This window comes from Oncorhynchus mykiss, chromosome 12, assembly GCF_013265735.2.
Source record: "Oncorhynchus mykiss isolate Arlee chromosome 12, USDA_OmykA_1.1, whole genome shotgun sequence".
In the NCBI taxonomy this organism is placed as follows: Eukaryota; Metazoa; Chordata; class Actinopteri; order Salmoniformes; family Salmonidae; genus Oncorhynchus; species Oncorhynchus mykiss.
In genome coordinates this window covers 29003886-29125781 of record NC_048576.1, presented here as the reverse complement: position 1 = coordinate 29125781, position 121896 = coordinate 29003886, and the positions used below count along the sequence as shown (strand labels likewise).

Below are 121896 nucleotides of genomic sequence, written 5' to 3'. Positions count from 1 at the left end.
GCGATCGGTAAGCTGCTCTGACAGCTGACGCTTGAAGTTAGTGAGGGAGATATGTCTCCAACTTCAGTGATTTTTGCAATTCGTTTCTGTCATTGGCAGCAGAGAACTGGAAGGAAAGGCGGCCAAAAGAGGTGTTGGCTTTTGGGATGACCAGTGAAATATACCTGCTGGAACGTGTGCTACGGGTGGGTGTTGCTATGGTGACCAGTGAGCTGAAATAAGGTGGGGCTTTATCTAGCAAGACTTATAGATGACCTGGAGCCAGTGGGTTTGGCTAAGAATATGTAGCGAGGACCAGCCAACGAGAGCATACAGGTCGCAGTGGTGGGTAGTATATGGGGCTTTGGTGACAAGACGGATGGCACTGTGATAGACTGCATCCAATTTGTTGAGTAGAGTGTTGGAGGCTATTTTGTAAATGACATCGCCGAAGTCAAGGATCGGTAGGATAGTCAGTTTTACGAGGGTATGTTTGGCAGCATGAGTGAAGGAGGCTTTGTTGCGAAATAGGAAGCCAATTCTAGATTTCACTTTGGATTGGAGATGCTTAATGTGAGACTGGAAGGAGAGTTTACTGTCTAGCCAGACAGCGAGGTATTTATGGTTGTTCACATATTCTAAGTTGGAACCGTCCAGAGTAGTGATGCTAGTCGGGCGGGCAGTGATTGCTTGAAGAGCATGCATTTCGTTTTACTAGCATTTAAGAGCAGTTGGAGGCCACAGAAGGCATGTTGTATGGCGTTGAAGCTTGTTTGGAGGTTTGTTACGCAGTGTCCAAAGAAGGGCTATATATATACAGAATGGTGTCGTCTGCGTAGAGATGGTTCAAAGAATCACCCACAGCAAGAGCGACATCATTGATATATACAGAGAAAAGAGTCAGCCCGAGAATTGAGGCCAGAGGTCCGGACAACAGGCCCTCCAATTTGACACACTGAACTCTATCTGATAAGTAGTTTGTGAACCAGGTGAGGCAGTCATTAGAGAAACCAAGGCTGTTGAGTCTGCCGATAAGAATACGGTGATTGACAGAGTCTAAAGCCTTGGCCAGGTCGATGAATACGGCTGCACAGTACTGTCTTTTATCGATGGCGGTTATGATATTGTTTAGGACCTTGAGCGTGGCTGAGGTGCACCCATGACCAGCTCAGAAACCAGATTGCATAGCAGAGAAGGTACGGTGGGATTCGAAATGGTCGGTGATCTGTTTGTTCACTTAGCTTTCGAAGACTTTAGAAAGGCATTGCAGGATGGATATACAAGTAGGTCCGTAACAGTTTGGGTCTAGAGTGTCTCCCCCTTTTGAAGAGGGGGATGACCGCGGCCGCTTTCCAATCTTTAGGAATCTCAGAGGGGTAGCCAGGTGGAATGCATGGCCATTATGCTTCAGTGTTGGGGAGTAGTGTATTATATGTAGTTTAAATAGTAATTTAACTACATTTTGCAGTAACTTGGTGGTAGTTGAACTAAATTCAAATTAAAGTAGCTAAAATTGATTGTGTAGCTCAATGAAGTGACTTATTAATGATTTGGACATGGCGTGCGGAAATGCTAATATACTGTAGGTACCATTGACTTGCATTGGATATGTGCCACAAATGCTAAAATGTTCTAGCTTTAAACAGTGGCCAGGTAAACAAAACCAATGCATGGATTACTGTCATACCTTGTCCATAGACTGCTTACAGGGTAAGCAATCTGGACTCAAATTGGTATGATATTTTACATTTGGTATGGTGTGTATTCATTTGTGGATGTCCATCATCAATTTTTTTATGATATGTTACGGATAACAATTCATATGATATGTTGCAAATTGCAATTCACATGATATATTATGATTTCCAATTTGTTGTGGCTAACGTTAGCTAAGTGGCTAGGTGGCTAACACTAGGTGGCTAACGTTAGCTAGGCTAAGGGTTAGGAGTTAAGTTAAAGGGTTAAGGTTCAGGTTCAGGTTAGGGGAAGTGTTAGCTAAAATGCTACGTTAGGAGTAGCAAAAGTAGCCAAAAAGTAATAAGTAGTTGCAAATTAGCTAAAATTGTAAGGTTGTCTGTGATGAGATTCAAACACGCAATCTTTGGGTTAGATGCTAGATGTTGCTAGATGTTTACTTTATATGGCCACCAATTCACCCTGACCAACCACCCTCCTTTCATTTTTGCCTTAAGTAACCTTCTGTCTTACAAACTGTTATGCTGTTTTCAAATGAAACACAATACCTGGCTCTTGTTACAGCTTTTAGAATGTATTCGTTTATTTAACCATACCAAATGTAACATATCTTAATAATTTAATGTCCCGGATTTTTGTTTAATATGTTATGTCTAGTCTATGAGAACAGGCTGGGTTAAGGAAACCAATGTGTAATTTGGGTGAACTATCCTTTTAATAATTGTGGCTTTAGTATCTGTGTCACACAAGTCACTTGACAATATTTAGTGTGAAGAGACTCTCAAAGCCGGGCGGAAACAACTGGTTCTCACATTATGGTATGAACGTTTATCTTTCTGCTTTTATTATTATCTCTAAAGGGCTTTCACTGTCTGGTGCTACTAGTGTTAACCTCATTATTTTACATGCAATGCATGGTCGTTCTGAGAAATTTGCACCTATACCCTCCTGTATCATGCAAACTATGTACCCTCCCTCCTTAACCTGTTTTTTTGCATGCCTATGTATGTTCCAATTAGATTAACACCAAGGTTGGCTCTAAGCTAAAGAACATGGTCACCACACACAGGGCTATCCCAGACAACCCTGAGGCTATGGCTAATACCAAAAACAAGAAGTCCCGTTATGACCACTGCAGAGTCATCAAATGAGCAAAAGGCCAATATAGTAACCAGGTGGAATCATATTACACAGGCTCCGCTGACCACCACATGTGGCAGGGGCTACAGTCCATTACAGATTATAAAGGAAGACCCAGCTGTGATCTTCCCAACGATGCCTCTCTACAAAACGAAATCGATGCATTTTATGCATTCTTCGACAATAGCAACACCCTTCCGGGTGTGAGGACCCTCACCAACCGAGACGACTGGATGATCTCGCATATGTGAGTTGGGTCTTTAATCAGTTCAACACTTGCACGGTCAAGGGCTGACGTATTCCTGGGCGCGTTCTCAGAGCATGCACAGAACAGCTGGCAGGCATATTCATGGCCATTTTCAAACTCTCCTTGACCCAGTCTGTAATCCCCATATGTTTTAAGATGACCGTCATCATTCCTGTTCCATGTAGCACTCACATCTGTAATCATGAAGTGCTTTGAAAGGCTGGTTATGGAACAAATCAACTCCATCATCCCAGACACCCTAGACCCACTCCAATGTGCATACCACCCCAACAGATCCATAGACGACGCAATCTCAATTGCCCTCACCCACCTAGATAAGAGGAATACCTGTGTGAGAATGTTGTTCATTGATTACAGCTCAGTGTTCAACACCATTGTCCTCTCCAAGCTCATCACCAAGTTTAAGACCCCGGGCCTGAACACGTGCCTCTGAAACTGGATCCTGGACTTCCTGACGGGCTGACCCCAGGCAGTGAGGTTAGGCAACATCACCTCCGCCACACTGACCCTCAACACAGGGGGACCTCCTGTACTCCCTGTTCACCCACGACTGCGTGGCCACGCACGACTCCAACACCATCATCAAGTTTGCTCATGACAAGATGGTGGTAGGCCAGACCTGGCAATGTGGTGCTGGGACAACAACCTCTCCCTCAACATCAATAAGACCAAGGAGCTGATCGTGGACTACAACAAAACGCCCCCATCCACATTGACGGGGGCTGCAGTGGAGCAGGTCGAAGGCTTCAAGTTCCTCAGTGTCCAAATCACTAAGGACTTAAAATGGTCCAAGCACAGATATGAAGAGAGCGCGACAGCTCCTCTTCCCCCTCAGGTGGTTCAAAAGGTCTGACATGGGTACATACAGTGCATTCGGAAATATTCAGACCCTTTGACTTATTCCAATTTTGTTTCCAATGTTTCCATTGATCATCCTTGAGATGTTTCTACAACTTGATTAGAGTCCACCTGTGGTAAATTCAATTGATTGGACAAGATTCGGATTTGGAAAGGCACACACCTGTCTATATAAGGTTCCACAGCTGACAGTGCATGTCAGAGCAAAAACCAAGCCCTGTGGTCGAAGGAATTGTCCGTAGAGCTCCGAGACAGGATTGTGTCAAGGCACAGATCTGGGGAAGGGTACCAAAACATTTCTGCAGCGTTGAAGGCCCCCAAGAACACAGTGGCCTCCATAATTTTAAAATGGAAGAATTTTGAAAGCACCAAGACTCTTCCTAAAGCTGGCGGACTGGCCAAACTGAGTAATCGGGGGAGAAGGTCTTTGGTCAGGGAGGTGACCAAGAGCTGTTCCTCTGAGGAGATGGGAGAACCTTCCAGAAGGAACCCCATCTCTGCATCCCTCCACCCATCAAATCAAATCAAATCAAATTTATTTATATAGCCCTTCGTACATCAGCTGATATCTCAAAGTGCTGTACAGAAACCCAGCCTAAAACCCCAAACAGCAAGCAATGCAGGTGTAGAAGCACGGTGGCTAGGAAAAACTCCCTAGAAAGGCCAAAACCTAGGAAGAAACCTAGAGAGGAACCAGGCTATGTGGGGTGGCCAGTCCTCTTCTGGCTGTGCCGGGTGGAGATTATAACAAAACATGGTCAAGATGTTCAAATGTTCATAAATGACCAGCATGGTCGAATAATAATAAGGCAGAATAGTTGAAACTGGAGCAGCAGCACAGTCAGGTGGACTGGGGACAGCAAGGAGTCATCATGTCAGGTATTCCTGGGGCATGGTCCTAGGGCTCAGGTCCTCCGAGAGAGAGAAAGAAAGAGAGAATTAGAGAGAGCATATGTGGGATGGCCAGTCCTCTTCTGGCTGTGCCGGGTGGAGATTATAACAGAACATGGCCAAGATGTTCAAATGTTCATAAATGACCAGCATGGTCGAATAATAATAAGGCAGAACAGTTGAAACTGGAGCAGCAGCACAGCCAGGTGGACTGGGGACAGGAAGGAGTCATCATGTCAGGTATTCCTGGGGCATGGTCCTAGGGCTCAGGTCCTCCGAGAGAGAGAAAGAGAGAAGGAGAGAATTAGAGAACGCACACTTAGATTCACACAGGACACCGAATAGGACAGGAGAAGTACTCCAGATATAACAAACTGACCCTAGCCCCCCGACACATAAACTACTGCAGCATAAATACTGGAGGCTGAGACAGGAGGGGTCAGGAGACACTGTGGCCCACTCCGAGGACACCCCCGGACAGGGCCAAACAGGAAGGATATAACCCCACCCACTTTGCCAAAGCACAGCCCCCACACCACTAGAGGGATATCTTCAACCACCAACTTACCATCCTGAGACAAGGCTGAGTATAGCCCACAAAGACCTCCGCCACGGCACAACCCAAGGGGGGGGGGGGGGGGGGGGGGGGGGGGGGCGCCAACCCAGACAGGATGACCACATCAGTGACTCAACCCACTCAGGTGACGCACCCCCTCCAGGGACGGCATGAGAGAGCCCCAGTAAAGCCAGTGACTCAGCCCCTGTAATAGGGTTAGAGGCAGAGAATCCCAGTGGAAAGAGGGGAACCGGCCAGGCAGAGACAGCAAGGGCGGTTCGTTGCTCCAGAGCCTTTCCGTTCACCCTCCCACTCCTGGGCCAGACTACACTCAATCATATGACCCACTGAAAAGATGAGTCTTCAGTAGAGACTTAAAGGTTGAGACCGAGTTTGCGTCTCTGACATGGGTAGGCAGACCGTTCCATAAAAATGGAGCTCTATAGGAGAAAGCCCTGCCTCCAGCTGTTTGCTTAAAAATTCTAGGGACAATTAGGAGGCCTGCGTCTTGTGACCGTAGCGTACGTGTAGGTATGTACGGCAGGACCATCAGGCCTTTATGGTATAGTGGCCAGACGGAAGCCACTCCTCAGGAAAAGGCACATGACAGCCTGCTTGGAGTTTGCCAAAAGGTTCCTTAAGGACTCTCAGGCCATGAGAAACAAGATTCTCTGGTCTGATGAAACCAAGATTGAACTCTTTGGCCTGAATGCCAAGCGTAACGTTTGGAGGAAACCTGGCACCATTCCTACGGTGAAGCATGGTGGTTGCAGCATCATGCTGTGGGGATGTTTTTCAGCAGCAGGGACTGGTAGACTCGTCAGGATTGAGGGAAAGATGAAGGGAGCAAAGTACAGAGATCCTTTAGGAAAACCTGCTCCAGTGTGCTCAGGACTTAAGCATTTCATGGTAATGTAATGGTAATGTTGTATTTGGAGCGTGTGACAAATACTATTTGATTTGATTTTGACCTCAGACTGGGGCGAAGGTTCACCTTCCAACAGGACAATGACCCTAAGCACACAGCCAAGACAATGCAGGAGTGGCTTCGGGACAAGTCTCTGAATGTCCTTGAGTGGCCCAGCCAGAGCCTGGACTTGAACCCGATCTAACATCTCTGGAGAGACCAGAAAATAGCTGTGCAGTGACGCTCCCCATCCAACCTGACAGAGCTTGAGAGGATCTGCAGAGAAGAATGGGAAAAAATCCCCAAATACAGGTGTGCCAAGCTTGTAGCGTCATACCCAAGAAGACTTAAGGCTGTAATCGCTGCCAAAGGTGCTTCAACAAAGTAGGGGAGAGCGAGGTATGTTGTCACACTTTTCACGCTGTCTAACATTTACATCACAATGGTATAAATGTCATACCAAATGAAAGGAGGAAGTCTTGGGCACATATTTTGTATTCATTACAGCTTCCTATCTTATTTCAGTACAGAGTTGTAGATTGTTAAATAGTGTGCACTTGTGACAATTTGCCCCATCAGCAGGTAAATTGTCACACTACATCGTGTAAATTGTCACACTACATCGTGTAAGTTGTCACATTGGATTATCAACAAATAAGAACACAACTAATTAATTGAATATTGATTTTAATTTCAAATTCAAAACCAAGCTCAACTTTATTAAAGACCTTAAAATCAAAACAATCATGCCTAGAGAATCTGGCAAATCATGCCTTTCAATCAAAACTTTAAGTGGCACGACCACTTTTACTTTTACTTTGAAAACGAAAGTTCTCTGGTGTGCACATAGATGCACGATAGTTGTTGGAATCTGAATGTAATGTAATGCTACAGATAACTTGCTTAAATGTCGAAAGTCTTAACAAAACAGACGTGGTGTTTAAACACACTAATGCACTAATACACAGTTTTGTAACAGCCTATACGACATACATTCGTATCAGACTCATCTTCAGAGTCACAGTTCTGGCACACAAATTGCTTGGCCTGAGGTGCAAGCATCATGGGCCCATTTGTTGCATCTCACACACTTCACCCAAGTCTCCTTTAGAAAGCTGTTTGAAAATTGCTCCACACAGACGAGGCAGAAGCACCCCTCTTCATCTGATGATGAATCTTCTCCGATTTTTATTTTTTAAGCTGTTGCCTTGTCGTTGCAGATCCAGATTGACTCCTCCCCCCCCCCCCCCCCCCCCCCCCCCCCACTTGCTTCCCTTTCTTTCGGAAACAGCCTTTTGCTAGATTGTGACTTATTCTTTTCTATTTATAGTACCTGCTTCACTAGTGTGTCAGATAGAATTGCTGTTTTGCGCAGTTTTCTTCCTTTGCAAGCTGGTTTTCAGGGGCCAACTTTTGGATATGGCCAAATGTCCTCTGGAGTTGGTAGTCCGCTGTCAGCAATGGCATTGCTGGGCAAGGGTGAGCTGGTGCTAGCTTAAGAACTGGGCAGGTCTGTGTCATCTCGTGCTAAGCAGGGCTGGAATGGTGTTGGGGCCTGGCAGGTTAGTGCTGGGGCCTGGCAGGGATGAAATGGTGCTGGAGCCTGGCAGGTTGGTGCTGGGACCTGGCAGGGCTGGAATAGTGCTGGGGCAGGCAGGTTGGTGCTGGGGCCTGGCAGGGCTGGGATGTTGCTGTGGCCTGCCAGGGCATAGTTGGTGCTGGGGCCTGGTAGGGTTTGGTTCTGAATGGGAGATCTGTAATGTAGGATGGCGCAAACTCATTCATGTTGTAAGGTTGTACTCCAGTCACCCTAAAGCCAGCCTGAATGTTCAAGGGGGTTGCAGCCAGAGGATAGGCGATTGCCACAATCCCAGGAATATCATGAATTGACAATGTTTTACGGGATTGTTCCTCATCCAGGCATCCCACGTGGTGTTGATGTGCCTCTTTAGCGGCCTATAGACAGACCTGTCTAAGGGTTGAAGCCGATGAGCGCAATGGGGTGGGAATAACAACAAAATTATGCAATTTTCTTTGGCATAATTGAGTCAATCAATGGATAGATGAGACTCCTGGTTTTATCCAAAAGGCGTAAACAGGGCTTCTCCTTTGAGCACTTCGTATGCTCGACAAAATGTTTCAGGAAGTCAGCAAAGTGCACATCTTTCATCCACCCAGAGGGATTTGCCTGTCCTTTGCTGCCAGGTGGCCCATTGATCAGGAAATGATTGCGGAAGTTGACACGGGGGAAAATAAAATATGGAGGTATACTATTCCCTGTGGCTGAGACAGCACAGGCCAGTGTGACGAGGGTTCCCCTTTCAGCGGAGGTCAGTGACCCTACTTGCATGAATCCACGTCTGCCAACCACTTTGTCAGGTTTATGTACAGTGGTCACCCCAGTTTCATCGACACTCCATATGTGTCCTGGTCCAAATTGATATCTCTGTAGCACTTCTGCTACATTGTCGAAGAAAGCATAAACATTTTCTCTGTTGAAGCTACTTGCCCTGGCAAGGCTAGTTGCCTCTGGCTTTCTCAGCAACCACGTTGGTTGCCGCTTTAAGAAGCCTGTAAACCACTCCGAGCTGGCCCTTTTCTTTTTTTGCCCACATTGGCGCGAACTTCAGCTGGTGTGCCACAGCAAACTGGTAGGCAAGTCTTCTGACCTCACTTGGCGACAGACCAAAATAAATGTCAGCTGACCTAGTAATATACTGAACAAGCTGCATCTCTAAATCAGGTGAATAAACCTGCCGTAGCTTTGTATAACCAACTACTGTTGTTGGTATGACTGTCTGACTTTCAACTTCTTCTTTGGTAACCTTTTGACAATATCGAGTCAGAGTACGGTCATTTATGTAAAAATCCTTCCCTGTTCTCCTGATTGATTTGTTCTGCAACTTCACCTGCCTCACTGCCTATAACATTATGCCAGGTGGTGTGCTGCCATTCTGTCTTTCTTTTAAAATGTCTAACCCTCTTTCTTTCCTTCCATTTTTCCTTCAAAAACACATTTCCTCATTGCAATTACATATTCATTACAGGCTTATTACACCCACTTAACTGTCTACTATCCTTGTTGCCACAATGCAATACATAACACCACACTAAATTCATGACACTGTATGAAGTAGTGTGTGTGTGGATATACTGTGTCATACAGTAGGCATGTAGTGTGTTAGTAGACACACACACATACACCAGAGCCTGTCTTGTGTAGTCTAGGGATAGGTCTGCTGCTCTAAACTATACGTGCATATATAATAATCCATTTACAGTAACATTTAATACTATTATCAGAGCTGATTATACAATATCACAATGATTTTCTTAGCATTTTCTATGTGTCTATGTATACTAGGGCAAGTTGTCAAATGTGAAGACTTGCCCCAAGGTCATTGAGACAACTTGCCCCAAACTGACATGTGTGCTAATGTTGGCTAAATCTCAAGGTTAGCTCAACCTAAGAGTGCAGCTAAAGTATCAAAAGAGACATTATTGTCTCCTCTACTCAGTGCAAAATTATAATTTTGAACATTCATACCTAACAACGTTTTATTGCATAAAATGTAAAGTGACAATTTTTTACCTTTTGAAGGGGAAAAAATATGAAAATAGTGCTCATCTCAGATTAGAGTGACCTTGACCACATGTGAACAGGAAATTCACAATTTGTGTAGTCACACAAAGTAGCTATTTGATTTTTGAGATAGCATCTCTTGTGTTGGAGGTATGAACAGTTTGACAACTTACCCGTGTGACATCTTACCTCACTCTCCCCTACTGAGTAAAGGGACATTTGCTACATTTCTAAAAATCTGTTTTTATTTTGTCATTACGGGGTATTGTGTGTAGATTGATGAGGAAAAAAACGAACATTTAATACATTTTAGAATATGGCTGTAACGTAACAAAATGTGGAAAAAGTCAAGGGGCCTGAATGCACTGTAAATCACTAGGGCCTAGCTCTCTGCCATCCAGACTCCAAACTCAAGCCACCCAAGCCATAGATTGTTTTCTCTGCTTCCACAAGGCAAGCGGTATCGGTGAATCAAGTCTGACACCAACAGGCTTTTATCCCCAAGCCATAAGACTGCTAAATAGCTAACTAAATGGTTACATGGACCATCTCAGTAGACCCTGGCATTTTATTTTTGTCTCTATGCATACTCACAGGTCTCTACAAACTCATGCACACTGACAGTTAAACACACAACATGCACACACATTTATACTGACTCTACACACACATACACACACTTACATATGATCATCATATAGGCTGCTGCTATTCTGTTTATCATATAACTTGATGCCTATTCACCTTACCCCACCTCTATCACTCGTGTATCCCTGCACATTGGAAATATGGTATTGGAACTGACTGATCCCTGTATATAGCATACTTACTTTCTCATATTCTTCTTATTTCTGATTTTTTTACTTGTGTTTTTTGTTCTACCTTATAGTATTTTAGTGCTACATTGATATTGATTATTGCATTGTTGGGCCTAGAAAGATATTACACTGTACTTGTGCACGTGACATTTAAACTTGAAAATAAGATAACAGATCAGAATGTCCCTGCCTTCTCATGTGTCATAAACAATCTTCATTGTGCTCTGTCTGAGAATGATTGGCCACTGACATGAATCATCAGTCCACAGATGCCAAACATTGTCTTCATATAGTTATGTTTTTTCCTTCTGTCTTTTTTGGATACGGTGAGGTGGATTTAAATGCCGCAAATTCCCATCGAAGGCCCCAGGGCAGAGGGAGGTAGACTGAGAGGGGAGGTTCTACTGGTTCCATATTGTGCTAGATGGTGGGTAGGAATGATGGGGTGTGGGTGGATGAGGGTTTCAAGCAAGCAGGCACACAGACATTTAATGAAATAACCCACAAAGTGTATTCACTAGAGTGTTAACTGACTCATGTTGATTGGCCTAATATTAAAGCTTAGCTATGAGGGCATGGCCAGAAACCTCCCAGTAAATCTACTTATTCATGGTGTATGGGTCTGGTCTATTTTTACGTGAGTGTGACTGTGTGTGGTGCATACAAAGAGGAAAAGCATACACCCCTTGGCCAAGTTCCTTATGTATAAGGGGGAGAGAGTGGTTAGTCAAAACAGGAATGACTGCGATCAGTTATAGGTACTTAATCTCACCACATAACATCACCAAAAACAAGACTAATGCTCAATATACTCTGGGGCAGTTGAATGGCTATACATGAGTAGTTTAATTCAACAAGGACAAGTCAGACTAACATTCTGATAGCTCCTCATCAAGACACTAATACTTACTGGTGTCGAAAAGCTAGCCTGATTTTAGCCTTTAGCAATTTACTTTCTAATGATAAAAAGTTGTGTTGACACAGAGAGCACACCAGATGGGTTAGTGTCTTAGTGACTGTTTTTTATGACTGCTAATTGAGCTTTGCATCTGGGTTTCACTATAAATGTTTTTGAAAGCCAACCTGGTCTCAGAGCATTTTGTATTATTCTATATGTAAATCCGGGACTGTCACACTCTGACCATTATTTGCGTTGTTTGTTTCTATGTTTTGTTTGGTCAGGGTGTGATATGAGTGGGCATTCTATGTTGCATGTCTAGTTTGTCTGTTTCTATGTGTCTTGGCCTGATATGGTTCTCAATCAGGGGCAGGTGTTTGTCGTTGTCTCTGATTGGGAACCATATTTAGGTAGCCTGTTTTGTATTGTGGTTCGTGGGTTATTGTCTATGTGAAGTTGCCTGTGTCTGCACTCGTTGGTCATAGCGGCACGTTCGTGGTGTTATTTTTGTTTAACGGTTCTTCCTTCAGTAAAAGAAGAATGTATTCTAATCACGCTGCGCTTTGGTCTCCCCTTTACGACGATCGTGACAGAGACACTCAATTTAGTATGATATGTTATGTTTCGTATTGTACGCATTAATTTGTTCATGTCCATCACTCATTTCGTATGATATGTTACAAATTACAATTTGTATTATATGTTACGAATTTGCAAAACGCATGATATGTTGCGAATTCTTGCTAGGTGGCTAACGTTAGCTAGGCTAGGGGTTAGGGTTAAGTTCAGGAGTTAGGTTAGGAGAAGGGTTAGCTAACATGAAAAGTAGCTACAAAAGTAGTAAGTCGTTGAAAAGTTGCTAATTAGCTAAAATGCCAAAGTTGTCAGTAATGAGATTCGAAGTCGCAACCTTTGGGTTGCTAGACGTCTGTGTTTTTTGCCTTAAGTAAACATCTGTCTTATGTAACCAAACTTAACATATCATACTAATTTGAGTGTCCCGGAATTCTGTTTACTATGCTACATTTAATCTATGAGACCAGGCTGTGAAAGCAGGAATTAGTAAGAAAAAGTGTTGCCTCGTGTTATGATCCGGTTTTATCTGGTATCTCTTGCCTCTCTTGCCTCTCTTGCCTCTCTAGGAATGTCTTTCAAACATACAAAGGAAGTAACACATAAATAAAAAATGAGTCACAATGCTCCCTCTGCCCCACTCTGAGATCCCTGCATGGCATACTAGCATCCAGGGGTGGTACCTGTGGTGTAAGAGATGGGGGGGAGGGGGGCAAAAGCTATTTGTGTTGAATCTTAAGCTTGCGGTCTCAACCATCCCACAGTGAGAGGCATCTATGCTGTGTGAAAGGAGGACCTGACTTCCTACAAACCCAGACCAGGTACTGCGGCACTGCTATCATCCACAGTACTGATTCCAACAGGTGAGTTCTGCCTGCATTTGATCTTTTAGACAACAATCTGAAGACTTTATAAAATACTGGGAGGGAGAGATTATGCTGCTAATTCAGACTGCTCTCACTGCAGAACATTTAAATGATTTACATATGCATACACATGATCTTTAAACTGATATTTATGTTGTTGCCTTTGCATTCCTTGAGAAACACTTTCAACAGGTTTCACTACAGGTCATTAGACTTACCTTTGTTTTGGTGCTGCTAGTCTTGACCATCTGTAAAGTATGAATAATCCATTACTCAGTGGAGAGTGTGTATAATGTGAGTGTGTGGATGCAGACACAGTTGCCCACAATGATTGGAGCGGCAAATGGAGAAGATATTTTACAACTGGTTATAGATTAATGTAAAATTTGGCAAATTTCCATTCTTTGGAGTAGATCACATGACTCTTCCAGCATCCTTGCTTTGTTGCAGTCATTGCAGATTGTAATAACAATGTTGGGGGTAAATGTGTAATTATTTCATTCATTACTGGAACTGACAGCCACTGTCTTGTCGTTCTCACTCACCTCTGTCATCAAATGGACTCAAGCTAGCCACATGTTCTGACTGAGCTCATACAGCGATACATTTATCTCTCTTGGTTTCATACACGTCCTGACCAAACGTCCACAGAATGAAGGTAAACCGAGGTAGTTATTTCAGAACAGGGCACAATGCTTCAGGAAACAGTGCTTCGACAGTGGAAAAGTAATTCAGCTAGCAAGGCATTGTTGTCATTTTCTAACAGGTGATGATCAGCAGAAATAAGGGAGTAACGTTAGTTTCGCTCATAGTACTAAAGTAGATGTGAGTTTCTCTATCGAACAATCCACATGTCCACAGGTAATAGCTAGCTAACGTTAGCTAAACCAAGTTAAAGTAGCTACTGTACTTAGTGCAACCCTACCTAAGTAACAGTACAGATGAAGATAAATAAGTATCTGAACTACTGTACATCTTACTGTATAAATTATTGTTAAACAATTCCAGATTGGAACTGTTACTGTTAAAGTACAAGTAATATTTTTTATTCTGGGAAAAAACTGAAACAAGATCCTTTTTGAGGCAAACACACACAGCTTTGGGTTGCTCATCTACAGCAGGAAGTGGTCCCCTGCCTGAGTGAGAAGGCAGTAGATATTATTTTCCAGTTTGGCACCACATACCTAAGTCAGGGTTCTCAACTCTGGTGTACCTAAATTTTTTTTTTTTAAAGTACAGAAACATACCCAATTCTGAGCATGACCTCAGGGTTGCACTTTCAAAAACTGAGCCCAGAATCGACATACTTGTTGAAAACTTCAACCAGCCACACACCTTATTGTGACTGTGCGTGTTTGTTTTCTGGTCTATATCTGTGTGATGTGATCAAAAGGTTTATTCCAGACAAAATAAGAAAATATTCATTGTATTTTAACAGCAACAGTTCTAACCTAGACCTTTTTTTCAGCAATACTTTCTACAGTAAGATGTACAGTAGGCCTGAATCTTTCAATGTACTGCTACTTAGGGTTACACTATCAAAAGCTGAGCCTGTGTGTTCTCTTATACATCTGTGTGAAGTGATCCATCAGTTTATTCCAGTTCAGAATTAAAATGATTTATTGTATATTAACAGCAATAGTTCCAACCTAGACAGATATGTAAGAGTTTTTTTAATGGGAAAAAATAAAAATTAATTGCTCTTTATATGGGTATTTCATTGTTATTTGTTTGTATCTATATTGCATTTGTTTTAGGCATAAGGGCAATTAAATGTACTGATATTTACGTATAGTTTTCATAAGCTTGGGTCCCAGGAAAGCACAGCATTTCTAATTTGGGTCCCAGGATGTAAACCATTAAGAACCCCTGCTCTAGAGGCCTGTAATAATTGGTATGTTCATGTACCATTTTTGTTGTTACATAATGTTGTGGGTTTTGCATATGTTGGTTAAATGTGATGCCGATCATTCCTTTAGAGTCCCAGAATGCAGTAACACCGGTTGCTAGTGAAATGTCGGCCCATAAATTGTGTGTGAAGTCATGGTAAAAAGATGGATGACTGACAGAATCAAAGCTCTAGATCTTTCCCTCAGGGCTTTCAGCTCCACTGAGTAATCTAATATCTAAAAAACCTTCCTTACCCCTGGATACTTCAACTGGTGATTATACAGGAGAAAAAAGTAAAAGGAGCACTCTGTTTCTTGAGAAACAATCTGACCCTCCTCTGAGGCCTATAGTCTGTGCTAATAATAGCCTCACGGAACCCCTAAAACCAATTTGTTTATTTTTTTCATGAAGTTGGTTCCTTTCCTCACAGCTTTCTTTGGCGACACCACTTACGTGCTAAAGATCTTTGAGAATGTCAAATATGAATCTAATGACATACTTACAAACATCCCCCATGCAGGAGGCCTAGAAGCCCTCTCCCACCATATACATGCCCTGAAGGTCTGCTGCCACTTATGGATTTATTTAGACTTTCACCAAAATGGCGTTAACTATTAACTTTTTTCAATATGCGACAGGAGCGGCAATTGTGCCAAATTATGTTAATTTGTTTATAGCTTTCTGGAAAAAATTAATTAATTAACTGCTGTATCTAACACGTTATTTAATAATATTGTCCCGTGGCACAGATATATGGATGATATTCTGGTAGCCTGTAGGGGCACAGAGGTTCACCCACCTGAGTAGATTTGTGTTGTATGCCAACTCCCCATTTTTTGTTTCCTGAAGAGCATTGCACTTCCTATTTAACCCTTATTTTACCAGGTAAGTCAACTGAACACATTCTCATTTACAGCAATGACCTGAGGAATAATACAGGGGAGAGGAGAGGGAATCATGAGCCAATTGGATGCTGGGGATGATTAGGTGGCTATGATGGTCAGATTGGGAATTTAGCCAGAACACCGGGGTTAACACCCCTACTCTTACGATATGTGCCACGGGATCTTTTTTTAATTATGTTTTTTTAGGGGGTAGATCAGCTTTAATATTGCAGCTCGATTGTAGCGTCCATCAATGTAATTGCATAATTTCCAATCCACCATATACAGTGCCTTGCGAAAGTATTCGGCCCCCTTGAACTTTGCGACCTTTTGCCACATTTCAGGCTTCAAACATAAAGATATAAAACTGTATTTTTTTGTGAAGAATCAACAACAAGTGGGACACAATCATGAAGTGGAACGACATTTATTGGATACTTCAAACTTTTTTAACAAATCAAAAACTGAAAAATTGGGCGTGCAAAATTATTCAGCCCCCTTAAGTTAATACTTTGTAGCGCCACCTTTTGCTGCGATTACAGCTGTAAGTCGCTTGGGGTATGTCTCTATCAGTTTTGCACATCGAGAGACTGAAATGTTTTCCCATTCCTCCTTGCAAAACAGCTCGAGCTCAGTGAGGTTGGATGGAGAGCATTTGTGAACAGCAGTTTTCAGTTCTTTCCACAGATTCTCGATTGGATTCAGGTCTGGACTTTGACTTGGCCATTCTAACACCTGGATATGTTTATTTTTGAACCATTCCATTGTAGATTTTGCTTTATGTTTTGGATCATTGTCTTGTTGGAAGACAAATCTCCATCCCAGTCTCAGGTCTTTTGCAGACTCCATCAGGTTTTCTTCCAGAATGGTCCTGTATTTGGCTCCATCCATCTTCCCATCAATTTTAACCATCTTCCCTGTCCCTGCTGAAGAAAAGCAGGCCCAAACCATGATGCTGCCACCACCATGTTTGACAGTGGGGATGGTGTGTTCAGCTGTGTTGCTTTTACGCCAAACATAACATTTTGCATTGTTGCCAAAAAGTTCAATTTTGGTTTCATCTGACCAGAGCACCTTCTTCCACATGTTTGGTGTGTCTCCCAGGTGGCTTGTGGCAAACTTTAAACGACACTTTTTATGGATATCTTTAAGAAATGGCTTTCTTCTTGCCACTTCCATAAAGGCCAGATTTGTGCAATATACGACTGATTGTTGTCCTATGGACAGAGTCTCCCACCTCAGCTGTAGATCTCTGCAGTTCATCCAGAGTGATCATGGGCCTCTTGGATGCATCTCTGATCAGTCTTCTCCTTGTATGAGCTGAAAGTTTAGAGGGACGGCCAGGTCTTGGTAGATTTGCAGTGGTCTGATACTCCTTCTATTTCAATATTATCGCTTGCACAGTGCTCCTTGGGATGTTTAAAGCTTGGGAAATCTTTTTGTATCCAAATCCGGCTTGAAACTTCGTCACAACAGTATCTCGGACCTGCCTGGTGTGTTCCTTGTTCTTCATGATGCTCTCTGCGCTTTTAACGGACCTCTGAGACTATCACAGTGCAGGTGCATTTATACGGAGACTTGATTACACACAGGTGGATTGTATTTATCATCATTAGTCATTTAGGTCAACATTGGATCATTCAGAGATCCTCACTGAACTTCTGGAGAGAGTTTGCTGCACTGAAAGTAAAGGGGCTGAATAATTTTGCACGCCCAATTTTTCAGTTTTTGATTTGTTAAAAAAGTTTGAAATATCCAATAAATGTCGTTCCACTTCATGATTGTGTCCCACTTGTTGTTGATTCTTCACAAAAAATACAGTTTTATATCTTCATGTTTGAAGCCTGAAATGTGGCAAAAGGTCGCAAAGTTCAAGGGGGCCGAATACTTTCGCAAGGCACTGTATATATTTGTTAATATACAGAACCAGTCAAAAGTTTGGACTCGCCTACTCATTCAAGGGTTTTTCTTTATTTTTTTACCATTTTCTACATTGTAGAATAATATTGAAGACATCATCAAAACTATGAAAATTCCATGTGTTATATGTCGGAACCAAAAAATTATTAAGCGAATCAAAATGTATTTGAGATTCTTCAAAGTAGCCACCCTTTGCCTTGATGACAGCTTTGCACACTCTTGGCATTCTCTTAACCAGCTTCACGAGGTAGTCACCTGGAATGCATTTCAATTAACAGGTGTGCTTTGTTAAGTTAATTTGTGGAATGTCTTTCCTTAATGCGTTTGAGCCAGTCAGTTGTGTTGTGACAAGGTCGGGTTGGTATACAGAAGATGGCCCTATTTGGTAAAAGACCATGTCTATATTATGGCAAGAACGGCTCAAATAAGCAAAAAGAAACGACAGTCCATCATTACTTTAAGACATGCAGAGGATAAGTTCATTAGTTACTAGCCTCAAATTGAAGCCTAAATAAATGCTTCACAGAGTTCAAGTAACAGACACATCTCAGAGGAGACTGAATCAGGCCTTCATGGTTGAATTGCTGCAAAGAAACCACTACTAAAGGACACAAATACGAAGAAGTTACTTGCTTTGGCCAAGAAACACGAGCAATGGACATTAAACCAGTGGAAATCTGTCCTTTCGGTCTGATGAGTCCAAATTTGAGATTTTTGGTTCCAACCGCCGTCTCTTTGTGAGACACAGAGTAGGTGAACAGATTATCTCTGCATGTGTGGTTCCCACCGTGAAGCATGCAGGAGGAGGTGTGATGCTGTGGGGGTGCTTTGCTGGTGTCACTGTCAGTGATGTATTTAGAATTCAAGGTACACTGAACCAGCATGGCTACCACAGCATTCTGCAGCAGTACGCCATGCCATCTGGTTTGTGCTTAGTCCCACTATCATTTGTTTTTCAACAGGACAATGACCCAACACACCTCCAGACTGTGTATGGGCTATTTGACCAAGAAGGAGAGTGATGGACGGCTGCATCAGATGACCTGGCTTCCACAATCACCCAACCTCAACCCAATTGAGATGGGTTGGTATGAGTTGGACTGCAGAGTGAAGGAAAAGCAGCCAACAAGTGCTCAGCATATGTGGGAACTCCTTTAAGTCTTTTGGAAAAGCATTCCAGGTGAAGCTGGTTGAGAGAATGCCAAGAGTGTGCAAAGCTGTCATCAAGGCAAAGGGTGGCTACTTTGAAGAATCTCAAATATACAATATATTTTGATTTGTTTAACACTTATTTGGTGACTACATGATTCCATGTGTTATTTCATAAACTCATAAAAAAATGAAATGTCCTCTCACTGTCAACTGTTTATTTTCAGCAAACGTAACATGTGTAAATATTTGTATTAACATAAGATTCAACAACTGAGACAAACTGAACAAGTTCCACAGACATGTGATTAACAGAAATGGAACAATGTGTCCCTGAACAAAGGGGGGCTCAAAATCAAAAGTAACATGAGTGGCCACTAGCTGCATTTTATTTATTTTTATATATTTCAACTTTATTTTTTCCAGGTAGGCCAGTTGAGAACAAGTTCTCATTTACAACTGCGACCTGGCCAAGATAAAGCAAAGCAGTGCAACAAAAACAACACAGAGTTACACATGAGATAAACAAACGTACAGTCAATAACACAATAGACAAATATATGTACAGTGTGCAAATGTAGTAAGATTAGGCAATAAATAGGCCATAGAGGTGAAATAATTAACATTTTGCATTAACACTGATAGATGTTCATTAAGTACTGCAGTCTGTCGTCTCCTCATGGACTGCACCAGATTTGCCAGTTCTTGCTGTGAGATGTTACCCCACTCTTCCGCCAAGGCACCTGCAAGTTCCCGGACATTTCTGGGGGGAATGGCCCTAGCCCTCACCCTCTGATCCAAACATGTCTCAGACATGCTCAACGGGATTGAGATCTGGGCTCTTCGCTGTCCATGGCAGAACACTGACATTCCTGTCTTGCAGGAAATCATGCACAGAACGAGCAGTATGGCTGGTGGCATTGTCATGCTGGAGGGTCATGTCAGGATGAGCCTGCAGGAAGGGTACCACATGCTGGAGGAGGATGTCTTCCCTGTAACACACAGCGTTGAGATTGCCTGCAATAATAACAAGCTCAGTCCAATGATGCTGTGACACCCAGACCATGACGGACCCCCCACCTCCAAATTGATCCCGCTCCGGAGTACAGGCCTCGGTGTAACGCTCATTCCTTTGATGATAAACGCAAATCCGACCATCACCCCTGGTGAGACAAAACCGCGACTCGTCAGTGAAGAGCACTTTTTGCCAATCCTGTCTGGTCCAGCGGCGGTGGGTTTGTGCCCACAGGCGATGTTGTTGCTGGTGATGTATGGTGAGAACCTGCCTTACAACAGGCCTACAAACCCTCAGTCCAGCCTCTCTCAGCCTATTGCGGACAGTCTGAGCACAGATGGAGGGATTGTGCATTCCTGGTGTAACTCGGGCAGTTGTTGTTGCCATCCTGTACCTGTCCCGCAGGTGTGATGATCGGATGTACTGATCCTGTGCAGGTGTTGTTACAAGTGGTCTGCCACTGCGAGGACGATCAGCTGTCCGTCCTGTCTCCCTGTAGCGCTGTCTTAGGTGACTCTCAGTTTGGACATTGCAATTTATTTCCCTGGCCACATCTGCAATCCTCATGCCTCCTTGCAGCATGCCTAAGGCACGTTCACTCAGATGAGCAGGGACCCTGGGCATCTTGCTTTTGGTGTTTGTTAGAGTCAGTAGAAATGCCTCTCTAGTGTCCTAAGTTTTCATAACTGTGACCTTAATTGCCTACCGTCTGTAAGCTGTTAGTGTCTTAACGACTGTTCCACTGGTGCATGTTCATTAATTGTTTATGGTTGATTGAACAAGCATGGGAAACTGTGTTGAAACCTTTTACAATTAAGATCTGTGAAGTTATTTGGATTTTTACGAATTATCTTTGAAAGACAGGGTCCTGAAAAAGGGATGTTTCTATATTTATATAGAGTTATAGAGCCTATTTGAAATCAGACACTGTGGTGGGATTAACAACAAGACTACCTTTAAAACGGTACAAGATACATGTATGTTTGAGGAATTTTTATTATGAGATTTCTGTTGTTTTGAATTTGGCGCCCTGCACTTTCACTGGCTGTTGTCATATCATCCCGTTAACGGGATTGCAGCCCAAAGAGGATAAGCAGTGTCCCAACAGCAGTCCCAACACCTTAACACTGCTACACCTGGCTATCAGCAGAGCCTTGTCTGGCAGGGAAATAGTTCATCCAGCCTCATTTACTGCCTTTTAAAAAAACATACCTGATATGGCAAAATTTGTTATAAGGGGACGACGAGCAGATATGAGGCAATCCTTAATTTCCATTGAGACATTAATGAGCGAGCTAGGACGAACTTAGTCATGAGTCATCAGGCCAGGTACTCCTGAGGCATGATCCCAGGGCTCAGGTCCTCCGGGAGGGGAAGGAGAGGGTGAGAGAGAGAATTAGAGGGAGCATACTTAAATTCACACAGGGCACCGGGTAAGAAAGGAGAAATACTCTAGATATAACAGACTGACCCTAGCTCCCCGACACATAAACTTCTGCAGCATAAATACTGGAGGCTGAGACAGGAGGGGTTGGGAGACACTGTGGCCCTGTCTGACGATGCCCCCAGACAGGGCCAACCAGGCAGGATATAACCCCAGTATACAGATCTCCCTGGCATATTACATAATTTATACAGCGGTATACAAGACAACAAGCATACCTTGTTGTGTTGTGCTCACATGAACAGGAAGGTGGCGCAGCGATCCTTCATGGGCAAATTTTGTCATCAAAGTCTGGCATTCTCTAGATTTATGGCGCTTTCAAGACAACTGGGAACTCTGGAGAAAAAAAACAAGGTTGAATCATGACGTCAGTGATCTTCAGATTGGAGCTTTAGAAAGAGGCCGGCGTTCCCGTCTTGCAATTCCGAGTTGGATGACCGTTCAAAATGTATTTTTACCAGTCTGAGCTTGTTTTTATCAGAGTTCCCAGTTATCTTGAACTCACCAAAATCATATTTCCCAGTTCTGAGTTTCCTGTTGTTTGAGCAAGGCAGAAGTCATGCTGGATAGACACCATGGCGAATGTTGAATGTGTATCCTTTTAAGCTTGGAAAATAGACCCTTAAACACAGACTTGGGACCACACATCCACTCTACTGAATAGCAGGCTAGTGATTGCTTTGCAATGCTTGCAGTTAGCCACTGATTCCTTCCAAACCACTCATTGTTGAATTTGCGAATTCCAACTTATGTCCAATGGCCTATGAGCACCAATACTTTACATCTATCATTTATCTTCATTATTTATCTTCGTATGACAAGGATTAAAAAGTATTTGCCAGTAAATTGTCGACTTCATTCATGATGATGACTGCTAGCTTGCAAGCTAAGATTTTGAAAGTATGATGTTGTCCAATCAAAGCTGCTGTAGATATAACGTGATTTGACATTTTACCTGTGCTCAATGACCTTGTGCCTTTTTGGATGGGCACTTCTAATGTATGGCAGCACCCAAGGGGCTTGAATTTTTTAGCTCTACCCTTAGATTTGGTGGTGTCGTAGTGGGACAGAACACTGAGCTAATCACGGCACAACTAACATTACCAACTCCTACGCTCCGTATTTTACGCTGGCTGCCCCACCACCACAGAAAGCACTGAGCTAGGCTTGAGCTGCCTTGGTCAAGAAAGCAAAAAAGAGTCCAAGTGTGTATGCGGCTTTATTAACTCTATTATTATTTTTTAAATTGCAAACTGATACGTGACACGTAAGGATCGGACCCTTTTTTTCAATTTTTGCCTAAAATGTCATACCCAAATCTAACTGCCTGTAGCTAAGAACCTGAAGCAAGGATATGTATATTATTGATACCATTTGAAAGGAAACGCTTTGAAGTTTGTGGAAATGTGAAATGAATGTAGGAGAATATAACACATTAGTTCTGGTAAAAAATAATGCAAAGAAAAAAAAACATGTTTTTTTGTTCCATCTTTGAAATGCCAGAGAAAGGCCATAATGTACTATTCCAAGTTAGGCACAATTTAGATTTTGGCCACTAGATGGCAGCAGTGTATGTGCAAAGTTTTAGACTGATTCAATGAACTGTTCAAAACTGGCCAAATGTGCCTAATTGGTTTATTAATACATTTTCAAGTTAACTGTGCACTCCTCAAACAATAGCATGGTATTATTTCACTATAGCTACTGTAAATTTGACCGTGCAGTTAGATTATAATGAATTTAAGCTTTCTGCCCATATCAGATATGTCTATGTCCTGGGAAATGTTCTTGTTACTTTTTTTTTTTAAGGGGTGGATCATCTTTAATATTTCAGATTGTTGCTTCCATCAATGTAATTGTATGCATCATTTCCAATCCTCTATATTTATACACATTTTACAGACACAATCCATTTTAAAATAGTTATATTCTGTTTGTTTTTAGTCCTTCCTCTATTTCTGATGTCCATCCAGTTTGATTTCTATTTGTAACTGTGCTATTTCACAACATTTCTGAACCTATATACATTTTACAGATCTTGTATGTTTTACATTGGTTATTTTATATGGACAGTACCAAAATAAATCTATATCCACAGTAAAACAAGTCCTATATCGACATAACCTGAAAGGCCGCTCAGCAAGGCAGAAGCCACTGCTCCAAATCCACCATAAAAAAAAGCCAGACTACGGTTTGCAACTGCACATGGGGACAAAGATCGTACTTTTTGGAGAAATGTCCTCTGGTCTGATGAAACAAAAATAGAACTGTTTGGCCATAATGACCATCGTTATGTTAGGAGGAAAAAGGGGAGGCTTGCAAGCCGAAGAACACCATCCCAACTGTGAAGCACGGGGGTGGCAGCATCATGTTGTGGGGGTGCTTTGCTGCAGGAGAGACTGGTGCACTTCACAAAATAGATGGCATCATGAGGAAAGAAAATGATGTGAACATATTGAAGCAACATCTCAAGACATCAGTCAGGAAGTTAAAGCTTGGTCGCAAATGGGTCTTCCAAATGGACAATCACCCCAAGCATACTTCCAAAGTTGTGGCAAAATGGCTTAAGGACAACAATGTCAAGGTATTGGAGTGGCCATCACAAAGCCCTAACCACAATCCATAGAAAAATTGTGGGCAGAACTGAAAAAGCGTGTGCGAGCAAGGAGGCCTACAAACCTGACTCAGTTACACCAGCTCTGTCAGGAGGAATGGGCCAAAATTCACCAAACTTTTTGTGGGAAGCTTGTGGAAGGCAACCTGAAACGTTTGACCCAAGTTAAACAATTTAAAAGCAATGCTACCAAATTGAGTGTATGTAAACTTCTGACCCACTGGGAATGTGATGAAAGAAATAAGAGCTGAAATAAATAATTAATTCTACTATTATTCTGATTCTGACATTTCAGATTCTTAAAATAAAGTGGCGATCCTAACTGACCTAAGACAGAGCATTTTTACTAGGATTAAATGTCAGGAATTGTGAAAAACTGAGTTTAAATGTATTTGGCTAAGATGTATGTAAACTTCCGACTTCAACTGTAGGTGCCTCCCACTATTTTCCTTCTCAAGGCTCTGATGAAGGTGATTAAGGCCGAAACTCAAGCATATTGTTTGTTTGTCCAGTCAATAAATCTATTTGATTTACGCAGTACCAGTGTGCTCTTTTTTTCTTTGTTCTCCCGGTTAGTCACCAGTTGAAGTATCCTGGGGGAAGGAATGTTTTTGGGATTTTCAAGTCCTTCAGTCTAGCAACTGATTCCCCTTTTTTTTGTTTAAGCTGGGCTGAAGTGCCTTTGGTTATACCTTTTTCTAATGCAATATATATTTAGTACATACAGACTTCTGTTCTGTACATACTATGATCCTCACACAATTACCCATCAACCGTGTTCTTTGTTTCAATAGGAAGCAGAGACTTGGACTGGACCATGGCCACCAAGGGTGTGTTGAGCTACATAACTGTAACTAAACACTATATAAAACATCACTGCTCCATCATGAGCAATTGTGGTATATCAAAACACAGAATAATATAAAGTGTATGTGTAATGTGTGTTGTAGAAGTTAACAGAGCACAGGTGGTTCCAACCATGAAGGTGCGTACTTCCCTCAAGGGAGACGGCAGCTGGATCCGTAGAGTGACAGACCCAGATGAAGAAGAGGGAAAACCACGGTAACCCAGTCCAAACCAAAATCCACCCACTTGATGTTTTAGGAGACAATGGAGGCACATTTATCTTTGTCTAAGGCATTAATGATTTATCTAAAGCGTTAATTGCAATTAACAATTGAGTCAGATTTTATATTTATGGCGCTAGTCTATTTGGAACTAACATTCCACAACCCCACTATTTTCTTCTCTCAAGTAAGCCAGAACTTCCAAAGAAACCCACTGGTCTCTTTTCAGCTGAATCCAGCCCTGTTACCTCGCTTGCTTCATGCAACCCCTACAGTCCTACAGTGACACCAGATGTTGACCCACTGACCCCTGAGGAAATCACCAAATGGTAAGAGGGCAATTACCTTTGACTGTGCATGTGATGAATCAGTATTAGACAGTTATTAAAGTGTAATAACATGTCATAACTTAATTACCTCTTTCTTCTCTTCTGTAGGTCATTGACATCTAGCAGGGTCAGACCCCTGGCAAAGTCCTATGTCCTCTCAGCAGCTAAGAAATTTGAGTGGGTGTTTGTGTTTTAGTGTAGTGTTTAATGTTTATTTGTATGTATATTTACACAATATATATTTTTTTAGATCTACCCATAAAACTCAGTAGCTGAGTCTTTTTACTTGTAAAATATGAATAGCATATTGTTTATCTCTTCCCAGTATCATTGTGGAATCATGTAGTAACCCAAAAAGTGTTCAACAAATCAAACCAGATGGGATGGCGTATCGCTGCAGAATGCTGTGGTAGCAATGCTGGTTAAGTGTGCCTTGAATTCTTATAACTTCTTATGGGCAGGTGGGACGGTAGCATCCCACCTGGCCAACATCCGGTGAAATTGCAGAGCGCTAAATTCGAACTACAGAATTATAAATATTTAACTTTCATAAAATCACAAGTGTAATACATCAAAATAAAGCTTAACTTCTTGTTAATCCAGCCGCTGTGTCAGATTTCAAAAAGGCTTTATGGCGAAAGCACACCATGCGGTTATCTGAGGACAGTGCCCCGCATACAAAAGCATGAAAAACATATTTCAACCAGGCAGGTGCGCCACGAAAGTCAGAAATAGCGATATAATAAATACCTTACCTTTGATCTTCTTCTGTTGGCACTCCAAAAGGTCCCAGATACATCACAAATGGTCCTTTTGTTTGATAATGTCCTTCTTTATAGCCATAAAAACTCAGTTTAGCTGGCGTGCTTCAGTCAATAATCCACCCAGTTTCCCTCCATCAAAATGCATACAAAATGAATCACAAACGCTACTAATAAACTTTTCCAAACAAGTCAAACAACATTTATAATCAAACCTTAGGTCCCCTAATACGTGACAAAACTATACAATTTAAGACGGAGAATCGTTATTGTCTTTACCGGAGAAAAATACCAAAGAACGCTCTCTCTTCCACTCGCTTGGAAACTGCACAGCCAAAATGGGAGCCATCTAGAAAATTACAATTTCTGGCTAATTTTTCAAAAAAACAGCATGGAACTCTTTCTTTAGACTGTTGACATCTAGTGGAAGCCCTAGGAACTGCAATCTGGGAGGATTTCACCTTATAATAAAAGTGACAGCCATTGAAAACATTGGTAGGAAGATTTTTTTTTGTTTTTGGGATGGTTTGTCCTCTGGGTTTTGCCTGCCATATCAGTTTTGTTATACTCATAGACATAAATGTTAAGTTTTAGAAACATTAGAGTGTTTTCGATCCAAATCTACCAATTATATGCATATCCTAGCTTCTGGGCCTGAGTAACAGGGAGTTTACTTTGGGCACGCTTTTCATCCGGATGTGAAAATACTGCCTCCTACCCAAGAGAGGTTAATAAATCACAGACAGTGTCACCAGCAAAGCACCGCCACACCATAACACCTCCTCCATACTTTCCGGTGGGAAATACACATGCCCCTTTACTTTCAGTGCAGCAAACTCTCTCCAGAAGTTCAGTGAGGATCTCTGAATGATCCAATGTTGACCTAAATGACTAATGATGATAAATACAATCCACCTGTGTGTAATCAAGTCTCCGTATAAATGCACCTGCACTGTGATAGTCTCAGAGGTCCGTCAAAAGCACAGAGAGCATCATGAAGAACAAGGAACACACCAGGCAGGTCCGAGATACTGTTGTGAAGAAGTTTAAAGCCGGATTTGGATACAAAAAGATTTCCCAAGCTTTAAACATCCCAAGGAGCACTGTGCAAGCGATAATATTGAAATGGAAGGAGTATCAGACCACTGCAAATCTACCAAGACCTGGCCGTCCCTCTAAACTTTCAGCTCATACAAGGAGAAGACTGATCAGAGATGCAGCCAAGAGGCCCATGATCACTCTGGATGAACTGCAGAGATCTACAGCTGAGGTGGGAGACTCTGTCCATAGGACAACAATCAGTCGTATATTGCACAAATCTGGCCTTTATGGAAGAGTGGCAAGAAGAAAGCCATTTCTTAAAGATATCCATAAAAAGTGTAGTTTAAAGTTTGCCACAAGCCACCTGGGAGACACACCAAACATGTGGAAGAAGGTGCTCTGGTCAGATGAAACCAAAATTGAACTTTTTGGCAACAATGCAAAACGTTATGTTTGGCGTAAAAGCAACACAGCTGAACACACCATCCCCACTGTCAAACATGGTGGTGGCAGCATCATGGTTTGGGTCTGCTTTTCTTCAGCAGGGACAGGGAAGATGGTTAAAATTGATGGGAAGATGGATGGAGCCAAATACAGGACCATTCTGGAAGAAAACCTGATGGAGTCTGCAAAAGACCTGAGACTGGGACGGAGATTTGTCTTCCAACAAGACAATGATCCAAAACATAAAGCAAAATCTACAATGGAATGGTTAAAAAATAAACATATCCAGGTGTTAGAATGGCCAAGTCAAAGTCCAGACCTGAATCCAATCGAGAATCTGTGGAAAGAACTGAAAACTGCTGTTCACAAATGCTCTCCATCCAACCTCACTGAGCTCGAGCTGTTTTGCAAGGAGGAATGGGAAAACATTTCAGTCTCTCGATGTGCAAAACTGATAGAGACATACCCCAAGCGACTTACAGCTGTAATCGCAGCAAAAGGTGGCGCTACAAAGTATTAACTTAAGGGGGCTGAATAATTTTGCACGCCCAATTTTTCAGTTTTTGATTTGTTAAAAAAGTTTGAAATATCCAATAAATGTCGTTCCACTTCATGATTGTGTCCCACTTGTTGTTGATTCTTCACAAAAAAATACAGTTTTATATCTTTATGTTTGAAGCCTGAAATGTGGCAAAAGGTCGCAAAGTTCAAGGGGGCCGAATACTTTCGCAAGGCACTGTATCCAGAGTATTTTCAGATTTCGTTATCATCAAATGCGGCTAAAAATACAGTAAATGTAAAATGCACATAAAATCAAGTGTAATGTTTGGATTCAGTCTTGTGTCAGGTTAACTGTTGTGTCCTCACCTTTAGCCTAATAATCTTGCCATAATCTCCCTTTGAATTGCTACCATGGTTATGTATATAATTTCCATATTTTTCCTGTAATTTTTTTTTCAATCTAGCCCTATCCATATAGGCCATTTCCCAGGAGGGTAATGGGTTAATGTATTCACTATGAAGTAGCCAAGCACATCCCCAGGTCCATTAAAATGAATGTTACCTTACTTTGTTTTATGCAATAATAGATTTTGTGCACATTTAGAATATGATTGAGGAGAAATATAGATAGCAGGTGCTGTTGTTCACCCTGACAGAAGTAGTATAATGGGTGCTTGAATCAGTTACTGCCATAAAGCGTATTTAAGTGCTAATTCTGTGTGACTGATTTACAGTAGGCCTGAAGAGTTGTCAGAAGCTGTGGAGGAGTCGGACCCACCAACAGCAGAATCAAAATACAAATCTCTTGGGAAACCTGTGGAACAACCTGCAGTGCAGGAATCTGTAAATGAACCAGCAGCTAGAAAATCTGTAGATGCACCTGCTGACCAACCAGAGGCAGCAGAGCCCTCTGAGACAACGACTGAGGAACCTCCTGCATCTGTGGAAGAAGCTGATGGAGAACTCATCGCACAACTCACTGCAGAACCTACCGTGGGACCCACAGTGGAACCAGCAAGTGAAATTCAATCAGAAGAGACTGCTGTAGAATCAGTCTTAGAACCTGTAGTGAAACCTGTTGACAGTGTTTCTGAAGAACCTGCAGTTAGGCCAGCGGCTGTGGAGGCAATTGAACTTGTAGTTGAGCCTGTGGTTGCAGTTAAACCTGTAGTTGAGCCTGTGGCTACAGTTAAACCTGTAGTTGAGCCTGTGGCTACAGTTAAACCTGTAGTTGAGCCTGTGGCTACAGTTAAACCTGTAGTTGAGCCTGTGGCTGCAGTTAAACCTGTAGTTGAGCCTGTGGCTGCAGTTAAACCTGTAGTTGAGCCTGTGGCTGCAGTTAAACCTGTAGTTGAGCCTGTGGCTGCAGTTAAACCTGTAGTTGAGCCTGTGGCTGCAGTTAAACCTGTAGTTGAGCCTGTGGCTGCAGTTAAACCTGTAGTTGAAGCTGAAGCTGTGGCTGAAGCAGCTGTTGAAGTTGTTCAGGAATTATCAGCTGCTATTGAACTTGAGGAGGCATTAGACGTGGAGCTACCCGCTGCTGAAGTCGTGGCAGATGATATAATAGCACCTGCATCAGAACCTACACCATCCCCTTGTGGGGGTCAGGTTCCATCACTGTGAGTCTGCCCTCATATTAAGTTGTCCTAATCTTTTCCTACTAGAGACAATACAATTATTTTAAAGTAATTTGAGCAGATAAGTTAATCAGTACAGTAAACAAGCACACATTTCAAATGTACATTTACCCTTTAAGTTATTCGATACATGCATACATACATTCAATACATGCAGTAGTAATGCAGTAAGACACTTGCATGGTATGTACATTTTCTACATTTGGGCAGTGCAATTTCAGTGTATATTTGTTTCTGTACTGTTTCAGCATTCAGCAACAGGAGGATGCTGAACCACAGCATCAGATAGTCCATGACTTTCGTCACACCAAGTAAGTGTTGTCATTCTGTCCATGTTCAGACTATAATAGGCCTAAAAGGAAAACACCTTTACTATGAGTAAAGGGGAAGACAGTTTTTTTAATATTACACCAATAATTACACCAGCATAATACTACACATTGCAGGATGCACATTTCTCCTCATAAAAGTACAGTGGTGTAAAGTACTTAAGTAAAAACACTTTAAAGTACTACTTAAGTGTTTTTTGGGGTATCTATACTTAACTTTTTATATTTTTGACTACTTTTACTTTTACCTCACTACATTCGTTAAGAAAATATTGTACTTTTTACTCCATACATTTTCCCTGACACCGAAAAGTACTCGTTACATTTTCAATGCTTAGCAGGACCTGATAATGGTCCAATTCATGCACTTATCAAGAGAACATCCCTGGTCATCCCTACTGTCTCTGATCTGGTGGACTCACTAAACACAAATGCTTCAATTGTAAAACATGTCTGAGTATTGGAGTGTGCTCGTGGCTTTCTGTAAATAAAAAAAACAAGACAATGGTGCCATCTGGTTTGTTTAATATAAGGAATTTGAAACGATTTATACCTTTACTCAAGTATAATTTTACTGGGTGACTTTTACGTGAGTAATTTTCTATTAAGGTATTTTTACTTTTACTCAAGTATGACAGTTGGGTACTTTTTCCACCACTGTAAAAGTAAACATATTTTTTGCCAATTATTTTACAATCGAGTATGTTTTAGCCATTCCAAAGGTTATAGTGTATTTTCTATACTTAAGAAAGAGATGTTTTGACCGTACTCAATATTGATGAACTTCCCCTCTCCCCTGCAGGGATGGCAAAGCCATTTGTTCATACTGTGACAAGTCAATTGATGGAAATGTCAAGATCACAATCAATTACCCACAAATCTACAGCCACCCAGACTGTTTTAAGGTACAGCACCCCAACCCTTGTCCAGACACCTCATTGTTCAAAACAATCTGTCAGTGAACTGAACATTATGGCACTTGTTTTTTGGTGATATGTTAGTCCACTTTCTCTCTCTCCATACTGAGGGGAATATTTCCTTTTTTCAGTGCGGGTTGTGCAGTAAGGCCTTGGGGGACATGACGACCTCCATGTTCGTGCATGGGAGAGTGATCCACTGTGATGGCTGCTTTATTAAAACCATGTAGGCCCCAGGGCTTCTCATCACCTTGACACAGAGGGCACAACAGTGTCATCCCTGGAACATCCCTGTCACCAACACAACCATTTTGACAGATTACTTGCTAACACTGTTCAATTTTTTTTTGTAAGATGTTATAATTCCAGAGTTATCATCAATTTTCCTTCCTTGACACTGAATGCCATTCTTTTGTGAATGTAAGACTTTTTTCTGTAAACAAATAATATTTTTTTCCCCATTTATTGTGTTTTCATCATGTGGAGGGCATGTATATCTTTAATGAGAAAAAATATATAAATGATTTATGACCGTTTCCATAATTTGTCAATAATTAACTTCTAATAACATTTGTCTTGTTTGTTGTTGTGCTTTTATATTACCCAACCTCACTGGAAGTTTTGTTTTACCATTTGACATTTGCATGACAATGAAATGAAGCACAACATTTTAATACCTTGGGTTCAAAGGCTTTGATACATTTTAATTGCTAATCAATTCAACACAGCATTATATACACACCCAATTCAGTAAATAGCATAGCAGGCCACTCACCAGCCAGAAATCCCCTGGAAATCAAACACTACAGTTTAAAAGCAGAGAGCATTAATACATATGGAGAATGAAAACGGAGTATCTTATTTAGCTTATACCTTTAGCACATCCATAGAATTGGGTTTCCTTGCACCCCACACACAGTAATCAGTCAAAAGGACAAACAATAGGTACTACATCAAGAGTGAATGCAAAAAAGCTGCCGTAAGTGCTTTGACACACTTAGACAAGAGCGACTCCCACATTACACTCCCACATTTCACTTGAGTGTTGTAGAGAACTTTGGCACATTCTGCTGTTTTCTCTAGTTACAGTAATGGACAGCTCATTTACTAACACAATCTAAAGCAACAGGAGCTAGATCATGTTCACAATCTATATACATATCAGTAAGCAAGGCGACTGGGGTCGGTTTCTTAGTTCTGATTAGCATGGAGAGCAGCCATCTCTCCAAGTCACTCAGATTTAGAGAGCTAAATAGAGCCCACAATCTGACAATAGCGTCAGTGACACTTTATACAAGCTTTTTTTTTTTTTAAATGTGTGAACCAAAATCAGAGACGCTACATCCAATGTGAAAATTAGCAACAGACATCAGAGAGTCTGGACTGAGAACCACGGGTATAAGACTGGTGAGCAGGGGGAGGGGCTTAAAGTTATAACGACCCAACGTGGTCTCAGGGCAATCTGTATTATTCTCAACGTAAATCTTTGACACTCCATTTAGCATGATATATTACGTTACATTAGGTGATGTTATGAATGGAATAGCGGTCGTACAATATCATACAGTCATGGATTGAGCCCACCCCTCTTCTTTGACCAACCTCCCTACTTTAGTTTATGTCTAAAGTAACTAGACCATTAGTAGGTATCATACATCTTGGAGGTGCTCAGAAATACATAAAGTATGGCTCTGAGGCTAGGCTGAGGTGATAAACCAGATGGTCAGATGAACCATGTGTCAGTAATTGGAGCCCTCCAGGGAAGCAGCCAGCAGTAGGTAGGGGATCCAGGTTGCAGGTGTGTCTCACAGGGGATGGATGGAGTTCAGTGGTGTGATGTGTAACTGCCCCCCTCAGGCCCAGTCTATGGGGTGATGGAGACGTGAAAGGGCACAGTTTTTAACAGCGCAGCCCTTTCCTGCCCAGGAACCGCAGGACTGCATAGTTATATGTGGTGGCTACCACATACATAAACTAGAGAGAAAGATGAAGAGTGGGACAAAAGAGAAACTATTAAAAAAATGAAATAAATCCTAAATATGTTTTTGCAAAACTGCAGCTTCATTTAGATGACACAATTATTCAATAGCCTCACAAGCTGATCTCTCTTCGTGCACACGTTGATCACTTCCATATGCCCCTACAGTTACACCTATATAACACATAAGTCTGTTCTCTATTGGTGAGCTTTTCTCTTATGACCTGGCTGGTCTTGTCATCTTAATCATTGTTGAAAATCAATAAAGACTTAGCTACTGTGCTGATGGACAGTATGATACATTTGTCTATTTCTCTGTTATTATTCTTCTCTGCCAAAGAGCCTTAAATGAACCCCGTACCTCTTTGGTGGTATGCCTTAAACTAAGCCAAATGGAGCTGCAAAATTCAAGTCGGTAATACTTTATAATAACTACCCTTTATAAGCCATTTATAAATGAACTAAATATTACCAAATGATTAGTACATTATTAGTAACTGCATTAGTTAAACATAATTTGTGTAATTTTTAACTAATATAGTTACTAGTAATGTACTGATATTTAACTATTAATAATCTGCAAATAGTTTATTTATTTACTAATTTATAAATGGTTTGTAAAGGATAGCTATTATAAACTGTTACCATCAAATCATACTCTGAACTTAAACCAAGAGGTTGACAGGCCCCATAGACTCATCAGTCTCTGGGTGGACGTTCTTACTCACCAGAGCCAAGAGAGCGATCCCTGCACCAGCAAAGGCAGCGATATATAGGTCATAGGTGATGAAGAACTGCAGAGACAAAACATGCAAATATGATTAAATGCATTTTAGTACACATTATAAAAAGGGGCCTCATAGAGTGCATGTACTGTACATTGAATTGCTATGCAGAATGATCATTTAGCTATGTGTGTTTTGTGGTTTAAAGGTTACATAATCCAGGAACATTCATTCTTTCAAAGTAGTTTTAATGTCAGACAGAGCTACCACCAACTCACCTCTTTTGTTTTGCAAATGGATGCCAAGGTCATTCCACAAGCCTTCCCTGGCATTGCATTCCAGGGCAGCAGTCCTAAAGCGAAGCTTGTCTCATTAATGTGAAATGAAGTACAGTACATTTCAAATGTAAAAAATGTATTAAAAAGAAAATAACATAAGGTGGCCCGGCTGGGCCCATCATAAGCTAAACGTACCATACTGCCGGGCATCCATGCAGATCCAGCCATGCTGGTTGATGCTGGGTGTCGTCTCAGCCAGGATGTTGATGGTGTGGCAGGTCTGTGCCATGTTGAAGAAGAAGAAGACGGGTATGGCTGTAAAGGCAAACACCGCCAGCCAGATCACTGCCAGGACGTATGTCACAATGATGAACTGTGTAGCAGGACGCAGAGTAGGAGGTCACAGGAAGTTATTGGTCAAATTCCAGGGAATCAGGATGTGACACAACATGTCCCATGAGGCCTTATTACTGCAGTAATACCCCACCACAGAGGGTAAATACTCTAACATGAGCCTAATATCCCCAGAGCATAATATATGAGGGATTCATGGATAATTAACTGATGATTAATTAACTACTCTATGAATTGTTTATGGATTGTTTTTCAACCTCTATTGCAGTGGATGGGTTACAAGCTAGAATACAGTAGGCTATAGTGTCAATATTATTTTAGCAACCTAACAGCGAGGTGACGTCATTCCCTCCTCCCCCCTGCCCCCTCACCTCTCTCTCTCCCACTCCCCTACTCACCGTCAGACTAAGGCAGCGGCCACATCTGGTGCTCCGGAACTCTCCGAAGGTCTGCTTGACGGCACTGGTGGTGTAGAATCCCTCGGCCAGCAGCAGGATGCAGTAAAGGAAGAAGAAAGAGGCCAGGCCATAGATCACGTACTGGAAGTACTTGATACTGGGAGACAAGGACAGGTCATAATAAGGAGAGGTCAGATATAAACATTTGCTGTTGAGAGGTGGCTGCTCTCAACCTACCTAAAGGAAGGGGTACTACTACTAACTTCTACTACTACTACTAATACTACTGTAAGAGTCTTTACATTTATGTTGCTTGATTTCCACAACCTATCTACAAATACAAACACTTACAAGGAAGAAAATTCTACTCATCAATTAAAAGGACCACTCAACTCACAACGAGGACAGGACAACATAGTCTTGTATGTTACGAGCGAAGTAAGTCTCGGCGAGAACCTCTGTGTTGGCCAGTGCCTCGTGCCCACAGCCACAGAACAGTGCCATGCCGGTGAAGCAGAGCAGAGTGGCCACCAGGGACGGGTAGGGCACTGCCCCCAGGCAGCGGATACAGCAATCATAACAACCTGGTGAGGGGGCATAATACATCAACACACAGGCGGCACACACCGCACACACCAACACACAGCACATCTACGCCACAGTCCAGACACCTGTCAGTCACCCTACTTGGGGAGCTGTTGAAAAGAAAGACCCCACTGTTTCTGCTGAAAATCCATCAACATCCACCAACAACTTCCATCAACAGGCATGAAAGCAACAGAAACATTTTAGCGAAACACAACAGCGAAACCAAGTGCAGCAGAGCAGCGAATCCAACCAAGTAACGTTAAAGCGCCCATACAAAACCAGCCACCAATGACTTCACAGCACTCTCATACACTTCCTCCAATGTAAGCTGTGCTGGGGAAGCAGATAGGAAACATCCAGACTGTTAATGGCTGTATTGGTATAGGAATCAGAGAGAGAGATGCACCTAGGGCTTTGCAAAGCCAAGGTTGTCTGACCGGAAACATTTGCTGCTTTCGATCTTGTGCTCCTCAACAACAAGCAAAGAGTTTATGAATCAGTGATGCTAAAGGCTCTTCTGCAGGATATTGCAACTAAAGAACAGCTCTCTGCACTGGTTTCATCCGTGTGTAAAAGCTCCTCAGCTCCTGCCAACAGCTTACAGTTCAGACCCTCTTCTCTCCAGAGTCCAACCCTCTTTCACCACCACCCGCCACCACAGGCGTCACCAAGAGAGGAGAGAGAGAAGAGGACACTGAGGGATGGGCTCCAGGGACTTAAGAGCCTGTCTTTGTGGCGGGATACACAGTGACCTTTGTCTTAGCTAGGATTGGAGGAGAACAAAGGCCAGCGATGTCAAACAAACAAAGACCACACTAGCACCACCTCACACACACACACACACACACACACACACACACACACACACACACACACACACACACACACACACACACACACACACACACACACACACACACACACACACACACACACACACACACACACACACACACACACACACACTCTAATAAACAAGCCATCGGGTGCCTGGGCAGGTGGGGCGGAGGTCAGGGGAGTATCTCCACCACCAGGATTCTCACAGTACCGATGGCAACGTCAGTGCTACTCACCCAGTCCAGCCCACAGCTACAGCTGGCTGGGACTGGTACTATGGCAGCGAATAAGTGTCTATGTCAGCAGGGGGTGGGGACTGCGGTTCAAGTGTTCAAGGGTGGGAGGAAGCACAATGAATGGGTGGGGGGAAACTGAAATATCTTCACAACAACAACCAAGTGGCTCATCAAAGTTGTATGATCTACAAACCCCATTCGGGAATGGCAAACACTGTCATGATCATACATAATAGATGACTGAGAAACTGTTGCACACTGACTAAATGTTCCTGTAATATTATGGTTTCTGTGATTTTAGTTGGTAGGAAGGAACAAAGTATATTAATGAAATATACTGCCATTTAAATAAAAACAGCAACAGCTGGAAAGTTGTTTGAGTCCCTGGAAATTACATCAGCTGCAGACGCCCCCTCTTCAGCTGTGCTTTGAAACGCCACGATAACCTATTAATAAAATCACAGCACAGATACCACTGAAGGATCATACCAAACTAAGTCCTTAAATCATGCTAAATCTGAATCAACTGTAGTGCAGAGTAACTATTTTGTTTGAAGAAATTGTAGTGAAAGAGGAATAGTTGGTCGACATGAACTGACTCCAGAGTCAGATCTACCACGTGAATCAAAGGACTCCATGCAAATTTGCTAATTATGCCTTGGACAAGACTGGAAGTGTGAGAGCCTTTGACGTGATCGACCTTGCATGACCTCTCCCTGACAGCAGCCTGCGCTGGTCCTCTGTCTCTCTGAACCCCAATGAGTTCAATCCACCTTTTAGAAAATATTTTACAGATATTAGCTGTGTGAGAGCTGGTTCGATTTGAATTTTAATCTCATTGATTAGATGGTGATCCTGAATGTATTTGAAGTTTAATCTCATTGATTAGATGATGATCCTGAATGTATTTGAAGTTTAATCTCATTGATTAGATGGTGATCCTGAATGTATTTGAAGTTTAATCTCATTGATTAGATGATGATCCTGAATGTATTTGAAGTTTAATCTCATTGATTAGATGATGATCCTGAATGTATTTGAAGTTTAATCTCATTGATTAGATGGTGATCCTGAATGTATTTGAAGTTTAATCTCATTGATTAGATGATGATCCTGAATGTATTTGAATCTCATGTTTTGTTTTCAAGGAATTGCAATCAATATTTTGAGTAATGAGTATCAATAAGCTTAGCTTATCTCAAATGTTCCAAATTGACTATTTAGTCTACAATATTACCTACGTGCAACCTGGAATAATATTTGAGCAATCCTGCCTATGTTTATAATGTTGCAATATTACCAATGTTGTGTTATGAATAACCCATGAGGTACCCACAAGTGGACATTATAATCTTATCAGACAATCATACAATCAACTTGCAATAAAACCAGCAATTATCACAATATTAATCAAGCCTTCATATTGTTCTCAAGTGAAGCAACAATTATATTTTCTAAAATATATATATATATATTTCAAAAGTAGATTAATTATATTCCACAGACTTTTACTATTAAGATAGTCATAGAAAATATTAAAAACTAATTAGATAACCACTTACCCATGTTCAGAAAGAGCTATGGGGTTATTGAGGTTTAGCTTGGCGGCTTTATGACTGTGATTTGAGAAGTTATTCCCCACCACTCCTATATGAATCTGACTCACGCTTTTGTCTGACCAACAATAGACAGACCCTCAGCTCCCAGATACCAGCAGATCTTAAAGACACAAAGTCCCTTTTCAGCCACTGTCCATCACTAATGCAGCCCTGGGTTCAACATTAAGGACAGTGCAGGGGTCAAAGACCCGTAGACCCTTGCTTTTCAGTCACTCTCATGCATAACAAATTCACACAAACACATAGCCTTTTCTGTGTAGTACACTTGCAGCAGACTTCATCGTAAACATTGCTGTGGCATGTCTCCCTATAAATTGGCTTTGGATTTTAGGAGTAAGTTATTGCATATTTTAAATGTTAGCAATCAGATATAACTCAATGAGCAGCACTTCATATCCTTTCACATTTCAAAAGATATGCCATATTTTTCAAAATTTCTCCTAGACTGAGTACGACATCCTGTATTCACCAATCCAGAGCAGAAACCTTATAACAATTTCCCTAAATACAATCCTATTCCTATGCATACAGATCTGCTATCTTAATTTGAACACTGTTTTTGCGGAGAATTTTCCTGTGCAGGAAGAAATTCAAATTATAGTGTATTTGAGGTTTTAAAAGGCTTCTAAAGTTTGTAATTTCCACTGAAATGTCAAACTTGATTTGCCCTAACAAAAAATGTATCAACCCCTACATTAATTATAATCCACATAATAATTCAGATTTCCTGTTGCTGCATAATTACTTTCCTGCTGTGAGAAACAGGGTGAAATTACGATAGCAGATCTGGAGGCCTTTTTACTGTAGGTGTGATCATCATGTGTGATCATGTGTGGGCTGCTGCATGGACAGTTTATTCTCTCTTAGTAGCCAGGCTATTCATGGTCTGCATAGTATGTGTGCTGCCTATCTGAGGTACGTAAAGGACACCACATGGTCAGTGTGTTCGGCTCTTCAGAGAAGCATCTTCAGGAAACACAGAGCGATATGAAGAATGTGCAGACAAAAGTATAAAACAAAAGGCAGACCATGGAAATGCCACTGGACTGACATTGATTAAGTAGACTAACAAGGGGACATTGAGGGCTGGATCCAGCTGCTGCCCTCCCTCCCCTCCCTCATCCCTGACCCAGTTGATGTCAAAGCCCACTCCTTACAATGGTCCCAGTGTGCAGCTGGAGCAAACACCACACTGTCTTTTTGGAGTGTGCCTGTAACCTCTTATCCTCTTTGACTTTCCCCAGTCTTAGCCCTTGACCAAAATATCAACATACAGTTACAAATGTACCATAGATTATGATAATATGCCAAAGCTGTGTCTATGTAATCTCAACTGTTCCCAGTCATATATGGGGCATTGCCCTGATGCCTCAAAATCCAAGCTGAAATTGTGCTGTTTGTTTTCCGTTGAAAAATAATCTTGATATGTGATACAATTGAATTAGATTGGCCATCTGACTCATAGTAAAGCTGATACATTTTTTAGATGGATTTTGACAAGAAGACAACTCAGTTCCAAAAAATCTTTAATCAGCCCATTGATATTGAACAGTAGTATTAGTCAATTGTGTTCTATGATCGTATCAAAGAAAGCAAGATGACAATAATTCTCAGAGCGATGTGCGTTCTCCCAGAATAATACTGTGAAGCGTTCACATTGAATTCAAAAGAAACTTTCAGAGTGATGCTTCAAAACGTGTTATGCTGCAAAATCTGGGTTTTGTGTAAATGGGATGAAGCCTATGGGTGAATCTCAGCTTGCTCAATCTGCAATATTTTAAGCAAAACTCTTTCAAATCTGATTGATTCAGGTAGTTTGTACATACAATTGTGATATACTTAATTATCTTACTGAATACCTTTATATTCATATAAACAAATAACAATAAAAAAAACTGCTGGTCTAAGTTTATTCTGTACAAACAAGCCAAGCCAATGGAATCATATCAGTTGGTTAGAGTAGGTGCCATCTTAAGCTATTCTCTGTTTATAACAAAGCAGAAGTCGCATTCGCAGAACGGGTTTAGCAAAAGAAGACACAGTTAACTGAAAAATAACAAAGGTACTTAAACAGACGACCATAGATCGGAGTACAACACTAATATGATGAAAGCCAATACTTCAAACAAATGTCAAACAAATGTCTTACCAATTTACACTTGTACATTGCACTTTGTGTGTGCGCAGACACGCACACGCTCACAAACATACGCGCACACAGTCACACACACACACACACACACACGAACGCACACACGTTGTGCATATTCAAATAGAAATATTGTTTGGATAAATGTGATACTTTTACTACAAATTGTAATCAATGTTGTAGTAAAGGTTCAATTCATCACAGTCACCGTAACAGTATTTCTCTAAGCAGAGAATGTTACAGTAACAAGCCATTCTTTAGTCAGGAAGTAAAAAATACCCTTTTAAGTTGTGAGTAACATGAGGAATATGTATAAAATAGCTTCATAACACAGATTTTCTGCTTTTTACAAATGTCCTTCAGTCAGGGATGAGTCCAGATGTTAATTGTTCCACAAAGAATTGTTGAAAATCAAAACAGATATCATAGTAAGAAAAAAGCTTCCCGTACAAATCCAACTGTACAAACACTATACTGAGGTTGTACAAGAAAGAAACAGATAAATGTTACCCTCAAAAGACAAGAATGGGAAATAAAAAGCTTTTTTTCCCCACGTTTTAACCAGCTCACAAAGGCTTTTGAAAATGATTATAAGAAAATGACACTGCTTATAGACCTCCTTCTGTGAGGAAGAGGATGCAGTAGTATTATATTGGCGGCGATTCTGCACCCTTTGAGCAGAAAAAGCTTTGTATGGCTCTTGCAGTATGAACATAAATTCAAACGTATCTTACCCACGCATCCCATACCAACTACTGTTTTGTATTCATTCCTAAACTACTGTACAGCACAGCACGCACCTCAACTCACCTCTACAATCTCTGTCCCCTGTGGTCTGTATGTCATCTGTCCCAGGCTGGGTCTATACCCGGGTGGTGGAGTGGGAGTGGGGCAGGCCTGTGGAGTTGTACCCAGCTGGGAAGGTACTGTAGGGGTGCATATTGGGAAGGCCCATCAAGGAGTTGGGGATCATGGTGATATTGTTGGGTGTCATCAGGGGGATGTCGTCTGGTGAGCGGCGCAGGGTCATGGTGTAGTCCATATTGGTGGAGAGGTGCAGGGGGTCGTGAAGGTCATGAAGGTCATGGAGGTCGTGGAGATCATGGAGGTCATGCAGGGTGTCACACTGGTTCATCTGGCTGCTCTGGGTCATCTGATGGGACAGGCTCTCGTCGATGGTGGTGGTGGTGTGGCTCACTTCGTTGCCGTTGCTCTGTCGCTGGGGACTGGCTTGATGGGGGCTGCCGTGGCCATCCTGTCGGCTGCGCTTGTCCTTACGGTAATAGAGCGCGGCAAAGGCCAGCACATTGAGGAACAGCAGTGAAGCGCCCACAGCGATGGTGACACTCAGCTCAGTGGAGTAATCTCTCGGGTTAGCCACAATCAGAGGACCCGTTTCCTCCTCATCCCCGTTACTGCTGTGGGCCGTGGAGACAGGCGGACGCTTGGTGGTGCCAGTCCTCTTACCGTTGGAGTTGGTGGTGTCCTGGGGAGGGACCTTGGTGGTGGTGGAGGTGTATTGGAACATGTCATGGAGGTTATACAGGTGGGGCACCAGGTGCTTCCAGAAAGCTACCTTGGTGGCGCGGTAGTGGTCGCGGATGCGAGGCTTCAGGCCGATGTGAAGGTACAGCTGGTCATGGGGGTTGTACTTGGACCAGGCCACCTCCTCAAAGCGGTTGGCCTTGGTGTGGATGAACTTGGTGTCCTGAGGAACTGGCTTGTTGGGATCCCTGCAAACAAACAGTGAAGACAGGGATCAGAGATTGACTACCCACATAGAAGACATTAAACTTTCATTTGTTTCATTATGGGGGATGTCAACAGGCAAGTTGTGAGCTGTGAAACTGGTTGATGTAATGTCATAGAAATGTCTTTCTGGGTAAGTCTCTAAGAGTGTCCCACACCTGGATTGTGCAACATTTGTCCATTATTCTTAAAACAATTATTCAAGCTCTGTCAAATAGGTTGTTGATCATTGCTAGACAACCATTTTCAGGTCTTGCCATAGATTTTCATGTAGATTTAAGTTAAAACTGTAACTCGCCCACTCAGGAACATTCACTGTCTTCTTGGTAAGCAACTCCAATGTATATTAGGCCTTGTGTTTTAGGTTATTGTCCTGCTGAAAAGTGAATTCATCTCCTAGTGTCTGTTGGAAAGCAGACTGAACCAGGTTTTCCTCTAGGATTTTGCCTGTGCTTAGCTCCATTCCGTTTCTTTTTTATCCTGAAAAACTCCCCAGCCCTTAACGATTACAAGCATACCCATAACATGATGCAGCCACCACTACGCTTGAAAATAAGTAATGTGTTGTATTGGATTTGCCTCAAGCATAACATTTTGTAGTATTACTTAAGTGCCTTGTTGGAATATTTGTATTATGTACTGGCTTCCTTTTTTTCACTTTGTCAATTAGGTTGGTATTGTTGAGTAACTACGATGTTGTTCATCCATCCTCAGTTTTCTCCTATCACAGCCATTAAATTCTGAAACGGTTTTAAAGTCACCATTGGCCTCATGGTGAAATCCCCGAGTGGTTTCCTTCCTCTCCGGCAACTGAGTTAGGAAGGATGCCTGTGTCTTTGTTTTGACCGGGTGTATTGATACACCATCCAAAGTGTAATGAATAACTTCACCATGCTCAAAGGGATATACAATGTCTTCTTTTGATTTTATCTACCAATAGGTGCCCTTCTTTGTGAGGCATTGGAAAACTGCCCTGGTCTTTGTGGTTGAATTTGTGTTTGAAATTTACTGCTTGACTGAGGGACCTTACAGATAATTGTACTGTATGTGTGGAGTACAGAGATGAGGTAGTCATTCAAAAATCATATTAAACACTATTATTGCACAAAGAGTGAGTCCATGCAACTTGTCAAGCAAATGTTTACTCCTGTACTTATTTAGGCTTGACATAACAAAGGGATTGAATACTTATTGACTCGATATTTCAACTTTTCATTTGTAAAAACTAAAAATAATCCTAATTCCACTTTGACATCACAAACTGTGTGTAGTCCACTGACAAAAAAATCTAAATGTAATATTTTTTTAATTCAGGCTGTAACACAAAATGTGGAATAAGTCAAGGGGTGTGAATACTTTCTGAAGGCACTGTACATGTGAAGTGCATCTATACTGTATGTCTATAAATACTGGTTCTTCTGCACAGGCTTCAATGCGCATCTAAATATGATTAGGAAAACTTTTGGAGAAAATACATGGACACAAATGGGAAATATTCTGAAATAAGTGAAAGAATGACCCCAGTATTTTACTATACAATCAAGGCTGACCAGATCTCAGTGTACTGTACTCACCCACTCTTAGCGAAGTTAGTCCAGTAGGTCATGACCACAGCGCTGAGCATGATGTCATTCCTGGAGAAGTTGCACGGGAACAGGTCAGTGGCTCCCACCATGGGGATGCCAAACACATAGGGCACCTCGTCCCCGTGGGCCGAGTCCGACCACACAGGCTTCATCAGGCTCTGGCAGTGGTGGTAGAAGGCGTAGAAGTATGTGGGCGAGCCGTAGCGGGCGTGCAGGTCAGCCGTCACCACTGAGGGCTCCACCCACTGGTGGTCAGTGAACAGGGCAACTAATGTCTTCCTCCTGGTCTCCGGGTTGTCCCTGTCGGCCCAGTCCGTGTACATGAACTTGATGGTCTCCCTCAGAGTGTCCTTCCCCTCCGGGTAGCCATACAGGCTGTCCACAAAGTCCGACACAGCAAAATCAAAGTCGCTGCCAGATACGCCGTCCTCCAGGTCCACAACAGTCTCCACAAAGCGCAGCCCTTCCCCCTGGTTGACGCCCAGCATGATGTCATAGTTGAGGAACTCGCCCTGCTCCATCAGGATCTCGGGATCATCAGGGATGACGTCACCATCAATGACGGGGCCAAAGGCTACGTGGTAGCGGGCTGGCTGGATATCCTGCTCCACCAGCTCTCTGGCACTCTTCTTCTGCAGGCAGGACACCATGTCCAGGGTGTCCAGCACGTTGCAGCCCACCCTCTCGGCCAGCATGCGGGTGTACTTGACAGGCTGATAGTTGACGGCCCAGCTGGACAGGGCTGAGCCACTCTGGATGATGGCTCTGTGGAACAGGCCTGAGGAGATCACAGCACAGTCAGGCACAAACATAGATCAGAGGAGGGCTGTTTGGTCAACAACCATCTGAGACAGTAAATGTTTAGGCCTACTCTGCAGTATAACATATTGGTAGCTTCATAGGATCTCTATCTAAGTTCTGATGATGAGAGGTCAGTTCTGACCAGACTTTTGATGATCATTTGTGCTCACCGCACAATTTCATCTGAGATGGTGATAGACAAACCTCATCAACATTGCTTTTTCAATCTGTGTATCTGCAGTCTCAGTTAACTTTCATTTTCCTTTAACGAAAGATAAATCACTAAATAATATCGAGGGAAAGGATGGAACTCTAAAAATGATATGAATTCTAATTGAGAGTGTATATTCCACAATTAAAAATAAAGCTTAGTAAGTGGTGCATATGCAAGGTCTCACAACATTGGCCACATTAAAAAGGGATTTGAATTAATTAAACTCTCACTCAACACAAAGGCATCATATTTGTGGCACTCATCTTGAAGAGTACTGATTTTGGGAATGAGTCACGATAGAAAATTTCAATTTACAAAAAAAAAAAAAATGTCATTTTCGTGAATACACACAGTAGCCTTGTTGAAAACATCACTGTTAAATGAACCTTTAAGATTACATTTTAAGAAACACTATTAATTCAACCTAACTCTGTGCAAGAATTGGTCCAGTGATCTTGATGTGGAATATCTTTCTCTCTCTCTCTGCTGACACTCACAGCTCTCTCACTCTCTCTCTCTCTCTCTGCTGACACTCACAGCTCTCTCACTCTCTCTCTCTCTCTCTCTCTCTGCTGACACTCACAGCTCTCTCACTCTCTCTCTCTATCTCTCTGCTGACACTCACAGCATGTCCATCAGAACCAAGTGTAATGGAGGTCCGTGGACAGCCAGGCAAACCAAATAATAAACATTGACAGAAACCATGCTCCAAAATCAATACCACATCAGGGGGTGTGTGAGCAGGTGTGTATGCGATAACAGGCAGCCCTCATGCAGGGAACTACACACACCACAGTAGCACACACAAAGTCAGTCATCGCATCGTGCCTCAATATCTGCGTCCTCAGGGAACTCTTTAACCAAAGACTACTTGGCTATGTGGCAGGGCCACCATTTTATTTGACAGACGTGTACAGTAATTTCGAAAATTTGATAGTGCATCAGAAGTTTCTCTCTATTTATCAACTAGCCCATGTCAAAACATCTTTCAGATTGGTAAATTAGTCTAGCCAACTACCTAAACTTGTATGAATCATGATCAAATTACCGACCGTGCATGCAGGGAACGTGCCCAGTGGCCCTGACTTCCAGGGCGATATTGTTAGGCACTCACTCAGAAATCATATTAACAAGTCATGGCAAAATGGGTATAATTCAGACCTGGGATACCTGTAGTTTAAACTATGTTTGTGGAAAGTAACTCTTCCCACAAATATAGTTTGTGGAAATAACTACTTTTTAAAGCTATTCAAATACAGATCTCAGAAAGTAACTACTTATTAAAACAAATTGAATACAGATCTGAGAAAACAAGTACTTTAAAAAATATTTGAATACAGTAAGGGACTACTTTTCTGAAACTATTGGATTGGCTGCCTTCAACTAATGGCAGGACTGTATCGGAACTGCATGTTGAAGATAGAATGAATAGAGCACACACAATCTCCTATACTATTCCAATCTATCTGGCAGTCATATTTGATCTATACAATACATTTATATCTGAACATTTTGTAAATGTCCATTCTCTTGAATGTCAATTGCCCCAGGTGTACATAATCAAGTCAAACCAATTAACCAATGACATTTTGTACAGATAAGTATAAATAAGTTGTGATACTCAACTATTGTATGGCTCTTTCAACATGCTACTGAAAAGGTCAAAAGCTACAATTAATTTTATGATACCTGAAAATACTGCAGAGTAATTAAAAGCCATTTGCAAACACTACAAACATCAATTTGGATACTTACAAAAAACTACTTGGAACCTCTGTCCATCTGAGGGTAAGTGTTCTTATTTCAAACACACACTATACCATCTGTAAAGGGATCATTTTTTTGATTTTCCACCTACCTCAGCTGTAGTTGATTTCCTTTCAACACTTAATAGCCATTTTTTGTTACTATTAGCATTCTCAGTAACACTTAACATTAAACTGTTCTTGTGTCTGTGTAATACAACTGTCATTACTTTTGGAGTAACATTTTATTAGCTAACCCAAACCCTTTTAACTACTGTACACAAGAGGAATAGTGACTGTTTCTTATTCCATTTATGTAATAATTCCATTAATATGAAATTATAAAGCCATTTCCAAAGTCCTATGTAACACCAATGTTTCTATTGTAATAATCACAAAGTTACTACACATGTATAACAACTATGTCAAGTATTACCTTGTCTCATTATGAACATATATTTGTTAGTCATTCTGAAGCAGCAAAAGTGGTCTACTCTAATGTTGAGGTGATTCCATGTCCCTCATGTATTTCATTCAAGAATATAGGCTATATTGAGATTCATATCTAAGAGTTCTCCAAACCATGTACTTATGATCATATATTTAGATTAACTGAACTAACTGTAGAAGGTTTTTTGTTCTTTATCAAATATTTGGCTGCCATCAAATATATATATATATATTTAAACTTGCATATTTTCAAATACCTCAAATATTAGGTTTTTATGAGAGACATTCAAAATACTTTCAAATATAATTTGTTCCATTTCGTTCTGTTTTTTTCTGTGAGCTCAATATGCAGTTTATGTATAGATAAATCAGATCAAGCCTGAACTGTGCAACATAGTAGGGAGTTGAAGTTTCCAACAGGCCAATATTCTACACAGTTTAGCGCAGAAAACGTGGTAATTAACTACAATGACCATAATCTATTGCACGCCCGCATAAACTTGTCCGGTCTGTGCGGAGCAAGACATGGAGACTGAGAGAAGAGAGAAGGCCAATCGAGAGGGATAGAAAGCAGTTGCTTCGCAAGCCTGAAAATGGTTACACTAGTGACCATATCCCCCGTGCATCCCGCAAAGGTGGAGGTGTTGCTAACATTTACGATAGAAAATGTAAATTTATTTTTAAAAATTACATTTTCGTCTTTTGAGCTTCTAGTCATGAAATCTATGCAGCCTACTCAATCACTTTTTATAGCTACTGTTTACAGGCCTCCTGGGCCATATACAGCGTTCCTCATTGAGTTCCCTGAATTCCTTGTAGTCATAGCAGATAATATTCAAATTTTTGGTGACTTTAATATTCACATGGAAAAGTGACCCACTCCACAGACCCACGTTTTGTCCCATGGAATAAATATTGTGGATCTTAATGTTTTTCCTCATAATCATGGACTATCGGACCACCATTTTATTACGTTTGCAATTGCAACAAATAATCTGCTCAGACCCCAACCAAGGAGCATCAAAAGTCGTGCTATTAATTCACAGACAACACAACGATTCCTTGATGGCCTTCCAGACTCCCTCTGCCTACCCAAGGACGTCAGAGGACAAAAATCAGTTAACCACCTAACTGAGGAACTCAATTTAACCTTGCGCAATACCTTAGATACAGTTGCACCCCTAAAAACTAAAAACATTTGTCATAAGAAACTAGCTCCCTTGTATACAAAAAATACCCAAGCTTTGAAGCAAGCTTCCAGAAAATTGGAACGGAAATGGCGCCACACCAAACTGGAAGTCTTCCGACTAGCTTGGAAAGACAGTACCATGCAGTATCGAAGAGCCCTCACTGCTGCTCGATCATCCTATTTTTCCAACTTAATTGAGGAAAATAAGAACAATCCGAAATTCCTTTTTGATACTGTCGCAAAGCTAACTAAAAAGCAGCATTCCATGAGTGAGGATGGCTTTCACTTCAGCAGTAATAAATTCATGAACTTCTTTGAGGAAAAGATCATGATCATTAGAAAGCAAATTACGGACTCCTCTTTAAATCTACGTATTCCTTCAAAGCTCAGTTGTCCTGAGTCTGCACAACTCTGCCAGGACCTAGGATCAAGAGAGACACTCAAGTGTTTTAGTACTATATCTCTTGACACAATGATGAAAATAATCATGGCCTCTAAACCTTCAAGCTGCATACTATTCCAATTAAACTACTGAAAGAGCTGCTTCCTGTGCTTGGCACCCCTATGTTGAACATAATAAAAGGCTCTCTATCCACCGGATGTGTACCAAACTCACTAAAAGTGGCAGTAATAAAGCCTCTCTTGAAAAAGCCAAACCTTGACCCAGAAAATATAAAAAACTATCGGCCAATATCGAATCTTCCATTCCTCTCAAAAATTTTAGAAAAAGCAGCAACTCACTGCCTTCCTGAAGACAAACAATGTATACAAAATGCTTTTGTCTGGTTTTAGACCCCATCATAGCCCTGAGACTGCACTTGTGAAGGTGGTAAATGACCTTTTAATGGCATCAGACCAAGGCTCTGCATCTGTCCTCGTGCTCCTAGACCGTAGTGCTGCTTTTGATACCATTGATCACCACATTCTTTTGGTGCTAAATACGGCTACTAGAATCCTGACTAGAACCAAAAAATGTGATCCTATTACTGTTACTGTAATTTCATTATTTCCAATATGTTTTCATTAATTGAATTCACTTAGTCTATTTTATGAGAATTTGTAAGATTGTTATTTGCATAGAATAGACGGAGACCAGTCTTATCAATAATGGGATAATAGCATTTATTCTCGGAGCGCGCTCCGGAGCGCACTATCCACGAACAACAGTTTATATACAAAACATGACGTCATTTAATTGCTTCTAGAATGAATCTCCTCCTCCCGACTGAGACAAAGCAAGTTTAAAAGTTCATTCCGACTCACTAACGCACACACAGGACACACAACATAGCTGAATTAACTCTTGACCCCTCACCATTATCGATCACCACTTAGCTGACAGTTCTAGTTAACGGAAACCTGGGAATGCACTCACTACCTTATCTAAAACACCCCAGAGCTAAGTTTCGTCGGTTCAACCATAGGTTAAAGACCTTTTCTGCTTACTTAAAAAAAACACTCCTAATCTCCTCCAACCTGGCTGGAATGGTATTTATTTAAATGTAATTACCCCCTGTTTCAGGCTCCACAATCCCTCACTTATGAACTCATATTGTTAATCAGATATAATAAAACAGAGTATAAGTTTACTTAGTTACAGTTCTATTTAAAATGGGGATATTGTTTAGTCATTTATTCATAAAATTCCTAACAATTACTCCAGTGCTAGCCTCTCTACACTGGCTTCCTGTTAAAGCAAGGGCTGATTTCAAGGTTTTACTGCTAACCTACAAAGCATTACATGGGCTTGCTCCTACCTATCTTTCTGATTTGGTCCTGCCGTACATACCTACAAGTACGCTACGGTCACAAGACGCGGGCCTCCTAATTGTGCCTAGAATTTCTAAGCAAACAGCTGGAGGCAGGGATTTTCTCCTACAGAGCTCCATTTTTATGGAATGGTCTGCGAGAATGTGAGAGACACAGACTTGGTCTCAACCTTTAAGTCTTTACTGAAGACTCATCTCTTCAGTGGGTCGTATGATTGAGTGTAGTCTGGCCCAGGAGTGTGAAGGTGAACGGAAAGGCTCTGGAGCAACGAACCGCTCTTGCTGTCTCTGCCTGGCCGGTTCCCCTCTCTCCACTGGGATTCTCTGCCTCTAACCCTATTACAGGGGCTGGCTTACTGGTGCTCTTTTATGCCATCCCTAGGTGGGGTGTGTCACTTGAGTGGGTTGAGTCACAACCTTAGGTTGTGCCGTGGCGGAGATCTTTGTGGGCTATACTCAGCCTTGTCTCAGGATGATAAGTTTGTGGTTGAAGATATCCCTCTAGTGGTGTGGGGGCTGTGCTCTGGCAAAGTGGTTGGGGTTATATCCCTCCTGTTTGGCCCTGTCCGGGGGTATTATTGGATGGGGCCACAGTGTCTCCTGACCCCTCCTGTCTCAGCCTCGAGTATTTATGCTGCAGTAGTTTATGTGTCGGGGGGCTAGGGTCAGTCTGTTATATCTGGAGTACTTCTCCTATCTTATCCGGTTTCCTGTGTGAATTTAAGTATGCTCTCTCTAATTCTCTCTTTCTCTCGGAGGACCTGAGCCCTAGGACCATGCCTCAGGACTACCTGGCATGATGACTCCTTGCTGTCCCTAGTCCACCTGACCGTGCTGCTGCTCCAGTTTCAACTGTTCTGCCTGCGGCTATGGAATCCTGACCTGTTCACTGGACGTGCTACCTGTCCCAGACCTGCTGTTTTCAACTCTCTAGAGACAGCAGGAGTGGTAGAGATACTCATAATGATCGGCTATGAAAAGCCAACTGACATTTATTCCTGAGGTGCTGACTTGCTGCACCCTCGACAACTACTGTGATTATTAATATTTGACCATGCTGGTCATTTATGAACATTTGAACATCTTGGCCATGTTCTGCTATAATCTCCACCCGGCACAGCCAGAAGAGTACTGGCCACCCCTCATTGCCTGGTTCCTCTCTAGGTTTCTTCCTAGGTTCTGGCCTTTCTAGGGAGTTTTTCCAAGCCACCGTGCTTCTACACCTGCATTGCTTGCTGTTTGGGGTTTTAGGCTGGGTTCACTTAAATACATGATCTAAGTGATTGACAGTTGGTTTTCAGGGTCATAAAAGTATGCCTTATTTACTGAAGAACTAGTAAAATTGTGATTTTGTCAGACAGCATAGGCAGCAGCAGCCCTATATGAGATGATTACTTTGAATTAAATAATAAAGTCATGGGGCCTTCCAAAGTGGCGCAGCGGTCTAAGGTGTCACTACAGACCCGGGTTCGATCCCAGGCTGTGTCACAACTGACCGGGAGTACCATAGGGCGGTGCACAATTGGCCCAGCATCGCCCAGGTTAGGGGAGGGCTTGGCCGGGGGGCTTTACTTGGCTCATCACACTCTAGCAACTCCTTGTGGAAGGCCAGATGCCTGCAGGTTGACTTCGATTGTCAGTTGGATGGTGTTTCCTCCGGCACATTTGTGCGGCTGGCTTTCGGGTTAAGCGGACGCGGATTGTCTGGAGGACGCATGACTCAACCTTCGCCTCTCCCAAGCCCGTTTGGGAGTTGCAGCGATGAGACAAGATCGCAATTGGATATCAGGAAATTTGGGAGAAAAAGTAGGTAACATTTTTTTGCATTTTATTATAATAATAAAGTCATAAAACAAAAAATGTATTAAAGTAAAGTAATGTGAATAAATTATGGTTAATAAGTGATAAGTAGAAATGGGCATTCACTACCGTTTTTTCATTTTTTTTCATTTTTTTAAAAACTTTATTTAACTAGGCAAGTCAGTTAAGAACAAATTCTTATTTACAATGGCGGCCTACCTCGGCCAAATACTAACCCAGACAGCGCTGGGACAATTGTGCGCTGCCCTATGGGACTCCCAATCACGGCCTGTTGTGATACAGCCCCTAGAACGAGATGCAGTGCCTTAGACCGCTGCGCCACTCGGGAGCCCAAATGGGACTTCCAATGTTTTTATTCTGTGTTGTTACAGCATTCAACCCACATAATGCATACTGTCAGATAAAGACAGTATATTCAGAGGGCCATAGATTACAGTTAGTGCAAGACCCTGAGCATTGAGCTGAAGGGTAGCTTCAAGCTACCAGGATATACATCACAACCACTAACCAAAGCATTACATGTCTGGAAAACAAAGGACAAATCCCACTGCTCTTTAGTCCCTTAAATTATCCACTTTGATTATACTGTATGCTTCACCTTAATTATTCACTTAAATGACCTTCCTGTTTTTTACTTTGTTATGATCCCATCAAACCAAATTTGGCCTGTAGTAAAACAAGCTAATTTTACACAGCCAGGCAGTGGAAAAACATCTGGAAAACATGGCGATATAATCTTTTTTTATTATATCGCCAACGGTGATCGTGGTTCTTGATTAATGCTTGAAATATATAAATATATGATATAAAGACTTGGGTAGTCTGTCTGTATACCACAGTATCACGCTGGCTCACACAATCTCAGTGAGAGGGGCCTAAGCTGGCTCTGGTGCCGTTAGAGCTGTGGCCTGATGTAATAAAGGGCTGATTGATTAGAGGAGAAGAGGTGGTGTGTGTGTGTGTGTGTGTGTGTGTGTGTGTGTGTGTGTGTGTGTGTGTGTGTGTGTGTGTGTGTGTGTGTGTGTGTGTGTGTGTGTGTGTGTGTGTGTGTGTGTGTGTGTGTGTGTGTGTGTGTGTGTGTGTGTGTGTGTGTGTGCGGTTGTGGGAGATGTAAAGGCACAGATGCCACTATCTTTGTTTCAGATTGAGTGACATTCCTCAATTCATTCACAACCCTCCTTCCATTTACTCTCGTGAGGGTAAGAAAGAAATACGAGCAAATCTTTCTGGAACGCTGGGGATAAATGAGTGAGTGTAAAACAGAGTGAGGTTTAAAGATTATTATATTGATTAATAGATGCTGCACATTATGTGCTGTGTACACATGTCTTGATGAATAAAATGTAAATATATAAAGTAAAAATGATAGATAGCTAGATAATTAGACTCCATCCATACACTACCTTGAATTTATAGGTGGATCTGTTAAAGGGGTTCACTCTTTAAGAGGCAAAGCTTTTAGTCTGATTATATTTAGGAGAGGAGAACAATAGCCATCACTTAACTGTACCACTACCCTACCACCCTAGCCACATATCCAAACAATTCACTTCCTCTGAAGGACTCAATTGGATCCATTTGGAGTTTGGGGTTTGGTTCACAAATAGAGTACATTTTGCATCCCTTTGATATTTTAAGTAGAAATTGTTTACCAATAGTGAATTTCAAAAGCCTGTTAAATTAAATGAAGTGCCCTTTATTATAGACCACATGGAAAATTCGGCATTTTGACATGAAGATTTTAACCCGCTTAACCCCAAATGTATTGAAGGTTTCACTATCACTGTAAAGCTCTAGTTATGTTTTTGCTTTGACAAAGACCTTTCTGAAGATTTGTATTTATTTAATGTGATTAGTGATTCATTTACGTCTGTCCCTCATTTTAAAGTCAACCCAGTTACGTGAACAGAACTCGTTTGAATATAAAATAAAATCAAATTTTATTAGTCACATGCGCTGAAAACAACAGGTTTACAACAACCTTACAATGAAATGCTTACTTACGAACCCCTAACCAACAATGCAGTTTTAAAAAATAAGGATAAGAATAAGAAATAAAAGTAACAAGTAATTAAAGAGCAGCAGTAAAATAACAATAGGGAGACTATATACATGGGGGTACCGGTACAGAGTCAATGTGCGGGGGTGTCACGACTTCCACCGAAGGTGGCTCCCCTTCCTCGGAGGTCGTCGTCACCGGTCTACTAGCTGCCACCAATTCCCTTTTCCGTTGGTTATGTCTTATTGGTTTCACCTGTTTCTCGTTTGGGGTTTGGTTTAGAGCTATTTAAGCCTGTTATGCCCACCTGCTTTTGCGTGGGCTTGTTTCTCTGTTCTGTTTTGTGGATGGTATTGTTTGTATTTTTCCGGACTGTTTGTGTCCTGTTTTGGGCCGGTGATTTATTCGCCTGTTGTTTTGGCATGACCTTTTCTCACCGGAATAAATACAGTTTTCCTTAAACCTCTGCTCTCTGACTCCTGACTCCGCACGCACCACTCCTAGTTATGTAACAGGCGGCACCGGTTAGTTGAGGTAATATGTACATGTAGGTAGAGTTATTAAAGTGACTATGCATAGATGATAACAACAGAGAGTAGCAGCGGTGTAAAAGAGGGGGGGAATGCAAATAGTCTGGGTAGCAATTTGATTAGATGTTCAGGGGTCTTATGGCTTGGGGGTAGAAGCTGTTAAGCCTTTTTGTCCTAGACTTGGCAGAGAAAACAGTCTATGACTTGGGTGGCTGGAGTCTTTGACAATTTTTAGGGCCTTCCTCTGACACCTCCTGGTATAGATGGCAGGATGGACACCTCCTGGTATAGATGGATGGCAGGAAGCTTGACCCCAATGATGTACTGGGCCGGTCGCACTACCCTCTGTAGTGCCTTGTGATTGGACCCCGAGCAGTTGCCATACCAGGCAGTGATGCAACCAGTCAAGATGCTCTCGATTGTGCAGCTGTAGAACCTTTTGAGGATCTGAGGACCCATGCCAGATCTTTTCAGTCTCCTGAGGGGGAATAGATTTTGTCGTGCCCTCTTCACAACTCTCTTGGTGTGCTTGGACCATGTTAGTTTGTTGGTGACATGGACACCAAGGAACTTGAAGCTTTCAACCTGCTCCACTGCAGCCCCATTGATGAGAATGGGGGCGTGCTTGGTCCTCTTTTCCTGTAGTCCACAATCATCTCCTTTGTCTTGATCACGTTGAGGCAGAGGTTTTTGTCCTGTCACCACACGGCCAGGTCTCTGACCTCCTCTCTATAGGCTGTCTCATCGTTGTCGGTGATCAGGCCTACCACTGTTGTGTCATCGGCAAACTTAATGATGGTGTTGGAGTCGTGCCTGGCCGTGCAGTCATGAGTGAACAGGGAGTACAGGAGGGGACTGAGCACCCCTGAGGGGCCCCTGTGGTGGGGATCAGCATGGCGGATGTGTTGTTATCTACCCTTACCACCTGGGGCGGCCCATCAGGAAGTCCAGGATCCAGTTGCATTAGGAGGTATTTAGTCCCAGGGTCCTTAGCTTATTGATAAGCTTGGAGGGCACTATGGTGTTGAACGCTGAGCTGTAGTCAATGAATAGCATTCTCACATAAGTGTTCCTTTTGTCCAGGTGGGAAAGGGCAGTGTGGAGTGCAATAGAGATTGCATCATCTGTGGATCTGTTGGGGCGGTAGGCAAATTGGAGTGGGTCTCGGGTTTCTGGGATAATGGTGTTGATGTGAGCCATTCCCAGCCTTTCAAAGCACTCTGTGAGTGATCCGGGTCGGTCGTCATTTAAGCACATTACCTTAGTGCTCTTGGCACAGGTACTATGTGGTCTGTTTAAAACATGTTGGTATTACAGACTCGGTCAGGGAGAGGTTATAAATGTCAGTGTAGACACTTGCCAGTTGGTCAGTGCATGCTCACAGTACACATCCTGGTAATCTGTCTGGCCCTGCGGCCTTATGAATGTTGACCTGCGGAGAGCGCGATCATACAGTCTTCCATAACAGCTGGTGCTCTTGTGCATGTTTCAGTGTTATTTGCCTCGAAGCAAGCATAGAAGTAGTTTAGCTCGTGTCACTGGGCAGCTCTCGGCTGTGTTTCCCTTTGTAGTCTGTAATGGTTTGCAAGCCACATCCGACGAGTGTCAAGGCCGGTGTAGTACGATTCAATCTTAGTCCTGTATTGACGCTTTGCCTGTTTGATGGTTCGTCGGAGGGCATAGCGGTATTTCATATAAGCTTCTGGATTAGAGTCCCGCTCCTTGAAAGTGGCAGCTCTAACCTTTAGCTCAATGCAGATGTTGCCTCTAATCCATGGCTTCTGGTTGGGGTATGTACGTACGGTCACTGAGGGGACGACGTCATCAATGCACTTATTGATGAAGCCAATGATTGATGTGGTGTACTCCTCAATGCCATTGGAGGAATCCCGGAACATATTCCAGTCTGTGCTAGCAAAACAGTCCTGTAGTTTAGCATCTGATTCATCTGATCACTTTTTTATTGATCTAGTCACTGGTGCACCTGCTTTAATGTTTGCTTGTAAGCAGGAATCACGAGGATAGAATTATGGTCAGATTTGCCAAATGGAGGGCGAGGGAGAACTTTGTATGTGTCTCTGTGTGTAGAGTAAAGAGTTTTTTCCCTCTGGTTGCTGACAAAAATTTGGTAAAACGGATTTAAGTTTCCCTGCATTAAAGTCCCCGGCTACTAGGAACACCGTTTTCTTGTTTGCTTATGGCGGAATAGAGCTCATTCAATGCTGTCTTAGTGCCAACCTCTGACTGTGGTGGTATGTAAACAGCTACGAAAAATACAGATTTTTTATTTTTCCTTTATTTAACTAGGTAAGTCAGATAAGAACAAATTCTTATTTTCAATGACGGCCTAGGAACAGTGGGTTAACTGCCTGTTCAGGGGCAGAACGACAGATTTGTACCTTGTCAGCTCGGGGATTTGAACTTGCAACCTCTCTAACCACTAGGCTATCCTGCCACCCCAACTCTCTAGGTAGATAGTGTGGTCTACAGCTTATCATGAGATACTCTACTTTAGGCGAGCAATAGCTCGAGACTTCCTTAGATATCGTGCACCAGCTGTTATTTACAAAATTCATAGTCCGCCGAGCCTTGTCTTACCAGACACCAATGTTCTATCCTGCCGGTACAGCGTATAACCAGCCAGCTGTATGTTGATAATGTCGTCGTTCAGCCACGACTCCGTGAAGCATAAGATATTACAGTGTTGAATGTCCCGTTGGTAGTTTAATCTCTGCGAATATCATCGATTTTATTCTTAAAAAATGTCACGTTTGCTAGCAGAATGGAAGGAAGTGGGGGTTTATTCAATCGCCTACAAATTCTCAGAAGGCAGCATGCCCTCTGGCCCATTTTTCTCCACCTCCTCTTCACGCAAATCAAGGGGATCTGGGCCTGTTCCCAAGAAAGCAGTAAATACTTTGCGTAGGGCTCGTCAGACTCGTTAAAGGAAAAAAAGGATTCTGCCAGTCCGTGGTGAATAATCGCAATCCTGATGTCCATTACTTCTTTTCAGTCATAAGAGACGGTAGCGGCAACATTATGTACAAAATAAGTTCAAAAATAAGTTACAAACAACACAAATATACAACAAAAAAAAACACAATCGGTTGGGCCCACGTAAAACATCAGCCTTCTTCTCCGGCGCCATTTTGGTGAAACTATTCCTTCTTTAGTTGAGGATAAGGGTTGTATACTGTGCATTCAGAAAGTACTCAGACCCCTTGAATTTTTCCACATTTTGCTACGTTAATGCCTAAAATGTATTCAATTGTTTTTTTTCTCATCAATTTACACACAATAACCCACAATGACAAAGCAAAAACAGGCTTAGAAATGTTTGCACATTTATAAAATATAATGATAAAAAATATCACATTTACATAAGTATTCAGACCCTTTACTCAGTACTTTGTTTAAGCACCTTTGGCAGCGATTACAGCCTCGAGTCTTCTTGGATATGACACTACAAGCTTGGCACACCTGCATTTGATGAGTTTCTCCCATTCTTTTTTGCAGATCCTCTTTAGCTCAGTCCCTGCCACAGAGTTCAATCTTGGTTTCATCAGACCAGAGAATCTTATTTCTCATGGTCTCAGAGTTGTTTAGGTGCCGTTTGGCAAACTCCAAGCGGGCTATTATGTGCCTTTTACTGAGGAGTGGCTTCCGTCTGGCCACTCTACCTTAAAGGCCTTATTGGTGGAGTGCTGCAGAGATGGTTGTCCTTCTGGAAGGTTATCCCATCACCACAGAGGAACTCTGAAGCTCTGTCAGAGTGATCATCGAGTTCTTGGTCACCTCCCTGACCAAGGCCCTTCTCCCCGATTGCTCAGTTTGTCCAGGTGGTCAGCTCTAGGAAGATTCTTGGTGGTTCCAAAGGCCACTGTGTTCTTGGGGACCTTCAAGGCTGCAGATATTTTTTGGTACCCTTCTCCAGTCAACCTCATGGCTTGGTTTTTACTCTGACATGCACTGTCAGCTGTGGAACCTTATATAGACAGATGTATGCCTTTCCAAATTATGTCCAATCAATTGAATTTACCAGGTGGACTCCGATCAAGTTGTAGAAACAACTCAAGAATGATCAATGGAAACAGGATGCACCTGAGCTCAGTTTTGATTCTCATAGCAAAGGGTCAGAATACTTATGTAAATAAGATATTTATATTTGACATTTTTTATAACTTTGCAAACATATCTAAAAACCTGTTTTCACTTTGTCATTATGGGGTATTGTGTGTAGATTGATGAGGGAAAATATAATTTAGTAAATTTTTGAATAAGGCTGTAACGTAACAAAATGTGGAAAAAGGGAAGAGATCTGAATACTTTCCGAACACACTTTATAATGTAAAGGTAAAACTAAATAATGGCATAATACAGAAAAATAACATTTTTGCATTTTTGCATAAAAACATCAAAGTAGAAATAAAAGCAGATAACAGTAGATCTGTTTCAACACAGTGAATAAAGTCACTTCCCTGAAGCAATACTACAGAGCACAACACATTAATGTTAATGCTCCACATAAAGCTATACATTGAGATGAAGTACCAGATAATGTAGTACCTAGTATGTGTCTGTGAAAACTGCAGGCTGAGGAATCACTGGGTCTGTGTGTGTTTATCATGCGATAAAGCTATATAAAGGCATTCTCATTGGGCATGAGATTCACTGGTGACTATCCCCATCCCATCCCACCCCCCCTGCCCTGTCTATCCAGGTTGAGTTTTAGTCTTACCCTCAGAGTGATGGGACAGTGTGAGCAGGCTGACGCAGGATGCTCCGATCCCAGATCCAAAGACAGTGATGCGACCAGGGTCTCCTCCAAAATAGCCAATGTTCTTGCTGATCCAACGCAGGGCTTGGATCTGGTCCAGGAGTCCATAATTTCCTTTAGCTGCCTGGTCACCTGTACTGAGGAACCCTGAAGTGTACAGCAGAGGATATTAGTGTTATTTAACTTCTTTCTTGTCACACTTTTATCTGTGATTTACCATACCAGAGCAGGTTAAATACCTAGCTCAGTACATCATTCTCCTCCTCCTCCTCCACTTTTTCATAAGGATACTCTCACTGCATGGTTCCTTGAGTTGCAACCAGTCTTTTTCTCCACTATGCATTCTCCACTATGCAGTATCAATCACAGAGAGAGGGGCTGGCCCTTTCCGCCCCTCGCACAGAGATACATGAAGTGTTACAGCTGTGATGTCGCTCCTACAAGAAAGACTCCAGACCTTGGCTGTGATTCCTGCATCCCTTCCTATTTAAATCAGTCTTCCAGGCTTGACAAAAGCGGTCAATTTCTCTGGCGGTTAGTTCAAAAAAGATTAACAGTGTTTTGGAATATTGTAGCTTGTATACACCAAGTAGGCGATTAATAGTCCTAACCGTTGTCTTCTGACTGAGGAGTTCTAATCTTACTCCCTCCTCAAGACAATAACATACTGAAAAAGACTTTGCCTTCATAACCTGGGATTATACATTACACACCAGGAGAAAATGACTTCCATAGCACATGATAGAAATGTAACAAATGAATAGAAGTTTGAATAACTGGCATAAGTGTACATATGAATTGGATCTCCGTGTGGAGATCAACGTTATGAGAAGAAGAAAATGTATCTTCTAGACTGAAAAGAAATTCCACAGACACCATTCAGAGATAGTAAGAGAATCCCATCACCTAGTACTCCGACCCTGTAGTTGAGAGTGATGACGATGACATTCCCATAGCTGGCCAGCACACTCCCATCGATCATATTTCCTGTCCCCTCCATGTAGGATCCTCCATGGATGTAGACCATCACAGGCCTAGCCTCAGTGTTCCGAATGTCTGCAGAGAGAATCAGCCATTTACTATTTGTACTGTAAAGAGTTACAGGCAAGGTAATGCAACATCAGAATACTGTAACCCCTACCAGACGGTAGACTCAGCAACATTTACACCACTAAAGCTGAAGGTAAGCTCAAGGTAATGGTATTGATTTTAGCAGATGTGCTTCGGTGATTACGGTCTTGGTTGTGACGCACCAATGGAGACAAGAATGCAAAGCAAGGACACTACTCATACAGGCCTAACAGGGATCTATATTATGTCAATCTCAATGTTTTTCCCCCACAAAACTGTGTTTATACTAGAGCCTGAGCCATATTCTAATATTCTATTATTAGCAATATACCGTTTTCACATCTAGTATCTCTAAAGTGTATCTAGTTAATACTATGTGTTCACTATGTTCAACAGAGCATGCGTCTTATCAGGCAAGGTGGTCGTTTCTGTGCACCACGCTCCTATCAATTAATTTGTCATAATAGTGGTTAAATTACAGGACATGATTTTCTCTGCATCTAAAACAACAACTACTAAATATAGTTTTTTCGTCAGAATAAGTATATAAACCCTCCCCACAATATAACTGCCCTCCCCGCCCCAATGAAAAAATGACAAAGTAAAAAACAATTTGGTGACAAAAAGAATAAGGCATATGACCTGAACTGTAAGTTCAGTGTCAATGTGAGAAAGGCGTGAGTTGCCATAAAATAACTTAAGGACACCCATTTCCTACATCACACTCAATCTCTTGAACAGTACGACATGTAGTGAATAGTAATAGCTTCATCCTCATGAGTCACTCATACGGTCCTCTCATGAGACCCACAGAGAGGTAGTGGAGGAGACTTTGAGATAAGATGTAGTTGGTTATAGATAGCCCAGTTTGTGATCCCTAGAAGACACAGGAAAATCTTCACTTCCCATTCTATTTATGGTGCTACAAAATAATATCTTTGTTGATTGGTATAGCCAAAGATACAAGAAATAACCCATTTGAGTCATTGTTCAAATTGAGTAAATTTGGGATCAATGGCAAATTGACCAGCATTTGTCTTCAAGGGGGACAAAATCAGTATTCAGTGTCCCAAAAAATCCATGGCACCAAAAATACTGCAGATATTATATGGATGTCCAAATCAAAACAATTGAGAGTGAAATAGCTAAGACGCTGAGAGAATCAAGTGACTTATAATTGACTTGGCATGCCCACTGATAAACTAAGGTTTAACCACTTCTGAGTTGTCAAAGGTAAGATCGAAGACGAAAGTCTATGAAAATATCAAAAGTCAAAAAGTGTCTAAAAAAATAAAAAACGTCATGCATTAAACTTTGAGCACCAAAAATACCTTCACTGTCACCATGAGAGAAATCCACTCCTTGACTCTTGCTGTGGGCCCCTAAGAATCACATCAAGGAGGAAAAAAAAAAAAGTACAAGAGAATTCAAAAATAGCATGATTGACCACCAAGGAAGGAAGATAGTGATATCCCAATCTGTGTCTCGGAAAATCTGTCAAAAATGGCGTTACTGTAAAAACAAAAGAATGTTTGTTTGCAGTAAACATAGGCTGTGCAGAATTTGAGGTAAGATATGATGTACTCTCCTTTTCATTGCCATGACTCAATCAGAACAAATTAGATTTACATATTGTACAAACAGTAACTTTTGACATCAGAATGTTGATTTATTTCATTAATGGCTTTCCAATAATAACAAATAAAAAATGTATAGAAATCAATGTGTTTTTCGAATAAACATGTCATGGGTGGATGTTATTGTGTGGAATGATCTTACTCTGGATTGCTCTTAATTTCACACAGCAGAGAGACACACACACTCTCAGGCATGGATGGATGCACACATCTCTGACCGACATTTATCGGTCTCTACTGTGTTTGATTTTCAAATACGATGACGATGTGATCTTGGTTTTGAGCCAACTCTGAAGTCACTTTGCTCCTTTTTACTTCTTTGTTAGCTTACATACCTTCTTCTCTACATACTTTCTTGTTGGGTTTTCTGGCACATTCCTTGGATACTCTTTTGACTGAAAAATGAATGAAAGACTACGGAATAACAGAAGGCTCTGAAAAATTTAAGAAGCATTCAGGCACCCAATTCCCAACCCGGTTCACTTTTCATCACCTCAGGAACTATACAAGGGAGGTAGTGGGATAGGGGGTTAAAGATATACATCGAATTAAATAATAATCATAATGATTTCACAATGCTGCACACAGTCCATTTTCACATGCACTCTGTCTGTATATTGTATGAGCCCTAATACTCTACAAAATAAATGAAGGAAAGGAAATGTGTTTACCAATCACAATAGTGTTTACTTGAGACTAAGCACCTCCGAATTTGTCAAGTAAATATTGATCTACAGATCCATAGCATAGAAATATATAAATGTATTGCAACTCAGATTCTTACACGGTTAAGGCGTTTCATTGTAAACAACAGGCCTCTAGTGCACAATAACAAACATTTCACCGGTCTGATTTATCATAACTATTGAGCCATTCCCAGTAGTTAGGTTATGCCATGCTGTAGGCTATATTCTGACTTTAAATTATTAGTTGTCTGACGCAATAATAGGTTTTATATCAGTGTGTGATTTTCCCGTAGAGAACACAATGAACAGAGTCAACAGTGTAACAGGATGAAGAAGAGTAGGTGACATGACTTTGGATGAGAAAACAACTTGGGGTGGCACAAATGAGATGCACAAGGACAACTGCTGCATACGCAAAACATGATGATTGCAAGGTGACAGCAAGGGTAATACAGTAAACAACATGGATTGTTCCTTTGGTCCATTTTACCCGTTCCACTCACCATCCTCTGTTGGAATATAGATGTTTAAATACAAACAGTCCTCGTTCTGATCCTGAATGAGGTTGGCCACTGTGTCCAGGTTATAGGTGAACCATATGGGCATCATGATCTCAGGCACTGTGTTGCGGATGTTCTGCGGGCACACGGGCATGAAGTGGGTAGCATTCTTGATCCCTGACCAGGAAGAGGGCTGCTCTGGGGGCATGAAGCGCTTCTCCCCGATGGGAGGGGCAGCGTACGGCACCCCAAGGTACTGGTCAACGGGCTTAAGGACCTCGCCTGGCACCGCAACCCGGAGGCCCCTCAGCTTCCCAAACTGGGTGTTCACAGTCGGGTTGAAGTTCTGGCTGGTCACCACTGTAAATGGCCAGTAGGAACATAACATCCACATTAAAAGACCACGGCGGGTGGTGATGGTTGCGGTTCCTCGCCGATTTGATAGGTGTGCAGGCAACACATGGTGCGTAAACTCTGCCAAACACATGGTCTGGGCAAGTGAGTGCCCTTGCACCACGCCAATGTACACTCGAGTGTCCTCTCAACCCCTATGACCTACTATATTCCACTTAACCAGGCATCGCTCAACCTGCCCTGGGCGCCAATGGTTACTAAAAACAAATTAACAAAGCCCAGGTATTCACTCATCTCCAGCTCCAATTCTCATTGCTGTTCTGAAACCGAGCTGCAAACAAGAGAGACAAATGGTTAGGTGAGCAAACATCGGTGGGTTGCTAACTGCAATGCCCCTGAGTATACTGACGGGACTATGTTGCCAGATTACTTGAAAACTGGGGCTTCTAAATATATAGAGCGGGAGTTGCTCATCATCCGTATGCTTTCACAGAAGATAGGCTCCCTGTAGACAACCCACACAATCATTTCAAAGCAAACTAATCACTTGGGAGAACTCAAGGGACCATTTGAACACACTACTTTGGTGAGTGAGTGGTAGTATTGTCTGTAATCCAGCAGAATATTAATGTAAATACTGTATATGTAAATATATATCGCAGAGGATATGCTCATTGGCCTCAATTGTCTTCTTTTTTTTTATTTTTACGATTTCACCTGGGACAAATATTACTCTACAAACAGGCGATATAATTTCCAGCGTCATGTTTGTTATAAACACCCTTTCATGGTTCTAGTGTGGGCTGACAATACCATGGGGAGAAGATTTGAACTATCTGAAAAAGCATCTGCATCGAATGTTGTATACTGCAATGCATCTGGAAGTAAGGGATTTAGTAATATACTGCACATTCACTTTCTCTCATTTAAAAGACAGTAATGAACGGGACAGAAATATCAGAAAAACAACACTGACGTAACCTTTGAGTGGAAGGATGAAAAGCTGTGATGGAAGGAAGTACAGTGCCATATAATCATGTTCTTACCCATGATGCCTGCATGTGCGTAGTATAGAGCCACAGCAGCATGGCAACAACAACCCTCCAGTAAAACAGCTAAACACTAGACTAAATCCTAATGAAAACAGCTAAACACTAGACTAAATCCTAATGAAAACAGCTAAACACTAGACTAAATCCTAATGAAAACAGTGAAACAACAGTGTTGCAGAGCTACAGGCAATAGAAACAGTGTAACCAGCCTCCTGGGTCATCAGGCTGGGTACTTGCTTGTCGGTATGGATGACTCCAAGAACATGCAAGCATAAGTTTGTTTCCCTAAATGAATTTCTTTAGCATTTATTGATAGACCATGGTAGAGGCACCTGAAAGTGAACCTACTCTTTTCTGGAATGAACAGATAATGATTCTGTCAAAAAACAGAAATATCTCTGAGTCCTCTACCTCTTCAAAAGTGTACAATCTGGGTTGTGAAAATATATCAGAAAAAAGTAGCGAATGTAGCTAGATAAACGCTGTTTTTATTTGTTTATTTTCAACTTGTGCAATGATTGCAATTTATTGGCTGATGTATGGATACAGAAACAGGCTAAAGGTTGACAAAGTAAGCCTCAGCTTAGGTTAATCAGGAGGCCAGGCAAAGCTGACGAGGTATATTCCCTAAACACATAGGATTGCGTTTAGACTAGCAGGGGAGATGGAAGAGACTTCCCGACAAGACATGAATACGAATAGATTACAACCCACGGTCTCTTATACTTGCAGTGCTGTGGGAGCTATCTGATGCCCATGCAGTGTGTGTAGCCTACATTGAAAATAAATAAATTATCCAGAGTTCTCAATATCCTTATATTAAAATCATCACTTCAAAATACTGACAGGTCCTGTGTCTAAGTCTGCAACTAAATGCTGCAACCTGTCCTATTTTCCTGAGCTGTGTGTAATTTTCAGACCCAATGAAAAGGCTGTTGATTAAGAAAATACATAGAGAACAACAATGGTCACTTTGAGTGTAGGCCATTAGCCTAATGCTTTCGAATATACTCAATATGTCAAATACAGACAATTAACCATAAGTTATACCACACTCAAAACAGGTGTGTTAACATCCTGAATATAGTCTACAAATGTTGCATTTATGGGCCAAAGCTGGGCAAAAAAATGTATTCATGCATTTAAAGATGCATTTGAAAAAACAACATTGTTGAGGTCCGTTATGGCGGCTACAGGCCCACAATAATGTAATGATATCAGTGGCTCTATTGGCTATGCCAGTCATAAGCACAATTACAACCACATCCCCAATGACAACTTGTAGTGAATTACTCTACACGGGGAGTCTAATTGGACACACATGACATGCTTTGACATTTCGCCTATAAATTTGTGTTAATGAATCCCAATTGCATTATACCGATTCCAAGGTAGCAGCTTGTGACCATTGGCAGAATGGTTATGGCTAAAAGATAACCGGAGTGCGGCGCAAATAAAGCAGTTTATTTCTCTTCTCTATCTATGTAAGGCACGCAAGGTGCTATAGCCAAATCCAGTGCTATAGCCAAATCGAGTGCCCTTGCAATTTAATGTTGCAAGGATTAATGTTAATCCTTCCAAATCGTTCAATTAGTCCAACTCGTTTTAGTGTAAAACTAAAACATGCACGGTTACAGGGTAAAAGGATGATAATGTCACAGAACACCTCGTTGAAGGTGAGCTGGTGGCACTGATTCACCAGTAATAGGCAACGATGCGTTAAAATGTCAGAGTGAAAAAGAGACTGAAAACCAGACGTTCACACAAAAGACCAAGCCACAGTCAGCCCTGCTCCTCCAAATTCCCAAATAAACACCAAGGATGCGGTTGATGAATAAAACGTTGCAAATGTTGACCCTAATTATCACATGCAAAACATCTAAATATCATCAACATATTATACAATGATGTTTAAATGTGCTACAATTAAAACACATCATATTATGAAAAGAATACCCATGATCCTGCTATGTGGGATCGTGGTGTGTAGTAAAATCTTGCCAAACCTTCATCTCATGGAAAGGGAATTTTCGACTCACCTGCTCTAACGGAGGCTCCTACTCTTCATCCCCGGTTTGCTCTTCTCCATATCATTTCGTTTTCATGGCACTGCATTGATGATCACATTTCATTAATATTATTTTTTAAATCGCATGCAAATATTTTGCTTTCAATTCACATGTTCTATTTTGTCTTCTTGATTAACATTAATATATTAGCCCTTTCGGTTTGTGCGCGCGCAGCTCGTTCACGACGGCAAGGTCAGGAGCGCCCACTGTCTTCGCGTTTCTAGGCAACCATGGGGATACGCGTGAGCTGACAGACAGGCAGTAAAGAAGTAAAGGGAATGTATCTGTATCATGGTCTAATCAAAATTATGTATATTTCATTATAATAATTAGGCTATATGGTATCTAACGCATCAGGTAGCCTTTCCCCGGGTCCCTTGTGTGATCAATCAAATGTATTTCTAAAGGCCTTTTACATCAGAAGATGTCACAAAATGCTCTACAGAAACCCAGCCTAAAACCCCAAACAGCAAGCAATGCAGATGTAGAAGCACGGTGGCTAGGAAAAACTGCCTAATGAAAGACACAGAGTGATGCAGATTCAGGTCTCATCTAATTTAAAATTCAAATATAAGGGTCTAAATGTAGGCTGTGTGTGTGATAGCCTAAGCATAACCAATGCTGTTTAAGGATAGGCCTATAATCTGCATTGTCTTCCTGACAATTCAATGGGAATTATTCGATAAGATTCAGCAAATTCTGCTAATACCATGTCAACGTTTGAATGGGAAAATGGTGCTAGTAATTACCCTTTGATTAGATGTCTTTACTAAAACATTAAAATGTGAATGGTCTAATATAGTAAATGGTTTATAGTTATAAAATAAGTTTCAATTATAAAGAGGCGCTCAGCATCATCCACCCAAACACTTGCAGTATCTGGTGCTGATGCTGCGTTGGACAGCTCCCCCTTGTGGTAAGTTTAAAATTCACAGCCATCGTGGGCAACTTCAGTGGGAAACGATGTTTTAAAGTAACTGTCCAGTGAAAATTTCACTTTAAAAAGCTCATAATCTGTTAACGCGTACCCAAATAATGTTGTTGACTCGTCCTATACTTATATTTGTGGCCAAAGCACAAATTAGAGAAAAAAATGCTTCCAAAGCCCCACCTCAAACCGTTGAAAAAAATAATTGCTATTTCCTCATAGAGGATGCCTTCATGTTTTTGACTGAGACTTATAATTGGCTCACCGTCTGAGCTGGCCAATCAGCTCTTTTACTTGTCATTCATATTTTTATTGACCGGTATACGCCCTCACCATTTTGTTGTTGGGGTACTCCATAGAGATAGAGGACTCATCTTCTATCTGTGCCATTATATCGTCTGTGACAGCATGGGCAGCGCCAATGAGGCTCTCTCTATTTTGAAGTGGTCAATTTTCTTCTTCACGATTGGCTGATCCCTCCTTATGATCCGGTTGGACATGACTCCAACAGGGTCACTAAAAGCTGGATCAGCCAATGAAGTTGTAAGTCCCACCTAGTTGACGACATGAAAATGTTGAAAGCCTTCAATGGCGCTGCCCATGCTAATATGGCAGTTTGGCCACTAGAGGCCACTATCATTCTCTATAGATGTGTTGACAACATCACGAAAATTAAACCAAATATTTTTTTAGAACTAAACCAAGATAGACCACAGCATGTCGTTTCCAATAGGAACAAATTAGTCATAGTGGGCAGAACAAGCAAGGAGGTGGGCAGAGCCAAGCACGAGCATCATCTGCATATTTCCGTTAGCTAACGCCTACTTTGTGAATTGCACGTATGCAATAACCCCATTCGACTAAACACACCTTCTAAACAACGCGATTTTTGAAACCCTTTGCAAATGGCAAAGTCTACAAAACTTAGTCCACTCTTTTCGGAACAGCTTGTAGTTTTGGGAACAGAAAACGGTATTGAGATCAAATGTTTCGTCGATGAGAACATTTGCAGAATGTCGGCCAAAATCCATCTCGTTCCATCCTCTCCCACTGGGCTTCTTCTCACTACCATATGAGTGGAAACGCCAAGCGGATGCTTCACATTTATACATCCAGTGAAATATCTGTCTCATTGTTCTATCTGTAATTATACAGTATGTGAGCTTCCATGGGGCAGAAGTCAGCGTGTTGTTGTGATTCTGGACGGCCAGATTGCTAGCAAGAATAACAAGAAACTCCATGTGGGGAATTGTAAGGGGCTCGTTTCATCTTGTTCTTGATACCATGTCTTGCTTTGACTGAGTTCATGGCAATGCAAATATGGCAAAAAGTCACTAACCAACAACTGTAAGGATGTATTTGAGAGGAAACAAGTGCTCATTGAGCAAATTTATTTATGTTTTCAATAAACATTGGAGACGAAATATAGTTTGCATGTTGTCAACCATCAAAGCCAACCCCTTGCTGTTTTGCCCCATTGTTGTGCACACATCGGTTCTGAGGACGAGCACCCCCCCCCCCCCCCCCCCCCCCCCCCCCCCCCCCCCCCCCCCCCATTCTCATTGACGGGGCTGTAGTGGAGCAGGTTGAGAGCTTCAAGTTCCTTGGCGTTCACATCACCAACAAACTAACATGGTCCAAGCACACCAATACAGTCATGAAGAGGGCACGACAAAACCTACAGTATTCCCTCTCAGGAGACTGAAAATATTTGGCATGGGTTCTCAGATCCTCAAAAGGTTTTACAGCTGCACCATCGAGAGCATCACTGCCTGGTATGGCAACTGCTCAGCCACCGAGCAACTGCTCGCTACAGAGGGTAGTGCGTACGGCCCAGTACATCACCGGGGCCAAGCTTCCTGCCATACAGGACCTCTATACCAGGCGGTGTCAGGCCCTAAAATATTGTCAAAGACTCCACCCACCCTAGTCATAGACTTTTCTCTCTGCTACCACACGGCAAGCGGTACCGCAGCGCCAAGTCTAGGTCCAAGAGGCTTCTAAACAGCTTCTACCCCCAAGCCATAAGACTCCTGAACATCTAATCAAATGCTACCCTGACTATTTGCATTGCCCCCCCCTCTTCTACACTGCTGCTACTCTCTGTTATTATCTATGCATAGTAACTTTAATAACTTTACCTACATGTACATATTACCTCAATTACCTCGACACCGGTGCCCTCGCACATTGACTCTGTACTGGTACCCCCTATATATAGCCCCGCTATTGTTATTTTAATGCTGTTATTTAATTATTTGTTATTCTTATCTCTTACTTTTTGGGGGTATTTTCTTAAAACTGCATTGTTTGTTAAGGGCTTGTAAGTAAGCATTTCACTGTAAGGTCTTCTTCACCTGTTGTATTCGGCGCATGTGACAAATACAATTTGACTTGATTTGATCGATAAACATCAATGTTTTTTAAAATCTATTGCCGTTTACCAAAACGATTGAGAATGCAACGCCCACGCAACTATTCCATTCACGTAACTACGTAAACAGGAAGAGTCGTTGCAGCGACTCGTCGCCATGAAAGTGTTGTTCAAAATGATCCCGCTCACAATACAGTGTACTCTTTTGTAACTTGTTTTAGAACAGTGGTCATTTTACGATTCTCTGATGGAAAGATGCAATGAGGATGAGAAGCTGAATGCCCCGTCCGATTTTGTGGCATCAAGTGTCTCAAGTAAGTCCTAAAAAGCTAGCTAGCTAAGTTAGTTAGTTGGCTAGCTACCCGGAAGCTAACGCCAGCTGCGCCTAACGTTATATAGAACATAAGTAGCATTGCTAACCAATTACTTAAGTTATATAATTTTCTAAGTTATACAGCAGCGTAAGTTGTGTCTTGTGAGCTGTTGCACCAAACGTACCTAGTCGCGTATGCGCCGAAACTGTCCTCTTGGATGGCATTGGGACCATATGGAACATTTGACAAATACAATTTAATTTATATTGATGGGTACACTTGCTGTTTTGACTTCCTCCATGGGTACAGTCGCAATCACCGCCTGTCCACCCATTATGCCACCATTGACTTGAATGGGGATGTCCATTCTATTCATTCTATTTCTATATTTGGGACAGCATGTGCCACTACCTTACTCGCAGGTGTTCTGTCACATGTTTATTGCAAGTACATTCTCACATACTGAATACTGCATATTGTTTTTCAGAGGGTAGTCAGAGGACCCTGATGCCCCCATCCCATTTCACCGCAAGCACCCAGTCTGCCTCCATCATAGTACCAGGGACTGTTACGGGACGAGGGACAACACCAATAAAATGGGTCACCCATGCCGCAACACCCCCATCGGACTCTGGCCCTGCCAACCCATGGCTCACCATGGCTCAGGCCAAACAGGAAATTCTAGAACTACACAGAGAAAACCAGAGGATTCTGATGTTACAGGGAGACTGCTCCAGAGGAACAGAGTCAACAGAGGATTCTGCCCACTCCATAGCAAGGTCAGGTGCTGCTCTATATGCCTTGCTTATGAAATCCACTTTTTTCAATTCTCACCCATGTCTATTAACATAACACCTAACCTGCTCCTCCCACCCCCCACACACAGGTCTGGAGCGAGAGGTGAGCAGGCCTCCAGGTGGGAGACAGAATGGAGACTGGACACAGAGCGTTTCAGGGCAGAGTCAGAGAGGTTGAAAGGCCAGGTAGAAGCACTGAAGGAAATTGGAGGGAGACAGAGAGAGGAGATGAGGGACAAAGAAACTTATCTGAACAGGTATTATAGTGTGGGTGTATAGACACTGACTTGTCATTATGGCATATTAGTAGTCTAGATCTTACATTCCTCATTCAACAATTCACATTTTATGGAGAAATGTGTATCCTGCTTCTATTCTAAGTAGACCTACTTAATTTTTTTTGTTTTGTTTTTTAAGTTACCAGTGATATTACCTCCCCTCTCCTTACACCCTATATTGCAGGCAGAGTCATGAAATGGAGGCGATGCGGGAGGAGTTATATAAGACTAAGACTGAGCTCAGCCAAGTCAGTGTGGAGCTGGTCCAAAAGAGAGAGGACAAAGAGAGACTCAGCACCCAGGTAACAGTTATTCACAATAACTCTACATTTGTGTAGGTTGTCATCCCAGCTCACCTCTGTTTTATATGTGGTGGTAACTAAGGGAAAGTTCAGTTATTTGCATCTAGCTTGCAGCAGCTATGCCATGATTGCAGCATCATCAGCAACAATGGCATGATTGCAAAACTATACAGTGCATTTGGAAAGTATTCAGACCCCTTGACCTTTTTCACGTTTTGTTACGTTACAGCCTTATTCTAAAATTAGTTCAATATTTTTTTCTTCGTGAATCTACACACAATACCCCATAATGACGAGGCAAAAACAGGTCTTTAGAAATATCACATTTACATAAGTATTCAGACCCTTCACTCAGTACTTTGTTGAAGCACCTTTGGCAGCGATTACAGCCTAGATTCTTCTAGGGTATGACGCTACAAGCTTGGCACAACTGTATTTGGGGAGTTTCTCCCATTCTTCTCTGCAGATTCTCTCAAGATCTGTCAGGTTGGATGGGTAGCATTGCTGCACAGCTGTTTTCAGGTCTCTCCGGTGATGTTCTCTCCGGTGATGTTCTCTCCGGTGATGTTCTCTCCGGTGATGTTCTCTCCGTTGATGTTCTCTCTGGTGATGCCTTTTCCTGAGGAGTGGCTTCCGTCTAGACGCTCTATCATAAAGGCCTGATTTGTGGAGTGCTGCAGAGATGGTTGTCCTTCTGGAAGGTTCTTCCATCTCCACATAGGAGCTCTGTCAGAGTGACCATCGAGTTCTTGGTCACCACCCTGACCAACGCCCTTCTCCCCCGATTTCTCAGTTTGGCCGGGCGGCCAGCACTAGGAAGAGTCTTGGTGGTTCCAAACTTCTTCCATTTGAAGAATAATGGAGGCCAGTGTATTCTTGGGGACCTTCAATGCTGCAGAAATGTTTTGGTACCCTTCCCCAGGTCTGTGCCTCGACACAATCCTGTCTATGGACAATTCCTTCGACCTCATGAATTGGTTTTTGCTCTGACAATGCACTGTCAACTGTGGGACCTTGTGTAGAAAGGTGTGTGCCTTTCCAAAAATGTCCAATCAATTGAATTCACCACAGGTGGACTCCAATCAAATTGTAGAAACATCTCAAAGATGATCAATGGAAACAGGATGCACCTGAGCTCAATTTCGATTCTCATAGCAAAGAGTCTGAATGTAAATAAGGTATTATTATTGTAATTTTTTTAATACATTTGCAAAAATGTCTAAAAAAAAACAGTTTTTGCCTTGTCATTATGGGTTATTGTGTGTAGATTGAAGAAAAATAATAATTTAATCAAATTTAGAATAAGGCTGTAATGTAACAAAATGTGGGAAAGGGGAAGGGGTCTGAATACTTTCTGAATACATTGTATATTGATGGTCCAAGAAATGGTATAGAAGCCAAGTCAGGTATGCTTGCAGCCCCCAAGGACTGTAATTTTGAATCACTGCTTCAAAACAGCTATTGGTTTAAATCAATTCCCTGCTCCCAGGCTTCCACTCAAACCTCTTCTTTATTTACTACATTGACCTTGTATTGGACAATGCCTGCTCTCTGTGGTGTGCAGCTGGAGATGCTGGAGAGGAAGTCTGGGGAGGAGGCTGAGAGGCTGAGGAGGGAGGTGGAGAGGAGCAGACAGGAAACCCACAGGCTGACCAGGGAGGCTGATATAGCCAGGCTGCAGGCTGGGGAAGAGGCCAAGCAGGAGTTGCAGAAACTAAATAAGCAACTGGAGGAATCCCACAGGAGACATGAAACACAGGTAAGAGTCTTTTTTTCAGATTGTTTACATTTCTTTCTGAACAATTTAACAAACATGGCGCAAATAATACATTTTTTACAGATGTGTAAGTTTTTTATTGTGGATCTCTTTATTTGTTCCCTCTAGTTGCAGCAGTTGACTGCCACCCACGACACTGAATTGTCCACAGTCAGACAGACGAGCTCTGAGGTGCAGGAGAGGTTATGTCATCTGTCAAAGGAGGTGACTCATCTGAAGTGCTGTCTACTGGAAGTGTCTGCAGAGAGAGATGGACTGAAAGAACAACTAAGGTAGGTGTTATATTTGATCCCAAAGCTTCTTAAATATACTGCTTTGTTCAATGGATGGATAGTATCTCATTTTTGGGGTTTTATTTTTTCAGCCAAATGGGCAATGCTTTTGAGACCCAGTCAACAACGTTGCAGAGTCTTAGAAACTACATTGGACAACTTACCCCTGAGAGAGGGTTGGAAGAGAAACTAACTGAAACCATTCAGGTGGGGAGGTTCATTGATAACATTGATTTAGATCAAGTTACTTGTGTGCTCTAAGGAAACACACAAGGAAAAATACAGTTGGTGCTTAACCAAGCAGAGAAATGGATTGTTCTTCCAGCAAAGTCTTGTCTGTAGAACAAGGTGAATTTTGTCTCATTCAATCTCAATGTATGGTATGAGCATATTTTCATATTACCATGTAATAAGTAGTCAATATTCTAATCTGACTTCCTCTATAGACACTGAATAGGGAGAAGGAGGCTCTGCAGGTGACAACAGAGCTTCTGACGGTCAGACTCAACTCTGTGAACGACATATTGGCCCTACAAGAGGAGGAGATGGTAGAGAAGGTGTTTGAACCATGCTTGTGTGTTCACAGCCCCACAGCTGATGCAAAATTCTCTTATTTCTTTCAGATATTTGATTAACATCCATTCCCCCATGTGTGGGTGACTATATCTGAGTGGTTTGTGGGTTAAGTAAAGGCTTTGTCACGTCCACAGACTCTGTCAGACCCTCTCCTGAAAGCTGGGCCCAAAGGCACTCGGGTTCTGCGTTGCTGGAGAGAGAAGGTCTTCATGTTGTTGGTCCAGCTTCGCTCAAAGGATATGGAACTGAGGGGAGAAAGGGATAAACTTCACTCAACCGTATGTGATTTAGGAGGCTTATGACTTAAAAACCTGACGAACTGTGAAATAATGTTCAGTGTATAAATAGGCAAATCGTGATAAGGGACATAATCGAAACGTGCAGAAACATCCATTACTCTATTGTGTGTCCTGTTGCTTCAGATCTTGTCTCTGGAGCAGGAGGTGAAGAAGGAGAAGTACCAGTCCAATGTGTTCCAGCACAGCCTGCAGGACAGAACAGCTGAGCTGGAGCTGGAGAGGGTGGCTAGGGAGGTGAGGAGGAGCTGGGGGACAGCCTCTGTGGGAGTGTCTCAATGCATCTCTTCATAGGATGTCTTTCCTCCATGTTGTTGAGACATGATGCATCTGCTGTTGCCAGGGGGAGTTGCCAATTACCTCTGTTGTGTTAGCACAGCAGAGGGCGCCACTTCTCACAAAAAACGTCTTACGCGCCTCCCATTAGTATTAAGAGAATACAAAAAATGCTTCCTTTAAAAATGAAATAGCAAGATGACAATTTCCAGATTAAATACTCTCAAACAATCCTCAAAAGACACGATTGAACCCTGAAGTCAGTGTGCGATGACATTAAACTTTTTTCAGAAATTTGACATTTAACTGTATATGTAATCAAAAGGTCACTATGACCTCATCTGAAAGGAGACCCTAGTAGTTGTCTGGTGGCGGGTCGGTTTTTATGTTTGTCTGGTCCTGTCAGGCCGTGGAGCAGGACATGACTACGACTAAGAGGGAGAACACAGAGCTGAAGAGCTGGAGTCAGGAGGCAGAGGCTGGACTGAGGACAATGACAGAGGATACCCAGCGGTAAAGAGCTGCCAGATAGACAGATCCCCTTGACAACCACTATACAAGTCAAGTCGCCTGAGATATTTAAGTTGTACTAACTGTAATTTTGTACACTGGGCACCTAATCTTTTCCAGACTCTTTCACAGTCCATATCACTCATACCATCTGTTACAAAATGTCCAATGACACAGGGTGAATTTGTGTACTACTCAATCCTACAATCCTCATTTGATGTCAAATCTTTTGTTATAGTACCAGTTCTTCTTTCTACAGATTCAGTCAGGCATTTGAGGCTAAGATGTCAGAGGTGGAGACTGTCCAAACACGTCTGAACAGCTTTGGCCAGAGGCTGACCTTTGCCAAAAGAAGAGTGGACACAATTCAAGGTCTGTCTATAGATCTGAAATTATTTCTTCCCGCTTAACTACAGGAAATCTTACAACAGTGAGTTTAAATTGCATGTGCCCCTGGATAATTCTTTGCACTGTTTTATTCTGGCTCAGTTTGACCACACATTCACTGTACTGTTGTCTCGCAGGTCTAATGATGAGGAAGGAGGCCCTACGGAGAGTGCAGCAGGCCACTAAAGCAGCCAACCCGGTCTCTGAGCTGTATGATAACTGACCACACTGGACCACCTTGGCCCTGGGTCTCCATGAACCCGAGCTGGCAATGGCCAGTTATTATCAGGAAAAGGCCTTGACTTGTAGACCATTGCCTCAGTTTGTCTCTCTACCACTACATCTCCCATTGCCTCACTAGTTGTGCTGTCCTCTTTCTCTATTCACAGTGCCGCTGTCACAGAGCTCCAGGCAGAGCTGTCCTCGGCGTGTGAGGAGAGAGACAAGCTCACGCAGGAGCTCAAGAGAACCCCCGAGCTCATTGAGAGTGCTCTGGCTGATGTCCGTGAACAGTGTACGCTGTTTAGTCATCTGTTCAGAGAGATTCAGACTTACATGAATTCCTTGTACACTGTAACTGTACCTACAGTAGATTTGCATGCACCATCAAATCAAATGTTATTTGTCACATTTGCCCGAATAGAACAGGTTTAGACCTTATAGTGAAATGCCTACTTACAAGTCCTTAACCAACAATGCAGTTTTAAGAAAAATAAGTATTAAGTTAAAAATACAATATAATTAAAGAGCAGCAGTAAAATAACAGTGGCGAAGGCTATATACAGGGGATACCGGTACACAGTCAATGTGCGGGGGCACAGGTTAGTTGAGGTAATATGTACATACAGTGCCTTGCGAAAGTATTCGGCCCCCTTGAACTTTGCGACCTTTTGCCACATTTCAGGCTTCAAACATAAAGATATAAAACTGTATTTTTTTAGTGAAGAATCAACAACAAGTGGGACACAATCATGAAGTGGAACGACATTTATTGGATATTTCAAACTTTTTTAACAAATCAAAAACTGAAAAATTGGGTGTGCAAAATTATTCAGCCCCCTTAAGTTAATACTTTGTAGCACCACCTTTTGCTGCGATTACAGCTGTAAGTCGCTTGGGGTATGTCTCTATCAGTTTTGCACATCGAGAGACTGAAATGTTTTCCCATTCCTCCTTGCAAAACAGCTCGAGCTCAGTGAGGTTGGATGGAGAGCATTTGTGAACAGCAGTTTTCAGTTCTTTCCACAGATTCTCGATTGGATTCAGGTCTGGACTTTGACTTGGCCATTCTAACACCTGGATATGTTTATTTTTGAACCATTCCATTGTAGATTTTGCTTTATGTTTTGGATCATTGTCTTGTTGGAAGACAAATCTCCGTCCCAGTCTCAGGTATTTTGCAGACTCCATCAGGTTTTCTTCCAGAATGGTCCTGTATTTGGCTCCATCCATCTTCCCATCAATTTTAACCATCTTCCCTGTCCCTGCTGAAGCAAAGCAGGCCCAAACCATGATGCTGCCACCACCATGTTTGACAGTGGGGATGGTGTGTTCAGCTGTGTTGCTTTTACGCCAAACATAACGTTTTGCATTGTTGCCAAAAAGTTCAATTTTGGTTTCATCTGACCAGAGCACCTTCTTCCACATGTTTGATGTGTCTCCCAGGTGGCTTGTGTTCCTTGTTCTTCATGATGCTCTGCGCTTTTAACGGACCTCTGAGACTATCACAGTGCAGGTGCATTTATACGGGGACTTGATTACACACAGGTGGATTGTATTTATCATCATTAGTCATTTAGGTCAACATTGGATCATTCAGAGATCCTCACTGAACTTCTGGAGTGAGTTTGCTGCACTGAAAGTAAAGGGGCTGAATAATTTTGCACGCCCAATTTTTCAGTTTTTGATTTGTTAAAAAAGTTTGAAATATTCAATAAATGTCGTTCCACTTCATGATTGTGTCCCACTTGTTGTTGATTCTTCACAAAAAAATACAGTTTTATATCTTTATGTTTGAAGCCTGAAATGTGGCAAAAGGTCGCAAAGTTCAAGGGGGCCAAATACTTTCGCAAGGCACTGTACATGTAGGTAGAGTTATTACAGTGACTATGCAGAGATAATAAACAGTAGCAGCGGCATAAAATAGGGGTGGGGGGCGACAATACAAATAGTCTGGTTAGCCATTTTATTAGCTGTTCCGGAGTCATAAGGCTTGGGGGGGTAGAAGCTGTTTGGACCTAGACTTGGCGCTCTGGTACCGCTTGCCATGCGGTAGCAGAGAGAACAGTCTATGACTAGGGTGGCTGTACTTTTTGACCATTTTTAGCGCCTTCCTCCTCTTGTATATCCTGACTATGTGGTAGTAGAAATACTCAGAATACTGTACACAAGGGGTGTCAAACATACGGCTGGCTAGGGGGTCCAAGCCGGACTTCGGGTGGTTTGAATCCGACCCGTGGTGGGAACAAAGTCAATATACTTTTTAAAATAACCAAAACCAAATGAGAACAGTGTGGTAATGATAATGAACCTAAATTCAAACGTTTCATTGACTGTCCAGCTCGCTAATAATCACCCTAAGGAAAGATGGAGAGTCCGGGATTCCCGGAATTATGGATTTAAGACTATATTTAACCATTTTCACGGCGTGGAAAAATAACCAGTTTTCCATGCGGCCCTTTGGACCTCGTTGAAGACTGACTGCGGCCTCCTGGGCAAATGAGTTTGACACCCCTGCAGTACACCATCTGTGTTCCCCCTCCTCTCCAGTTGACAGTGAGGTGAGGCAGCTGAGGCAGGCTGCAGAGCGAAGCAGGGGTGAAGCCCAGGAGGCCCAGGCAGCCAGAGAGGAGGCCCAGCAGAGGCTGCAGGAGGCCCACACACAGCTAGAGGAGAGCAACCTCAACCTAGAGCAGCTCCATGCACAGCTGATCAGCCAACAGGAGGACAGTGACAGAGGTTAGAGAGGGATCAGGGTGGACTTAAGTGTACAATGCCAGGATTCCATTGTAATTCAGTCAATTAAGTTTACTGTCTGAATTTAAAATATCTTGTGTTCTGCAAGGATTTTTCAATCTATTCATCAAATTTCAATTTCTCTTGAAATCGATGTGACCGAATTGTTGACATGTCACAGAATGTTCTGTACCTGAATTTCTCCATACACCATCTCTGACTGTCCCATCAGCTCTGCAGGAGAGAGTGTCTGAGACAGAGGATCACTGTGCTCAGCAGCTTAGAGTGATGGAATCTCAACTCAACACGGCCAGAAGAGAACACACCAAAGCAGGTAGGGTACACTTGACTCATTCATCACATAATGTCCATCTCAACACAAACATGTGAAAGGGTCATGTAGAGTTGAGAGGATTCATATATGCGTCTACAGAAATGTACTGTAGTGTAAATATATATGGCTAAGACTGATAGGACTCCTGTCTGTATGTTATAGTGGTAGCCCTGCGTCAGTTTGAGAGACAGGCTAAGAGAGAGAGGGAGCAGGAGAGAGAAGCACAATGCCTTCAGAGTGAACACACCAAGAGAGAAATCCAGGATCTACAGAAACTACTGCAAGAAAAGGACAAGGACAGAAATCTACTTTTGGTGAGTTCATTGTTTTTTTTCCCCATGTCTTGGTTTATTGTAAGTTAGCCACGAACCTCAGGCTTTGTTCACGTACTGTACATTCTGAAAGCCTGGTGAACTTGTCGGCAGAAAGATGCTTAAAAGGGGTTAGTCTAGATGGAAACGAGTATTTGACATGGCTCAAGCTCTGAACAGAGGTTGTGTTCCTGAAAAAATTTCTGACTTCCAAAAAGCAAGCGAACATGAGATACAAAAAACAACGCTACATACTTAAACTTTGTCCGACATGGTAGAAAAATATGAAAATGACAAACAAAAAAATGCCTCTCCTAACGGGGAATGTCATTTCTACTCTGAGCCAATCAAATGCCAGCGCCTCCATCAACAGTCAACAAGACGAGTTTTGGAAGGATGGCCTCCGCGAGACTTATTGTTTACCATGTTGAGACTTTTTTTCTTTTTTGTGAAACTGACAACTGTCAAGATCTTCTGTATCCCACAGGCGACTGTACGTGAGAGGGGTCTGATGAGTGAGTATAAGGCAGCCCGGACCACAGCCCTGCAGACTTCTGTGGCCTTGGAGCAGCAGCAGAGACCCTCAAGGAAGAGCAACACTCTGAGAGCCAAAGACCAGCCACAGACCAGAGGTAACTTCCACCAACACACCATGTTGTCACATTGTCTCTTCCTATGAATACCTCTTGTAATATAATACAAGTGTATGTATAACACTTTATACACTGAGTATACCAAAAATTAGCTACACCTTTCTAATATTGAGTTGCACCCCCTTTTGCCCTCAGAACAGCCTCAATTCGCCAGGGCATGGACTCTACAAGGTGTCGAAAGTGTTCCACAGGGATGCTGGCCCATGATTCCAATGCTTCCCACAGTTGTGTCAAGTTGGCTGGATGGCCTTTGGGTGGTAGACCATTCTTGATACACACAGGAAGCTGTTGAGCTAAAAAAAAACAGCAATGTTGCAGTTCTTGACACAAACTGGTGCACCTGGCACCTACTGCCATACCCCACTCAAAGGCTCTTAAATATTTTGTCTTGCCCATTCACCATCTGAATGGCACACATATACAGTACCAGTCAAGTTTGGACACCTACTCATTCAAGGGTTTTTCTTTTTTTTAAACTATTTTCGATGTTGTAGAATATTAGTGAAGACATCAAAACTATGAAATAACACATATGGAATCGTAGTAACCAAAAATTTGTTAAACAAATAAAAATATATTTTAGATTCTCCAAAGTAGCCCCCTTTTGCCTTGATGACAGCTTTGCACTCTTGGCATTTTCTCAACCAGCTTCATGAGGAATGCTTTTCCAACAGTCTTGAATGAGTTCCCACATATGCTGAGCACTTGTTGGCTGCTCAATCAATCAAATGTATTTATAAAGCCCTTCTTACATCAGCTGATGTCACAAAGTGCTGTACAGAAACCCAGCCTAAAACCCCAAACAGCAAGCAATGCAGGTGTAGAAGCACGGTGGCTAGGAAAAACTCCCTAGAATGGCCAGAACCAAGGAAGAAACCTAGAGAGGAACCAGGCTATGAGGGGTGGCCAGTCCTCTTCTGGCTGTGCCGGGTGGAGATTATAACATGGCCAAGATGTTCATAGATGACCAGTAGGGTCAAATAACAATAAGCACAGTAGTTCTCGAGGGTGCAACAGGTCAGCACCTCAGGAGTAAATGTCAGTTGGCTTTTCATAGCCGATCATTCAGAGTATCTCTACCTCTTCTGCTGTCTCTAGAGAGTTGAAAACAGCAGGTCTGGGACAGGTAGCACGTCTGGTGAACAGATCAGGGTTCCATAGCCGCAGGCAGAACAGTTGGAACTGGAGCAGCAGCACGACCAGGTGGACTGGGGACAGCAAGGAGTCATCAGGTCAGGTAGTCCTGAGGCATGGTGCTTTTCCTTCACTCTGTGGTCCAACTCATCCGAAACCATCTGAGTTTGGTTGAGGTCGGGTGATTGTGGAGGCCAGCTCATCTGATGCAGCATTGCATCACTCTCCTTGGTCAAATAGCCCTTACACAGCCTGGAGGTGTGTTTTGTGTCATTGTCCTGTTGAAAAACAAATGATAGTCCCACTAAGCGCAAACCATATGGGATGGCGTATCGCTGCAGAATACTGTGGTAGACATGCTGGTTAAGTTTGCCTTGATTTCGAAATAAAACACTGACAGTGTCACCAGCAAAGCACCATCACAAATCGCAAATTGACCATGAAGGCCTGATTCACGCAGTCTCCTTTGAAAAGTTGATGTTGAGATGTCTGTTACTTGAACTCTGAAGCATTTATTTGGGCTGCATTTTCTGAGGCTGGTAACTCTAATGAACTTATCCTCTCTAGCAGAGGTAACTCCGGGTATTCTTTTCCTGTGGTGGTCCTCATGCGAGCCAGTGTCATCATACCACTTGATGGTTTTTGCGACTGCACTTGAGATGTACCTTGTTGACTGACCTTCATGTCTTAAAGTAATGATGGACTTTCGTTTCTCATTGCTTATTTGAACGGTTCTTGCCATAATATGGACTTAGCCCTATTTGGTAAAGGCCATCTTCTGTATACCACCCCTAACTTGTCACAACACAACTGATTGGCTCAAACGCATTAAGAAGGAAAGAAATCCCACAAATTAACTTTTAACAAGGCACACCTGTTAATTGAAATGCATTCCAGGTGACTACCTCATGAAGCTGGTTGAGAGAATGCCAATAGTGTGCAAAGCTGTCATCAAGGCTAAGGGTGGCTACTTTGAAGAATCTCATATCAAGTATTTTTGGATTTGTTTAACACTTTTTTTTGGTTACTACATCATTCCATATGTGCTATTTCATGGTTTTGATGTCTTCACTGTTATTCTACAGTGTAGAAAATAGTAAAAACAAAGAGAACCCCCTGGAATGTGTAGGTGTGTCCAAACTTTTGACTGGTACTGTACAATCCATGTCTCAATTGTCTTATGGCTTAAAAATCCTTCTTTAACCCGTCTCCTCCCCTTCATCTACACTGATTGAAGTGGATTTAACAAGTGACATTAATAAAGGATCATAGTTTCAACCTGGATTCACCTGGTCAGTCTCATGGAAAGAGCAGGTGTCCTTAAGTATACTCCATGTATACTATAACATGTTTATAGCAAATTTATAAAACATAGAATGAAATTGTAATTTGACTATAGTTAACATGTCTACAGACACACAGTAGTAACCAGTGAACTGTTCTGTGTGTTCCCTGTTAGACTCGCTACTGTCAGTGCTTGGGGACCTTCGGACTCTGAGTGCTGCAGTGGTCCACAGCTCAGAAGACGATGCAGAGGAGGAGGGATATGGGGACAGGGTACGGCATTCCAGAACCAGAGGGGACGACTCACTAAAGTGACGGTCCGCAATAAGTACTAGGACTACTAGGAACTTTTATTCTGCATTTTTATTTAAAAAAAATTGCGATCCATTTCTGTTTTGAGATTTGAACTTTTCAAGTCTCAAATCTTTGTTTTTTTTATACACTCTTCATGACTAATTGACATTTCATTACGTGTGTAACTCAGACTCCATGTGGGTGGACGATTTAGTGCTTTCTTAATGTCTATAAAATGGCACTGTCGACACAACAGCAATGTTCCCAGTTTAAAAATGCATTGGATGTTTTAAGATTTCATGGATCTACTTAATGTTAATTGACCTTTGGCTGACAGGCTCCGTCCAGAGGAGAAGCTCACTGACTGTGATGAGTTCAAATAAGGTAGGTGGACGTGTGGCCTGTGCGCCCAGTCTAAACAATAAGTCAATGTGCTTTCTCCCAGGGCCTCACAGCGTGACAGGAAAATCAAATGAATGGATAGCTTCGTTCAAAACAGCGTGCTGCCTTCCGCTGGAGAAGACTAAAAAACAGGCTTGTTGTGACCCTGAGTGCTCTGAACTGTAGCACTGGAGACACGAGATTGACCACTGCTGATGTTTCTATAGTCTTGCTAATGGTCGTGTTTATGAAGACATGGATCACCATCTTTGACAAAGTTGTGTATTTGTTTGTGATGTAATAAATGATGTTGATATTTAAAACTTTCATTGTGTCTGAGAAGTGCAGTTTTGATGGAACATTTCATGAACATTTGGACCGCCTGTCCTCCATTAAGGAATGGAGAGATCGTGACAGGATATGAAAACTCATTCCAGAGAATCAGGAGCAGATTGTGAGATGCTCAGATGGCTCTTACTTAAAGTGACCTGGTGATTCACGGTCTATCAGAAGCTGTCATCGCCTGGTTATGACTATAAGTCGAAGTCAGGCCTAACTGGAAGAGATGTTCAATTTAGTCACTATATTTAGTGTTGTGAAAGTATGTCCCCTTTTTACGTTTTAATTATAAGTATTTCCATTATGAAGCACTAGCTGGGTAAAGGAATGATCAACTGGCTCCAGAAAAACAACCTGGACTGCAGCAGAGAAAAATACACAGGTGTGTGTGTATATATATATATATATATAAATATATATATATATATATATATATATATATATATATATATATAAGCATTCATGATTATGATTAGCTATACTAATGATAAATTAATTTATATTAATTTAAGTGTAGCCCTGGTTCCTGTTTGTGTCCCTTGCCATCAGCCTCTTGTTGCTTTTCCTTTTACAGAACACCATTACAGTTTCATGCAATTTATGCAGCACTAATTGGGACTGAGGCTGTCCATGCCAACAATAAACTCAATCAGGCATATCCATCATACAAACCCTGGTGTTGGAAGTGCTAAGATAACCAAGCTATCTGTACAGTATTGACTAGCTGTAAGTGGGCGACATGCTAGATGCTAGTGTAAAGGCAGACTGAGATTGTGAATGTGCTGGCTGTGAGAGTGCATGATGCAGGGTGATTTGTTTCCCAGAAGGCTGTGAAGCAGCAGCAGGACCGTCTGATGGATGTCTGCTTTATCTGTCCCCAGCAGTGTCCTCATCAGACCCCAGCAACTCTAAGGCATTGTATTGTTTGGTTTGGTGCAGAGAGGACCCCTGACGTGATGTTTATCCTATGCAGTTAGGGGTGCCATTTTCCATTCCAATGTCCTCTCTCTGTCAGGTTAATGTGATCACAGAGTATGTTTAACTGCAGCTCACTGACACTAATTACTTTCATTCATGTATTGGTGATGTTGTGTTCATTCACAGATTGACATGAATATTGTCTTTCTCTACATGTTAGCACTATAATGATGAACATTTCTGTCATGATCAATGTGGGATCGTCTGATAAGGCCTATATCTCTAGAGGACTACTCAATCCATCTAATTTAGTGGGATGCCAATAAATATCTTTGGATGGAAGCAAATACTAACACTAAACTTTATGTACTGAGCCATAGTATAGTTTAATTGATAAACACAAGTACTCTAGATTCAACTCTTCTATTTCACATGCACATTACCACCTGCAGAAACATTTTCAAACAGCAGAGGGCATTGCTGTCCCATAAAGATGACTGACACGGCAGATGACGTCATGTGTATCTTTCAGTGGGCTTAGTTTGGTTCGTTGCATAATGTCTTGATTTGTTATTACACTATAGAAGCACAGACACAAATTCACACTAACAAACCAAGACACAAACCCCCTATTACTATTGGCTGTTGGAGTGTGCTGCATTCTGCACCGATGTCAGCGAGTACTTCTAAAATTAATTTTATTTTTATGTCAGCTTCTACAGCTTGTACCATGTTCATACTGCACATTTCCCTGAGGAAGTGACAATTCCCATTACTTTATTAGGCTTAATACAATGTCCTGTCTGAGCAAAGTGAAGTCTTTCTCCTGGTGAAACAGCAATAACATGCAGCACTTAGGCAGGAGAGGAGACTCGCCCACCAGCACTTAAAACCCTTCTATCTCCATGTTTCACTTATCCACAAATAGCCAAGTGTGCAATCTTCATGTCAGCACAGTGATAACAAGGTTCTGATGAAAAACCTACAGAAGCCACCACATTTTCTCTCTATTCATAACCAAACTGGTAAATGGATTTTATAATGCATAACCTACCAGCTGAAACTTAGCAGTATATTTCAGTTGCTTCAGCAGCTTCACAAAGAATGGTGTGGTATGGTAGCAAGGTATCATAGTAGTAGCTAACTTACGAATAATTGAATAGAGCTAGACGACATGAAATAAGCGGGGTGATAAAAAGCTTTCAATAAGCTCCCAGCCCTTTTTATTAGCAATTCAGAATGAATGATATGTTAAATAAGAAATTCCGACGAGCAGGAAGGTGCTGACCTCCTTTGGCTCAGTCATCTTCCTTACTTAATGATGCTGGGCAGCCTCCCTGTGAGCAGCTGTTGATGTGTTGGAGAGGAGGTACAGATCGATCCGAGGGGAAACCGTGTCCACTATGGCACTGTGCTGTTTTGTGGTTAGGAAGATGACATAATGGAGTAAACAAACATCTTAAACCAAAAACTATCTTGTCTTTGGACCATATGACTCATCATATACTTATATAACATGATTCTGATTAAGTTTTGCCTTCAGGCATCTGCAGAATTTCAACACTGATCCATATATTTGGAATAGGCTGGTTAGTTTGTGTTATATTTACCACATAACCTGACCAGGAAAAATTCCAGGCCCTAGTTCTAATAATAACTATAGAAAACACTGTTCGGTCTGTGTTGGCCAAGGATGTTCAGGCTGACCTGAGGACATAACAGGCATGGTGGTTTAGCTAGCTGAGGCGGAAGCTAAGGCTGATGTAATTCAGTCAGTCAGTGCAGTGCTCACCACCACCAGCGCTCCATGCTGGACCAGGACATGGTGGATGGCTCAGTGCTGTGGCAGGCCATGCTAAAGGGGACAGCAGCATGCATAAGGAGCTGTGTGGCTGGGAGGATGCAGCCCAGTAACCCTATTTATAGATACAGTAAGTCTGGGGCATTACCTCAGGGAATGGCAGCAGTGTACTGAACTGTCCTGTCTTCAAAATGAACTCTAACTTTTGCATGGATAATAAATAAACTTACACAGTACAATGTACAGCTCTGTACTTTATTTTCAAGCAAGGCTCCACAATACTAATAATGGAAATTAAGGATATGTTATTATTAATAAGTTTAGAATTCTACAAGGACAGAATTCAAGGTTAGTTGAAATGGATAAACATGTATAACCCGCACAGCACTGTAGGTAGAGAAGCAGTAATGACCCAGGTCTGCAGTATCCTACACAGCACTGTAGGTAGAGAAGCAGTATTGACCCAGGTCTGCAGTATCCTACACAGCACTGTAGGTAGAGAAGCAGTATTGACCCCGGTCTGCAGTATCCTACACAGCACTGTAGGTAGAGAAGCAGTAATGACCCAGGTCTGCAGTATCCTGCACTGTAGGTAGAGAAGCAGTATTGACCCAGGTCTGCAGTATCCTACACAGCACTGTAGGTAGAGAAGCAGTAATGACCCAGGTCTGCAGTATCCTACACAGCACTGTAGGTAGAGAAGCAGTATTGACCCCGGTCTGCAGTATTGTACACAGCACTGTAGGTAGAGAAGCAGTATTGACCCCGGTCTGCAGTATTGTACACAGCACTGTAGGTAGAGAAGCAGTTATGACCCCGGTCTGCAGTATCCTACACAGCACTGTAGGTAGAGAAGCAGTATTGACCCCGGTCTGCAGTATCCTACACAGCACTGTAGGTAGAGAAGCAGTATTGACCCTGGTCTGCAGTATCCTACACAGCACTGTAGGTAGAGAAGCAGTATTGACCCCGGTCTGCAGTATCCTACACAGCACTGTAGGTAGAGAAGCAGTATTGACCCCGGTCTGCAGTATCCTACACAGCACTGTAGGTAGAGAAGCAGTATTGACCCCGGTCTGCAGTATCCTACACAGCACTGTAGGTAGAGAAGCAGTATTGACCCCGGTCTGCAGTATCCTACACAGCACTGTAGGTAGAGAAGCAGTACTGACCCGGGTCTGCAGTATCCTACACAGCACTGTAGGTAGAGAAGCAGTATTGACCCCGGTCTGCAGTATCCTACACAGCACTGTAGGTAGAGAAGCAGTAATGACCCAGGTCTGTAGTATTGTACACAGCACTGTAGGTAGAGAAGCAGTATTGACCCAGGTCTGCAGTATTGTACACAGCACTGTAGGTAGAGAAGCAGTAATGACCCAGGTCTGCAGTATTGTACACAGCACTGTAGGTAGAGAAGCAGTAATGACCCCGGTCTGCAGTATTGTACACAGCACTGTAGGTAGAGAAGCAGTAATGACCCAGGTCTGCAGTATTGTACACAGCACTGTAGGTAGAGAAGCAGTAATGACCCAGGTCTGCAGTATCCTACACAGCACAGTAGGTAGAGAAGCAGTATTGACCCCGGTCTGCAGTATCCTACACAGCACTGTAGGTAGAGAAGCAGTATTGACCTAGGTCTGCAGTATTGTACACAGCACTGTAGGTAGAGAAGCAGTATTGACCCAGGTCTGCAGTATTGTACACAGCACTGTAGGTAGAGAAGCAGTAATGACCCAGGTCTGCAGTATTGTACACAGCACTGTAGGTAGAGAAGCAGTAATGACCCAGGTCTGCAGTATCCTACACAGCACTGTAGGTAGAGAAGCAGTAATGACCCAGGTCTGCAGTATTGTACACAGCACTGTAGGTAGAGAAGCAGTAATGACCCAGGTCTGCAGTATCCTACACAGCACTGTAGGTAGAGAAGCAGTAATGACCCAGGTCTGCAGTATTGTACACAGCACTGTAGGTAGAGAAGCAGTAATGACCCAGGTCTGCAGTATCCTACACAGCACTGTAGGTAGAGAAGCAGTATTGAGGTTGGTTCTCATGGCCTTTGTGTTGTCAGACTTATCAGTCAAGTCACGTTGACCTCAGCCAAATGATTCTTATCATGTCGGTCTATGTGGACCCCAGATTGAGAGAACATCAAGGGCGTCCAACCTAAAGGTCCTGAAGGTCAACTAGGAACCTGTAGTCCCCAAGGGGGTTGAATCAGTTCACTGAATATATCATTAGACTCTAATCTGGCAGAAAAATCCTTGTCACACTACAGTTTAATACTACATTATAATTGATGCTTTCAAAATGTTTTTATCATGATTTTGTTATTTCTGGTTTCACTGACCATGATCAGTTGTTCAGCTATGCCTCTCTTTCACAAATAGTTATTTAGATAGTCACGCATGCACAGTACCAGTCAACAGTTTGGACACACCTACTCATTCCAGGGTGTTTCTTTATTTTGACTATTTTCATCATTGTAGAATAATATTGAATACATCATAATTATGAAATAACACATATGGAATCATATTCATGCATTTGAGCCAATCAGTTGTATTGTGCCATTTTTTGAAAATATGACAGTCCATCTTACTTTAAGACATGAAGGTCAGTCAATCCGGAAAATGTCAAGAACTTTTAAAGTTTATTCAAGTGCAGTCGCAAAAACCATCAAACGCTATGATGAAACTGGCTCTCATGAGGACCGCCACAGGAAAGGAAGACCCAGAGTTACCTCTGCTGCAGAGGATAAGTTCATTAGAGTTACCAGCCTCAGAAAATGCATCCCAAATAAATGGTTCACAGAGTTCAAGTAACAGACACATCTCAACATCAACTGTTCAAAGGAGACTGTGTGAATCAGGCCTTCATGACTGAATTGCTGCAAAGAAACCACCACTAAAGGACACCAATAAGAAGAACAGACTTGCTTGGACCAAGAAACACGAGCAGTGGACATTAGAGCAGTGGAAATCTGTCCTTTGGTCTGATGAGTCCAAATTTGAGACTTTCATTTCCAACCGCCGTGTCTTTGTGAGACGCAGAGTAGGTAAATGGATGATTTCCACATGTTTGATTCCCACCATGAAGCAAGGAGGAGGAGGTGTGATGGTGTGGGGGTGCTTTGCTGGTGACACTGTCAGTGTCAGCATTCTGAGTTCCTCTGTCCAGTGTCTGTGTTATTTTGCCCATCTTATTATTTTATTTTTATTGACCAGTCTGAGATACGGCTTATTCTTTGCAACTCCACCCAGAAGGCCAGCATCCCGGAGCCGCCTCTCCACTGTTGACGTTGAGACTGTTTTTTTGTGGGTACTATTTAATGAAGCTGCCAGTTGAGGACTTGTGAGGCGTCTGTTTCTCAAACGAGACACGCTAATGTACCTGTCCTCTTGCTCAGTTGTGCACCGGGACCTCCCACTCCTCTTTCTATTCTAGTTAGGGCCAGTTTGCTCTGTTCTGTGAAGGGACACAGTGTACACAGTGTTGTACGAGAACACAGTGTACACAGTGTTGTACGAGATCTTCAGTTTCTTGGCAATTTCTCGCATGGAATAGCCTTCATTTCTCAGAACAAGAATAGACTGACGAGTTTCATAAGAAAGTTCTTTGTTTCTGGCCATTTTGAGCCTGTAATCGAACCCACAAATGCTGATGCTCAACTAGTCTTTAATCAGAACAGCTGTGATAACATAATTAGCTGTGATAACATAATTACAAAAGGGTTTTCTAATTATCAATTAGCCTTTTAAAATGTTAAACTTGGATTAGCTAACACAACGTGCCATTGGAACAATCTATCAATCATTCAAATGTATTTATGAAGCCCTTTTTACATCAGCCGGTGTCACAAAGTGCTATACAGAAACCCAGCCTAAAACCCCAAACAGCAAGCAATGCAGATGTAGAAGCACGGTGGCTAGGAAAAACTCCCTAGAAAGGCAGGAACCTAGGAAGAAACCTAGAGAGGAACCACGCTCTGAGGGGTAGCCAGTCCTCTGGCTGTGCCGGGTGGAGATTATAATAATAATCACAGTGGTTGTAGAGGGTGCAACAGGTCAGCCCCTCAGGAGTAAATGTCACTTGACTTTTCATAACACAGGGGTGATGGTTGCTGATAATGGGCCTCTGTACACCTATGTAGATATTCTATTAAAAATCCTGCTGTTTACAGCTACAACAGTCATTTACAACATTAGCAATGTCTACACTGTATTTCTGATCAACTTGATGTTATTTTGATGGACAAAAAATGTGATTTTCTTTCAAAAACATACTGGCGGCAGAGAAGTCAGACGCAGGAGAGAAAACGGTGTTTCCAACGGCGCAGTTTATTAAACAAAAACTCACCGGGAAACATTACAAATATAACAACTGGGTACAATACCCTACGCACGCCAGGACAAACGTGCACAAACACTTACAAATAACAATCACCGACAAACACATGAGGGGGAACAGAGGGTTAAATACACAACATGTAATTGATGGGATAGAAACCAGGTGTGATAAAAGACAAGACAAAACCGAAGGAAAATGAAAAGAGGATCAGCGATGGCTAGAAAGTCGGTGACTTCGACCACTGAACGCCGCCCCGAACAAGGAGAGGGACCAACTTCGGCGGAAGTCGTGACACATTTCTAAGTGACCACAAACAATCACGGCCGGATGAGATGTAGCCTGGATTTTGATTTGTTTAACACTTTTTTGGTTCCTGCATGATTCCATACAGTATGTGTTGTTTCATAGTTTTGATGTATTCATTATTATTGTACCATGTAGAAAATAGTAAAAATAAAGAAAAACCCTTGAATGAGTAGGTGTGTTCATACTTTTGACAGGTATTGTATACCCTGTTCAAAACATAGCCATTTAACACTACACTGAATCGTGGTCATGGTAACCTCTGAGCTGTAATAAGCAGCAGTACAACCATACCTAGTTTTATCTCCCAGCTATAAGGCTACAGTACGTCCTCTTATCAGGAGTCTTGTGAAGCTTGCTCAGTTTAATGACCCCAACAAAATGTTTCTTAGATTCACCCGGAAATTGGGAACAACACCCTTTACCACCTCTCCCATGTATACAGCTCCTCCTTTTGTGGCTCACGGTTTTTCTTCTTTTGCAGTTTTTCTACAGTATGTGCACAGTGGATATCTCATCAAGAGGAAGAGAGAGACGGTGGGATGCTTTAGAAGCAGAGCATCGCTAATTAAAATTGCCAGGCTAATTTGCTCCACTCTCTAAGCACTGACACTTGGCCGGTGGGATATTCTCCAGCTGAAGACAGAGATGTTAGAATCAAATTACCGTTAATATTAATCTGTGCTGCAGCACCTTAGCTCTTTGTAGTTACCAGCATGCTAGTACAGGATAAAATAGCTCTCCAACGTATGTGATATTCTGAGCTATTCTCATTACTTTAAAAGACACAGTGGTAGTTCTACTGCATTACTGTAGACATTCCTATTCATATGCAATTAGAGCTAAATTGCCAGTATATCTTGCTGTCAAATGTAACTGTACCATGTAGTGGCAGTTTCTCTTCCATTAGAGGATGATGTATGAATTAAAGAGGGAGTTGATGTTGTTCAAGACAATTATTGCATCCTTCCAATTGCCCCTCTATTAAAAAATTCTGAGAAATGGTGCGGAGGATAATCAGTGCCTTCCTTCTGCCAGGAAGTAACAAACTGTCGATTCATATCAAATCAAAATTATTTGTCATACACGCCAAATACAACAAGTGTAGTCCTTACCGTGAAATGCTTATTTACAAGCCCTTAACCAACAGTGCAGTTCAAGAAGAGTTGAAAAAATATTTACCAAATAAAATAAAGTTACAAATAAATGTCAAAAAGTAACACAATAACATAACAGTAACGAGGCTATATACAGGCAGTACCAGGACCGAGTTAGTGTGAGGGGGTATAGGTTAGAGGTAATTTGTACATGTAGGTAAGGGTGAAGTGACTATGCATAGATAATAAACAGTGAGTAGCAGCAGTGTACAAAACAAATTGAGGGGGGGGGGGGGGGGGGGGGGGGGGTCAATGTAATAGTCCAGGTAGCCATTTGATTAATTGTTCACCAGTCTTATGGCATGGGGGTAGAAGCTGTTGAGGAGCCTTTTGGTCCTAGACTTGATGCTCCAGTACCGCTTGCAGTGCGGTAGCAGAGAAAACAGTCTATGGCTTGGGTGACTGGAGTCTATGACAATTTTATGGGCTTTCCTCTGACACCGCCTATTATATACAGTTGAAGTCAGAAGTTTACGTACACTCAAGTTGGAATCATTAAAACTTGTTTTTCAACCACTCCACAAATTTCTTGTTAACAAACTATAGTTTTGGCAAGTCGGTTAGGACATCTACTTTGTGCATGACACAAGTAATTGTTTACAATTGTTTACAGACAGATTATTTCACTTGTAATTCACTGTATCACTATTCCAGTGGGTCAGAAGTTTACATACACTAAGTTGACTGTGCCTTTTAAACGGCTTGGAAAATTCCAGAAAATGATGTCATGGCCTTAGAAGCTTCTGATAGGCTAACTGACATCATTTGAGTCAATTGGAGGTGTACATGTGGATGTATTTCAAGGCCTACCTTCAAACTCAGTGCTTCTTTGCTTGACATTATGTGAAAATCAAGAGAAATCAGCCAAGACCTCAGAAAAAACTTGTAGACCTCCAAGTCTGGTTCATCCTTGGGAGCAATTTCCAAACACCTGAAGGTACCACGTTCATCTGTACAAACAATAGTACGCAAGTATAAACACCATGGGATCACACAGCCGTCATACCGCTCAGGAAGGAGATGTGTTCTGTCTCTTAGAGATTAACGTACTTTGGTGCAAAAAGTGCAAATCAATCCCAGAACAACAGCAAAGGACCTTGTGAAGATGCTGGAGGAAACAGGTACAAAAGTATTATCCACAGTAAAACAAGTCCTATATCCACATAACCTGAAAGGCCGCTCAGCAAGGAAGAAACCACTGCTCTAAAACCGCCATAAAAAAGCCAGACTACGGTTTGCAACTGCATTATGAACTGCATTTTGAAGAAATGTCCTCTGGTCTGATGAAACAAAAATAGAACTGTTTGGTCATAACGACCATCAATCAATCAATCAAATGTATTTATAAAGCCCTTCTTACATCAGCTGATGTCACAAAGTGCTGTAGAGAAACCCATGTTAAAACCCCAAACAGCAAGCAATGCAGGTGTAGCAGCACGGTGGCTATAAAAAACTCCCTAGAAAGGCCAGAACCTAGGAAGAAACCTAGAGAGGAACCAGGCTATGATGGGTGGCCAGTCCTCTTCTGGCTGTGCCGGGTGGAGATTATGACAGAACATGGCCAAAATGTTCAAATGTTCATAGATGACCAGCAGGGTCAAATAATAATAATCACAGTGGTTGTCGAGGGTGCAACAGGTCAGCACAGGTCAGGAGTAAATGTCAGTTGGCTTTTCATAGTCGATCATTCAAAGTATCTCTACCACTTCTGCTGTCTCAAGATGGAGTTGAAAACAGCAGGTTTGGGACAGGTAGCACGTCCGGTGAACAGGTCAGGGTTCCATAGCCGCAGGCAGAACAGTTGAAACTCGAGCAGCAGCACGACCAGGTGGACTGGGGACAGCAAGGTGTCATCAGGCCAGGTAGTCCTGAGGCATGGTCCTAGGGCTCAGGTCCGCCGAGAGAGAGAGAGAGAGAGAGAGAGAGAGAGAGAGAGAGAATAATTAAATTCACACAGGACACCGGATAAGACAGGATAAATACTCCAGATATAACAGACTGACCCTAGCCCGCCGACACATAAACTATTGCAGCATAAATACTGGAGGCTGAGACAGGAGGGGTCGGAAGACACTGTGGCCCTGTCCGACGATACCCCCTGCCAGGGCCAAACAGGCAGGATATAACCCCACCTCCCTTTGCCAAAGCACAGCCCCCACAACACTAGAGGGATATCTCCAACCACCAACTTACCATCCTTACCATCCTGAGACAAGGCCTAGTATAGCCCACGAAGATCTCCCCCACGGCACAACCCAAGGGGGGCGCCAAACCTGACTCAGTTACACCAGACCATCGTTATGTTTGGAGGAAAAAGGGGGAGGCTTGCAAGCCGAAGAACACCATTCCAACTGTGAAGCACAGGGGTGGCAGCATCATGTTGTGGGGATACTTTGCTGCAGGAGGGACTAGTGCACATCACAAAATAGATGGCATCAGGAGGAAAGAAAATTATATATTGGATATATTGAAGAAACATCTCAAGACATCAGTCAGGAAGTTAAAGCTTGGTCGCAAATGGGTCTTCCAAATGAACAATGACCCAAAGCATACTTCCAAAGTTGTGTCAAAAGGGCTTAAGGATAACAAAGTCAAGGTATTGGGAAATAAGTATTTGACCCCTCTGCAAAACATGACTTAGTACTTGGTGGCAAAACCCTTGTTGGCAATCACAGAGGTCAGACGTTTCTCGTAGTTGGCCCCCAGGTTTGCACACATCTCAGGAGGGATTTTGTCCCACTCCTCTTTGCAGATCTTCTTCAAGTCATTAAGGTTTCGAGGCTGATGTTTGGCAACTTGAACCTTCAGCTCCCTCCACAGATTTTCTATGGGATTAAGGTCTGGACATTGGCTAGGCCACTCCAGGACCTTAATGTGCTTCTTCTTGAGCCACTCCTTTGTTGCCTTGGCCGTGTGTTTTGGGTCATTGTCATGCTGGAATACCCATCCACGACCCATTTTCAATGCTTTGGCTGAGGGAAGGAGGTTCTGACTCAAGATTTGACGGTACATGGCCCCATCCATTGTCCCTTTGATGTGGTGAAGTTGTCCTGTCCCCTTAGCAGAAAAACACCCCCAAAGCATAATGTTTCCACCTCCATGGTTGATGGTGGGGATGGTGTTCTTGCGGTCATAGGCAGCATTCCTCCTCCTCCAAACACCGAGAGTTGAGTTGATGCCAAAGAGCTCAATTTTGGTCTCATCTGACCACAACACTTTCACCCAGTTGTCCTCTGAATCATTCAGATGTTCATTGGCAAACTTCAGACGGGCATGTATATGTGCTTTCTTGAGCAGGGGGACCTTGCTTGAGCAGGGGGACCCAGGATTTCAGTCCTTCACAGCGCAGTGTGTTACCAATTGTTTTCTTGGTGACTATGGTCCCAGCTGCCTTGAGATCATTGACAAGATCCTCCCATGTAGTTCTTGGCTGATTCCTCACCGTTCTCATGATCATTGCAACTCCACGAGGTGAGATCTTGCATGGAGCCCCAGGCCGAGGGAGATTGACAGTTCTTTTGTGTTTCTTCCATTTGCAAATAATCGCACCAACTGTTGTCACCTTCCCACCAAGCTGCTTGGCGATGGTCTTGTAGCCCATTCCAGCCTTGTATAGGTCTACAATCTTGTCCCTGACATCCTTGGAGAGCTCTTTGGTCTTGGCCATGGTGGAGAGTTTGGAATCTGATTGATTGATTGCTTCTGTGGACAGGTGTCTTTCATACAGGTAACAAGCTGAGATTAGGAGCACTTGAGAGGGTGCAAATTACTTATTTCCCTCATTAAAATGCAAATCAATTTATAACATTTTTGATATGTGTTTTTCTGGATTTTGTTGTTGTTATTCTGTCTCTCACTGTTCAAATAAACCCACCATTAAAATTATAGACTGATCATTTCTTTGTCAGTGGGCAAACGTACAAAATCCGCAGGGGATCGAATACTTTTTTCCCTCACTGTATATTTAGATTTGTTTAACACATTTTTGATTACTATATGATTCCACATGTGTTTTGATGTCTTCACAACTTTTCTACAGTGTAGAAAATATAAAAAATAAACAAAAACCCTTGAATGAGTAGGTGTGTCCAAACATTTCAACTGGTACTGTAAATGACTCAATAACAGGAATACAACAGTGCTTGTCATAAGACATCCAGGCAGATTCCAGGGCTGGCATTTAATTCAGCCCCATTTGACATCTAGGTAACACTTTGCTTGATCCACCTGGCCATCATCAGCCTTTACAACTCTAAAATAACCATAATAGTACAGCTACGATATCAGCCCATGCCTACTGTGATGTCAAATGATGTAACAAACTACCTTTAAGCAAGATTGACATAAGCTATCCGTCAATGGTTATAACAGTGCCATGTCATTAGGCTGGTATAAAATCCCTTAGGTTGATTCCATTGCTTCCATGAAGGACTACTCCGGGACTCCTTCATTAAGCTCTCTGTTGTCTCCCCAGCACAGATGTGAGAGCTGCTCCACAGCTCTTCTGAAGACCAGGTGTAACATAGTGATTACTTTGAGCTGTGTAACCAAAGTGTCCTGATAGGGCACACCTGTGGCTGGCTATTCTCCACTTGGCTGGATGCTGAGAAACATGTTGGCAAGCTGCCACCCCGTTTCTGGCCCTGCTGAAACGCAGCACTATCTGCATGCAACGGTATAGCCAATCTCTCATGCTGATGTCCTAATCAAAAGAGTGTGAGGCAGCATCTCACAAGACAAATTTGCTCTGTTGTTTCTATTGAATTATTGAGAGAGAGAGAGTACTTCCCCTGCTCTTTGCCCTCTTATACATACTATAGCATACATAGCTGTGACAATATGCATGCACTTAGCTTACCCCACAGTTTTGACATTTTCAGAACATTACCAGCACATTTCCTGGCAGCACTACTGATAAAATATAGAATATATTCTTGGCAATGGAATATGCCTTGACATTTGACTTTCATTTGTGCTATGTTGCGAGCGAGTATTCCAAATCAAATACCGGTAGGCTGTACAGACGAGCCAGGATACTTGTGAAAAGTATTTTTCAGAATCCTCCCCAATTTTCTCAGTCTCAGTCGGTCAAGTCCTGGGGTGGAATACATGACACTGAACATTAGTGCATAAGCCTGAGGCCTTCACTCCTGAAATCCGGGCATTGCCAGCGATGAGATAAATGGCGAAAAGGAAACACATTTTGTCAATAACAACCTGGTGGACAGCTCTATCATCTTATTGGCACAAAAAATGTGGATATTTTGTGGAAAGTGAAAATGTGATATTTTTTTCAGAGCACTTTAGTGAAGGAACATAACTGAGTCCAGATCATTTACCAGAGGAGTTTATAGGAGTTTCAGACACTGAGAGGAATCCAAACCGCAGCCCTTCATCTGCTTCAATGTGTTATTTTATTCTCTGACCTTTCACTACAGTACCCTAAACAGAGGACATAACATAAGTCTGGACATAACTTGTTTTTGCTCCTCTTGTTATATTGTCAAATACATAATACACCATAATGTTAATGTTAAACTCATACTGATGTAAAAAGGGCTTTATAAATACATTTGATTGATTGAAATACATTTGACTGAGGTATCAGGTGAACAGAAAAATAAATCCTTCCCCGTAGTAGGTACATGCAACAAACTGTACAATTGACTATTAGGCACATGAACTCAGCATTAGGACATCTATGACAGTATTTGTTGATTCTATTCATTTAAGGCGTTTTTAAGATGCAGTAGGCTACTACTATGACTTTCCCATCTTAGCATGTATTTCTCTCTGAAACCAACCAAACAAAAGGGGCATAAAAAATAAAACTACGTGGGTCATATTCTACTCTGCTGGACAGCCCGCCTTCAGACTACACCACATGCTCTCTTCACTTAATCTCTAATACCGAAGCTAAACTGTATGACAGGAGATCGATCCACTGTGCACTGTTTAAATAGAGAGACATTGTTTACCAGTGGATTTTCCATCTTTAATTAGCCAACGCCAACCCTAATTTGCCTGAGGAAAATGAGGCTGCTCATGCATCAGAGCACTTCTGCTGTGCACTTGCCAGTTTCTCTGGCAGGCTTTGGCCCTAATGTGGACTTGAATGTAAAACGTTGAACCGCTGCGAACAGTCACATGCCTAGCAAGGCCCACATCCAATTTCACAGGGTAATGAAAGGCAAAACACGCCATGTGAAATAAGCAAGCCTTCATCCTCAGACACACAGGCAGCACCTCCAAGCTAAGAATGCAGACAGAAAAAAGATTTGTATGTTTTCCTTATGTCAACTGCTTTTCTGTGAGCCTTATCTTATCTCAAACAGTTGCTTCAACAATGGTTAAACAAGTTGACAAAAATAGCAAACATACTGTATGTCCGCCCCTAATCTACAATCTCATTCCATTACATGACATAATCCATTAAATGAAAGGGCAAATGATTTAGAAGAAACCCGCTGGAGAAACAAGTAGGAAGTAAAATTACTTTATCTGGATTTAATTGCTATAGATTCCAGATGGGTCTCAGTCTGACTGTAATGGTTTGCACTCTGGTCACAGTGCAAATATGGAACAATGCATTTGCCTGGCTGGCTGTATAGGCCAGTCCACTTTTTCAAGCTTACAACTCGTGTGTAATTCCATGGGTTCTAACAAACCATTACCAAAGGAAAACAACATCTCACTTAATCTATATTGACAGCTTTATATTGACAAGCTGAGTCAATGACATATTTGATGTAATTTCCTGGAACAGGGATTTGACTATGTGTTGGAGATCCGAAGCACTCACTGAAGAGATGAAAGGTGGCCACTGCTTTTAAGAATCACATATCCCTAAATAAAATACTACCCTGCACACAAAGTCTTACCATGGAGACAGTTTATGAATAAACTCCTGATGATTGCCTCCCGAGTGGCGCAGTAGTCTAAGGCACTGCATTGCAGTGTCATCACAGACCGGGGTTTGATCCCAGGCTGTGGTTCATAACTGGCCGTGACCAGGAGTCCCATAGGGTGGCGCACAATTGGCCCAGCATTGTCTGGGTTAGGGGAGAGTTTGACAGGGGGGGCTTTACTTGGCTCATCGCGTTCTACTGACTCTTTAAAAAATATATATATTCTAAAATTGTACCCCTTTTTCTCCCCAATTTTGTGGTATTCAATTGTTTTAGTAGCTACTATCTTGTCTCATCGCTACAACTCCTGTACGGGCTCGGGAGAGACGAAGGTTGAAAGTCATGCGTCCTCCGATACACAACCCAACCAAGCCGCACTGCTTCTTTACACAGCGCCATCTAACCCGGAAGACAGCCGCACCAATGTGTCGGAGGAAACACCATGCACCTGGCAACCTTCGTTAGCGCACACTGTGCCCGGCCCGCCACAGGAGTTGCTGGTGCACGATGAGACAAGGATTTCCCTACCGGCCAAACCTTCCCTAACCCGGACGACGCTAGGCTAATTGTGCGTCGCGCAACGGACCTCCTGGTCGCGGCCGGTTACGACAGAGCCTGGGCGCGAACCCAGAGTCTCCGGTGGTGCAACTGGTGCTGCAGTACAGCGCCCTTAACCACTGCGCCACCCGGCAGTACTGCGCCACTGCCCCATCTACTAACTCTTTATGGCGGGCCGGGCGCCTGCAGGCTGACTTCGGTCGTCAGTTGAACAGTGTTTCCTCCGACACATTGGTGCGGGTGTTAAGGAGCGTGGTTTGGCGGGTCATGTTCCGGAGGACGCATGACTCGACCTTCGCCTCTCCCGAGCCTGTTGGGAGTTGCAGCGATGAGACAAGATCGTAAGTGTATCGCAATTGGATATCATGAAATCGGGGAGAAAAAGGGGGTAAAATATACAGTGCCTTGCGAAAGTACTCGGCCCCCTTGAACTTTGAGACCTTTTGCCACATTTCAGGCTTCAAACATAAATATATAAAACTGTATTTTTTTGTGAAGAATCAACAACAAGTGGGACACAATCATGAAGTGGAACGACATTTATTGGATATTTCAAACTTTTTTAACAAATCAAAAACTGAAAAAGTGGGCGTGCAAAATTATTCAGCCCCTTTACTTTCAGTGCAGCAAACTCTCTCCAGAAGTTCAGTGAGGATCTCTGAATGATCCAATGTTGACCTAAATGACTAATGATGATAAATACAATCCACCTGTGTGTAATCAAGTCTCCGTATAAATGCACCTGCACTGTGATAGTCTCAGAGGTCCGTTAAAAGCGCAGAGAGCATCATGAAGAACAAGGAACACACCAGGCAGGTCCGAGATACTGTTGTGAAGAAGTTTAAAGCTGGATTTGGATACAAAAATATTTCCCAAGCTTTAAACATCCCAAGGAGCACTGTGCAAGCGATAATATTGAAATGGAAGGAGTATCAGACCACTGCAAATATACCAAGACCTGGCCGTCCCTCTAAACTTTCAGCTCATACAAGGAGAAGACTGATCAGAGATGCAGCCAAGAGGCCCATGATCACTCTGGATGAACTGCAGAGATCTACAGCTGAGGTGGGAGACTCTGTCCATAGGACAACAATCAGTCGTATATTGCACAAATCTGGCCTTTATGGAAGAGTGGCAAGAAGAAAGCCATTTCTTAAAGATATCCATAAAAAGTGTTGTTTAAAGTTTGCCACAAGCCACCTGGGAGACACACCAAACATGTGGAAGAAGGTGCTCTGGTCAGATGAAACCAAAATTGAACTTTTTGGCAACAATGCAAAACGTTATGTTTGGCGTAAAAGCAACACAGCTCATCACCCTGAACACACCATACCCACTGTCAAACATGGTGGTGGCAGCATCATGGTTTGGGCCTGTTTTTCTTCAGCAGGGACAGGGAAGATGGTTAAAATTGATGGGAAGATGGATGGAGCCAAATACAGGACCATTCTGGAAGAAAACCTGATGGAGTCTGCAAAAGACCTGAGACTGGGACGGAGATTTGTCTTCCAACAAGACAATGATCCAAAACATAAAGCAAAATCTACAATGGAATGGTTCAAAAATAAGCATATCCAGGTGTTAGAATGGCCAAGTCAAAGTCCAGACCTGAATCCAATCGAGAATCTGTGGAAAGAACTGAAAACTGCTGTTCACAAATGCTCTCCATCCAACCTCACTGAGCTCGAGCTGTTTTGCAAGGAGGAATGGGAAAAAATGTCAGTCTCTTGATGTACAAAACTGATAGAGACATACCCCAAGCGACTTACAGCTGTAATCGCAGCAAAAGGTGGCGCTACAAAGTATTAACTTAAGGGGGCTGAATAATTTTGCACGCCCAATTTTTCAGTTTTTGATTCGTTAAAAAAGTTTGAAATATCCAATAAATGTCGTTCCACTTCATGATTGTGTCCCACTTGTTGTTGATTCTTCACAAAAAAATACAGTTTTATATCTTTATGTTTGAAGCCTGAAATGTGGCAAAAGGTCGCAAAGTTCAAGGGGGCCGAATACTTTCGCAAGGCACTGTATATATATATATATATATATATATAACTTCTGATGATTACAAATCTACTAATGTCTCCACCAACCAGTCAGGCCCCCAGCAGGCAGAAATAAGGTTACCAGACAAACATGGTGGTAGAGATCTGTTAAATAGTGGGGACGTTCTTACTGCATCTCTATGGATGATGACATGTGTGTGTCTCTTCTGTTGGTAAACTGGGATTAAATAAAACATATGAACATTTAAAGAAAATAAAATAGTTCCCGCGACAGTATGTAGCCTGGGGATATGGTTAGTTTGTGTGATGTCATCACAGAGCTGAATAAAGCTATCTTTGGGGAGATGCCAAAATTAGACTGTGTCATTAATTGTACTAGCCATATGGTCTACAGTGTCTGAATGGCATGTTCACTTAAATTCCTTAGGAGGTGCTGGAATGGCCGACTAGCATTTACACTCAGTGGGGTCTTGTTGAATACACACACAGATTGTGTGTGTGTGCTCGCGCATACTTGTGTGTGTGTGTTTCATTATAATATGATGAAAAGCTAGCTTCGCCAGAGATATGCAGCCTTCTTTGCATGCTTAGGATAGTTTGAAGAAAATGTCTCAGGCTAGCATAATAGGCCCTTGTCTGCACCGAATCTCTTTTTAAATGTAGCACATAATAAAAGTACATAGCAGCAAATAATGAAACACCAACAGTACACACATTTAGATCAGTGTTGGGGGGCTTAAGAAGGCCCCCCTTGGAACTCAGTCAGGCTTTCAACTTACTGTTGCGAAGTAGAATAGTAGAATACACAAGATGCAATTTGAAATTTGGTTGTGCTTCAACAGTTTTTCTCTTGTTACAGTATGTCAGTCGCTGATAGCCACTCAATTTGCCCATGTCAGCTAAAATGTTTTAGATTAGTAAATTAGTCTAGAGATCAGCTTTCTAAACTTGTAGTAATCAAGGTCGAATTAGAGCCCCAGGTGCCCCCACTGATTTTGTTAGTCAGTCTCACTCAGATATCATTTTCAAAACTGTTAACATTTCTCTCCACCCTATGGCAAAATTAGTAGAATTGCATGAAATTAGCTGTAAAACTGCTACTTTTCCTCTCCGCCGCATGGCAAAAGGAGTAAGATTGCACAAAATGAACTTTTAAATGTAAAAATGTGCATGAAATTAGTTATAAAATTGCCAAATCTTCTCTCCGCCCCATGGCAAAATGTGTATAATTGAAGCAAACTAGCTTCAACATTTTCTCTACACCCCATGACAAAATGTGTAGGATGGCACGATGCAGCCCACCATGATGAGTTCAAGTTTTTTGTGGCCCTAACCCCAATAAAAGTTGCCCATCCCTGATTTAGATCGTGAATTCACTATTGCATGGAAAGAATACTCAGCTGGCTGCTCATTGTTTAAAAAGCTAAAGCACATTTTCATGTCTTCAGAGAGTGTGTGAGCACAGACAGGCCTTAGTGTCATGCTGCATCTCCCCCTGACTGCCTGTCTCATCTCCTCTTGCTCCACTCTTCTCCTTTCCCTACCCATTCTATTTAGCTTGACCATGGTTTCCTTGTTCTCCCTATTCTTCCCTGCTGAGATGTTTCAGACGTAGTAGCATCCTCATCACCTCACCATTCTCCTTTCAACGGTTCATTTCAGAGGGGTCCTGTATATTATATCTGGATAAGTTTGTCTCTGATGGCTCTCATCCTGATGACATACACACCTCAGTGAACGTGAAGCGCCAGCTTTGCCACAAGCTCAGTCAAATTAAGTCTGAGTTTGTTTTTGAGCGCACAGGAACAAATTTAATAATTTTACACAGCCGAGCCGAAAGTAGAATGTGTAGTTCACCAAATCTATGAGGTCTTACAGAAGCAGAGTGTACAAAACATTAGGAACACCTTCCTAATATTGAGTTACACACACTTTTCCCGTCAGAACAGCCTCACTTCGTTGGGGCATGGACTCTACAAGGTTTCAAAAGCATTCCACAGGGATGCTAGCCCATGTTGACTCCAATGCTTCCCACAGTTGTGTCAAGTTGGCTGGATGTCATTTGGGTGGTGTTCCTAATGTTTTGTACACCCAAATCACTTTTGCTCCTGGAAGGAAATCACCCAACATTTGTGCAGCACAGCACCACTGCTCTGGCCCTACTACAGTGAGTTAACTGTAAATTAACATCAGAGTTGTAATGCCAAGCATTAAATCCCTCTGATTAATCTGGGTCAATACAGTCTGACCTGTTCTGCTAGGCTGGGTCTGCATCAGCCTCTTCCTAACAGAAAGCGGTAATGATTAGCTGACTTGCCCTTGGCTCTCCAACAGTACACACGGACTCTCTGAACAAAGAGCTTCAATAATGTAATCTATATCTCCTTATTCATAGCCAGGCTACAGTGGGTTGATGTAGCTGTGCTAGAGTGTGAATTATCATTGTTTTGAAGGATCACATGAACCCCAGTATACACTGAGTATACCAACATACAAACATTCCTAATATTTAGTTGCACCCCCCCCCCCCCCCTTTCTTTAACCTGTCTCCTTCCCTTCATCTACACATCAATAAGGGATCATAGCTTTCACCTGGATTCACCTGGTCTGTGTATGTCATGGAAAGAGCAGGTGTTCTTCATGTTTTGTATACTTAGTGTAGTGAGTGGTTGTATGCTACAGTATGTACTGTATAGAGGTTATAGAAGATGACTGATACCTTTATAACTGCACTAAGTCCCTCAGCAAGCATCAGTGTGAAACTCCTCTGCAATACTAATGAACATTTCCAACCTGCTGGAGGCGAGAGCTCTCCAGCGCTGGGAGGGATTTCACTCCCCAGGATGGAACATCACATCCCTTTTCTCTTGGTGCCTGCCTGTGACTGGAGGCATAGTTTGGCTTGATGAAAAGGGGTCGGATGGCGTGGGTCTGATAGGGCCCTGCAGCAGCACCTGTTTCACATTACACAGTAACCCCAGAATGAATAACTGACAGACTCAATCACATTCGCTCCAAAGATACTGACAGGCAGGCAGCGCAGACGACTGCAATCATGGGAGGAATTATTTTAATGAAAACCTGAAGTGGCACTCATTCACTTTCATTGTCATAGGAACTATTTTGATGGAAAATATATTTGACTTACTCATAGGACTTGAAGTCTACCTAACACCTGGGCTGGGCCTGGGTTACTTACAGGTTTAGTTCAGGAGATAAAAAAAACTTGTCATGTCTTCAGGAATATCTCCAGAGACCAATTACACAGGAGATTAAATAAATGGTCACCAATTTGCCTGGCATCCATTTAATTTAACTGTCATATATTTAGGAAAATCACCTAGCCTAATGCTTATTTTTTCATATAGAATCATTACATCTTCACCAGATAGGCTATAGAACATGCACTAAAGAATACCAAAAATGTCACTTTCCCTCAACTAGCCCACTTGACTACAGAGTAGATACCATCATATCTGGACTCGCTTTGTCTGTGCACCATGCAGACAAACACTGTATAGCTGTGTCCGCGCTGATTCTTCCCAGCCCACATGTCTGCAGTGGCGGCATGGCGAGGATGCTGTTATAATTCAACGTCAGATCAAGTATAATCAACGTCCCCCTGCTGGCTCAATTGGATCCTTATTCACAAAAATATAATCTTCTCGCTCCGCAACCATCTTTGAGAAAGTCTGTGCCTTTTTTCTCAACGGAAGAAGATTCGCTCTGCTGCAGTTCGGCTCGCAGTTCAATGTATGTCACTCGTAGTCCACAGTGAGAGGCTGAGAGCTCCTTGCACATCTGACGGATTTTCTCTGCGAATAGGCTTGTGTACCTACATGGTTTCCCTATATCAGATTCGTTTGAGGAGTTAAATTCTGAGGTCTGATAAAATGGGCCATCGCATAATAGCGACTGTCCTTTTTTGTGTGTGGCTTTTTGGTAAATCGCATGGAGCGTTTCCAAACCAGATAAATATAGGTAAGTTATATTTGAAATTACTAAGATGTTTTTTCTTTAGCCTAAAAAGAAAACGAGATAAATGTACATTAAAAGCTTGTGTGGTGTTGACTTCATTTGCACTGATTATTATTTGCATAATTCATTGTCAAGTTCATCAGTCATACCCTAAGGAGAGGTAGCAGACTAGCTATGAGAAACAATGCGTTTAAGAGTGGGGGGAGGGTAAAATAAATTACCAAAAGTTTCACATACTTGCCTATTTAAGTATCTTCATGCAGAACTTTCCACCACTTCACTGGCCAGTATAGATTATACATTAATAAATGAATCACAGTAGAATTAATTGGTTGATGTTTATTCTAGATTAAGCGATGTTCATCCATTTAGTAATGTGAAATACCTTGGTGCGTAAAATAGGACTGATCATTTGTCGTCAGTGATAGAAAATAAATGATAAGGGCTGATATTGATGTCATACTATGTTTTAATGAAACGGAATAAGAGGAACTAACCTATGCAATTCTTCCCATTCTCCTCTCCTCTTTCGTTTATAGGTGGGCTTTTTATGCGCTCTACAGTGCAGGAGCACAGCGCCTTCAGGTTCGCTGTTCAGCTGTATAATACCAATCAGAATGTGACGGAGAAACCTTTCCATCTCAATTATAATGTAGACAACCTCGAATCCTCCAACAGCTTCTCCGTCACACATGCGTGTGAGTACCACGACACTAAATGATGGCAATGTATTTCATTTAATTAACGACACATATGGAGGGCACTGCCCCCCCCCCCCCCCCCCCCCCCCCCCTCAATGTATTATGAGCGGCTACTGCACCGACTTGGGGGCTATATCCACAGTGGCATTGGCTTGACGCCTATGTAATTTATTACATTGATTGTAGGCGAATTGCTATAGCATTAGAAGACAATCATCCCACACGTCTTCTGAGCTGTCACTGCACATCGCTTTGCTGATGGTAGGGTATAGGGTTGGGTCAAATTGATGAGAACAATTCCAGAAAAACACTGAATGAAAACCGCATGAAAACATTACATTACTGTTGTGTGTCAATGTCAGCTTTATGAGCTTTTAAGTGGCGTAGTTATTTCAGAGCCTGAGGATATACAGCTTATTTTAAGCTGGAGTAATTGTTAAAGATTCAAAATATGGTTGATCTTTTATAGTTTATCTGTTAATTCTTTCCTGTCCGGATATACTATCTTGTGTATGCAAAAAAACTTTTTTCACACCACTATGATTGTCAAAGAAAGTTGGACTATTATACAAGCCCCAGTTCCTTTCAGATGAAGCCGTGGATATTCCAAAGAGGTGGTTGTTGCAGCAATTGCTGTATAGCCTAATAATCAAAATGACAGATTCAGTTCTCTGTTATATCACTTTTTTTGTGAGTTGCATATATAAATGATATTTTGTTTTGTCATGCACAGTACACTAGTCAAGTGTGTACGTTAGGAGCATTTAAAAAAAGAGCGTAGGGTCAGCCAAGTCTACACTAAATAGAGAAACATTATGTCTAAACTGCATAGCAGTTATCTTGACACATGAAGCACAATGGTACACAGGTACAAATGTTTAATGTATACGAAGACACGCAGTAAACTTGTTATGTCTGTCTATAGCTGGGATATTTCACAAAAGACTTGAGATAATGTCATTGAGAATATCACAGTTATCATCTGTAGGAAATGCTTATCGATCCTTTGGATACTATTCAACAGAGGTTGCTGTTGTCCTGTTGGAAAACTGTATGTTAATATTTCTCTGAAATGAAAATTCCACATTCCTCTGGCAAGGATGCTTCTCTCTACCTTGTGTTGTAGCTGTGGTATAAAAACAAGTTAATGAATGGCACTTGACAGTGTTATATCTCCTCTCTTAGTTGCTGTTCACTTGGGGCACTATTGTAAGGTCACAGCGATAGGCTTGTAATGTGGGTGCACAAGAATAAGCCTGCAGTGTATCCCACTGTTGGGCTTTATTTAACCCCCCTATCTCCGGTTGCATCATTTTGCTATAGCCTACGCTGTAAGTTGTTGAATTTACTTTGTACCAATTCCCTTTACTGTGACTGTGAGGATAGCTTTGGTAAAATAATTTTCCTCTCTTAGATTTGTCGAATGAATTCTCATTCATTTCTGGAACTGACTACTTAATTTGATTGCCGGGGTGGAGAAATTGACCTATAATTGGAGCGGATGGATGGCTTTTAGATATTTCAGGATTCATGAAATGCCTCCAGTTGCTATAGTGATCAATATGACAGAATATGGATATCTGCCACATGATTGACACGCAGGTATGAGCCTTTCTGCCAAGCAAAGCTAAGTAAAGTAAACATGTGCTCTGTGCACATTTCAGTTGCACATCCATTGTGATTAAATGCAGTATTTGCTGTTTCTAGTTTGAGTAAATGTAATGTTTTAAATTCAAAGAGGAGCCAATGCCAACCTCAGTTTGATGCTAGCTAGCTATCCCAAGAAAAAACGTGTTTTGCTTCAGTATTGTATTGCAGTGTTTATTGAAGACAATAACCTATAGTTTGCTTTTCTTTATTTTTTAACTTAAATAACTATATTTATCTGTTTGCTTATCTAATATTCAACATGTTGGAGTGTATTCTGATGTCAGGTCTTTGCATTTGTTTTTGTCGAATGGCATGCGATGGGACCCTCTGGTTCATTCTAGATGAGAATGGTTGTGGACAGAGAGTGGGCTTCCAAAATCGTACTGACTTCCTCTGGCAGCATTGGATGTGTCTGGGAGCCACAGGGACTGTCAGAAGCACTCTTTTGGCGTGTTAACTTTTCACTAACTGTACTTCTCTAAGGATGAGGCAGACTATTCAAACGTGTCAGCAAACAGAATTAGCCACTCAGATGGTAGTGTAACTCAATAAAGAGAAAAAATATGAGGGAATCTGGAGCTTGTTTGATGCCTTTGCGGGCTCATCTATTAAAGTGCAAAACCATCTCTCGTTGCGATGATTTTGTAGTTACAAATTGACATTTGTCCTTCTGTGTGGTTTTTGTGTATTGTGGTATTTCCATTTGTTAAAAACCATGTCTGTTAATGGCATGACACAACAGAAAATCAGAAGGGAACATTATAAGTCGGACTTCCATGAAGCCTTCATAAAGCACTCATAACACCACCAGTGCCATGATATAATACAAATCTGTTTATGTCACTTTCCCTTTGAAATTGACATCCGAAGAAGAAGAGGGAGAAAATAGATGAGTAGCCAACTTGGATAACCTTTGACTTTGACCAGAGAGGCTACAAAGCCTGACATTTCACTGTGTAGCACTTTAATAATATTCATGTTTTTCACATTTATTCAATTCGAGCCTTCATGTATGTATTTCTAAATTACTGGCCAATTGAAGATTAGAATACATTTATTTTACATACAGTGCTTTGAACTGTATTTCTATATTTTAATTTCTAATTGGATTACAATTGCGCATAATGATGATTCGTTTTTTCACTTTTCCAACTTTTGCGTCTTACTGTAATTTTTCAATCTATTTAGCATTAGAGGGCAGATATGGAGAAAAGTTACCTCATCAGACACTAACATTGTTGGACAATAACACAGTTACTATTATTTATTAGTCACACTTTTTAATGTCAGATGAAATGATCAAATGGATGATATGTATATACAGTGCATTCAGAATGTATTCAGAGCCCTTCACTTTTCCACATTTTGTTACGTTAAAGACTTATTCTAAAATTGATTAAATCATTTTTTCTCTCTCATCAATCTACAAACAATACCCCTTCATGCCAAAACAAAAACTGTGTTTTAGAAATGTTTGCAAAGGCATTAAAAATAAAAAACTGATATCACATTTACATAAGTATTCAAACCCTTTACTCAGTACTTTGTTGAAGCACCTTTGGCAGCGATTACATCCTCGTGTCTTCTTGGGTATTACACTACAAGCTTGGCACACCTGTATTTGGGGAGTTTCTCCCATTATTCTCTGCAGATCCTCTCGAGCTCTGTCAGATGGGGACCGTCACTGCACAGCTATTTTCTGGTCTCTCCAGAGATGTTAGATCGTGTTCAAGTCCAGGCTCTAGCTTGGCCACTCAAGGACATTCAGAGAGTTGTCCCGAAGCCACTCCTGCATTGTCTTGGCTGTGTGCTTAGAGTCATTGTCCTGTTGGAAATTGAACCTTCGCCCCAGTCTGAGGTCCTGAGCGCTCTGGAGCATGTTTTCATCAAGGGTCTCTCAGTACTTTTCTCTGTTCATCTTTCCTTCGATCCTGACTTGTCTCCCAGTCCCTGCCACTGAAAAACATCTCCACAGCATGATGCTGCCACCACCATGCTTCACCGTAGGGATGGTGCCAGGTTTCCTCCAGACGTGATGCTTGGCTTTCAGGCCAAAGAGTTCCTCATGGGCAGAGTCCTTTAGGTGCGTTTTTGCAAACTCCAAGCGGGCTATCATGTGCCTTTTACTGAGGAGTGGTTACCGTCTGGCCACTCTACCATAAAGGCTTGATTGGTGGAGTGATACAGAGATGGTTGATCTTCTGGAAGATTCTCCCATCTCCACAGAGGAACTCTGGAGCTCTGTAAGAGTGACCATCGGGTTCTTGGTCACCTCCCTGACCAAGTCCCTTCTCTCCCGATTGCTCAGTTTGGCCAGGTGACCAGCTCTAGGAAGAGTCTTGGTGGTTCCAAACTTCTTCCATTTAAGAATGATGGAGGCCACTGTGTTCTTGGTGACCTTCAATGCTGCATAAATGTTTTGGTACCCTTCCCCAGATCTGTGCCTCTACACAATCTTGTCTCGGAGCTCTATGAACAATTCCTTCGACCTCATGGTTTGGTTTATGCTCTGACATGCACTGTCAACTGCGGGACCTTATAGATAGACAGGTGTGTGCCTTTCCAAATCATGTCCAATCAAGTGATTTTACCACAGGTGGACTCCAATAAAGTTGTAGAAACATCTAAAGCGTGATCAATGGAAACAAGATGCACCTGAGCTCAATTTCTTGTCCCATAGCAAAGGGACTGAATACTTATGTAAATAAGGTATTTCTGTTTTTTATTATTAATACATTTGCAAAAATGTAAAAAAAATGGTTTTTGCTTTGTCATTATGGGGTATTCAAATCAAAACAATCAAATCAAAGTTTATTTGTCACGTGCGCCGAAAACAACAGGTGTAGTAGACCTTACAGTGAAATGCTTACTTATATGCTCTAACCAATAGTGCAAAAAAGGTGTTAGGTGAACAATACAGAGGCTATAAAAGTAGCGAGGCTACATACAGACACTGGTTAGTCAGGCTGATTGAGGTAGTATGTACATGTAGATATGGTTAAAGTGACTATGCATATATGATGAACAGAGAGTAGCCGTAGCATTAAAGAGGGGTTGGGGGGGGGCACACAATGCAAATAGTCCAGGTAGCCATTTGATTACCTGTTCAGGAGTCTTAGGGCTTGGGGGTAAAAACTGTTGAGAAGCCTTTTTGTCCAAGACCGCTTGCCATGCGGTAGTAGAGAGAACAGTCTATGACTGGGGTGTCTGGGGTCTTTGACAATGTTTAGGGTCTTCCTCTGACACCTCCTGGTGTAGAGGTCCTGGATGGCAGGCAGCTTAATCCCAGTGATGTACTGGGCCATACGCACTACCCTCTGTAGTGCCTCGCGTTCAGAGGCCAAGTAATTGCCGTTTCAGGCAGTGATGCAACCAGTCAGACAGGATGCTCTCGATGTTGCAGCTGTAGAACCTTTTGAGGATCTCAGGACCCATGCCAAATCTCTTTAGTCTCCTGAGGGGGAATAGGCTTTGTCGTGCCCTCTTCACAACTGTCTTGGTGGGTTTGGACCATTCTAGTTTGTTGTTGATGTGGACACCGAGGAACTTGAAGCTCTCAACCTGCTCCACTACAGCCCCGTTGATGAGAATGGGGGCGTGCTCTGCCCTCTTTTCCTGTAGTCCATAATCATCTCCTTAGTCTTGGTTACGTTGAGGGATAGGTTGTTATTCTGGCACCATACGGCCAGGTCTCTGACCTCCTCCCTATAGGCTGTCTCGTCGTCGTCGGTGATCAGGCCTACTACTGTTGTGTCTTTTGCAAACTTAATGATGGTGTTGGAGTCGTGATTGGCCATGCAGTCGTGGGTGAACAGGGAGTACAGGAGGGGACTGAGCATGCACCCCTGTGGAGCTCCAGTGTTGAGGATCAGCGTGGCAGATGTGTTGCTACCTACCTTCACCACCTGGGGGCGGCCCGTCAGGAAGTCTAGGATGCAGTTGCAGAGGGAGGTGTTTAGTCCCAGGATCCTTAGCTTAGTGATGAGCTTTGAAGGTACTATGGTGTTGAATGCTGAGCTGTAGTCAATGAATAGCATTCTCACATAAGTCTTCCTTTTGTCCAGGTGGGAAAGGGAAGTGTGGAGTGCAATAGAGATTGCATCATCTGTGGATCTGTTTGGGCAGTATACAAATTGGAGTAGGTCTAGGGTTTCTGGGATAATGGTGTTGATGTGAGCCATTCCCAGCCTTTCAAAGCACTTCATGGCTACAGGCATGAGTGCTATGGGTCTGTAGTCATTTTAATTGTACCTTTTATTTAACTAGGCAAGTCAGTTAAGAACAAATTCTTATTTTCAATGACGGCCTAGGAACAGTGGGTAAACTGCCTTGTTCAGGGGCAGAACAACAGATTTGTACCTTGTCAGCTCGGGGATTTGAACTTGCAACCTTTCGGTTACTAGTCCAACGCTAAACACTAGGCTACCCTGCCGCGTTCTTGGGCACAGGGACTATGGTGGTCTGCTTGAAACATGTTGGTTTTACAGACTCAGTCAGGGACATGTTGAAAATGTCAGTGAAGACACCTGCCAGTTGGTCAGCACATGCCCGGAGCACACGTCCTGGTAATCCTTCTGTCCCCGCAGCCTTGTGTATGTTGACCTCTTTAAAGGTCTTACTCACGTCGGCTACGGAGAGCGTGATCACACAGTCATCCGGAACAGCTGATGCTCTCATGCATGCCTCAGTGTTGCTTGCCTCGAAGCGAGCATAGAAGTGATTTAGCTCGTCTGGTAGGCTCGTGTCACTGGGCAGCTCGCGGCTGTGCTTCCCTTTGTAGTGTAGATTGATGAGATTGATGAGGATTTATTTATTTTTAATCGATTTTAGAATAAGGATGTAACGTAACAAAATGTGGGAAAAGTGAAGGGGTCTGAATACTTTCCGAATGTACTGTATGTTCTTTCATCGCAGAATATACTCTTTATTCTCTCACCTCAGCCTCACTTGATAATAATGTGGGATGGTATGTGGATCTGCTGCTACTCATTCTTTAATGCATTCTCATGCTTCCTCAAAACATCTGCATAACAGATGGATATTCAGTTTGAAGATTGAACATAGCAGATGTCTCCTACTTAACGAAAATAGAAAATGTTTTTTTCTATTCAAGAGACCTGGAACATGTAAGACCGGATTGTATGCATCATGTTAAAAGTGGGACAATGCTAACAAAATAACCATCTCAGTTGGTGGAAAACGAGTTGCATTATTCAAATTATTTTCAAAGGATTTTCTCTAGTGAGAAATGTTATGTGGTGTCTCACTACACACACAAAAATGAGGGGTCCTCAAGGGTTCTTTGGGAAGGGGGATGGTTCTATGTGGAACCATACTGACCCAAAGAACCCTTTGAGCCCTTTAATGGTTATTTTCAGTTCAAAAAGGTTATCTCCTATTTTAGTGAACGATAAAATGTAGTGGCGGTGGCTCATTCAAATATTTTAGGGCGTAGATTGCATACAGCTCTTTTTGTTCAATTGTAAGAGTGTTATTCCCGGTGATCTAATCTGATGTGTTATGCTATTACATGGCCAGTGACAATGTATTTCGAAAGACTTGAGAACCGTTGACAAAGTGAGTAGTTCTCAATTCTCTCCCCGGGGACCCATAGCCGTTCCAGAGCTAGCACACCTGATTCAACTTCTTAATAAACACAATAATAAAACCTATGGAATTTTAACAATAGAGTATAATATGGCTATTAAACCAGAATAAAAAAAACTGTATGGTTCTAAAAAATTACTTTCTCTCTAGAACCATTCTCCATAAAGGTTATAAAATAATCATAAAAAAGGGCTCTATTTGCAGTAGCCCCAAAAAGTGTTCTTACCTTAGTGGAACCCTTTTTTGGTTCTATATAGAACCTTTTTTAATGGTTATTTATAGAACTTTAGGAAAGGGTTATTTATAGCACCATACAGGTTCCATTTCGAACCAATTTAGTATTGTTCTTAATAGAACCTTCAAAAAAAGGTTCCATAAAGCACCACAAAGGGTTCCATTATGGTTACAAGTCAAATAACCTTTATTTTGCACTATATACTGTAGAACTATATGTTTTTAGTGTGTATAGAGGGTGCTATAATGTCTTGATGTTAGATATTATTTTGTCAATTGCAATTTTTGGGATTTGTGGTTGTCTGTGGAGACTGTGTATCTTAAAAAAGGCACATCCATCTACAAAGGGTTAAATCAATGTCTTTGAATCACATGACCGAGTCAGGCGATGTACGTATAGATACAAAATAAAAAAGAGTCATAACGTGTAAAGACTTCTCGATTAGGAGCCATTTGTTAGAAGTGGCAGTCAGACATGGGCTGTGATTAGAAAAACGTCCATTACCCTGGTTGGGTCAGGATGTAATGATAGTCACAAATCCCCATCGGCCATTACTGTGTTATTGGCTGAGAAGATCAATAGGCTGAAGGCCACAGGACAAGACAGCATTGTTTGGTGTAGTGTGTTGTGCTACACTGTGTTGGTGTGAGGAGATCAGCTCTCACTGCCCATATCATTCTCTCAACATCTCCGGATATGTGACAGAACAGAATTAATTTCACTAGAGCTTTTTATTATCTCAGAGTGTAGGCTACAGTTCTCAAAGAAAAATATGAGCCCCAGAGAGTTTGACCCATATTGCTGTATGGTACAACACCAACCTACAGACAAATGTACACAGATAAACATATACAGTTGAAGTCGGACGTTTACATACTCTTAGGTTGGAGTCATTAAAACGCGTTATTCAACTACTCCACAAATGTCTTGTTAACAAACTATCATTTTGGCAAGTCGGTTAGGTCGTCTACTTTGTGCATGACAAGTAATTTTTCCAACAATTGTTTACAGACAGATTATTGCACTTATATTTCACTGTATCACAATTCCAGTGGGTCAGACGTTTACATACACTAAGTTGACTGTGCCTTTAAACAGCTTGGAAAAATTCCATAAAATGATGTCATGGCTTTAGAAGCTTCTGATAGGCTAATTGACATAATTTGAGTCAATTGGAGGTGTACCTGTGGATGTATTTCAAGGCCTACCTTCACACTCAGTGCCTCTTTGCTTGACATAATGGGAAAATCAAAGGAAATCAGCCAAGACCTCCACAAGTCTGGTTCATACTTGGGAGCAATTTCCAAACGGCTGAAGGTACCACGTTCATCTGTACAAACAAGAGTACTTAAGTATAAACACAATGAGACCGCGCAGCCGTCATACCGCTCAGGAAGGAGACGCATTCTGTCTCCTAGAGATGAACGTACTTTGGTGCAAAAAGTGCAAATCAATCCCAGAACAACAGCAAAGGACCTTGTGAAGATGCTGGAGGAAACAGGTCCAAAGTATCTATATCCACAGTAAAACGAGTCCTATATCGACATAACCTGAAAGGCCGCTCAGCAAGGAAGAAGCCACTGCTCCAAAACCGCCATAAAAAAGACAGACTACAGTTTGCAACTACACCTTTTTCTCCCTGAGTATTCATTACATGAATCTTATACAAATCTGTTCATATTCACCCGAGGAAGAATACGACAGTTTTTTTTTCGGACAAGCGAGCACTTACAGTGCCTTGCGAAAGTATTCGGCCCCCTTGAACTTTGCAACCTTTTGCCACATTTCAGGCTTCAAACATAAAGATATAAAACTGTATTTTTTTGTGAAGAATCAACAACAAGTGGGACACAATCATGAAGTGGAACGACATTTATTGGATATTTCAAACTTTTTTAACAAATCAAAAACTGAAAAATTGGGCGTGCAAAATTATTCAGCCCCCTTAAGTTAATACTTTGTAGCGCCACCTTTTGCTGCGATTACAGCTGTAAGTCGCTTGGGGTATGTCTCTATCAGTTTTGCACATCGAGAGACTGACATTTTTTCCCATTCCTCCTTGCAAAACAGCTCGAGCTCAGTGAGGTTGGATGGAGAGCATTTGTGAACAGCAGTTTTCAGTTCTTTCCACAGATTCTCGATTGGATTCAGGTCTGGACTATGACTTGGCCATTCTAACACCTAGATATGTTTATTTTTGAACCATTCCATTGTAGATTTAGCTTTATGTTTTGGATCATTGTCTTGTTGGAAGACAAATCTCCGTCCCAGTCTCAGGTCTTTTGCAGACTCCATCAGGTTTTCTTCCAGAATGGTCCTGTATTTGGCTCCATCCATCTTCCCATCAATTTTAACCATCTTCCCTGTCCCTGCTGAAGAAAAGCAGGCCCAAACCATGATGCTGCCACCACCATGTTTGACAGTGGGGATGGTGTGTTCAGCTGTGTTGCTTTTACGCCAAACATAACGTTGCCAAAAAGTTCAATTTTGGTTTCATCTGACCAGAGGACCTTCTTCCACATGTTTGGTGTGTCTCCCAGGTGGCTTGTGGCAAACTTTAAACAACACTTTTTATGGATATCTTTAAGAAATGGTTTTCTTCTTGCCACTCTCCCATAAAGGCCAGATTTGTGCAATATACGACTGATTGTTGTCCTATGGACAGAGTCTCCCACCTCAGCTGTAGATCTCTGCAGTTCATCCAGAGTGATCATGGGCCTCTTGGCTGCATCTCTGATCAGTCTTCTCCTTGTATGAGCTGAAAGTTTAGAGGGACGACCAGGTCTTGGTAGATTTGCAGTGGTCTGATACTCCTTCCATTTCAATATTATCGCTTGCACAGTGCTCCTTGGGATGTTTAAAGCTTGGGAAATCTTTTTGTATCCAAATCCGGCTTTAAGCTTCTTCACAACAGTATCTCGGACCTGCCTGGTGTGTTCCTTGTTCTTCATGATGCTCTCTGCGCTTTTAACGGACCTCTGAGACTATCACAGTGCAGGTGCATTTATACGGAGACTTGATTACACACAGGTGGATTGTATTTATCATCATTAGTCATTTAGGTCAATATTGGATCATTCAGAGATCCTCACTGAACTTCTGGAGAGAGTTTGCTGCACTGAAAGTAAAGGGGCTGAATAATTTTGCACGCCCAATTTTTCAGTTTTTGATTTGTTAAAAAAGTTTGAAATATCCAATAAATGTCGTTCCACTTCATGATTGTGTCCCACTTGTTGTTGATTCTTCACAAAAAATACAGTTTTATATCTTTATGTTTGAAGCCTGAAATGTGGCAAAAGGTCGCAAAGTTCAAGGGGGCCGAATACTTTCGCAAGGCACTGTATATATGGTCATTTTCACGCCTTCATTAATTCATAGAATGTTTGGGAATGACGTACAGTAAAGCATTTGTGAAGATTCTATAGCAATAGAGTGAGAAAGCAGCCATGCATTTGGACAATTCATCGATATTGCAGTAAATAAAACCTAATAACAACATCTGTCTTGTGCAGGACCAGAGTCTACACAGACTGGTGTGCCATAGCCAATCAGAGCTACACTAGACCTATTTTAGATCGTATTCGCCAAAAGCTACAAAATACACCTGAATGGATTTCTGCAAATATGTAAATACCCCGGGAGTCCTCTTACATTTGGGAACTTCACATTCCTATAGATCAAACAGCCTTGAAATGGTAGGTTCTCTCCCTTAGTTGCCTATGCACAACATGTAATGCTAGCCAGTGTGAGATAAGCTAAACTCTAACTAGGGAACGTTAGATAAACCCTCTCAAACCTTTTCAGCTAGTTGGCCATCAAAATTGCACTGATAAACGATGGGGAATAGTAGCCAGCTTATTTAATTTTTTGTTGTTGCACTGCATGGATCACAGGTGCTGTTGAATGAGGCATTGCTGAATGGTGCACTCAAAATGTATTGTAGTTGAGTTGCCAGCCCAGGTTACTGCTCAAATGTCGCTGTAATAGGCCTACATGTTTCTCCTTTGCATGGTGTTTTGTTTTTTGGTTATTCATTGTCAAGCTTTAAAAACCGAAGCCAGACTGCAACATTTTAGTAGCCTAGCTAGGACTATAGCATGTGCCTGTCTGTACACTTCCCCTCTGCTGCGCGCTGTAAACAAGACACACGAAGGCAGCGCAATTGAAGTTGAATTCACCTATACAAGCAGTAAAACATAGCACCGACAGACATGGCAGCTCTGCTTCTAGCTCCTAAGGAACTTTGTTGTATTTTGTTTTTTTGTGTGTTATTTCCTACATTATTAGTCTAGAACATTTCTTAATGTTATTACATACAGCCGCAAATAACTTTTGGAATTCAGAGCGGCGGTAACTCACCAACATTACAAGCAGAAATACGACTTCCCTGAATTGGATCCTTTGTTCGTACCCCTCAGGGCAATTTTACTTATCCCAGAGGCTTCTCCAAGATGCCGCTGGCGGATAAGAGGTATTCAGAGTGGACTTTTAGTGCGACTCAGGAAAAGTGCACAGCATCCACCACTTCTGAGTATTTTGCTCGCTAATGTTCAGTCCCTGGACAATAAAGTAGACGACCTCAGGGCGAGGATCTCCTTCAATAGAGACATAAGGGACATTAACATACTCTGTTTCACGGAATCATCTCTCTCTCCAGACATCTCTCTCTCTCCGGAATCATCTCTCTCTCCCTGTCCATACAGCCAGCTGGGTTCTCAGTACACCGCGCAGACAGGAATAAAGAACTCTCCGGGAAGAAGAAAGGCAGTAGTGTATGTTTCATGATTAACTACTCATGGTGTGATTGTGATAACGTACAGGAACTCAAGTCCTTTTGTTCACCCAATCTAAAATATCTCACAATCAAATGACGACTGTTTTACCTCCCAAGAGAATCTCATCGGTTATCGTCACAGACGTGTACATTCCCCCTCAAGCCGATAATACAACAGCCCTCGAGGAACTACACTGGACTTTGTGCAAACTGGAAACCACATATTCTGATGCCACATTTATTCTAGCTGTGGATTTTAACAATTCTACCGAAGTTCTATCAACACATTGTCTGTAGTACTCGCGCTACAAAAACTGAACCATTGTTACTCTCCCTTCCGGGATGGCTACAAAGCCTGCCCCCGCTCTCCCTTCGGCAAATCAGATCACGACTCCATTCTGCTCCTCCCTTCCTATAGGCAGAAACTCAAACAGGAAGTACCTGTGCTAAGGTCGATTCAACGCTGGTCTGACCAATCAGAATTTATGTATCAAGATTGTTTTGATCACGTGGACTGCGATATGTTCCGGGTTACCTCTGAGAATAACATTGACATATACATGGACACGGTGACTGAGTTCATCAGGAAGTGTATAGGGGATGTTGTTCCCACGGTCACTATTAAAACTAGAAACCGCGGAGAGATGGCAGCATTCGCACAAAACTGAAAGTGCGAATCACCGCATTTAACCACAGCAAGGTGACTGGGAATATGTTGAATACAAACAGTGTAATTATTCCCTCCGTAAGTCAATCAAACATTAAAATGTAAGTATAGAGACGAAGTGGAGTCGCAATTCAACGGCTCAGACACAAAACAAATGTGGCCAGGTCTACAGACCATCACGGATTACAAAGGGAAAACCAGCCACATCGCGGACATCAACATCTTGTTCCCGGACAAGCTAAACACCTTCTTTGCAGTGCCACCGACGTGGTCAGCTCCCAATAACTGTGGGCTGTCGTTCTCCATGGCCGACATGAGTAAGACATTTAAGCGTGTTGACGGCTGACGGACCAGACGATATTCCTAGCCGCGTCCTCAGAGCATGCGCAAACCAGCTGGCTGGAGTGTTTATGGACATATTCAATATCTCCCTATCCCAGTCTGCTGTCCCCATTGGCTTCAATATGTCCAGCATTGTTCCTGTACCCAAGAAAGCAAAAGTAACTGAACTAAATGACTATAGCACTTACTTCTGTCATCATGAAGTGCTTTGAGAGACTAGTTAAGGATCATATCACCTCCACCTTACCTGACACCCTAGATCCACTTCAATTAGCATAGCGCCCCAATAGATGCACAGATGATGCAATCACCATTGCACTGCACACTGCTTTATCCCATCTGGACAAGAGGAATACCTCTGTAAGAATGCTGTTCATTGACTATAGCTCAATCTTCAACACCATAGTACCCTCCAAGCTCATCATTAAGCTTGGGTCTGAACTTTGCCCTGTTCAACTGGGTCCTGGACTTTCTGACGGGCCGCCCCCCAGGTGGTGAGGGTAGGAAACAACACCTTCACTTCACTGTTCCTCAACACAGTGGCCCAAATACTACTGTACTTTAGTCAATGCCACTCCGACATTGTTTGTCCTAATATTTAGATACTTCTTAATTCCATTCTTTTACTTTTAGATTTGTGTTTATTGTTGTGAATTGTTAGATACTACTCCACTGTTGGAGCTAGAAACACAAGCATTTCATTACACCCGCAATAACATCTGCTAAATATGTGTATGTGACCAATAAAATGTTATTTGATTTGACAAGGGTGCGTGCTCAGCCCCCTCATGTACTCCCTGCTCACCCATGACTCCATGGCCGCGCACACCTCCAACTCAATCATCAAGTTTGCAGACGAGACAGCCTACAGGGAGGAGGTGAGGGCCATGGCGGAGTGGTGCCAGAAAAATAACCTCTCCCTCAACGTCAACAAAACGAAGGAGCTGATCGTGGACTTCAGGACACAACAGAGAGAGCACACCACTATTCACATCTACTGGACCGCAGTTGAGAAGGTGTAAAACTTCAATTCCTCGGCATACACATCACTTAGAATCTGAAATGGTCCACCCACACAGACAGTGTGGTGAAGAAGGCGCGGCAGATTTGTGTGTATTGTTGTGAATTGTTAGATACTACTGCACTGTTGGAGCTAGGAGCACAAGCCTTCACTATACCCGCAACAACATCTGCTAAGTACTGTATGTGTATGTGCCCAATAATATTTGATTTGATTTGATTTGGCTGTAAAACTGTTGACTAATTTATACTCACTTGTGTGACCTGTTCGGCCCACGGGCCCGGTGTTTGATATGTGCGCTAGCCTATTAGCCACGTTATGATTGGTTTTTGATCATTGCCCTAGCTAGTTTGATTGTATTGTCATTCCCAGCCTTAGTTACTGTTGTCTGTTTTTGTTCAAAATATTGAGTCATTGAAACTGAAACAGTGCATCCTGAATGGGTGGAGGCAGCAAACAATATTTTGCAATATTTTGGAGACAACCAAGAAATGTATTGGTGAATTATATTAATCATATATTGAACTGCATTCATCTATTCTGCCAACAATGTGTCACGTTCTGACCTTAGTTATTTTGTTATGTCTTTGTTTTAGGTTGGTCAGGGCGTGAGTTGGGGTGGGTTGTCTATGTTCGTTTTTCTATGTTGTGTTTTATGTTTGGCCTGGTATGGTTCTCAATCAGAGGCAGGTGTCGGTAGTTGTCTCTGATTGAGAATCATACTTAGGTAGCCTTTTCCCACCTGTGTTTCGTGGGTGATTGTTTCCTGTTTTGTTGTTTGTGTCACCATTCAGGACTGTTTCGGTTTTCGTTTCCATTCACTTTGTTATTTTTGTATTGAGTCGTGTTCAGTTATTATTAAAGTATCATGGACACTTACCACGCTGCGTATTGGTCCAATCCTTGCTACTCCTCCTCAGAAGAGGAAGAGGAAAGCCGTCCCACAATGCCTTACTGTACGTCATGGAATCAAAATTGAGTCAAATATACAATTTTATAAAAACCTCTTATGAAGTTGGTTTTGAAGCATAAACTGGGAATTAATTATTTTTTTTAATAGAAAGTAGTTAAAACGCTGTCAATTCCACTTTTAGGCTGAGGTCAAGACAGGGAGGAGGGAGAGGGAGACACTGAGTCACAGTGGAATGGAAGTTTAGATGTGCTGTAGTGAGAGTGGACATGAATCAAGTCTATCTGGAAAGTGGCAAGTCTATGTGGAATTCTAGGTTAGCACTAGTGGAACTGGGTTAGTAGCCACCATACATTTACATAAGCAAGTTTTTATTATAATCACACCACTTTGTCAGTTAGATTGAAATAAGTAGAGACAAACCAAAGCTATTGTCTTGGTATAATGTACAAACACTTTACAGGCTCATGGCACTAAAAGGAGGAATAGTCCCAAGCTGCTCTGTGAATATATACTATAAACACAGTAAAAAGCCACATCACTTATCTTTTAGAACTTACTCTATACCCAATATCTAAAGTAAAAGCTGCAGGGTTTTCATGCACCACAATTTCTTCTGAGTTACGCTTCTATTTGATCATGTTATTATAGCAGTATATTATTTATATAGTGTCGGAAAGCAGCTCCTAATCTCTCCCTGCCCTGCATATGACTCAACCAGCACAGTGCTGTTAAAGCACCTTAACGCGCTATCATAGAGGACATACAGCACTGAGCAGTCCCACTGAAGCACCAATACCAGCAGTACCATCTGATTGCTCGAGGTGTTATCAATAACATTACATCAGACTGATGATTAATGGCTGAAACAACATCAGTGATTTGATTATCAGTCAGCTGGGGTGTTGGACGGAGCGCAGAGAGAGATCTGATCACAGTGTGACATCCTCTGGAATTAGAGCACTGATGCTAAACCACCCTTAGGCCTGACATTGGACAATTCCGAAATAGACAATACCAATGGAGTATCTGTGGTACCCATCCACTCAGAAATAACATTCATTGAGTCATTTTTCAGCTAAAATCAAAGGCATGCAATGACATTC

The 121896-nt window shown here is 42.1% G+C and overlaps 5 protein-coding genes across 17 annotated transcripts in view; 3 read left to right on the top strand and 2 right to left on the bottom strand.

Moving 5' to 3' along the window:
• Positions 1-12837: 12837 nt before the first annotated feature.
• On the top strand, positions 12838-32333 carry LOC110537366 (calphotin). 2 transcript variants are annotated; one of them, XM_021623352.2, is made up of 9 exons: positions 12838-13029; positions 24743-24778; positions 24899-25010; positions 25204-25344; positions 25453-25521; positions 28829-29710; positions 29977-30039; positions 30860-30962; positions 31106-32333. In XM_021623352.2, the coding sequence occupies exons 2-9, from the start codon at positions 24766-24768 to the stop codon at positions 31202-31204; spliced, it is 1482 nt and encodes a 493-aa protein (XP_021479027.2). In that variant the 5' UTR covers positions 12838-13029; positions 24743-24765; the 3' UTR covers positions 31205-32333. The 2 variants fall into 2 exon arrangements, with proteins under 2 accessions (XP_021479027.2, XP_021479026.2); XM_021623351.2 differs by having other exon boundaries at positions 12841-13029; positions 28826-29710.
• LOC110537367 (myelin proteolipid protein-like) lies at positions 31658-38061 on the bottom strand. 2 transcript variants are annotated; one of them, XM_021623353.2, is made up of 7 exons: positions 35702-36005; positions 35105-35291; positions 34708-34864; positions 34151-34328; positions 33956-34029; positions 33681-33746; positions 31658-32948 (listed from the first exon to the last, which is right to left on the bottom strand). In XM_021623353.2, the coding sequence occupies exons 1-7, from the start codon at positions 35739-35741 to the stop codon at positions 32874-32876; spliced, it is 777 nt and encodes a 258-aa protein (XP_021479028.1). In that variant the 5' UTR covers positions 35742-36005; the 3' UTR covers positions 31658-32873. The 2 variants fall into 2 exon arrangements, with proteins under 2 accessions (XP_021479028.1, XP_021479030.1); XM_021623355.1 differs by lacking the exon at positions 35702-36005 and adding an exon at positions 37931-38061 and having other exon boundaries at positions 32811-32948.
• Positions 38062-39496: 1435 nt separating this feature from the next.
• Positions 39497-66313, bottom strand: LOC110537364 (neuroligin-3). 4 transcript variants are annotated; one of them, XM_021623348.2, is made up of 7 exons: positions 66106-66313; positions 62664-63345; positions 61169-61219; positions 59673-59822; positions 58728-58913; positions 43460-44249; positions 39497-41869 (listed from the first exon to the last, which is right to left on the bottom strand). In XM_021623348.2, exons 2-7 carry the CDS (start codon positions 63145-63147, stop codon positions 40999-41001), a joined length of 2532 nt encoding a protein of 843 aa, XP_021479023.1. In that variant the 5' UTR covers positions 63148-63345; positions 66106-66313; the 3' UTR covers positions 39497-40998. The 4 variants fall into 4 exon arrangements, with proteins under 4 accessions (XP_021479023.1, XP_036793243.1, XP_021479024.1 ...); XM_036937348.1 differs by lacking the exon at positions 66106-66313 and adding an exon at positions 66023-66099; XM_021623349.2 differs by lacking the exon at positions 61169-61219.
• Positions 66314-69547: 3234 nt separating this feature from the next.
• Positions 69548-82897, top strand: cchcr1 (coiled-coil alpha-helical rod protein 1). 3 transcript variants are annotated; one of them, XM_021623346.2, is made up of 20 exons: positions 69548-69751; positions 70239-70530; positions 70638-70805; positions 71011-71128; positions 72693-72887; positions 73014-73177; positions 73270-73384; positions 73624-73734; positions 73888-74031; positions 74176-74286; positions 74732-74838; positions 75095-75207; positions 75360-75432; positions 75612-75736; positions 77992-78180; positions 78410-78511; positions 78674-78825; positions 79310-79454; positions 82069-82166; positions 82633-82897. In XM_021623346.2, exons 1-20 carry the CDS (start codon positions 69685-69687, stop codon positions 82645-82647), a joined length of 2604 nt encoding a protein of 867 aa, XP_021479021.2. In that variant the 5' UTR covers positions 69548-69684; the 3' UTR covers positions 82648-82897. The 3 variants fall into 3 exon arrangements, with proteins under 3 accessions (XP_021479021.2, XP_021479020.2, XP_021479019.2); XM_021623345.2 differs by having other exon boundaries at positions 82069-82210; XM_021623344.2 differs by having other exon boundaries at positions 82069-82897.
• Positions 82898-104412: 21515 nt separating this feature from the next.
• The window catches only part of LOC110537362 (glutamate receptor 3), a 125754-nt gene continuing 108270 nt past the window's right edge, over positions 104413-121896 (top strand). For 3 of the 6 annotated variants that reach the window (XR_002475614.2, XM_021623343.2, XM_021623342.2), the window contains exons 1-2: positions 104413-104886; positions 105423-105581. Coding sequence is in view for 5 of the 6 variants with exons in the window: in XM_021623343.2 (XP_021479018.1) it covers positions 104799-104886; positions 105423-105581 (247 nt within the window). In the remaining variant the exon portion in view is untranslated. The remainder of the gene's footprint in view (positions 104887-105422; positions 105582-121896) is intronic. The other 3 variants (XM_036937346.1, XM_021623340.2, XM_021623339.2) reach the window with 3 other exon arrangements.

Excerpts from the sequence above, each read along its gene's own strand:
- LOC110537366 (XM_021623351.2), top strand. Across the intron at positions 25,345-25,452 it reads CCTGAGGAAATCACCAAATG|GTCATTGACATCTAGCAGGG; the intron begins GTAAGAGGGCAA and ends TCTCTTCTGTAG. Across the intron at positions 25,522-28,825 it reads TCAGCAGCTAAGAAATTTGA|TAGGCCTGAAGAGTTGTCAG; the intron begins GTGGGTGTTTGT and ends ACTGATTTACAG.
- LOC110537367 (XM_021623353.2), bottom strand. The coding sequence starts at position 35,741 with ATGTTTCCGGTCAGACAACCTTGGCTTTGCAAAGCCCTAG. Across the intron at positions 34,030-34,150 it reads CATGGATGCCCGGCAGTATG|GACTGCTGCCCTGGAATGCA; the intron begins GTACGTTTAGCT and ends GCTTCGCTTTAG. Across the intron at positions 33,747-33,955 it reads CCATTTGCAAAACAAAAGAG|TTCTTCATCACCTATGACCT; the intron begins GTGAGTTGGTGG and ends TTGTCTCTGCAG.
- LOC110537364 (XM_021623348.2), bottom strand. The coding sequence starts at position 63,147 with ATGTGTTTGGCAGAGTTTACGCACCATGTGTTGCCTGCACACCTATCA. Across the intron at positions 58,914-59,672 it reads CTACAGGGTCGGAGTACTAG|GGTTCCTCAGTACAGGTGAC; the intron begins GTGATGGGATTC and ends TGTACACTTCAG. Across the intron at positions 41,870-43,459 it reads ACTAACTTCGCTAAGAGTGG|GGATCCCAACAAGCCAGTTC; the intron begins GTGAGTACAGTA and ends GTTTGTTTGCAG.
- cchcr1 (XM_021623345.2), top strand. The coding sequence starts at position 69,685 with ATGGAAAGATGCAATGAGGATGAGAAGCTGAATGCCCCGTCCGATTTT. Across the intron at positions 70,531-70,637 it reads TCTGCCCACTCCATAGCAAG|GTCTGGAGCGAGAGGTGAGC; the intron begins GTCAGGTGCTGC and ends CCCCACACACAG. Across the intron at positions 74,839-75,094 it reads ATGACAGAGGATACCCAGCG|ATTCAGTCAGGCATTTGAGG; the intron begins GTAAAGAGCTGC and ends TTCTTTCTACAG.